Source organism: Argiope bruennichi, chromosome 6 (assembly GCF_947563725.1).
Source record: "Argiope bruennichi chromosome 6, qqArgBrue1.1, whole genome shotgun sequence".
Lineage (NCBI taxonomy): Eukaryota > Metazoa > Arthropoda > Arachnida > Araneae > Araneidae > Argiope > Argiope bruennichi.
Window position 1 is genome coordinate 14,747,422 of NC_079156.1, and position 144,179 is coordinate 14,891,600.

At 30.4% G+C, this 144,179-nt stretch overlaps 1 protein-coding gene across 1 annotated transcript; it reads left to right on the forward strand.

Annotated features, from left to right (window-relative positions):
• The first annotated feature begins 26,958 nt into the window (after nucleotides 1-26,958).
• On the forward strand, nucleotides 26,959-104,955 carry LOC129972850 (T-box transcription factor TBX20-like). Its single transcript, XM_056087148.1, has 7 exons — nucleotides 26,959-28,214; nucleotides 62,138-62,298; nucleotides 67,124-67,380; nucleotides 89,849-90,143; nucleotides 94,377-94,544; nucleotides 96,448-96,524; nucleotides 100,454-104,955. Exons 1-7 carry the CDS (start codon nucleotides 28,046-28,048, stop codon nucleotides 100,908-100,910), a joined length of 1,584 nt encoding a protein of 527 aa, XP_055943123.1. The 5' UTR covers nucleotides 26,959-28,045; the 3' UTR covers nucleotides 100,911-104,955.
• Nucleotides 104,956-144,179: the final 39,224 nt, after the last annotated feature.

Below are 144,179 nucleotides of genomic sequence, written 5' to 3' on the forward strand. Positions count from 1 at the left end.
GAGAGTCAAGCTCAGGGGCAATTTAAACAAAACTTACAATACTTTTGAATATTCCTTGAAAAAAATCAAGGTTCTTCTGAAATTTTCGCTATAAATATTTGTCATGAACGAAACAACAAACGTTTTACCATGTGGATTGAAACTTTAAAGATGCTATAAAATTATGGCAAAAAATGCTATTAAGTTTTACTCATTCAAATATAGAAACAACTCCCTAACAGAAAATGCGAAGTATCTTCAGATGTAACCATGATATAATAACAAAAGTTGCACTCCGCGTAATTTTTTCCGCTGGAAATCTAAAAAAGGGCGCTGCCATAGGAAATTTTAAAGTTTGTACAACTTTAAATATGTAAATAATCCTCTACGGAAAATTTATTATTTTTCTTTTAGTATTCATTATTACTTTAAAAACTATTATACATTTCACATAGGATGATCGATTGCAAAATAAGTCTTAATGGCTCAATTTTTTTTTTTCTCTCTCTCTCTCTCTCCCGCGACTTTACAAGTTTCTTTCTTCTGAAGAGAACACCACGATGCACTGGTAGAATGTGGTTTTTATTATTGGAAAATTACCAAAGAACCATCTTATATGTAAGAACTATCAAATTCTAAACTTCCGTTTTGAGTTTCTATGAAATGGAAGTTCAAAGAAAGGTGATAGTTATTTGAATTTCACATTGGACCATATTCAGTTTGATAAAAATAGTTAACACACATAAAGAATGCACTGTTTGAAAAAGAAATTATTCTGCTATAATTAAAAGCATTTAATATGAAATAAAAAAATATTTAAACCTTCAGCAAATTTGATTTCCACAAGAACAAATGGTGTCTTTTGTACTCATAGCTTTATACTATAAAATGGATATTTTGAACGCATCGGTCCATTTATAACTTTCTTTAAAATAAACGTCGCTTATTTTTCCATTATATACTAGATTAAATAATAAAAATTAATAACCTAGCTAGCAAATCAGTTTAAATTATTTTCTTAAAAATGCAACTTATAAAAATTAGCTTTTAAAGTAATTTTTTAGAAATCAATTCATTCAAAATAGGGGATTTTCTAATTGTAATTCCATGAACCAAATTTGAAGTACAATGCATTCAAATTAAAGTTCCATGTATTAAGTATAAAATATTAGGTTTATATTAAAGGTGTTCGAATTAAAATTCCATGTGTAAAGTGTATATTATTTAAACTCAAGCTTTGCTGAACTGAAGCTTAATCATACGCTTTGTTTTTAACAATATGGCAACATCTTAACCCTTTGACTGCGTAATTTTTTAAAGTCAGTATTTAGATACTATGTTTGCAAATAAATTCAAATATTTTTCAAACAAAGTGAACTGATGCTATATATCACACGATAATAATGTGATATAATAAAAATCTGTAATCGTAAAAATAAACACACTAAACTGCGAAAACTCGGGATGATATAGAAAATGGACTGACTGCTGAAATCGCGGGATAAGCAGATGAAGGGTTAAATGTTGGCTTCATCATCTGATTACAGTTTGAAATTCTGAGTTTCAGTCCAGAATATTCCTCTTAAGCTTCGAAATGACGTGTTAATCCACCAAATCATTATTTTCTGTATAGGTGTATATGAAACATTGTTTAACCCGATTGTTTTTATTTGAGTTTGGGAATATGGGATCACTTATGCACTGGAATACATCCACTTTCCTTCGGGGAGAGGGGGAGACGCAGTACACGCAGAGTTGACTCACGACTCCATGGTGGCAATTCCGTTTTCGAAAGTCATTCCTTGGCTATTAACGCGTTTACAAAACAGATCCCGAGCTGTGGGTTCGATCCTACTAAATTACTCTCCATCTGCCGATATTTTATACACTTCATCGAGCCCTGCTCCCATTCCATAGGGGCGGAGGGGGGCCCAACAAAGGCCCTTTGAAAGGCGTGAAGTGGTCCTTTGATTGCCCGGACAAAGGAACAAATGCCCTCGCGTATTTATATCCAGTGGGAGGGCAACCGTGAAAAGTCAGAATGGGAGGAGTATCGCGTTGCTGTCGAGAGGACTGTACATCAAACACGCCTGTGTCGTGCCCATTGTTAGGGGAAAGACCCATGAAAGAGGCATGAAATGCTCATGAGGGGTTTCGGGGTGTTAGGACGCCATTTTTCATCTTTTTCCTCCGCATCACTCCCCTACGGAATTGTGAAGTGAGGAAATGATGTGAACATACACTCTTGGTGGAATGGCCACTTTGAGTAAAATAGGGGAGTGGGGAAAGGCAAGTTTTCATCGTCTGCCGTGTCAGCAAGCGATGACTTTTGCAAAGAGCCAGATCGATGTAAGGTGGTTGTCGGGAATTGTGATACCAGATACTTGCGGTGATAGACGATTTCCTCTTCGTCTTTGTGTGGATTTTTGGTGTATTTTTACTTGCATTGTTGTTTCGCATTTGCTCAAAAATTCCAAAGATGTGTCCTTAGAAAAGCAAGAAGACACATGCATGTAAAGTAGTTCCACAGATTAAGTTTTCGTGTAGTGAAAACCTAGGAAAATACATTTGATTGCAAGAATTTGAAAAAATTTCTCAATTTCCTAACGACCTTTTAACAGTAGCTCTTTTAAAGTAATAAAAGATGGCAGTATAACATTTTCATATGGCGAGACAATCCTGAATGAACTCTGGATTTCTTTAGAATTCCATTACATGCCGTCCTATTCTTGGTCAAGGTTTTACAATTTATCACCTTAATAGCCTTCAAATATATTTCTTTCCAGTTTTGTCGTCCTCTTTGGTTTAGCCAAAAAGATATTTTTAATGACTCGATTGTCATTCAAACTTATTAAGGGTTCCTGCCCATTTAATCCTTTGTATACCAATACATTTAATAATATCTGGGTTTTTTTAAAAAATAATTTGTAAATTTCTGAATTGGTTCTTCTTTTCCAATAATTATCACATGTAACTCCAGCAAATACTTTTCTTAAAATTACTCTTTCAAATATTGTAAGAATTAATATAAATTAATTTAATTCAATAGCTAACCTTGAACTGATTTTGGAAATACCCAAAGAATGGCAACAATGGGTAATCGCAGTGGCGTAACGATGGAATGAGGACATCAGTTTTATTCTACATACCTTCCCTCTTACAATTAACCGGGAAAATCAACTAATTAAATATTTACTGCAAAGGCGATTGCCATCTTTTCGGTTAAAGAAATCATTTCTGCAGTTATCTTCTTGGAACTTGTTTCATAACTGTTCATCAATCCAACCCAAAAGAAAGAGACTGTTTACCTACAATATGTAATGAAATATATTCTTTTAAATTGTTGTCAGTAGGGCTGAAGTTTTATTGGTGATTCGATAATAGTAAGTCAAAGTTCATAAAAGATTTATTCTATTATGTGATGATACTGGAGATCTTAAAATGAAATAGCTGATTGATTGTCCTCAGTGGGTCTTTCTGATTACCTGCGGGTTATTTTTGTACTTTTTATTGGGTGGGGGCTATTTCGTGGCAACCTGCATTGAAGCCCGCATGGCTACAATTAGGACGGAACATTCTGCATACTCACCCACCCATCCACCCTTCCATCTCATCTTATGTCTCTTTCTGGCTTTTAAATGCATAATGAACATGGAAGATGTTAATTTCAGAAATGTACTCCAATATTGGTACCTATGACTTACCCCCTTTGTTTGTTCATTTCTCTTTGCGCCATTGTGTAATTCGGTAGCAATGTCTGATTTGAATTGTGGAAAAAAGAAGGGAAAAAAAGCTGAAAATGATTAATTTTATTATAAAAATTAGTTTTCATAATAAGCATGTATTTTAGGTCTTGAACATTTCGTCATATTCAGAATAAAAGCGCACTGACTTATTAGCAAAATTTTCCCGGGTAAAAAAACTATGGACTATGCTTTTCTATGGGAAAGGCATTAATGTGGATGAAAAAATATGAAGATTCAATACCCAAAAGAATGATAGCATAAAAAGTATAATATAAGATTTTCTAGAGCTCACAACAGCCAAAGGAAGTGAAAACCTATGTCAATCTAAAATATTATATATTAAATTCTATTTATATTAGAATTAATTTTAGTTAAAAAAAATTCAAATGTAAGTAAAAATCGGAAGAAAACATAGATATCAAGTTACATCTGGAGAATACACCATTAATCAAAAATGTCTAGATTAATTCCTTAAGCCCTACACTCTTGCTTTCTGTCCTGGAGCTTCAAAAACTTTAACAAAACTTTCCAGAAAAATTTCATATATATTTAGCAAAAATAATACAACTAATTTAATGACTCATTTTTAGGCAGTTTTTTTTTTTTTTCAAAAAAAGAAGTTATTAAAACATTAAATTCATAATGTAAATGATCAATTTTTGTTCGGTTACAGTTTTTAACAAGTGAATATGTTCCTAATATCCATATATAACGGAGAAACATTGGAAGTTCAGATTTATATTCTTCGCCTAAGCTGTTTCATATATCATAATATATGCTTTCGTGGTCTGTTTTATTCCTTTTACAAAAAATTTATTCTTTAAACTATGTTTTTTTTTTCAAAAAAAATTTGCCATCTACAAGACGTAAAGTAAATGAGCACTTTTTCTTTATAAGACACTTAACATAACAGTGTTCAGTTAACAATGAAATAGCTACTATCTAGCCCGTGGTACTTTACAATAATGACTTATGCCAGAAAGTATCTAAACTTACAACGGCACGCAGAGGAAAATGAGAAAATGACGTTGTGAAAAATGCAGTGCTCATAACCATAGTTCAAAACACTTTTTTGTTAGTTATTATTAAATTATAAAACAATTTCATTTGATTGTTGATAATTTGATAGACCAAATTAATTAAATTAATTTATTAATTGATAAAAGTTGGTATTCTGTACCTATGCGCAAACCTAAACTTTGTAAATGTGATTCGGCTTCGACATTTTGACGCAAGAACCAATATGTTGATTATAATGCAACTTTTCGATGTTTTAAGGCATCTGACACAATCACAACATATTGTCGTGGAAATCACTGGAACTTTCGTGTTCCAACTGCCGCCCCCTTTTGTCTTTTCGAAAAGCTAGGGGAATCCACTTCAGACACTCTATTTATGTGTACTAAAAATGGGCGCACTCCTGCCTCGTCACCTTCAACAAGGGATAGGTGACAAAGACCCCCGATCACCCTGCTTACAATAGGATCCCTGTTGTTCACACTTCGAACACAGGCGTCTTGTATAGAGTGCGGGTTGCCACAACAAATGTCAGATAGCTCTCCTGTCATTGCAAATTCTGAAAGAACCCTGGCTCCAGACAAGCGATGTAACAACAAAGATTTTGAAAATGGCACAATAGAAGGCTGCGCTGGAAATATTTAAAGTACTTGTAGGACAACAAAATTCACTGTTTTAGTATTTATCCTGTTTCGATATCGATTTTACTCAAGTATCCTTTTCAATGAATTACGCAGCTCTTTCAACGAATAATAAATATCAAAATTCCTGTTCCTAGAATACGAATGAATCTTCCAGTTCATGAAAAATATTGAAAACTTTCCAAAATACGAATGAATCTTCCAATTCTAATAAATATGTAAAATCCTGTTCCTAACATACGAATAAATCTTCTAATTCATAATAAATATTTAAAATCCTGTTCCTACAATACGAATGAATCTTCCAGTTCATAATAAATATTTTTAAAAAATGTTGCCAAAATAAAAATGAATCTTCCAATTCATAATAAATATATAAAATCCTGTTCCAAAAATACGAATGATGATGATGTCGTGTCCGCGTTACCACGGAAAGGGGGTGCAGTAACTTTTGAGGGTAAAGACCCCTGAGCACCCGAGGGCAGAAGTCTGACTTCTAGCTCATATGAAGATGAAACTCACACATTCGCTTGCACAACCCCTTTTTACAGGAGGGCACATTCACACCTCACAGATAGAACACAGATGAAGAACAACCATGCCCGAAACGGGACTCGAACCCAGGACGCCCAACTCACGGGGAAGATGCGCTACCCCTATGCCAGGACGCCGTCTACGAATGAATCTTTCATAAAAATATATGAATATCAAAAAGCTTGTTCGTAAATTTCGAATGAACCTTCCAATGAATAATAAATATTTAAACAAAATCTAATCCTAAAGTACATTAACAAAAATTGGGATTACATTTTAAAAATCAAGAAAATGATTGAGACGGTAAAAAAGTATTCTGCAGAATTTTGAATACTTCAGAATTTAATATTATGCACAACTATACTGACTGACTACAACTATAGTGGTGTAATACACTTTCATAGAGAAAAAAAAAGTTAAATTTAAAATAATCATTAATGCACAAATTAATTCAATTGAACCTTTATTAAATTTAGATCCTAAAAATCTCTAAAATAAGAGCATTACAACACTTTGTCCCTGCACAACACAACGAGATTCTTTAATGTCCGGACAAACGAAGACAATGTCATTTACACCACTAACCCATCTAATATCTATATAATATGAGAAATATTTATAATATTTTTAAAAAAAATATTTATGATTATTTTTAATATATTTTCCATCTCTTGCTTTTATTTAATATAACTCTATATAATCTTCAGTAATATGTTGACAAAATGTCCTTTAAGGTGAAAAATCGACCTTTTTTTTTACAGCTTATATAATGGCATGGTTTAAATTATGGCATGGCTAACACTATGGCATGGAGTAAAATTTAGGTTTCTAGATTCGAAACCCAGTTTCTCCACAGAACCGTCGTATAACTGGGCACGTTCAATCTGAAGTCGATGATCGAATATCAACCTCCCGTAGGGCGCAAAGTCTGAGGAGAAAAAGGATGGAGGGCCAACTCAGGACTGATCATAGTTTTTACTTATTCCATAAAAATTTTTTCTTCTTTGTACACATTCTTTTGTGACAGTCGTCTGTCACAGCCAAACGTTTAAAGAGTCAAGAATATTGATATGGAATAGTGATTGCTGCAGTGACTGTTTTTGTCCCGTTTTTTTCCGCTAAAATATGAACATTCAATTTATTTATGATTTTTCATAAAGTTTAATGAACAAGTGAAATTTATTGTACATTTTGTAATAATTCAGATTTTTCATTAAAAGAGGAAAAAATTATTTTGCAGAAAGTGCGATTTAGAAAATGCAGTTCTTCATTACGTTAACCAGAAAAATGAATGTTTCAATATTTTTGTACATTTAACAAGAGCTTCAGAATTGCAACATGTTTACTTATCTGATGGTATGTTTATCTCTCTGACTTCTGGTGGGGTGTATATATACCATATGTAATTAAAATCAGTAGTCAAAGGGTTAATAAAAAAAACTAAAAAAATGTCTATATTTCACTCTCATTTTGAAACACGTTTTGATTTTTTTTGTAAGCAATGTAATAAGTTAAGCTTTTTAAATTGCAATTTCGAAAGTAGATTAAATGCAGAAATTCTAGAAAGGAGAATTGAAACTGTTTGCTTTAATTTTTAAAAAAAATACTGGAATTATTTGGAGTTAATTTTTTAATTTTTTACTTCTGGGGGATTAAGGATTTTTTTTCTCTTTTGTGTACAGATCACGTGATTACTCAATATTTTTGCATATGAAATAGGATCACAAAAGAAAAGGAATTTAAAATACCCCTGGTGTAGGATATATAACATTTTACGTGCTTCAAATTTTACATTCATCAAAGATTTATAAGGCTGGTGAACTCATTACTTGAATATCTATAAATCAGTCACACGTTTGAATAAATTTTCACATGGGACGAGAATTTTAAATTAAATTTTTATCCATAATTGTTTTATTTCAGAAATTGCTAAATAACAATACCAAATTTAGTGTACGCCAATTCTTTCAAAATTCTCTAGGAGCCACAGGGACCCAATTGTTTACTCAAAAATTTAGTTTTTAACCTCTTCGTGAACGTGAACGAGTCTAGCTCGCGCATCGAATTACAGAATTTTTAATTTTGAACTTGCAATTAAAAAAGTATTAAGCAACTTAAAATGCCAAAATCACTTAAAAAATACTTCAATATCACAACGACCCTTACATTTAATTCTTGTAATAACTATCCCAAATAGGATGTGTCATCTAATTAGGAAGTTAAGTTAAATTCCTAGGTCAAGGGCTTAGTAAGCTAAGGATACAGAATAAAGATGGAGGGGGGGGGAGAGAAAAGAAAAATCTAGCAAGAGTACTTTTCGCTGGATTTTTTTCATATAAAACTTATCCTTTGGTACGTTTTGACCGTGTCATAGTTTAATAAGGCGAATCTGCAATCTCGATGTCTTTTCTTTTTCCGACTGGAATTTAAATAAGATTCAACGCTGGCTACAAGATCAGGCATCCAATCCCATTCATCTACACCCATCATTCTGTTCTTATTCCCGTGAACGGAAAGACCGTAAAACTTGCGATAGATTCAAAACAAAATGCTGTGCATCTCTACGAATTTGGTGATAAAATGGTATGGTTATTTAATTATTCTAGCTCTTTGCGTTTTTCTGTTACCGTGTGCATCTGCACACGGATGAAAGTTTTCATGTAAAATTTGACAGAAATCTACAATTTTGGGTCACGGTAGAAAGATTTCCTTTGAGAGATTCAGTACACGTATAAAACAAACTGAAGCCGCTTATCCATCGGACTTTAGACATCATATTCACAGAAACAGAGGGATGCTTGAAAAAAATTCTTCCTGGCCCCTCCTTCGAACTTCTGAAACACTGAGATTCATCACTCTCTCGAATTCTAACGTTTTAAATTGAACAATGTCTATTATTACAGTATTTTCTCTTTTTATACTAGGGCTCTTAAAGATAATAGATGAAGTAATAGTACAGTAAAATAGAAAGCGTGCTAATTGTATATCGTGGAGCGATTCATATGTAGAAATGGACAGTTTAGTTTAGTTTAGTTTAATTAGCTTAATGTCCCGTTTTAAAGCAACACTACGGCTGTTTTGGGGAGGACCTCGTCATTTTGAACCGTGTTCAGACGACGAGGATGACACCTGAGCTGGCACTCCCTCTCCAATCTTCCACACCACACCTGCTGGAAGACGTTTGCCCCTGATTGATTTAGCGTGCACCAGACCGTCGGTTCTTCGGTATAATCGGGTCTCTAACCCGAAACCCTCCGATTCCAAAGCCGACAATACTGAATACAAAATACTGAATGTCGTGTAACTTGAAAATTTTAAAAAATGTATAATATTTTGTATAGTATATAGCCTTTGATTTATTGTTATTGAGTATAAAAAGTAAAAATGTTTAACTGATGAATAAGGCTTGATTACGCTATTGAATAAAATTTCACACGATTGTAATGAATGGAATGCGTCCTATGTATATCGAAATGAGAAGAAAACGTATTTTGAGAAAAAGGGGAAAAGCTCCATCTTTCTATCATATAAACTCTTGTTAAATTCATTGTTAAAGGTTAATTTATAAACTTTCGACTTTTCAAATCTATACAAAATATACATTTCTGTAATCAGTGAAATTCCCGCTTTTTTATTAAACTAAAATTGAAAAATCATTTTTTTTAAAGTTGCAAATGATTTTAACTTTTTTATAATTAATTTTAATACAGTTTTCTTTTATAGAAGAATTTTCTTTAAGTGGAACTCCATAAAAGAAATGTGGAGCAGGCCTTTACTCATATATCAATTACTAATTTTAATAAATAATCAAAGTAACTGCATCGCAGTCAGGAATATAAAAATAGATTTTTGCTTGGTTTAAGCCTAAAGTATGCATACAACTCAATGTCGCATAGCAGCGCCAGTGCGATGTAATAGGTTAATGCTCTTCTGTTTTTTTTTTTTTTTTTTTTTTTTTTACAAATTTATTAATTCGATACATTTTTTATGTGGCAAATGAATTTTGTACACACAGAAAATATGTCGAAAATCGTAGAAGCTTTGATATATGGAGCGGAAGTTGACTTTATATAATATATAACCTTCATTTAATTGATTCAAACCGTATTAGTCTTTTAAATTATAATGCTGAGGACCATAACAGCTATCTAAAAGCATTATTGCAACTTTTTCACATATTTAACCCCCCCCCCCTCCTTTTTAGAAATGGATGGCGACCGTTCATTTAAAAAACAAATGTTTAATTCAATTGCTGGAGCAATAAGATGCCAAATGTGTCAACCCACAATTCCAGGAGTCCTTGTTTTCGGGGGAAAGGATAAGGAGGAGGGAGAGAGATCATCAAGTCCCCATTGAGAGCGGAGGTTCGAGTTGTGTCATTGCGAGTCTATCATGCGGTGAAGTTCCCCTTGTTGTGTGGACAAGCTGCCATTGTTGCCGAGTCTGGCTGAACTGTTTGACTCCTGTCAGAAACGGAGGCGGTGGGTTTGAGTGACGCGACGAGTTCGGGCGGCTCTTCCCTCACAGACGAGGAGAATAGAAACTTCCGACTGAAAATCACGCTCAAACGCTCACCCTTTAGGCACTCATTCTGACGGGATAAGCCTGAAAAAACCACTGATTGTGCTAGAACGAGTTCCATTAACAGAAGAAATTAATGTTATGTTAAATCAATTAATCAGCACTTTCTTCGTTGCTACAACGGATTCTATACTATATTATCTTTACTACTAAATTATCAATTTCAGGTTCCCCCTTCACATAGTAATTTATTAGATATGTAAACACTTTGTGTAATTTCACTTTCCTATTCTATTGTGTATGAAGGGGGAAGGGAGGACTCTGCATTTGAAAAATTCGAAGAGTGAATCCTGAGAATTAAATGGTATCATGGTCGTAAGATTTCATCTAAAAAATTTAATTGAATTGAATAGGACCGGTATCCTCGGAGAACAAGTGGGTCGCCAAGGACGGCCAGTAATAAATAAGTGAGGTGACCTGGAACAATTAGATCCAACAATCATAAACATGCATTTTCAACATGACACGCTGAACTCATTTTTTTTTTCAATCTATGCTAATAATAAAGATGAATGTGAGTATGTGAGACTATTTAACCGATGACTGAGCTTATTCCTAATCCAGTAAACCTATAGAGGGTCGGAAAGAACGACGGGTCTTTTAACTCAATTGTTTTCGCTGTACACTTTCGCATACATGCATCTCTTAATCAGATATTTAAAGTTTTAATTTATAACTCACAACTAGAGATAAATGCATAATAAATCTCTGGATGTGAGTTTTTAAAACTCACATAATGTTTGTATTTCGATATAATAATAGGATGAGACTCATACACATCTCAAGTGTTCTTTATTGGCTCATTAAATGATTCAGAAGAACGGCAGGAATAATTCGAATACAAAAGTGAATTCAATTATAGTAACTGCAATTATAGTTCTGTGTCAAATTTCGGTTTTCATCGGTTGGAAAGAACGCATCTAAAACACAAATTCACTTTTATTAGAGAAGACTTGAAAGGTTTGGGAAGGCCACTTCCACTGGTTGCAAAGGAGAGAGAATTATAAACGCTTCGAAGTAGTGTACAGTTAAAATGATCATACGGTTAATATCGAATATATTAAAGAATAAAAATAATTGTATCAGAATGAGGAGAGTTGCAAAGCAAACCTCTTTAGACAGATGATATTTGGAATTGACAGCAGAAAATAAAATAACAAATGAGCATCTTGACGGCACTCTCTCATATTAAAAAAAATGGAAGTATAAAGTGAAAATGGTAAATCATGAAGACCGACTTACAACACTAAATTGGTGATAAATTGGTGAAAATTCAGAATTCAGAATGACCCATTTTATAAAATCATATAACAATAACACATTTCCCCAACATAGAATGTCATCTTCATGAATGCTAAAAAATACAGAGTAATTAAGGCAATTTCCTTATTATGAACTGAAAACTAGCGGAAACTACTATTTGTACTTTCAAAATACCTGCATTATAAAAATATTTGAAATTTCGTTAAGAAATAGATATAAACTTAATAAGGCTATTTTTAGAATAAAAATAAATTCATCTTGTAATGAGATTTATGAAAATGTGTTCAATCAATCGTAAAAATAATAATTTCGCTAAGCATTTGATAGTGCATTAGTATTACATGATTTTTGTCTCCAAATGTGTGTTATTATGCGATTAATTTTATATTAAACAACTTAATATTCAATAACAAACTTCTCTCACGAAAACTAATACTCTAATTTCTATTCGCGAATAAATTAAAGTAAACATGAATTCGTTCATTAAGTTTGTTTGTTTATTCTTAATATTGTTATCCCAAAAACAAAGACCAATATCGACAGAATTCCCATTCTAACTAATTTTCAGAGGATATTTATATAAAATAATTTCAGAAAATTTCAGTGCCTCAAAATTAACACAAAATTTGAATTTGCCATCATTCGGGCAATAAAGTATTGGCAACCCTATTAAAAAAACCTTTTGTTGTCAGCTGATAGTTTAGAGTTAGTAGAAATAGAGATCTTGCACGATAGAACAACGTATTAACGCAAGATTTAAATTAAATAAATAAAACACAGTTTTTCTGTTCTTTAAATTGTCATATTTTTATTGAATCGTAAAGTACACAGGATATGGTTATGTTTGGCATAACACATAGAGCAAATGTTCTCCACGGCTTTGCTGGCACGTAAGCACTTTTGTCGAAATTTTCCATGATCATTTTGCATAAATGTGACTGAATTTTTTTTTGATGCACCGTTGAATTTCATCTTTCAATGCACGCGTGCTTGTGAACTTGTTGGCATAGACACTGACTTCAAATAACTCCATAAAAAGAAATCCAATGGTATTAAATCACACCCTCTGGGAGGGGGAATTCTCAAATTTTCGAGCTGTGGCGCCAAACTTTCATTATTTTTGAAAATATTGTTCAACAATGAAAACATGTCATTCTTTTGGGACACTCTTTACATCTGCATCGTGATTTCAATAATGGGAGGAATACTGATACTCTCGGATATTCTGTATAAATGATTTCTAGATATCCATTTTGGCTTTTCTATTTTGCAGAAGAATAGTAGGAGTATCCGCAAGATTCGCAGTGCTTCAGTGGTTTGTAGTTCAATGTCATCAAAAGTTCGAAGTTTCACTTATTCCTTTCCGAAGTTATTTCATTTGGATAGTCATTCGCGAATAAAAGTTTTAAGTAATTGCTTCTCTTATTATTTCATAATTGCAAAACTTAATTTGTCAAATTCAGTCGAACGTTCTATCATCAGCTGGCATCAGAAATTTGGGGGCTGGGAGAGGCGGACTTTCGTTTTTTTGCTTGGCAACAACTTGCTAGATAATAAAATGAAATGTGGTCAGTAAAGTATAAACACATACATAAAATCGTGCCGGCACATTCTCACAATATTTGACGCCTCACCTCATTCACTCGCCCTCAATCCGTTGAGAGCTAATTCGTCACATTAGGGAAAACATTCCCAGTCTCAGGGCAACTATCCCATCCATTAAAAAGTTTTTTTCATCACTGACAAAGAAAATAGGAGAAGAAATTGCGCAATGGTGAACGCACTGGGCTACCGACGCAACAGACGCACGGTTAATGTGTCACCGGCTGTTATCTGCGGGACGATCTGCAGGTTATCTGTCGGAATGTCAGCTTGATTTACAGGCAGCGACGAGGGACATGCATCACGCGCGCTACGGGAAGCGTTTGCTCTGCTACCGGTGAGAAATGCAGCGGGGAGACGTTGACACACGGCCGTGTTTTGATGGAGACGCATGTTAATGTCACTTACATACTTGTTTTCAGAAGCTGACTTCTCTGCCAGCTTGATGTAAATAAATAAATAACTTTTGAAACAACTAAAATTTGATATCAACTAATAATAGAATGGACCGTAACCTGAAGTTCGAAAACAGTAGTAGCTGAAACTGTCTGCGTAACATTATTTACATTCGAATGATTTTTTTTTCTTCAGAAAAGTAGCGAGCTATTTTTGATTTTTTAATGATAGTAACCAGTTTTTTTTAATGTATACAAAATGAAGCCAGTAGGAGCTGTTTCCCAAGAACACTCTCTAATAAAGGTGTTATTTTACACCCCCCATAAAAAAACGAGGACCTTAGGTAAAGCAGAGAAGGTTTTGCATGACATTAGCGTACATAATTACGATATATTAACCTTTGAAATGAATTTAGCATTTTTGATGAATCTATTGCGTGATCCTTGACGAATGTTTTTGGCGATTAAACCCTGACATGCAGTTAATATAACCCGAGAGTCGAATGTGTGTTTCAGACTCGTGTTTCGCAAACATTAAAGCAAAAATTTTACACAGAACTGCAAATGAAGTCAAAAATTCATATGAAAAATTCATTCAAAAACATATTTAAGTCATTGCATTTTACAGTAATCGCGTTTACATGCTTCTGAAAGTACAATGTGACAAACATTTAATCCATCGTTGGATATATCTTAAAATTTGATTGGTTGTTACACTATATATACTAAAGCTATGCACCTAATTTTATCCATGTCCATAGCTCTCTTCGCTTTGTAATTATCGAATTCAGTCCTACTTGAACAACCGGACGGGCAGACTTCCTGTTAACAAATTTTGCTCAAATTTTTATACAAATCTACAAATTTGGTGCATCTTTCGAACTCAAAGAAATTAAAATGTCAAGATTCGAAAAAATGTCAAATTCTTATTTTTCAATGATTCTTCTCTATACTTCATATACAAGAAAGTAAAAAAAAAAAAAAAATTACTTTGCCTAAACAATTACGTAAATTTAGATGATACTCAAACAGATAAAGGACAAAAAATTAAATAATAGTTACAATTTTATGGGCAGTTGCCTCAAACAAAGAATAAATCGGAAACAAAAACCAACGAACAGTATTTGCGGAAACATTAATTATATGCTAAAAAAGGAAATTGTACAAATAGCAACAATTTTTTAAAAAAGATTTTAACATCTCTGGAAAAGGTATTCCATTTTAAATGTAGAAACAAATAGCATATTTACTGATGATTCGCTTGCAAACAATGTATAATAATTTCGCAAATCGCCTGAAGACATTAATGGATTCAAAATCGGAAATTTCTCATATTACGCAATCTGACACTCAGAGCTTCCTCTGATGACAAAAGAATAAACAAATATTTAAAGTATTAAAAATGGAGTAAAATTTCGATTAAAGAGTCCTCTTCCTTTTTGCTTGCCCAACGTGTCTATCTTGAAAGATAGTTTTTACATGCATTTCTTTCATATCATACTCAAATGATTGGCATAATTGCAGCCAGCCAATATAATTTAGGAATCCTTTTTATTTTTCGCAGAAATGTAAAGGTATTACAGCACAGCTTTTTATTCAGAATAATCAGCAAAGGAAAATTTGATTATTCGTCTCTGCTTCAGAAAGTGTATTCCTACAATATTGCAAATATAGTAAAAAAATGATATACAAAGCCCTTATCTCCTTTATGATATACAGTGCATTCTAAAATGAAAGAGGCACTGAGAACTTGAAGTACATCATTTAACCATGAAATGACCTAATTGACCCGTTTTTTCATATAGAAATTTAATATTTTTCTGCTTCAATCCCTTGACTTACGAATTTACTTAACATCCTAATTAGATGCCACATCTTACTGGGACAATTATTATTTTAATTCCTATAACAATTTTAGGGTATTTGAGATAACGATGCGCTTTTAAAGGAATTTTACATTTTAAATTACTTAATGCTTTCGCTTAATTTCAGATTTAAAATTAAAAGTTCAGCAATTCGATTCGCGAGTCAGGCTTTTTATTAAATGCAAAAGGCTTCATTGGAATGAAATAGATCACGCACATCAAAACTAGGGAGCAGGTGCTTTATTCGGATCGGCAACTTCTTTGAAAATATATCACAATACCAATTCCGTTTCATATTTTTACCATAAAATAATCAAATTATGGTAGCGCAATGATGTAAGTATGGTTTATAAAATCATTTTCAAGAGAAATGCTATTTGATTGCAGTTAGTAAACAGGTTCTTTTTGTATTTTATCGTCAATTAAAATTTTAACCAAAGTCCTTTTATTGTTTTAAGGAAAGAAACAAAATGAATTATATTTAATTATCAAAGCGGAAACTCGCTTTGCTATAATAATTTTTTTTAAAAAGTTAGGAGGCAGGGTTTTCTTTTTTTGTGTGTATAATTGTTAGTGCAACACAGAACGGACCATAAAAGGGCTGTCTGAATTGGAATAGCCTAAAAAGAAATTATAAAAATAGCAGCCCTCATAAATTTAATTTGATTAAATCAAACTTAAAAAAAAGGGGTGGCAATAAAAATCTCAAATACTGATTCAAAAAGAAAGAAGGAAAAGTTATATAGTTTTCTATGTGAAACAAAGGAAGAAGGAAATAGGCAATGTAGAAAATATCAAATCTACACGTTGAATGCTAGTGAAAATTTCAAAATCTAGAAGGACTTTCACCTTAATTGAGTTTAAAGAAACGACCCGCCTTTGGCGACCCGTTTATTCATCCAAATTGACTTTTTAGCCTGTAAAATTATAAACACAGGATGCATTGAATATATATTTTTACCTTATTATATACAACCGAAACACCTATATTCAATTGAATAATTTACTGCAAAATAAAAAATATATACAACACGAAATAACAGCGGAAATGAAAATCCTGTTGCGGATTTCATAAATGGCAAAAGCAAACAATTGAATGCTTTAATGGTGCAGTTTGAATTCCATCATAAAATTTAATAGCATTCCATCAGATCAATTATGTTTCAAATTGAAATAAAATAACATTATTAAGGAAGGAAATGTGTGGAAAGGAAATTAATATCATTAAAAACATAATTTCTTGGGTCTTAAGATGTAATACAAAGAGCATTTCTGGAAGAGAATTGTTTTTAAATATGTGAACTCCATAGTTAAATAATAGTAATTACCCATTAAGCGACAGTTAAGCCTATTTCTATCCTCGATTAAGTTTTCTGTTTGAAGCTTAATTCTTGATTTCTTGAAAATCTTCTTTCCTTTGGTTGAATAGACATTTTGGTGAAGCGGAAAATTCACTCCAGAACATTTCTAATAATATTTTGCAGCTCTCATTAAAGCTTTGAATTCAATGCAGCTGTAAAATTTTCAATGAAGTAAATCTGAAATTCTTGCGATAGTTTGTTTATGTTTTAACTGTTGCCATTCAGAAATAAGTAGTAAGAGCGATTTCTGCGCTTCATATGTTTATGTATATGCTATTCGTTACAGTGTCTCGAGATTACCATTATTCGACTATTCTACCTCTCTAAGGGGTGCTAAGCTGAATTATGAACACATTTTTCGGAATTCTTCATCATTATTTGACCATGATTTCCACCACCTTAAATACTTTTTGGTTCATCTTTTTTATGTAAATGTAAGTGTCGTACCGTTTCTGACTGCACTATTTTAATTAAAAATTGAATATTGATTACTTTTATGGCTAGTTCAAGAGGCAAAACATCTTTCAGGAGTGACGTGGAGAATATTTTATATAATAGCTTTAAATATGACTGCGGTTACCTACCGTTGTTAATCTCAAAATATTATCAAAAAATTTTATAACAAATAAATAAAGTGTTTTAACTTAAAAAGAATTTATTATTACTTTTTTTAAAAAATGAATGATCAAATTTTAAGATCAGGAATCTTATATTCATTCATCATAATTTAATGTTTAAGCCCCCCCTACAGTAAATAAAAATATCTTTAAAGTATTTTATTGCGAATCAATATCTTTTTCGATAATATACAAATTATTCTCTGTTTTTATATCTCTGCGAATAATTTAATTTCCTCTTATTGTCAAATAGGGGTTGATTCTTCCTTCCCATCCCGATTTTGACTAAATTAACGTATCTTGACGCATGTGCAAAAACGTGGAAAGTTTTGGAATCCGAGAATGAATATATATTGTTAATCTAAATTAGGAAACAGTTTCTTTAATTGAATTAAAGACATAATTTTAATATGCTATTATTTTAAAATATTTTAATAGTAATTCTTAAAAAGAATTGATAATTTTAAAGATGAATAAATTATAAAATAATTTTATAACTTTTTAAAATCATAATTACATTTCTATAACTGTATATTACAAAAGTGTAGCTTTTAGTTTATCAGCGATAAGAAGGCAACTTTTTTTATTTCTTTTATTATTGTTGAGAAATAACCATAAGAAAAGGGGAAAAAAGGAGCCATAAGGGGAAAAATAATAAAATAAAATAAAAATTTAAAAAAATAATTTTTAAAAAATAAAAGTTTTTTTTTGTATAAAACTTCAGTAAAATTGTAAATAACTTTACCAATGGTAAAATCTATAAGTACAATTCATATAATTATTCATTATTAAATTCAGAAACTTTATTTAATGAAATAAATTTAATCTGCATGAAACGCAAATTTACGCGATAGACTACCAAAGTTAATTGCTGATCACTTTTATTATTTGATTGCTTTTCTACAAAAGTGTAAAAGTAATAATCTACACAGCCTTATCTGCCGAGAATTCATTAACTTTCCCACTTTCCTCTGTTTAGTAGCAACTTTCCTTTATCAATCAGTCTGACCTAATTCGATGAACAACTACTAATCAAATCAGTATGCATAAACTATGTGATTGATGAATGAAAAATTATATATATATATATTTTAATTTTCCCTATGTTTAGCTTAACAATCAAAGACACGTTAGAAAAAATAAGTCATTCTGCGTAACTATTAATTAAAGAAAACGGCGATAAATTTTTAACAATTAAAATAATTCAGCACTAATATTAATAAAATTTGAAATAGTAATCACTTTTCAGTTACATTAAAAAGCCTTGACATTATTGGGATTAAATAATTATAACTCGGTGCAATCCAAATAAAAATACGAGAAAAAAATTAAACATCGAATCCTTTTTGATGAAGCCGTCAAAGTCGATATTAATTGTAAATCTAGTAAATGGTAGTTGTTGTTAATGAATATAATAGGTAGGAAGCTGTAATATGAGAATATATAAAAAAATTGTTTTAGTTGCCATTATTTTGATTAATAATGCTATAATATTTTGAAATTCGCTTTTTCTTTCTTTTCAAAAATATTAAATAAAAAAATAAATAAATAAAAGGTCTCCAGATTGCTTTTTGATAAAGCCGTCAAAGACGAAATTAATAGTAAATCTAATAAATAATGGTTGCTGTTAATGATTGTAATAGTTAGTAAGCTGTGATATGATAATACTAAAAATGTTTTAGCTAAACATTATTTTGATCAATTAATACTATAATATTTTGAATAATATAGTATTAATTGATACGCTTTTTTGAATACGCTTTTTCTTTCTTTTTTTAAAAAATAAATTTAAAAAAAATGGAAATTCGTTTCTAAAATGTAGGGATTTCTTTTAAATCATACTTACTTTTCAGGAAATGTTTCAAAATGGGATTAAGACATCTTTCTAAACAAACTGAGTATTCGAATTTGGTGTGCATCTAATATAAGCTTCAAGGTACAGTGAATGAACCCCTTCGCTGACAACGACGAATCTAACTCGCACATCGAATTGTCGAATTTTTAATTTTAAATCTGTCATTAAGTGAAAGTACTAAGTAATGTAAAATACAAAAATCCTTTTTTTATCTTTTAAAAATCAATATCTCAAATGATCCTTACATTATTGTAAGAATCAAAAAATAAATATTCCAGGAAGGATGTGTCATCAAATTAACAAATAAATTCTTACTTAAAATCGAGTTTTTCGTTTCAAAGAGTTCCTCTTCTCTTTGATGGTTTGGCAGAAATCATCAAATATTTATCATTGCATCTCCTCCGATTCATTTACTCCATTGGCGAAATATAATATGCACAGACAGACAGATCAAGTTACCGAATTCGGAAACCGGATGCAATTCCAAAAATTAATTTTTTCGGATTCAAAAAAGTCAAAAACTAGAAAATTCCTCAAAATTTCGTGATTTATTTATTTATTTGGAGGGAAAGGGGTAGGAGATAATATAATATTTCACCTGTGGCCATATACTTTTTATTCTTATAATTTGCTTGAAAATTATATTAGTGAGAGGAAAAATAATATTTGTTACGAATTACAAAAATAGAATTTCAAATCAAAATTTCTCATGCAGAATTATTTCATTCCAATTGCAGTTGAAATTTTATTCGCATAAGAAAAATATTTAAATTTCCCAAAACAAAGATACGGTAAGTCTCATGAGAAAGTATGAAAAAAGCTCATTTCTTTTTGAAAAATATGAATTTTAAAATCCCTGCAAAGACAAAAAGAAAAGATTTAAAAAATATCCAGCGAAGTATTATTTTTGAAATGTTTATTTATTCATTTTTTTTTTAAGTTTGTTGATATTGCCAACTTTTTCCCGCTCTGTGTGTGCGTGTGAATGTTCGTGTGTGCTTATTGGATCATTCAACTGTTTCTGAATGAACCAATAGATGGCGCTGATGTTATCTTCCGACTTCTCTTACTTCATTCTTAAGCAACCGAAAGAAGAGAAAGCGAGTAACATTTTTGAAAACAAATTTAAAACGTAAAGATGAAGGATAAAATATTGGAAGCTTTGTTCCGAATTTTTGTTCGTTTCTTTTGAATTTTTTTGTCAAGTTTAAAACTGTAAAAAGTGAAAAATTTTTTAAAAAAAAGTAATATCTCCGCAAGAAACTCGAATCCATAATGAGACGTTAATGGATAAAAGGATTAGGAATGAAAAAATTGGAAATTGTAGTGTTAAGTATTTGAAATAATATTTACATATAAAGTTATAATGATATCAGAGCGACATTTTCAGTTTGCATTAATACTTTTATTTAAAGCAACCAGGTTTTTTTTTTTAATTATCATTTTATTTTCGCTCATACGAAAAGAAAGTATTGTAATCATAAAAAAAAAAAAAAAAAAAAAAAAAAAATTGAGCTTGAGCAAAAAAAACTTCAAACTTGAGATCTTGATGAATATCTCTACACTTCAGATCTTCTTGAGTCTGGGGAAGACAAAAAAAAAAAAAAAAAAAAAAAAACAATTTTTGGAAATATGTCAGTCTGTAAATATGATAAAAATTTGGTATATTGAATTTATACAAAATGCATAGATTTCTATAAAATTTCAACAGAAATCTATTCATAGGAAGTATAGGCATCTGTTTACAAGTGAACACGAAAACTAAAAATCGAAAGAGCCGGATAGATATAATTTACCATGGGAATTACGCATCTAAAATGTAGATGCTATCAAATATTAATTCTAATTCGTGAAAGGGTTGATTGCCTGCCGGCCTGTGCATTCGTATCCATGTATGACACAAAAATGCAAATGTTTAGATGAATTAAATTTGGAATGTGAATGATATTGGAATTAAAACTGTCAATGTATATAATATTTTTATCTCCTTCAGTCTGAAAAAAAAAAGCATCCAATACGCGTACGCGGTTTTCTTTTCCGTACTCCGAAGTACAGAATTCTAATATAAAGGGTCCCCCAAAACGCTAACGAATATGTTCAAAGTCCACCATTTTATGTGGAAGGAAAGGGGATTACATCTTTAGTACTGAGTATGCCAGAAAGTTTCGGGGAAACATTTTGTAAACTCCTTTATTATTTCCCTTCTACTGATTTAAAGAGCCCGTAAGCACTGTGTGTGTCAATAAATATCTTTGCATTCGGAAAAGTAATTCGATGTATAATTATTCACATTATTGCAAGACTTGCTTTTGCTACGATTAATAAATATTGTAAAAAGTTGAATTCCTCCGAAAAATTAATTTACATCCTTTTACCATTCTGTAGATATTTTTAACAGTAAAAATTAAAATAATAAATAAATAAAACGTTAAAATGATGCACCAACTTCAATAGTACCTGAGAGGAGATATCCGATTGCAAAAGGTAAGAGATTTTAGGTAAGATTAGTATATTTCAAAATAAAATTTTAAAAATAACACATAGACAAAATAGTTCTTTCTTTCAACTGAACTGAACTGATTTTACTGAGACCATTGTTCTCGAGGGAAATCATATAATACTATAACTAAAAAATAGACATTAATGCATTTATTTTACTAATGCTATAAATTCAAAATAATGATATTTTGAAAAACAAAACAAAACAGAAAACATTATCATACATGCGCTAAGGGAAATACATAGCACGAGATGTTGTTATGAACTTTATACTAAAATAGCTTTTAAAAAATGCAAAAGTCAGTAATATTTACGCGTTTATCTGTATGCATTATCGTAAAACATTGCTTAAAATTCCTGCACTTCTAATTCTTACGATTCATTAGACAGCAATTTTAAGTCATTTCAATGAAAAATATTCCTTCAATCGGTCCTTCAATAATTGGTAGATGCTTAGTCTAAAGGAGGTTCAACAATTAAATACAGGCTGAACTGTAGAGTCTATAAAGTCTATGATGTCTTGAAATTGTTTTGATTGGCCCCAGAATAGAATGTAAGAAACCGAAAGGGGCAAATACATATCTCTGCAAAATGTAATATTACGATTCGTTTTTGGTATAGTAGCAAAAATATGAGCAATTGAAATTTTTGAAAATATGTAAGAATTTTTTTTTAAATAATTGAATTTGAAACATTAAAGTAAGTTTTAAGAATAATAATTTTGAAATGAAAATTTAATTTAGTAATCTCTAACTTATACTTCAATTTCGTAAAATTATTTAGTTATTTTTATTTACTCTTTTTTTTTTTTTTTTTTTTTTTTTTTACAAATCAAATGGAATGAGGAAACATTTTTTTTAACTGAAAAAAAGCCGCTATTTCTGAAAATTCTAAAAGCTTTCATGTAGCTTTATGCGATGTATTTTTCTCATCTGTTTTTTATCCAATTCATTGGCAACAGGATTGGAAAACTTTAGTCTCGACGGATTTAAATTGCGTCAGGCCCGCTTACACGACGGTTCTTCTGTGGAATCGGGCTCGAACTCACCGCGGTTCCGAAGCTGAAACCTTACCACCAGGCTACCGCGGCCTCATAATGTCAAAGTAGTTCTATTCTGCTTAATTTCGAATATTTCTATAAATACAATTTTTATTTTTATTTCAATATTTTCAAATTATCCAAGACCCGCTGTTAGAGAGAAAAGAAAGTTATGTATAAATTTTCATGTAAAAGTAAATAATGAATACAAACAGGCATCAATCGAAATGGTTATTTTAACATATAAATATTTTTTATTTATATTATAAAATATAATTATAAAAAATAGTCTTTGTATTATCTTAAAACTAAAAAAATTATCTTTTTAATCCATTTTCTTTAAATACAATTTTTCCTTAATTTTCATAATATTTTTAATATAATTTGATACACTGTCTGTAACAAGTTTTTTTTTTTTTTTTTTTTTTTTTTAAATGCTGTGAAAGAATTTGAAATCATCCCTCAAAGCATTCAATCTGATGTTTTTACCAATAATTAACTCCGTAGCATTATTTTTCTTGCTCTTTTATTTCTTAATACCTACACTTTTTAATTTGCACGTAAATTGCTAAGAAAATATTCATAAGCAAAAATCGATAAGGAAGTTATCTTAATTTAATACTGCTATTTTTTTTAACAAGATTTGCTTTTATTTATCATTATCTAATGTTTAAATTTCTCATTTATTTCCAATTTTAGAACCATGATATTTTCTTTTCCTGCTTAAAATGGGTTGATTTTTTTTAAATACATTTTTGACACTTTAATCTCCTTTCTTTCAAATAGGTATGCTTGGTTCCAAATCCTAAAATCAATTCGGCAGTATTTATGACAGCAATACTTACAGCTGACAGATGCTCCAGTCGCTGTACATGAATGTCATGATGAATTTTATAAAGAGTATGTGTTAAATTTTGGAAGATATAAATATCTGAACATTATTTTAGTTTCCAGACAAGACTGAGTAAATTTGGACACCTACGAATAGTCGCAACACTTACTAGAAAAGCTAAGCTTAAAATATTCCTTTAAATTTTATATAATATCTCAAATTTTACTCACGTATCTCATAAACTATTGTGTCATACAAATAAAATATTACATTTAGTTGAGAATTATTTCACTCTAAGCAAAACTAATGTACCACTTACAAAACGAGTGCTTATCTTTTAAAGCATTTAATGGTTAAGTATTGACAGAGTATATGCATCGTTTTGCACAAGAAGTGTTGATGATGCATCAAATACTTTGTCCGTGGTAAACAGTCATTACATTCCTTCCCTTTGTCAACGATCTTCTTTCTGAGTTTATGGGAACCCCGTATAGTCCAAAAATAACGCTTTTGCGTTCTAGCGAAGATTTTTTCCTCCTCATTTGCGGGGATCTCCAAACAGAAAAATTTAATTTCCTGAGGGGTAAATCGATTTCGATTCTAGCAGGTAGCTATAGAAAACAGACATTACATTAGCTTTAAATGATTTTGCTATGAATGTGTAGATGCTATTAAAATATTATTTTTTAAAGAAATAAGATAGATTTTGATATATGAGGCGTATTAAGAAAAGGAATTCTTCATTACTCTCACACGAATTGTTTTTCCTTCACATAAACTGTATTTTTAGATTAATTTTTAATATAGGTACCTTTTAACCCTTTATATACCGAATTAATTTACCATTACTTTTTCAATTTTTTTCAACCATTAGTTAAATTTTGGTACAGAATAAAACCAGGAAGAAGGGAAAACTTTTTTTAATTAATCGAAAAAATTTAATTAATTAAATTAATAATAAAAGATTTTTAATGTTATTTCTTAGATGATATCTACTACTTTCTATTGGGAAAACACTCTTCGTATTCTTTCAAATATTATTAGAAAAAAGCAGTCATATTGCGAAGATATCAGCTGGATTTAAACGGTACTTTAAAGTATCGTAGGTAAATAAAGGATTAATGTCCTTGGCTGTTAAAAGTTAAGTTCTTGAACTTCCAGCATAAGTCTGTGAGATTACGATAAACTACAATTTACAAAATATATTTTTAAAAGCGGGTTCTTTGGTGTAAAAAGCATGTAATTCTCTCTTTTTCAGATCGTTGGAATATCAGATTTATAATTCTTCCCCCCCCCCAAAAAAAAAGAGGATATAATTTTTTATGAGTAACAATCGATTGAGCCATAGCACTCGTGGATGGAATAATAAAGGGAGAACAAAACCTTTTACAAAGTTATTAAAGATACCAACAAAGAGGTGTGGAGATAACGAAATTTTGAATATTCATAAAATACAACATTTGAACCAACCAGTGGAAATAATGAAATTTTGAAGATTCACAAAATACAACATTTGAATCAATCAGTAGAGATATCGAAATTTTGAATATTCATAAAACACAATATTTAGAGCAACCAGTGGAATAGTGAAAAAATTCTTCGTGCACTGTATCTATATCGTTCACAAGGAGATTGCTGTTCCAATGATTAATAAAAATGCATTGATTGGTATTCAATAAATGGATTGAATTCTTTCCCCAAAATCATTATTGCGTTTAAGTTTTAAGTGCTGTTCATTGAACTCATTTTTCTCATCAACTACAAATCGATACATTTTGTGAGATGATAATGAGTGTTTGGTTCCTTTCTTTATTTTCGAATTTCACATTTTCAGTTCCCTTTTAATTTAGAATTTATTGTAATTTGCCTTTATTAAAAATATTTTTAAGTATCATAATAACAAAATAATGAAAAAAAAAAATGTTCATTCTTCACATAGTTTAATATTTGGATACTTCTGTTCTTTAGTTCATTTTTAATATTTTTTTAAATTTTTCAAGCAAATTTAGTTTTATTTAATTTAATATTTAATTTTCAAGCAATTTTCAGCCTCAACTCTATGTTTTTCATCCAATATAAGTACTTTTCTAATCTAATAATTATTATTTTTTTTCATATTACAGAAACGTAGTACGTACAGAACATGTAGACGCTAAACGTGATAAAGTGCAGAGTAAAATTAATATCGAATATCAAATTATTTTTGAGAGTATGCTTGGAAATGTATAAATCATTTTCAGACATATTATAATTTTTATTAATGTTATATTTATTTTACTATTTTTCAGCCTTATGCAAAATAAAAAAAAAATCATAATTATTCAATTTGTAATATTAACAATATCTTGGAAAGGCAGTTGTCTGAGAGAATCAATTCATCGCTAAACACTGCGAGTAAGTAGCAAAAACAGAAATAATACATTTGCTTAATCAAAAACCTGAAACAAAACTTATATTATAATTATATCTATACTTTTTAGTATTTAACAAACACCTGTGTTATATCTAAACATTTAATTAGCGACTACCCTGCACAAAATCTGCCGCTAAAAGCAATTAAAGAACCAATTAAGAGAAGTTAATTATTTATTAATTGTTTTTCTTGCGCTATCCGCACGCTTTAAACGCTTCGTCATTATCCGCCCCCATTAACATTCTTCAAAAACGGACAAACAACGCGGCACGCTTGAAGCGGCCAAACAATTCATTCCTGAGAAATTAATGACGTTAAAACAAGGAGCCGGCGAAAAAAATAATAATCATAAAAGAGCGTATCTTTTATCTTCGATAAGGCACTTAAAATCCTGTCGTTAGCCGTTAAGATAAGCAGCCGCGAAATATACGACACTCAGCGGAAAATCTGACATTCCACTCAAGCCCCGAAAAAAATTCTCAAAGAGTCATAATTAATTTACATTTCATTCATTAACCGATCATATCTCTTAATTTTCCCCTTCAACTCCACGGCCATTTTTGCCGCTGATGAATCCGCAACGCCTTTTAATAGGTGGAGTTTATTCGGCCATCCATTCATGATCGGAATAGGCGGTCCCCAATTAATCCCCGCCTCTGTCGTAAAGTCTTCCTCCTTCATTGGCTGCCATTCTCTCTTCCGCGGCAAGTGCACAACGCAAGCGCGTGACTGCTATCAGTAGTTAAGTGAAAAGCGTGTGGGGTAAAAGTGTCTGAAACGTCCACTTGATGTCAAGTGACATCATCCATGGGGGGAAAATGATACTGCGGTTGCTGATGTGACCCCGGTTCTAATGTTTTGACCCCTTGCCGCCATGTTTGATGCCATCCGATGGTCTTGCGTGTTGTGGTGCTGTGTTGTTTGTGCTGCGGTGAACTTGGACGAAACTTTGGCGCGCTGAAGTTGTTTATGGTACTTCGCCGAATCTCCGAACTGCGGTGAGCTGTTAATCCTTCTGTGAGAAATTGTCTGTGATCTATTATTTTATAACTATTGCTATACTGATTCTATATTTTACGTTTGAACTGATTGCAAGATTTTCTATTGACTGTCATGATATTTTATTTTGAAAAATGAAGCTTTATTTAATTCTCCGATGAAAATGCAGCAATTGCATTAATTATAAGTACTGAATAATTATTGGAAGAACTATTATCTGCCGTTAACGAAAAACTTTTGATAAAAATTGTTTTGATTAGAAAATTTGTGCGCTTTCAGTATCAAAACTGTAATCATATATGTTCTAATTTTTTCTTAGAAAATAGGTAAAGATTTAATATCCAAAACGACATATAAACAAGTGCAATAAATATAAAAATAGTGCAATAAAAATTCTTTTGCAATATTGCATTAGGGAAGATTTTTGCTGATTTAATTTTACAATGGCATCTTGCTAAATGCCGTTAAAAAATTATTCATGAAAAAAACTTTTTCATTTTTTTGCAACAGCTTCTAACTAAAATAAACAGCAAGCCTAGACAAGAGGTTGAATTATTCGTTCTGAACATTTTATTCTCAACATTCTGGTGAAAACAGTATAAAATATTATAAGTGCTAATCTTACCTTTGGCAAATTGGAGCCAAGAAACTGAACAACTCCAGCGGAAAATTTGCGAACAATTTTTGCCGAACGATCAACTCTGCAGCATCGATTTTCCACAATCGAACGAACGAACTGATCGCTGTGTTATCGGCCGAGCCTCCAAACTGTGAATAGTGTCTGTCATCCGCTGAGTGACCGGACTGATGCTGCTGGTTGGGCCGGACAGCTCTGCGACGGCCATGCAAGACATCCAGCCGACGCCTGCCGGATCGGTTCCGGCAAATGGGAAGAATGCTTCAGCCACTGACTTTTCCATCGCAGCCATCATGGCCAGGAGCGCACCGGCTGTCAAAGATAAATCAAGTCCGGACGGTAAGTGAAATGCTAAGAAATTTGTTTACACGTAACAGTAGCAAGTACAGGAAAGAGACTTTTCTCATTTTTAACTGTTAGTTTCAACATTATATAATATTTTAGTCACAGTTAAACTTCAAAACAATGTCGGATATTTGCATGACGGAGAAATATATATGTCACAGTTAATGTAATAAACTAAAGATTATCTATAATTACTGGTGATTTCTCATATTCACCCTAAAACTGGTAAATGTGACAAATTATTGAATATTTATCAAATTTACCTGTTAGTTTATAAAATCCCCAACTCTTAACGGGGAATGTAATAAAAGTTCAATTTTCATGACCGGTTTTTGTTAATATTCTTCAATGTCTTTTACGATATATATAACTTATAATATTATCTAATATATTCAATTCTAATGCAAGTTAAATATAAAAGCACCCCTTTTATTTAAGTTTTTATTTGAAATATTATTGCAATTTTTAATAGCCATTACAGAGTCCTCCTAATACTTGACAACGAAATTTTTAGATTTATTTGAAAATATTCATTCTTTGGAATTAAGACCTCGTTATTCCACAAAATAATCCGAATTTATTACATTCCCTATTACGAGTTGGGGATTTTTTTAACTCTTTACTTAATTTTCTCATTGAATAATTAGTTAATGCTGAACTATTTATCAATTGCATGTTTTCATTATTTTGGAAAATGTGGTTAAGTGTGGTTAACTGTGTGAGTGGAAAGTGTGTTATTAAGTGGTTATTAAAATAATGGAATTGTAAATTTTAATAGTGGTGTAATACTTAAAACAAAATAAAAATGATTTTTGGAAGAACAGAGTGGTTAGACAACATTCGTAAATAACAATTGTAATGTATGCAAAACAAGATGTGCATAGATGGAAATCAAAATAAAAAAAAAATCAATCTCAAAAAGCTTTTGAAAAAAAATTCTTTTGTCAGGAATCACAACAAATAAGGAAGATACAATCATTCTTAATGAAGACATTTAAGGAAAAGGTTTTATATTTTTTCTTTCTTTACTATTGTGTGATTGGTAATTAATTATATTTAGTTTTTATAATGGAGGTATGCTTTCTCAGTACTAATAATAAATTTAAAGAAGAATAATACTACTTGACTACTTAAGAAATACTACTTGAAAAAAATATTTCTTAATCTGAAATTTAGGAATTCATTTAATAAAAACGGTACAAATTATTTTAAGCATGAAATGAAATTAGCAGCACAATTGATTATTTGTTGCTTTATGGCTACTATTAATCAACATTAGTCCCGTTCATTTTTTAAAACGTTATTAAGTAAAAAGTAAATGTTAAGTAACTGCTTTTAATCAATACGCAAATTTAATTATAGTAATTAAAAAAAATCTTTAAAGTTTGTTGTACATGTATTTCCGTATAAAATTCTTTTCTTTGACAAGAGCAATTAACTCAAACGAATAAATGATCTTCTGACTTCATTAATTTCATGCACACTTATTTAGTACAATGATTTTGTGACACTATCCACTAGATTCAAAGTCGGTTCATCAAAACCATGCTCGCCGTATTCTTGCCATTGCTTTTGTATATTTATGTTTTATGTTAAAATGACTGAACGCCTGTCTTGATTTAGTTGTTAATTAGTACATGAAATGGATTTTTATAAGTTTTTCTTGACGGTGTGCCAATTAATAATTTGCTCTTTTCGATTTCCCATTTTAATATATATTCGTTGAAAAAACCACACGTTAAAAATATGTCTTAGACTTAAAAATGTTAATGAACTATTGAGAAAAAAAACTATTGAGAAAAATATTAACTTTAAGATAATTGTTACATTAATTGATAATCATAGGTACTGAATTTTTGAAATACTAATGGCTATAAAATCTTATTTGTAATACATCAAATAAATTATTCAAAAATAGCAATTAAATAAATTAATAATTAATTATTGAAATTACGCAAATTATTGAAATCGTTGTTCGATTGCTATGTTTGATGTTTCTATTCTGGGATTTTAAAAGTTATAGTCAATATTTATTTTACTAATTTAATTATTAATAGTATAAATTATTAAAAATATATAGTCATTCACCAAGAACGTTTATGTAATTCAATTAAATAATATGCACATTTTAATTTCTTATTCAATTTGTATTTGTTGAATAAATATCTTTATAAGGTTATTTTTCGGTTATGTAAGGGCTAAATAATTTTTAAATAAATAAATGCCACTATATTTTTAATAACATAACTGCATTGAGGCAAATCTTCATCTAAGATCAATGTCTTAAAAGTTTCGCCATTTCGTATGGTACCTCGAAATGTTTTTATTGTAATATCTTAATTAAATTAATTAACAAATTTTTATAAAATCCATTACATAAAAATATACATGTAAAATTTGAAATTTCTACTTATTTAAAAAAAATAATGGTAAAAGATGTGCTGATTACATATTGTGAAGGCACTTCAGATACTTTATATGTAAGCATGGGCAAAAGCGTATATAATATTAAAACCGAAACATGAATTATTCAGATTTCTGTGAGATAGTAGCCATGTTATATCATTATATTAAAATTTTTCGATTATTTTCAATTGTATCACAACTAGAGATTAGTAGTAATGATAAAAAGATATGCGGTTATAATTTGTATGTATTTTCTTTAATTGCATTCCTGTTCAATTCATAGAATTACGTGCATCGTATATCGTTGTTACATCAGTAAAATAATACTATAAGAAGAAATATAAATTTTTATAAAACTTTCGTTAATAATCGGAGTAATTAGAGTTTGCAATCTTCAAAAATATTTATCAACTTTAGGTGCATAAAAGTTCGATGGTATAAAACTCTAAGCCCAGAGTAAATTTATTGGGGAACGAATCAAAGGTGTTCAAATCCACATTTGATCCATATTTCAATTTTAGGCATAAATGAAAATGCGTCTCAGTTTAAATCCCGCAATATCTATTATAACATTTTGAACAGCTCATTGTTTAATGATCTCATTAAAAAATCGGATTTTGATACAACGTAGAGATTTTTGCTGTTATTTTTATTCAGAATTGATCAGAGTGATGCCAATCCAATTTTTGAAAAAACATGCTTATTTGTAGATTATATTCCAAAGAAATCCCAATATTTTTGCTGATATTTTTTTAATGGGAATCTTTGGAAATGAGCCTAATATTAGAAAAACAGTAAAACTTTATTGTTCTTTTTTATTTGTTTGTCCAATATATTGCTCTAACTATTGGGAACGAGTCTCGTAATTGTGATTAAAAGTCACACGAAGACAGTAACACCACAAATTCCAAACTTTCACTGTGACGTTGGTTGGGCTACGCTTAAGGCTCACTGAGTTCTCACAGATTAAATAAGAACATGTGGTGCAATGGAGACACAATCAACGATTTTATAAAACATAAAATAATAACAAGTTTTCCTGTAAATATATTCTGAAGTCTGCTTAATGGTCTTTAGATAACGTCTCTCAGTCCTATCTTTGAATGAATATGAACTGTAACTTGATGCATAATTTTTAAGACCACTCAACGACAAAGCATGGCAATTTTAAACTTGATAATATTGGAATGCCTCACTAAAATCTGTAATAATATTCTTCGAGGCCTGAAACTCCGAAACAGTTAGAAAACTTCTTTAAATACATCTTTCAAAAGGTTACTGCGGCATAAAATTTTGATTCATTTTTTTAACATCAACAGTAAAAACATTTTCTTTCATAAGCTTAAAAACCATTTATAGTTTTATTTATTTTAAAGATTTTTTTAAAACTATTAAATCAATCTAATGATTTACCAATTTAAATAGGAAACTCTTAAATTTGAATTGCCTCCCTTTTGAGTGATTATTTCGTAGTCATCAAGTTTTCCAGCAAATATATTCCGAAGTCTACTTAATGGCCTTCAGATAACGTCGCTCAGTCCTATCTTTGAATGAATATGAAAATAGATAAAAATTAAGAAATCAGTCATTTTTGTAATTTCCTAAGATGTTTGACAAATAAAATAAGATCTAAGATAATAAACCTAAACCTCAAAATGAAATTGAAATTATTTTATAACATTTTTGTTAGATATTTATTAAAATGAAAAGTCTTCACTTAATCACAATTCTTAATGTCATCACAGATATTTAATACAATAATTTAAGTGTAACTATCAGATTTTTCAACATCAATAAACCAAAAAAATACTAATAACAAAGAAAAACGATTCTGGTCTTAGTAAATTCCTTGAAATTACGAAATGAACCAATATTTTTCTCATACAAAAGATTCAAATTCATGAAAATTTGTTACATAGAAGAGATGAAACTAAATTAAAATTTTAAAAAAACTATTATATATATATATATATATATATATATATATATATATATATATATATATATATATATATATATATATATATATATAAAGAAACACTATTTCTCTTGGATTTCGAAATTTTTGTACTGTCTCTAAATGACAAAAGTTGTAATTCATTCAGTGTAACTAATAGAATATTTAAAAGAAAGTATCAGCTTAGGGCGGTGGTTATAATGCTTATAAGGCGATGGTGTTGGATTTTATGCTTCGACATAAATTAGTTTCCTGCTCATTGTGTTCACACGGAAGAAGGAAATGATCGTCTGTTATTGAAAGCATCTCAAGGTTTTTCTGATATCCTAGAAGAAGGAGCTCTATAAAAAAGTAAAACGTTCCACAATATTACAAAAGTGATTTATTTAAAATTATCTCAATTCAGTACATAGCACGCTTGTCGTTTGATTAAACAATGAACATCATATAAAGGGTAGGACTTTTCTTAGAATTAGGGATTCTGAAGGGGACAGCTGACATTTAAATAAAAAAAAAAATGACAAAAACATGAAATTTTTCTTTTATTGTTTCTTCACCCAAATTTATCCTTTATTCAACAAAAATAGCAATACAAGATGTATTGCTCAATAAAATGAGTATAAAAAGAACTTAGAGGAATAGATATATTTTTAATGACATTTTCTCCAAATGTTCTTCTAATTAGAATTAGAAATGTTCCAAAGTCTTAATTTTTGAGAAAGTTAAAAAAAATTAATGGTGAAGAATTCTTTTAAGCATTAGGAAAAAACTGAGTGTGCATTTTTTCCTTCGAGTTCTTTTAGGCAGTTTAAAGTCAATTTTAGTTTAAAAAACAGAAAGTTCTTATGAAAATTCAGTGTGCACATGAATATTTATGAAAATTTAACTTTTAAGTGGAATCACAAGATCAGATAAAGTTTTGTTTTAAATAAATTTATATAGGGAAATAAGATAAAATAATAAAAGATTTAAAAAATAAATTGCCTGGAATATTTTTAAACTTTTAAGAAATTGTATATTTCATTAAAAAATTTTTTTAAAAGACTTTTGACTTATTTATATTTTAATTGCGTGTGAAAAAATATTTCTTAACTTTAAGCGAATACTAATGCCTAACTGAGTTCCAACATTATATAGCAGCGTGTTGAAATCGGAAACTTTATGCATCCAAGACGTTTCTTAAATTATCTGAATTAGGAAATAAATATATTAAAAAAATAAACTAATAAAATATTTTAAAATGCTACAACTTACGCACATCATTAATTATTTTATTTTATTATTTTTATTTTTAGTATTACAAGGTAATATGTATGGGCTCGTGGTTGGCTCTCAATGTGTTGAAAGATGATGAAAAGTTCTTGTTATCCAAGATCTGCGCGAGATGATGACTGCTTATAGTTTTTACAAGAAAAGAAGGGGAGGGGAAATTCTTTGATGTGGTTAAGCTTATTTCGAAATAAAGTATTATAGAAATGTTCAGAGTGTTAAGAAGAAAAAGCAAAAACCGTCTTTCCTTTTAGATCCTCAATAATGCATCCTTCCTTTTTCTTTAAAGTTATTGAATAAAAAATTCAGTGATGCTGGTTCGCGAAATAACTACAGAATTTTGACAGTTGTTTGAATGCGGTAAATCACTTTATGAAACCTATTTCGTCATGAAAATAAATATTTGAGATTTGTCAAATTTTAGTGCATCATATATATATATATATATATATATATATATATATATATATATATATATATTTGCCATGCAACAACAATTTTTAATCTGAAATTTGTTAATAATTAACATCGAAAAAATAATTTAAGAATATAATTAGTTAGTAATAAAAAATATAACTAATATACGTCTTAACAACATTTATTATTATTATAGCAGATGACACAAGAAATTTTAGATGCTTTTTTTCTGCATTTTATTACAAATTTTTAAAGATCCACCAAGATTATTGTAGGTTACTTTCATTTCTCATAATTATTTTATATTAATGCATTTTGCTAATAGTGAGAATGTTTATGCTAAATATTTGGTTCGTTGTAAATTTTTGTAACCGGTAAATTATATCAAATAGATTTCATTTTGGGTTAACAATTAAAATAAAATAACTATTGAATACGTATTTAGATATGAAATTCTTAGAAAAAAAAGACAAAATTCTGCTGATAAATCCAATTTTGCATTTTTATTAACTGATTTAAGCGTCAATAACTTTCTACTGGACATTTTAAATGTGGTAACTCCAAACGGAAATATGAAATTTCTCACAGGAACTTTTTCTTTCATGCAGTTCAATATTTCAAAGCAAGAATACTTTAGAGTCTTCACTTTAACGAATGTATTAAAATTCTCTGATTAATTAACTTAATTGCATCTTCATCCATTTCTCATTCATTAATGTTTCATTGAAATTATTTATTTTCAAATGCTTGTTTATTCATTTTTATTTATCCTATTTTTTAACTTAAGCTTCAAAGGTGATTGACATTCTTGATAGAAATAAGGCTCTGAACAAGAAAAATTGCTACACTATTCCTCTTTATTTTAAGTGCCCTTTTTATTTGTTTGTTATTATACACCAACATTAGAATACTTATAATAATACAGTAAAAATAAAAAGACAAAAAAGTTTTGAAAACTATGTTGTTTGAAATATTGTAGATTCTTATCACTGATTTTAATGATTTCGGATTTCAGCTTTTGGGTCAAATCTAAGATAAATGCATGTGAAAGAACAGATTTAAAATCTGATCATCGCTTTAATGTTTCTTGCCATCGAACTGAATGTTCATTAGAAAATCATTCATTTTGGATGAAGCTGTAAATACCAAACTGTAAAGCGATTAAAAATAAGTATTTTCCTTCATTTTCATACAGCTGAGATATTAGGCGGAATTTTGCTTATCACCGGAGATGGAACTAATTACTTTGACTTTGCAAACAGCGTACAGGACGCAGGAAAAATCATCCGTAAGATTATTGTTCCGATTTAGGGTTATATTAAGCTTAAATGAATTTCTTTTAAGCAGCATTTCTCTTCGGAAAGTGCCTGAACTTGTCCTCGAATCAATTGGGGAGTTCAATCAAACATTTTGCTTCTTAAGTGCGAAACGGAGATCGTTTTGCTTCCTAAATAAATCTTCAACTACAATATTTTGTTTAAAAAAATTATTATTTTCTACATAAGATTTTAAAACTAATCTGTCTTAGAAGCACCCCAAATATGTGCAAACTATCATTCATGTAATAAAATAAAGCCGGGTTCGAAATCAGTCATGCTATAGACATCATATTCTAAAAACATAATTTCATATACTAGAGTAATGATACATATTTTTCGAATTTATATAGCAGAAAAATAAAAAGTTTATAAAATACTGTGATAAATTTCAAACATTTATTAGTTTACTGCATAAATTTCACTCGATCTTACTTGGAAAAAATACTTAAAAAATGAAACATCATACAATTGTATAAATTTAGATACGATAAGAGATAAGCCAATGCATGCAATACAATAATGATAATGCAGAGATAAGACCGGAATTACTATATCAGTAATTGTAATTCAGATTCGCTTTAGGATAATTTATATTATAAAGATATTAATAACTAATCATAATTCCATATTTATCCATTATTCAAAATCAAATGTTTATAAAATTCAGTTCTATAATAAAAACTGTATTAGAGTTTTTGTCAGAAATGACAATGAATTTTTACTTTCGAACTAATATTTTAAATAATATTTAAGTTTTTTGGAAAAAAAATTGAGAATTCTAATATAGTGTAGGTAGTTTTAGGGATCGAGAATTAATATAAACCCTAAAAACATTTAATATTTTAAAAAATGAATACTTAAGAATATTTACAGTAAAACTTGAAAAAAAGCCTTTGCATTGCTTTTCTTTGATTTAAAAGACAGAAATCTTATGGATGTGTTTTAATATTTTAAAATCTCTTTTCGCTTTTTATATAGATTGAAATGAATTTGAATATTCAAAATAAATGTATTATTTGATCAAGGATTTAAATAAATTCGCCGTTCAAGGGTTAAATGCATCATAGTATTATTATTTGGATGTATACATTTGAGTTCATCCCTTTGATTTTCCACTTTTTATCATTAGATCCCGATTTCCGTGATTGTTTTCATTATGATCCTCATTTTAATGGTTTTTAATGGACTTTTTTTTCTCGAACTCCTTCTCTTCCAATGTTGGAAAAATTTTGAAATTTTATTCCTATTACATTTTGAATATTTTACATTACCTTTGCATAACTTTAAATATGCTATTTAGTTTTGTATTAACCCGTTAGCTGCCACTATCCCTCATTTGGGGATTTTGGCATTTTACGTACACCATTCGGCGCTAAGAATATATTTAGTGTTTCTGACAATGTAGTTTCATTGTAGGTATATCAATCAATATCATAAGTAACAGAAAGTGTGTATTCTGTGTTTCCTTTCTTTAAAAGCGAACAAATTTGAAATTTGTCTGTAACTTGAACGGAATGGAATTGTCATATCTAAAGAATTATATTTTTGGTTTAGTTTTTATATTATAATGAAATACCGTGAATAAATATGTAATTTAGAAGTAATACTAACCATCCGTTATTATTTATCCTTTTATAACGATACCCTTTTTCAAAAATATCAAATATTTACAAGAAGAAACATAATTTGAATATAATTATACTGTTGTAAACTTATCCGGTCAAAAATTGAAAAAAAAATGGCAGTAATAGTTATATATATATATATATATATATATATATATATATATATATATATATATATATTACTTTAATTACATTTGTAAGTTTCTTTCGAATGTTATGTTTTTGTTTTCATATCTTTTTATTATATCTCTGATGGTTACAAATCTCTAAATCAAGATTTTTTTCGTTCTAATGCGAACTTGGATAGGGATTACGTGTATTTAGTTCTTTGGTTACTTTGAACTGACCTGGCCCACAATTTCTAGAATAATAGCTGCTCGGGAAAATTTAAAGTGACAAACATTGGGATTTCGCAATTGTCAAGTGAAGGGTATTTAACATTCTTTGCGTTTCCTTAATAATAATGCCACAACATTAATACTGAAAAAGCATCTTCTGAAGCCATTTTGATGACTTTTGAAAAAAGAATGATATCAACCGCATAATAGACTTAATCTTGCACAATAATTTTGACTGAAACAACTGTAATAACTCGATTGAAGGAAAGCATCAACTGTCGTAAGTATTCTAAATAAATTTTGTATATAAACATATTCTAATTACTTCAGGAATATATATAGACTTTCTGAATCCATAGTTTGGCTTGTTGGCGATGCGGCGAACTCTCTTCCTACATAACTCCCTTTACTTTGCAAAAAATTATTCATAAAATGTATTGAATAGATCTTTATTATTATTAAATATTAATAATAAATTTTTATTATTAATATTTAATCAGAGGGGATGGTCTCTTTAACACTTTCACGTATTACTCTCCAATAAATGTGAATTTGTATTTTAGAAGCATTTTCACCCAACCGTTTGAAACCAAAATATGACTCAGAACTACAATTGTAGCCACAAAATCACATAACAAATTCGATATTTTTTTGAGTCATTACGTTTTTGAGTTATCGCGCTTACATGATTCTGACAGTATAAAGTGACAGACGGTCCATCCCTAGTTGTATTTATCTTAAAATTCGATAGCTGGTTACACTATAGACGTTAAATCAGTATACCGAATTGCATCCATCTAGTTCTCTCTGTTTTGTAATTATTGCGTTAACTTTTATTCAAACAGCTGGAAAGACCAACTTCATCTGACTAGATTTTTTCTAAAATTTGTTCTAATCTGAAAATTTGGAGTAAAAACTGTATGCCAAATCTGAATAAAGTGCAAATACTGAGCGCAATCTGAATAAAGAACAATTTTACTCAAACTACTGAAAATGAAATATTACGTCTTTTGTAACATCACAGATTATGAGAGAGTCTCATGCAAAAATAAATGAAATATATTCTTGTTTCAATGCAAAAATCTGAGCACAATCTGAATAAAGCGAGACTTCACCTAAATGGCTGAAAATGAAGTGAAATATCTCGTCTTTTGAAACATTAATTGTTGTAGAGATTACCTCATACAAAAATAAATTGTAATATGTTCTCATTATAACGCAAAGATTTGATTTGCATGACGAAAAAAAGATTTGTTGAAAGGTTTGAAGGAAAGAGAAAAAAATGTCTTTTAATTTTGCGAATGATTATTTAGTTCTATAAAATACTTCCTAAGACCACTGAACAACAGTTGTGTTGGATGAGTTAAAGAATGGAAACTAGATATTTACACATATTTTATCATAAATATAAAAGCAAATGTTTATTTTATATGACATCATTTTATATCTATGATAAAATATATTTATCATATAGATAAAAAAATGTAATCAGTATTGAATTTTGAATATTTGCTCAGACAACAAATGTCTAATGTACCCTGGAATCTCAAGTGCAAAGAAATCATATTTTAAGAGTCAAAATAAATCACTGATAACAAGTGTTTATAATATGGCAACTTCATGAAAAAATATTGAAAAACCATTAAGAGAAATAATGATAGGAACATCGACTTTAAATCTGGAAAAAATTCATGAAGGAAAATAAAGTTAAATCATGCTGTTTTTTACTCGAAATTTTTCATCTGCCTAATAATTATACCATACATCTGGTTTTATCCATTAAAACATCATTTTCTTGCAAAAATCGATGGATAAAATGTTGATGTCTAATTTCTGAAAATGGGAATTTTTTATACGACAGTTCAATGCTGTGTGGATTCATAAGCAATCTTTAAAGAAAGTATTAAAAAAAGAAAATTGATAGTTATAAGAAAGTTATCTGAAATGGGCCTATGTTAAAATTTTTAGAAAACGGAAAACATTTTCCATTTTCCCATCAAGAATAAGGGAAACCATAAAATTTCACAAAGTACTATTTTAGTGCTTTTTAGTGCATACTATAAAATTTAGCGAAGAAATTTTCTTATCTTTTTAAGCCAAATCCACTTTAAAAATCAAGATATAAAAATTAGTTTTTGTTATGGTAAAGAAATAATTTTTTCCTACCTTTTTTTAACATGAATACCACACCATATTTAAATATGCGTAAAAATTTAATGAACAGAGTAACGACAATATGTTTGACGGCAGTTAAAAAGGATTGTGGACTCTTTCATGTGAATATTTGATTTACTCATTTCAATGGCTTAAAAAAATTATTTGGAATTGTTGCTCAGGTGCAATCTGAGTTTTCATCGGCTCTTATGGAACATTTGCAGCCATTTGTCCAGGTTGTAATTATCCTCTGGGTTACTTATCGATATGAGAATGAACAAACTTGTGTTGTATCGCTTGAATCGAGGCAGTAATGTCTCAATAGTTAATTAAAATATGCATTATTTTATTTAAAATATGATATTCTATGACGATTCTGAAAAAAAAACAATGTTAATTATGATCAACTATCAATCAATGTTTTTCCAATATTAATATATCTTTTATTTTCTCGTATACAATGTACGGAGAAAGTATTGTAACTGTCAAAAAAATTCGAAACCAAGATTTTGACGTATTTCCTGAGTTTGTAGAACATATTTTTGGAAAATGACTGTCTGCCTGCCTGTGATAAAGATGACTTATAAACGCTTTGAGCCAGATGAATGAAATCGGATATAGGATCTTTACACCAAGGGCAGTTCGTCCAGTCTTTCTGAAAAATTTCGAAAAAGAGATGTGAATCGGAACTTGTGCGGATATGTTTTATAAATTAATTTATGTATATGGGCATGTGATAGCCCTTAAATACAACAATTATCGATGTCCGCTTTATATCGGGTATCATTTATAATTTCTTTCAAAATCCGATACAATCGATCTCCGAATTAGATAAGATTTTAATTAGATAAAAATCTCTTTTAATTTTGGAAATTCGTAAATGTATCATTGCATTACCAAATAAAAGGCTATTGAAAGTCACTCGCCTTTTTTGTATGGTTTGGTGGTACAATGGTTTCGGGACCAGTGGACTCCAGGTTTGAGACTTGATTTCACCAAAGAACCTTTGTATAAAAGGGTCTGGTGCACACTAAATCTGTCGAGGTCGAACGTATCTTGTTGCTGTGGTATGGAATGTTTGTGAGGGGGTGCCAGCTCGGGTTCCGTCCTCGTCATCTTATCATGGTTCAAAATTACGAAGTCAGTCTCAAAAATAGGCCAAAAATTGCTTCAAAAGGGGACGTTAATATAACTAAAGCTGATTTTTTTTAATTATTTTTTTTTATGTCCAAAGAGTGCTGTGTTTGTCATTATAATATTCTGATGCTTAAATATAATCATTGCCATAGCTCCAACTTATTCATCTGAAATGACATTGCCCAATGCTGTCTTTTTTTATAAGTTACAAAGGGCACTTAAACCTATAATTACAGAAATAAGTTAATGAGAAAAATCGTTTTATTCATAGTGCAAAATTACAATCTTATTTTTCTTACTTTTTAAAGACAAATCCTTGATAAAACCAAATTAGTTTATTTCACCAACCATCTTAGATTAAATTGATAATTCTAATAGATATTCAATTATAAATTATTCGTCGATAAATAATTTTTAGATCAGCTATAATTTTGAAAAAAATTCTTTCAGCACTTGCGATATTATCAGCAATTTATAAGCAAATTCTTTGAATAACAATAAGCTTTCCAGCTTATAATTTTGAATGAAATGTATATTTCCAGGTCATTTTTTCCGTTCGATATCATTTAATGCAAATAGAATTAAAATGGTAAGGACTTTTTTTTTTAAATATGAAACTATTTTTTCCTAATGTTACTACTTTCATGTAATCCACTGTTACATTTTACATTTGATAAATCGGGTGATGTAAGAAATGTATTATTCTCAGTGGCAATACGTATTTGTTGAAATTCTGTAAACGATTTCTTGAATCACTCGGTCAAATCAAGACATCGTTTCCTGCGGAATTGTCTTATCATATAATATCTCAGCATTACACGGAACTTTGCCCATCATAGTCTGTTTTCTTCTGCATCGATGTTTAACGACCAAATCCAAATGATCAGAAATTTCTTTTGCGAAATTCATTGCACTGCGAACTATCTTTTTTAAATAGTTTTTTACTCTCTCGTATATGAAGTAAAGGAAAAGTATTGTATTCGTTAAAAAAATTCGAACTCGAGATTTTGACGAATCTCCAGATTTTAGACTTCGCTGAGCTCAAGGATGTAACATAGATAACTCAAAAAAGCTTTATGCTAGATGCCTCTAGATGCGCTCTTTATATGAAATTTGTACATTTCCAACAAATGTTGAACAAAATCTATTTAGGGGAAATCTGTATGTCTGGCTGTTAACACGATAAGTACAAAAAGATGAGAGCTAGATGGTTAAAATTCGGTACACGTAATTAACATCTACAGTATAGGCACCCATCAAATTTTCAGTGAAATCCAATAAAGCGAGTTCAAAAATGCAATGACTTTAAATATATCAAATTTGGAATGTGATTTTGTGACTGTACTTCTGCGTCAAATTTTTGTTTAAATTGGTTGATAAAAATGCATCTAAAGCGCAAATTCGATTTTCGTCATTTCACTATTAACGGCACGTAAGGAATTATTAGCCTAAAAAATCACCAAGAATTCAGTAACAATGCCAAATTTACGCCAAAGATTAATATTTCGCAATTATTGTGCGCCAATTCCACGCAAGACGTTTTCTGGGATAGCAAGTTTATTAGAAGATCAGAGAGATAGTTTTGAGAAGCCCGTTCCCGTTAGCTTAGTTATGGCAATAAATATAGTATTATCCTTTCAAAGTTATTAACTGCAAGATGATCTTCCCTTCGATCGTTGCATGTGCATTGTCACACATTTTTCTGTTGATCTAATTTTGTGAATAAGGCACAAATATCATCAAATTATAATAATTAATATTTTTGTAAATATTAATGCTGCATTGAAAGTAGATGGAACCAAGTATATGAATAAAAACGATTTCGATAGAGAAGTCTCATTTCTTTAAATCGCATACAGTAAACTCACTATAAAATACAATTTTACTCTACAAAGATACATTTAACTGTTTGTAGATTCGTAAATATTCCCAACACGGCCAAGTGACACTGTATCACTGTTCAGCATCGTGTGTTCGGCCGTTGTAAAGCACTAATCCCTGATATTATGCTGAAATAAAAAAAATAAAAAAAAAGAATAAATCAAAATACAGCGACACCTTTCGACCAAAAGAGTAACTTAGCCGATACGTGAGAGCAATTCTTCAAATTGAAGACTCGCTGAAGCATCTTTCAACTTCCACAAAAACGAGGAGGGAGGTTAAGAGATTTTCTATTCTGAGCCTCACTCCCCCCGAGATATCAGCCGATGCCCCTTAAAGGAAAAAAATCGGGGCAACTGTTGATTATCGTTTGAGTTGGGTATTTTCTGGCAGTCAGTGGAAATTAACACCTGAGGATTTCCAACCTCTGCAATCAAAAAACCATTAAACATGAACAGGGGCAGAGATGGTGAATAAATAGGTGGTAAGAGAGTGGGCCAGATGTTTTGAATTAAGACATCTCTGCCTACCCTCCGGCCTGTGAAAAAAAATTGTTTTTCGGCTAAGAAAATTTACTGAAAGACTGAGTTGGGAGACTATCCCTTTTGAAATTTAGAGATAAAAGCAGAGAGAAAAAGGAAGATTTTAATGGATTTAAAATAGTTATTTAACAAGTTAGCCGCCTTTGGTGACCAGCTTCTCAGATCAGATTATTGACTTTTTTTTTGGCAATGAAAATATAAATATGGAATGAGTTTAATTGAAATAGTCTACTACAAATTAATGGGGTGCAAATTAAGAAAAAATGTATATACTATGAAATTAAAACGGAAGCGAAAATTCTACTTTGGAGGTAATGTCTAAAGGCAGTTTTTTACTCTTAGTATTAACATTGTCAAAAGAAAAGAATGGAGTTTTTTGATAAATGAATTTGAATTCTATCATAATATTGCTTCAGTCTGAACCCAAAGTAATTTTTTAAAAATATTTATACTAAAAATTAAGAAAAGAATTGTAAGGAAATCAAATTGATATCATTAAAAAGTTTTTTGAATTTTAAGACAATTCAAAAACCATTTTGGAAAAATAAGAGATGAACACTTGTTTTCATTGACAAGGCATAGCGATTATCCGTCTGACTACAGTTAAACCTATTTTTGAGTTTGATTAAACCTTGTCTGAAGCTTGTTTCTAACATTTTGATTTCTTTTATATAGTATTATGTAATTGAGTGAATGAAACGGCAAGCCCATACTTGAGAAATTCTAATAATAATTTACTGCTCCAATCACTACTTAAGAGAAATGTTGAATGATGCCAGCTATAAAAGCCTTTAATGAAGCAATAGTTTACATGATTTGACTGTTGCCATTAGATAATAAGTAATAGGTGTCATTTCTGTGCCGCGTATGTTAGCATTTTATATATATAATATATAAATGGTCAATAGAAACATTCATTAGAAAGAAATTTGCAAAACAGAGTAGATAGTTTACTCAATTTCTCAAATTCGAAATAAGCAGCGAATGATGTATTTATTTATTATTATTTTTAAAAAAAATACTCACTTCAATTACTAAAAAACAAATTTAAAAATAATAAAAGAAGCTATTATGCGAAACACACTTTCAATCGCTGTAAAAATAGTATTTATAACGCAGTTTTTCGAAAAATATTATTTTTTACTCTTTATTTGTTAAATTATAATAAACTACGATAAATATTACTGAAATCTGATATCAAACTTTCCTCAAATGTTATACTAAAGGACATTATTGTTATGAAATAAATATTTAATTGAATTAATCTTTTGGTCAATAGGATGTGGAAATATTAAAATAGCATATTTTTACTGAAAAAAGAAAATTTAAAAACTCTAGGATATCAGAAAATAAATGAAAAATCTTTTGTAAAATTCCATCCTTACGGTCTTGAATCAAGTCAAATTAAATAAAAGTGTGTTGAATTTGTCAAAAAATTTTGGTCCGTAAGAGGAACAAAAGTTCCTCAAATCCTGAATCCGAAAAAAAATAAAATAATGATATTAAAATAAGGTTTGTGAAGGTAAGAATAAAATAACTGAAAAACAGTAAATGGAGTAAATATGCTGTATGGAGATGTTATTTTAATGGCTGAATCTAGATCTGTATCGAATTTAAGACTAAATCTGTCATTGGAAAAATGATCTTCTTTTCTTACTATTTTCAATGAAATTCATATGAAATGATATATAATATGTCACACAAAGGAAAAAAGAACATTACTCACATTTAAAACCAAAAATATGCCTTATAAATGGATAAAAATGTTGAAAACGAGATGTATGAAGCGATTGCTACAAAGAAACTGCCACATATTTGGTATGCAATACATAATTAAAACCATTCTTTCCAAGGTAACTTAAAACTTTTTGACTTCTAACCATTTCCCATTAAATAAGATTCAATGTATTATTCACAGAGTAGTGCAGGAACACATATATTGTAATAATTAATATTTTTTTAGCGAACATCGAAAGTTTTTCCTCTATATGTTATGTATCAAATTTAGTTAGAATGTGTTAGATGAAAAAAATGTTTACCTAAACACGCATTTCTCATTTTTTTTTCCTCGCTGCACTAAAATGCTTACAATAAAAATGAGTTTTATTTCCGTTAAATAATAAAATATTCAAATTACCACTCACCTTGAATGGAAATATTATAAAATAATCACAGTTTTTAGATTGCCAAAAGAAAAAGAAAATGGAAATGTTGAATAATCATTTTTTGTAATGCCATTTATAAATTTCAAAAAAATTGAATATAAAAATACGAATACCCTTAAGTTTCAAATTTCCCTGAATTCGAAAAAATACTTTTTTTAAAATTATACCCATTGGTTTGCATGCTCGATAATTTAAAAACATTGCAAGCTAACGGATCAAATTTCAAATGTGGTTTGCACATAATTATAAATTTCTATTAAATTTTGAATGCAATTTATCAGCAAGAAATATATCTATCTGTTTCTTCAAATGCAAATGAACCCTATAATTTCTAAAAGTAAAGAGCTAAATGGATAAAAATAAGTATTTTTCGAATTTTAGGTGATCTGAAACGTAGAGATATTTGTCAACATTTTGAGTTCAAATTTTTTGATATTTTTTAATACTTTTTCTTTGTATACTTCGATTCGATAAAATAAAGATCAACTTATCATCCTTTCTATTTAATGAAAACAAAACAATAAAGATGAGAGTACTATAAAAGGAACCAGGAAAATTTATAAACTATTGCACCCTATATTTGAATTTTATCCTGATTCTATAATTAATATTCGCTTTTCAGTTTTATTTAAAGACGCATTTTCCAAGATAAATAAATATTCATAATGTTTTTCCATAAAGAAAAATGAATATCCTCAAAATTGTATTCATTATAATCTAATCTCTATTCAGGAATATTTAAATTTTTAAATGCCCGTAAATATGAATAAAAAAAAAGAAAAAAAAGAAAACTGTAAAAAAAATCGACCATTTTTGTAAAACATATAAAATGCAGTTCATTCATTTTTCAATTGCTGTTCTTCATACATTGATCATTCTATTGTTGTTTGAAATAATTATTTATTTTTCCTGTTTATTTTCTTCGCTTCATTCATTCGATTTCTTAGATTAGACCTTTAGAATAAGTTTCGAAGATTTTTAATTAGATTTTTAACGTTTGCTTTATTTATTTGATACTATTTTCAACTCATTTGAGATTGTTTATCTTTAATCGTATTATCAGAATTATTCTGAATTGCATTGACATATTGGAAATTGTTATATATTTTTTAAAGTTCTAGTGAATTATTTATTATATTTTATCGTTGACAAGTTACTTTATCAATATGCACATCTTTATGTCTGGACAAACACTGACGCCTAAAAAAACACCATACACGATAGGATGCAGACATAATTTTCTTCGAATTTTAATATTTCCAGTTCTTAAACTGTTTTAACTCACTTTTTGATGAAATACGAGTAGCAAACTTTTTATGTGTATGTATTTTTGTGAACAATATGGTAATTTAAGGTTTTTAGAACTTAATTATCAATTACAATATTAAGATAATCAATTATTGATTTCATACTAGTTGTGCCACACAGTAATGAATTTCAGAACAACTGATTTCAATAATATTTATAACTAGCCGCCTTTGGCGACCAGCCGGTTCGCCAATCTTAATGTTCGTTTAAATTTTAATAATTAAATATTTTATGCAATTCCAACTTTAATAGATTCTTCAGCAAAATATTTTAAAACTTCAAATTTTGATAGTCATATAATTCACTCATAATATTATAAAGGCCTTCAGTCATAACGTGATATGTATCTCTCTAATTTTCTGTTACCCCTCGTAGAATTTATGCTTTAAATTAAAGTGTAAATGATTAATCTGCAATTAATATAATAATATTTTTTACTGAAACAAAGCATTTTTTTTAATAATATGATTACTGATAATAGAGTCACTGAGCGTTTAAACTTTATGGGCACTAAAGAATATCTTTCTTAATTTATGTAATATCTCAAGAATTTGTCAACAAAATTTCTCAGATTCATCATGAACAGATCGATTCATTAACAATGTTTAATTTTAAATGCATCAAACACTAAGAAAATGAAATGAATCGTTTAAAATAATCGGTCTGAAACAGGTTTAAAAAAACTACTTAAAAAACGATGTACTTAAAACTATAAGCATATACAAAAAAATATATAACTAACATAAATACAATTTAATTACAAAAGCATGCAACTAACCTAAAAATAATTTAAATCATCCGTTGATAGTGGTTGTCATGAGAACAATCAGAACAATGCGCATGCGTGAATTTTCTTCGCCGGTTAGGTAACGCAAATGCGTGAATTTTTCTACGCCAGTTGGGGTAACGCTATGCAGATTATACACTTTTAATTTCCTTTATTCTGTGTTATTTTAATTCAAAAGTACTTCAGAATGAATCTGAAACATGGATTAATTAACAATGTTTCATTTTAAATGCATCAAACATTAAGAAAATAAACAGAATCGTTTGAAATAATCCGCCGAAAAATATTAACCCTAGCCTCATTACTGTTGGGAGAAAAAAAAAAAAAAAAAAACGAAGCCTTACTCATTTGGCGGTGGCGAAAATGGAAGATTATTTTGGCGGAAAATTTGGTGGTGGGGAAAATGGAAGATTTTTTTTGGCGGTAAAGTTAGTTTTTAATTAATAATTAAAATTCTAATTAAAATTTCAAAAAAGGGACCCCAGGTGCACATTCCCGACCTCTAAGGTATACATGTACCAAATTTGATAGCTGTATGTCAAATGACCTGGCCTGTAGAGCACCAACACACACACACACACATTGAGCTTTATTATAAGTATAGATAATGGATTATAAATGAAGAAGCAAAAATATTAGCATCAATAAAAATTTTATAAATCTACTTTTCAGTGCCCTTATAAAAGTGTTTAAAAAAACTGCTTTCATTAAATTAATTAATGATTTGAATGAACATTCGTACTACTTTTCGTACAATAATCATCTTTATATTTTAAAGGGAAGCAACCAAAAGATGAACGATAATCTATTTTTTTTTTTTTTAAATTCTCTTTGAAAAAGTAAATGCATTATATGAAGTCGAAATACTGTTCCAAAAAAGAAACTCTCCTCGCATATTTTATACTATTAGTTTGGCTGCCTACTAAAAAAATATATTAAGTTTTCCATAAATATAAGGTATAAATAAATATAATATATATATATATATATTATATTTCTAAATAATATATAAATATAATAAATACATATAGTTTGTAGTTAAATAATAATAATTTTGTAGTAGTTTTTGTAGTAGTTTAGTAGTAGTATTAATTTTGCAGTTAAGTAATATATATTAAGTAAATAAGTTATAAGTTAAGTAAGTAAGTAAGTTAAGTAAGGTATAGTAATATATTTCAAATTTTAAAGCAAAAAAAAAAGTTTGCGAAGTCACTGTTGAATGTAAACATTAAAATATCTGATATCAGAAGTTCCAAATAAAATTTCCAACGGTCCCGATACCTTTCGACACGATCCACATTTTAACTTTTAGAAATTTTAACTTAAATAATTGCCCCTTCCTTAAATATTTTTTAGGTCTATCAATCACAATGATTTGTCAAATCTAAATCTAGCTGTTAACGAATATGAATGAACAAAAAAATTAAATATGGAAGGTACCTTTAATTTTTTTCTATACAGAGGAAATATCTACAGGTCACTATTTTTTCTTTAACAAAATATGAAACAGTTTTCAAAGCATGTGGGAATGAATGAGTGCACACATACATCCACTTTCTATTGATGGAAAATGTTATAAACTTTGGATATAACTCTATAGTATTTCGCACTTTATACCTAATATGTGAATGAAATAATATCTCAAAAATATTTTAGATTCAATCAATTATTTTAATCCTTTAAAGGACCCTTTTTTTTTCTAGTCATGCTATGTTAAAATATTTTTAGGCTTGAAATTAGAATAAAAGAAGGGATTCATTTAGCTTATTAGATAAATTTAATTTGATTCATTCATTAATTTTGTTAATTAATAATTAAGTAACAAATCAAGACGCATCATTTTGTGTGAGATAAAGAACTGAAACATTAAGTTTCTGATTTACTAAACAAATTTATCAGAACTTATGCCAACCTACATCATTTCATACAAAGATTGATACATTTGATGGGAAGCATACTTCCCATGGCCTTAGAAAGCGTTAAAACGCAGTCAATAAATAACTTCAGTCTACAACTTCTGATCACACAGACACAATTGCAGTACTCTTCCTACAGCAGAACACTTAAAAAATCCAATCTTGGATAGTGTCTCCAATTTTTCTCCCATTTAAAAATCCCGAGGTTCTCCTTATATCTGACTTGAATGCAAAAATGGCGTTCATAATTGTGTAACACGGCGTTCTAATTTTCCTAGTAGAGAATTTTTTCCATTAAGACGTGCAATTTATATTAGAATATGACGAAACGAATTGTGTTATAGAAGTGTTGAATGTACTTCGAAATAGCTTAATATTGTAAGAGATTCTGTCGTATCTGAAGAATTACGCGAATAAAATAGTGTAAACATAGAAATACAGGAAATGAGCTCAGTTATATGTACTAAGAGTTACTTCCAAAAATAAAATACTTGATTAATTAGAATATTATTACTTTTTTTACTTTATTGTATTCGCAAAAGCATTTTGATATTAAATCTTTGTACAGCTTATGTAGGTTCTTTTACCCTTTAAAGGGCCATTTTTTCTAGTCATATTATGTTAAAATATTTTTAGGTTTGAAATTAGAATAAGAAAAGGGATTCATTTAGCTTATTAGTTAAATTGAATTTAATTAATGAATTAATTTGGTTCATTAATAATTAAGTATCAAATAAAGACACATCATTTTGTGTAAAATAAAGAACTAAAACATCTAAGTTTCTGTCTTTCTAAAAGAATTTGTCAGAACTTAGGCCAACCTACATAAATTCATGATACATTTGGTGGGAAGCATACTTCCCACGGCCCTAGAAAGGGTTAAAATATTTTATGACAGTTGTTTGTGATCAATCTAAAATGTAGCAAATGGTTTTTTCTTTCCTTTATATTTGCTTACGGAAAACAAACGGAAATTTAAGTAAAATGATATTACAGAAGCTCGTTCAAACTATAATTATGAGGTGGATTTCAAGTATGTGAGTTATTTTTAGCTTAAAGTATTCATTCTTCCTGTATTTTTAACTTTGATAAATAACAATAATATATCGTTTAGTTTAGTTTAGTTATATTAACGTCCCATTTTAAAGAAACACAGGGGCAATTTTGGGAAGAACATCGTAGTTTTGAACCGTGTTATCCCCTCTCCAAACTTCCATAGAACAATAATATATAAAAAGAAGAAGGAAAAATTCAGTTAAGTAATTAACTTATAAAACAGTTCAAAGAAAAGTATATATATGATTTATATAGTATTTTTTATGCAACAGATATACTTGCTGTATAAAAAATACACATACACATTCTTTGAATCCGCTTTATTTGTTCTTTATTTAAAGCTCATATTTCATTAAAAAATTTGAAAATATCATAACTTCATCGAATAATATTCGGATGTTAGCTAGATTCAAAAATAAAATGAAAGCACCAATTTGAAGCAGTAAACTTCAATATATAATTTTACGCTTTTCACAAAGAAATGAACTTTTATTTCCTTTTTTGTTTCCCGAGTTGAGGAAATCTTTTTAAAGTATGACCGAAGCAATACTGCCACAGTGTCGCATAGATTTAAACATTTTGTGTTTGCACATTCAACTTTTTCGCCCATTTATAACGAATATTCTGTTATAAGATGGAATTGATTATTAAAATATTTTTTGGCTATATTGCTTTGTGCTAATGGCAATTTCAGCAAAATCAGAAAAAAAAGAAAGAAAAAAGAAGAAGAAAGAAATGGAAATCTAATATTGAGACCGAAGTGAACTTCAGAATTAGTTAAAAGGAAATCAGGTTCTTTTGAAGCGGATGTTAAGCATAACTCTCCATTTCAATACCTTTCTTTTTATTTCTTACTTCGATCGCGTGATAAAAGCACTGATTCAAATCTCTTGGCGTGCACAAACCCATTTCTTGGGTGCTTTCACCGAATCTCTATAAATCAATGGATTAAATTCAATTTGAGGAAGTAGGAGACGTGTTCTTTCCACTCTCCACTGCTATTTATTGTGAGCTTATTTTGGCAGCATTACATTTAACCTAATCACGGAACTCCAGATTTTCACACCTATAGTTTTTTTAAGGCATAAATGCTAGTTTTTGTAGAAGAAAATAGTACTTATACTGAGTGGAAAAAAAAAGATAAAGTAGATGAAAATAGGAGAAATAGTAATGGAAAATAGGCGTTTAAATTGCGAATACTATATTTTATTTGTTTCTAGAAGTCGGTTTTTACTTTCACTTATATAGAATTATAGAGAAAGTATTCAGTCGTCAAAAAATGTGAACTTCGTATTTTGACGAATCTCCTCGTTTTAGATTTCTCCGAGTTCGAAAAACACATTCTTGGTTTTATGTCTGTCCGTCTGTCTGTGACAAAGATAACTCAAAAACGCTTTTAGCTATACAGATGAAATTTGGTGCACGGTCTTTACACTTCATTCGTTGATTTTTATCAAATTTTGAGCAAACTCCATTCAGTGGATGTCTGCCCATCCGGCTGTGCGAATGTGGTTAACCATGAAGATAGCTAGATAAGGATAAAATTCGGTACACGGGCTTAAATTTTAAACCAAATTCAACAAGGGTTGATCGTTTGTTGTCCTGAACTTTCAGAAATATCTAAACGCAATAACTCAAAAACGTAATGACTTTGATATATCAGATATGGTATGTGATTTTTAACTACAAGTGTAAATTTTTTGTTTCAATCGGTTAAGGGAAAAAGCGACTAAAACGCAATTTCGTGTTTTTCGATTTTCGTGTACTATTAACCGCATGCCAGGAAAGGCCCGCCAAAGATCATACGACAAATACTCTAAAAATTTCAAAATCACGCAAAGTTTAATATTTCATATCTATTGTTCGCCAATGCCATGAAGGCGTTCTCTGGGATAATGTCTTTATAAGATATTTGCTATAGAATTTTGTGGGGACTATTTCCGCTGATTCTTTAGTACGGTTTCATAATCTAGGGATATTAATTGATATGAATTCATACATAAACGATAACTGTAAATATTTCGAAATATGCCAAGGAAAAGAAAAATTTCCAGCATTTTTACACATGAGTCGAAATGTTGAAAATGGAATGCATATGTCAACCTACGATAATCGTCAGATGGTTGACATAGCAACATATTAAAAATAAAATGTTCAAAAAACTAAAATGTTCAGTAACTTTGACCATAAGTATGCTAAAGTTTAGAATTCGTTTGCTTTTAAATGCTTTATATCTATCATTCAATTAAATAAAATTACTTAATCTATAAACAAAATTGGTGAAAGCGGCCTTTTTTACGCTATAGTATTACCAAATCGTTTGGAAAGTTTTATTAATGCTGCAACATATGCTTTTTTTAAAAATAAATTACATAAATCGAATTTATTTAGAAATAATTTAAATAATTTGTATTTAATATTCTCCAGTTTTCAAAGATCACGTAGCTGAGTAGCATTTTACGAGTACATTTAATTTCTGAAATTCTAACTGTTGATTTTAAAAGAACAATTGACGGTTGAAATTAGATAACAATCTACAGTTTTCTAAAAAGTTTTTCAACGGGTCTTATGTGTTCTATCTTTTTCTTAATATTTACTAACAAATCAAACAATCGGTTCACATGATGACGCCCGAAAGTTATATTTATTTTTGATTAGAACGAACCTCGTTATGCCGCATTGTGATAGTATGTGAGAATGTCGAAGAGAAAACATTCCCACTGGCTTTATATTCAATTTTCTTCAAAACGAAAGGTGCTATGTTATGATAGTATGTGAGAATGTCGAGGAGAAAACATTCCCACTGGCTTTATATTCAATTTTCTTCAAAACGAAAGGTGCTATGTTGTGATAGTATGTGAGAATGTCGAGGAGAAAACATTCCCACTGGCTCTATATTCAATTTTCTTCAAAACGAAAAGTGCTATTTGTGATAGTATGTGAGAAAATTGAGGAGAAAACATTCCCACTGGCTTTACATTCAATTTTCTTCAAAACGAAAGGTGCTATGTTGTGATAGTATGTGAGAATGTCCAGGAGAAAACATTCCCACTGGCTCTATATTCAATTTTCTTCAAAACGAAAGGTGCTATGTTGTGATAGTATGTGAGAATGTCCAGGAGAAAACATTCCCACTGGCTCTATATTCAATTTTCTTCAAAACGAAAGGTGCTATGTTGTGATAGTATGTGAGAATGTCGAAGAGAAAACATTCCCACTGGCGTTATATTCAATTTTCTTCAAAACGAAAGGTGCTATGTTATGATAGTATGTGAGAATGTCGAGGAGAAAACATTCCCACTGGCTTTATATTCAATTTTCTTCAAAACGAAAGGTGCTATGTTGTGATAGTATGTGAGAATGTCGAGGAGAAAACATTCCCACTGGCTCTATATTCAATTTTCTTCAAAACGAAAAGTGCTATTTGTGATAGTATGTGAGAAAATTGAGGAGAAAACATTCCCACTGGCTTTACATTCAATTTTCTTCAAAACGAAAGGTGCTATGTTGTGATAGTATGTGAGAATGTCCAGGAGAAAACATTCCCACTGGCTCTATATTCAATTTTCTTCAAAACGAAAGGTGCTATGTTGTGATAGTATGTGAGAATGTCGAGTAGAAAACATTCCCACTGGCTCTATATTCGTTTCTCTTCAGAACGATACTCGCTATGTTGTGATAGTATGCAAGAAAATCGCTAGGAGAACACTCCCAATAGCTCTTCACTAATTCTTTGGTGGAAATCGCACCGAAATCGGTGCTCACGAGCCGCAACGTTCTCCTCCCATACCCAGGCCAAAGGCAGTGGCTTATTTCTCATCCTGGCTGATGTTGCAGATTGCAATCTTTGACACATGATAGGTTTTTCCGACAGAAAATTACCGAAATCCCAAACCCAAGAACTGTGACATGCCCCTCCCAGTTGCCGTCCCGGATCCATTTACCAGTTCATCACCTTCTCCTTCCACATGCAAAAGCATATTCATCAACGAAACATGACTTTTAGCCATTGGCGCAAATCCGAAGACGAAAACAACGCCCTTGCAAACATCGCCACGAAAACGACGAATGTGTCCCATGAAAGAAAACGGTAATTGTCCAATCAAGCGCCGATGTCAACTCTTGATGGCTTCTTTCTGTGCCATGTGGTCCGTGACTAATCTATCACTTAGCTGGAAAATTTGAGGTCCCAAATGATTGGGCGGCCATCCATTGTACCCTGCAGATTTGTTTATGGCTACCAGAAGTTAATAGACTATGAAACGAGACAGTGGCAAACTTGGAAATGAAAGGGTCAGAAGATCTTGGAATAAAAAGAGTGGTTGGGGCGTTTTTCCGACACGGGAAATGACAGCTCTTCCTCGGGTACTTTAAAAAATAATGTCATGCCACTGACGGTTCGATATTAATTTCATTCCTTTGCGTGTCGAGTTGTAATTCGAAGGTTGGAGCAAGACAGGAAGATGATTGATAAGAGAGATAGGATGAAACAAGTTCACTCTCTCTCGAGGTCTGCAGTGAATTGATTTTACCTGGAAAAGTTAAAGTATGGGTTAAGGCGTTGCTGTTTTTGTGAGGATAGAACAAATTTTTACTCATTATTTATAATGATCATGTGATGTTCGTCCAACCAAAAAGGCTAATAACTATTTTCTTGCAATTCTTTATATTCGAAGATATGGCATATATTTCTTGAAAGTGATTTTGATTCCCGGACCAAAAATGAGTGGCCGAGATAAGAAAATTACAGCTTTGTTTGGGTCACGAAAATAAGACTTGTAAGACAAGGCTCTTAAATCCTTTTCTGGAAACATCTATAAAGTCCCCTTTTTCTCCTCAAGTCACTCATTTTTATTTATATATATAATTAGACAGAGACTCCGATAAAGAATATATAATATATCAATATTATATGACTTATAAAGGAATAATGTGATATTTCAACAACATTTAAAAAGAACTTACTGCTATATACACAGAGGCTGGAATGCAAAATTGTTTATCACTTCCCCATCATACTTCATTCCACATATTTTTAAGCAAATTAATATCTTTACTTTTTAATTTTTCTTACCTTTAAATCATTTGCTTAAGGTTTCGCAAACGGATATTTATGTCGCTTTTATTTTTATACACACACACAAAATTTATAAAGATTTTTTTCTATATTTTTCTTTCAACTTAGATACTAGGATTGCATTTAATGAAAAATTTTTTTTAGAACAGTACTGTTTTTCATTATTAAAATGAATGAATATTAATTTATTTAATGATTGTATTTTCCTTTAAAATATTCTGCCTACTTCTTCAAAAAATTAAAATGAAGGAATATTTCAAACAATCCAGAATTATACTGTCATTATACACATATTTTCTTATTATTTTGTCAAGAAAGCAAAATAATTTAAAATAAATTAAAATTTTAATTTATAAAATTTTACAGAATGAGTTATTTTTCTGATTACTATCTGTTAATAAAAAATTTCATAAAATCAGCTTACTTATAATTATTGAGCTTATATTTTTCATAAAGAATGCATAATAACCGAATGAATATAGGAAACTGACTGCATGAAAAGGATGGTCCATATATTTTGAATCTTTTTTTTTAATTTGCTGTTGTTCAGTTATTTAATGAATGGTCATTACATTTTTTTGCCAGAAGGATTTCGAGTATGATTTTCTAGTTCAGAAAGTCGTTTCTCCTATCTATTCTCACCAAAATAAAAATAAAAAAATTGGTGAGAATAAATTTACAGTTTTGTATAACGTCAAAGCTAAACGGGCCAAGATTTTCGACATTTTATTATAATTGCAATATTGACATTTTATAAGCTATCACAAGCTACTATTTGAACCCACCTTACGGCGTAAGAGAAAATCTGAAGGTCTGGAATGAAAATCTGAATTATGGTTCAGTTCTAAAGTCCATCATCGGCTACGGTACAACTCCTCTCGTAGGGAGCATGCCCCGTCATCGCACGGGCGTCGTCGACCCCACATCATTTGTATACCTAGCAGAGCGGCAAGAACAAACTATTATATTGTCTCATCCCGATATCTGAGATGCCCCGCGGGAGACTCATTCCATTAGTTTATCACCCATGTAATAATATATATGTTCCAAAACTGAAGTCGACACATTTGTAGATCTAGAGAGTCTACATTTTATAATTCGTTATATATAACATTAAAATTCTGCATTTGAGAAAGTATGAAATTTTGTATTCAAATTATGTTCTTTCCCCTCCCCCTCCCAAACATTCTTGTGTCATCATTATTAAATAACTTTTTCTTTTCATATATATATATATATATATATATATATATATATATTCCTTTTATGATGCTTTTCACTATATCTTTAACTTTGGAGTTCCACGGGCTATATTCTTCCCCGCTCTCTCTGCTCATTCCGGCTTACCTAGTCTGCTCACTGCAGTGCTTTTGTCATGGCTTGGAGAAATATATTTTGACAAAAACTGAAAATAGAATTATTCGCTTGAAAGCATAAAGAATAAAAACCATTAAAAAAAAACCCTTCAAAACTGCTTTCCCAATCCATGTTTTACATATATTTATATATTGTACAACAACATGTATTTTTACAGCAGTCCCATTGATAAAATCTGTTTTCACTGTCTGGGATCTCTATATTGTACAACAGAAAATTTTCCTTTTAAAGATTTCTAACACTTTTTAATATGCACCAGCCGCTTTTGGCGACTAGTCCGTTCGTCCAGTTTATAGACTTTTTTGGTTGTTAAATGATTAATTTGTTAAATAATTAATTAAATAATTAATCAGTATACTGCAAATTAAAAAAGTATATATATTACGAAATAAAAGCGAAGCGAAAATCCTTCTACTGAGTTAAATGACTGGTAACAACAGGCGATTGAATGTTTTGACGTATACTTTGAATTCCTTCATAGCATTTAAAAACATTTTTTCAGATAATGTATCAAATAGAATTAAAAATATTATATCTTTTAAAGAGAAAATTGTGCAGAAATGAAATTGGCATCATTAAAAATATAATTTTTTGAGTCTTAAGATAATGCAAAGATCATTTTTTGTAAGATAATTATTTTAGAAAACATGAATATCAATCTCCATAGGGAAGCCATAACGATACGGATAGACTTAAAATTAATATATGGTCGTCAAAACTGAAAAATTTTGTGTCGATTTGTCGCCAATTTTTTTTGTAAATTCTTTTGTTACCATTTCTAGTACCCATCTAGAATAGCAGATTTTAGACGAGTTTTTGGACGATTGGGACGATTTTGATGTGCTTGTCGAAAAAACGTTAATTAATCTGAAACCTTACCACGATTACTTATCTCGAAATGATTAAACTTATTTTTGATTGATTAATGATTAAGAAAAATAAATACAATTAGCCGAAGCAGAGCCTCATTAAGACGAACAACTTTTATATTTAACGTTTTACCATAACTGCAATATCTTAGAAGTTAGGGGCTGAAAAATGATTGTAAAGCCCTAATTTTAATTGTTTCTAACATTTAGACGTCAAGGAATTTACCTTTAATTTCCAGTATGCCGATAGGAATTTTTTATGCTTCAAGTAGAAAAAAAAGGTACGAACATCAGACATGATTTTACCTTTTATCTTATCTATACTAACTATCGCGCGTTAATAAAATTAGTAATCGAAAGAAAGGTGCATTTATATTAGAATTTGGGACAGAACTTTTAAATACAGTCCATTATTTATAATGGTTTGAATAATGGTTATCATTGTGGACGTGGCTTGAAAAAATGAAAAGGTTATTCCCTGCTTGAAAATCCGATTTATAAAAGAGAACCGCCTTTGAATTTTTTTAAAAATCAGCAAAACGTTATCTTAATATTTATTGAATTTACTAAAAAAATTTAACTTAAGTACATCTAAACGAACTGGCTTCAGCTGTATACTTCGCAATTAATGGAAAATACACTGGTGATAACTCAAGAAAAGAATTCACTGAGTATTTTTTTCTTTGTAAAATTTAATACTACATAAAATATCACCCAATGCAATACGGATGATTTCTGCATTTTTAAGATAGACAGTTTTGCCTGATAACAGATTAAAATAATGAAGGGAATTCGCATTGTAGCTTAAATTTCTTAAGTAAATCGGTTTAACCTCTTCGTCGTCCGTAACGCGTCTAGTGCGTTCAAGTGAAACTTCTGCAGGACAGCCGTCCATGCTTCGACATTTTAAAACCTTTAAATGTTTAAAACGCTTTGTAAATGTTTACTTACTTTAGTTTTTATTTTTGTTTGTTCTGGGGCTGCGAAAATCAGAGGAAAAACAGAAATTTTCGCTGGTGGTAGAGGGTGGCTTAAGGGTTTACTAAACAAATCATAAATAAATCTTAAATCTCTTTCTTTTCAAACTATTAATTAAATTTATTTAAAAACAGGGCATTTGAAAACACTTTTGCTTTTCACTTCAATGCAAAGCCTAAAATTTTCTACTTTGTTAATGGTGTGGTTTTCTCAAGTTAAACCTCAAACTTTTATATACTTCCTTATAATTATTTACTCCATTTTATACTCATTTGCTAAGTAATTAATCGCTTCCCAAAAATGTTTGTGAATGGAGTTGTGAAATTTAAGGTTTTCATTTAGAAATGCTTTAAAGCTTAATAAAGTTCAAAGAAAAATTTCTAAAAAATTGATTCGAAATAATCAGCATACAAATTTATGTTTTAAACTTCATACATGCCCTCTTTCTGTTTTCTCTTATTTCTAAAATTCAATCATTTTAAACGCTGTTTATACCTTTCATTGCTCGAATACTTTAATTTGAAAAAAAGATTAGACATCCAGCATACATTTTATTAGTGATAACTTTTTAAGATCCAGTTCCTATATTTTTGAGTTAAAAAAATTAAGCATCTTCAAAATCAGTCGAAAAAAATTTAAAGTGATAATCTGAGCGACATCGTAATCTCTTAGAAGAAAAATTTCGAATTCCCATTTTATCATTTTAGCAATTCAAATAAGCAGTCGCCTCCACCATCATTTTTACCCCCACGCACTAAAAATAATAACTTCTGAGTGGGAATGATGAAAAAAAAAAAATGCTCTTTTATCTGCCAGAGGGACCGAGCGCTTTGGAACGAATCTTTTTTATCAGATTCCTATTAGCTACAGACAGCGTTCATCTTTTTCTAGTTTTACCGTCTTTGTCATTTTGCTCGTTTTCCGTTAACACTGATGCCAACAAAAGAGACAGAAAGAAAAAAAATACATGATTGAAGAGACAAATGTATCGTGAGAGCCTCCTTTTCATTATCGTTTGCTGTCCCATAGTGTGAGCAAACGATTTGCATACGGAGATTGAAGTAGAAGTTATGAATTATTCAAATTCACGCAGTCGTGCTTTATCGCCTGGTATCAGAAGAAGCATTACGAAAACTGGCGGTGAAGTGTCGCGCGGCTCTCAGATTTCATGTAAAGCAATCTGTGTGTTTATTGGGGTTGTTAATTTCTCAGTTAATGCGAGAGACGGCATTTTATGCAATCTTATTATCACGGAGAGTTATGTGTTTCAATTCTTCTAATTCCTAAGCTTTATTGGTTATAAGATAGTTCAAAAAAAATCTTAATCAATATAAGATCTCATTAAATACAGTCCCAAAATCATTATCATTTTCGTCTGTTCATGAAACCCAGCGGGAGTGGTCTCCTTAAAACTTTCTTGCATGCTCTCTATTAAAAGTGTTATTTCATAGCATCTGCAAAAGATTGTGGACCTTGGGTATGGTATAGAGCATTTTGCGTGATTTTGGCATACAATGGTTTACGAAATACTAACTTTTGAAGTAAATTTAACATTTTTCCTGATTCTATCATTGATTCTTGGCTAGTTTTTGGGTGATTAATCTCTGGCATTAGTAGTATATAAAAATCAAATTTACGATTTTGGCTCGTTTTTCTATAACAGTTTGAAACCAAAATTTGACACAGAATTACGAAAATAGAATTCGTGCTAGACGCATTCTTTTAGAATTATTCGAATAGAAGCATTTTTTTCCTAACGAACTGAAAACTAAATTTGACAAAGAACTATACTTGTAGTCAGAAAATCACATACCAAATTTGATATAATTAAGTTACATCGTTTTTGAGTTATCGTGTTTACATGCTTCTGAAAGAACAAACTTACAGACAGTCAATCCCTTGTTAGATTTGTCCCAAAATTTGATAGGTGTCTACACTATATAGATGTTAAATCTGTGTACCGAGTTTTATCCATCTAATTCTCTTCGTTTCATAGTTATGGCTTTAACTTATATTTGAACAGCTGAAAGACAGACTTCCACACAATATATTTTGCTCAAAACTTGGCAGAAATTTTCACATTTGATGTAAAGACCATATAACAAATTTTAATTGTTTAGCTCAAAACTTATTTGAGTTATTTTTGTCACAGATAGACACACAGACAAATGCCAAAAATATGTTTTTCGAACTCAAAGAGTCTAAAGCATGAAGTTTCGTCAAAATTTGGAATTGGAAGTTTTCATGATTACAATATTTTCTCCATATTTCGTATACGAAAAAATAAAATTGAATCAACTTTTAAATCAAAATTGTTTCAGTTAAAAAATACATCCCTTCTTAGTATTTCTACATAAATAGCTCTGGTTTCTATCTTGAAAATTTCCATGTCTTCTTTAACTTATTATAAGGTACCGCCATCAAGGTTAAAGGTTTCAAGGCAATAGTTTCGACTCCATCAAGATTCCTTATGTAGTTGGTATATCTGTTAAATCTGTTGACGTATAATTAAAATATATTCAGATCCATAAAGATAGAAATTTGTTGAAGGGTTCACCAACTTGAGTTACATCTTTGTCATCAAATAGTGGGCTCAAATTTAAGAAATTCACCCAAATAGACATTGTTTAGTATCAAAACAAAGTGTTAGTATAGTAAACAAAAGTTTTTCCTTTGATGAAATTTATATTAATCCTAAATAAATTAAATCGTTAGTTTTGAAATCTCTGCAAACCGTTTGTTATAAGATTCAATAATCTCATATCAATGAATTTATATAACTTCTTAATCAAATAACACATCATCTTTGAAAATTTTACTGTAATATCAATTTAAAAAAAATAGACTATTTTAATATGCCCAAACGTTTTCTGCGATTAAAATTAACTGCTACGTTGATTTAATTATACAATTAAAAATTCAAAAAATTATTTTGATTTTGTATTAGATGGCATTTGAATGAGAAGAAATTCTTGATAATATTTGACATGTTCAAGTTAATGTAAATTATTTCATTTATCTTGTCGCTGGAACTGCCTGTCTAATTAATTCAAATGTTTGGTTAGAATAATTGGAACTGAAATATTAGGAAAAGAATAGAGAGACATTCCAATGATTTGTTTCAATTTTGAAAAATAATAGTACACAATATCTTAAACATTGTAAAGAATTAACCATTAATCTTCATTTCAAACATATTGATTAATTAAAAGACTTAAACAACAAAATTATTAATTAGATATACAACAGGAATAAGAAAATAATATCTATGTTGTCTGATAACATTCCTTGAAAAGTACGATATATTTTACTAGCTTAACTTTCTCACGTATTTTTCAGCTGACCTCTTATACTGGCCAATGAGGTCACCCTTTGCCTCGGACTCTGAGAGCAGCGGTGGGCCTTCTCCTTCCTGGGACAGAACTCCGGGACAGAAACGAGACCGTTCCACCCCCGCATCCAGTGTTCCAGAAGAGGACGAAGAACCGGAAGTGGATGAGGTGAGTGACTGAGGGCCGACATCAATCGATCGTAATATAATACTAGACCATCAGAAATCGAACGATGTGATTCAAATCTTGTTGATGTATGTAAGAGATTAACAGAGTTCAGAAATGATCTTTTTGATATGAAATCTTACGAGCGATACATCATCACTTGGAACGTGCTTTTTAACTTTAAAAGTGCACAGAAAAAAAAATGCAAATGTATCATTTAAGAAAGAATTATGGGAAAAAGCATTGATTAATGTCAATGAATTCTGGTAAATTCAATATTCCATTGCCGTAATAATTTAAACGCGCTTCTATGAGTTTTCGGTTCAATAAATTTTATTAGCCGTGATGTTTATTTAATAGTAGGAAAAAACATACTTTAATCCCTTCTAATTCAGAAAGTATAAAATGAAAATTTATATATATATATATATAAGTGACCAATCTAAAGTAAGAAATAGTTGAAAACGAAACTAAAATGATAACTAAACTCAATAGATGGAGCTGGGAGCCTACATTTGTTTACATAATTTACCGTTAGCCTTTTAACCGTTAGTGTTTTAAAAAGCGGGAATCACAATCGATAGCTTAAAATTTCCTTGACTGTTGATGGTATGTTCTGGCCTTTTCGTTTTTTCCTTTAGTGCTATTTTTTGTTTTTATTGTTATTTTTGTTATTGTATTTTTACTTTGTTGTGGTTATTTTCTTCTAATTTGTTGTTTTGTATTTTCCTTTCTGTTAAAATGGTATATCTCTTGGGCATATTTTCAGGGGATTTTCGGGTCACGACGAATCATTATTAGACAAATGTCTGCATTTCCTCACAGAAAAAAATCCCTTTCTATCCCTGCTTGAGGGTGACCTTTGAAAAAGTCTTCAGGCCGGATTCTTTTTTATATTTTTTATAATTTTTTTGGTATAATTTTTGTTTGTTTTTTTGATTTTCCTATTAACTTGATTCTAATACTTTTGTGTGTGTATATATATATATATAAGCGAGTGTAAGGATCTATCTGGTGTTTAGGAATCGCAAATAATTATTGGTTTGTTATAATTCCTTAAAGTTAACGGGGGAATTTATGCTATTATACGGCTTTTACATGTGTATCTATCAAGAATGTAAAAAATATACATGTATCAGTGTCAAATTCACCACAGAAATACAATTTAAATCAAATTTCACCAGTAAAAAGGTTCTGATTTCACAAGAGAGCAAATTACTAACGAATTGAGATGCTTTTATAACAGGAATCAGGCATTCATTGTCGCATTTGTTGAAATGAAACGGTTGCAGTTGATGTCGTACTTTACAATAAAGCTCCAGCTATGTAATGAGCTTGACGAAATATGGATCTGACAAGGCATATTCGTTTTCAGAATCAACAAGAATCTATTTACCTTTATAAATCTTTCCTATTCCGAGTAATGAACTGTTCTGAGGCAGTGTCATGCATTTCAGTATGAAAAATTATTCATAAAATACGACGATAGAGTAAATCATTGCGAGGAATGTATCTTTAAATGCAATCTAATACTATAATTCGCAAAACAAGATCCATCTAATTTCCTTTAAACATGAATATGTAAAAATTAATTTTTAAAAAGTTCATCCGGATTATACATACAAAACGTTTTTAAATTCTTTTCACAAACTTTATTTTAAGATTACAGTTGAAAACTGGTCTCTGTTGACTTCCAATTTTCAGATGTTTCATAAATTGCCTTACTTGAGAGCAAACGTGGGATTTCGAATCCAGAGCATGATTTTTTCTCTCTTTCTTTCTGCCTCCCCTTTTCTCATATTTCGAATACATCTTAATCTTAAATTTCATATCGTTGTTCCATATCCTAATAAAAAAAAAAACCCTCTCTTTATACTCAAGGATTTTAAATACATAAAAAGTAAAACACTTTTATGGAGGACTTTAATCTTTGTGAAGCTATTCGGTGAACTGTTCTAAGATATTTGGATAATGTGAAGGATTTTTCTTGTGTCTGGCTATTTCCCATATTTGGATTCTATTCCTTTTGCGAAGCAGAAATACATAATTATTGAAAACGATATTCCACTGGTATTTACAAGACGCGAAACATATATTTTGAATGAGTTAATCTTATGTACGACAATAGCACCCGTGCATGTCGTACAGCATCTCACTTCAAATTCTCTTATGCTCTTTGCAAAGCCGTGCCCTGCAACATTTCAATACATTCCAAAATTAAAGTGAAGCAGCGCATCCGACCAGTATAATGAGCACAAAAAAATTTTTTTTTTCTCTCACAAAGATGCTATTTTTAAATCTAGTTTCTCTTAGGCTTTTTAATCTTTGACAATTCAAAAGAGAGAAAAAAGAATACGATGACACAGAGAAAACTACATCTGCTCACTTTTCATTTTGCATCATTGGGCTTAGTTTAAAACAAATAAAAGAATTTCCTCAGAATTGATCTTATTTCGTGTTTTTCGTGCTGACAAAGGATTTAAATGATCAATCAATCAATTTCTATGAATATTCGCGAATAGAATAATCATAGTCAATGGTTCTGAGCTATTTTTCTTACCCACCCTTACACTTTGATTAACTTTTTAACTTTTTGAGCATTTCTTTGCTTAATACTGCCTCAACCACTACTACTCGCAAAAAAATAAAAAGAAGCTTTATTAATAATGTGAAGAGTTTAAATTAGTTAACAAGTCAAAAGAATCAAATTAACTTAATAATATATGTAGGATTTATTAATGATTATCCGTGAATCCACCAGTGTTTTTCAATTCTTTACGAGTGAAAGAAGGAGAAAAATAAATATCTTTCGCCGCATAATATTTGACCTCTTAAGAGTTTTCAAAACTCTAAATCATTATTAATGATGCCTAGCTAATCATTATTCTAGAACATTCGCATAGATAAATTTTAGTTTTACCATTTCTTGGCGTACTTTGTATGTATAATAGACTGGTTTGTTGGAGTTCACATCTTAGAATATGCAATTTACAACTGAGTGACGCATGGAATTTCCGATATCATCAACTGAGAGAGATTGTGCTTGACATTTATTTAGCGTTATTCTGAAAGCAAGAAGAACATAAAATTAATTCATTCACATTTTCACATTTTTATTTTAACTTTCGAGTTAAAATAAAAATAAGAAAAATTTACGAAAATTCGAATTCTATGAAAGTGACAATGATGTTACTGAAAAACTAATTTTCTTAATCTTAAGATGGTGTTAAAATAATTTGTATAACATAATTTGAAATCATAATCAAAATCACTGAATTCCCCCCCCCTTCCTTCTTTAAATGATACAGGAAGTTTTCAATAGCGTAGTTACTCCTTCTAGATGCTAAGATTGGTGTTACATTTTTTATGATTAAAGAAAATAAATACATAAGTATTCAATTATATACATACAGAGAGAAAGAAAGATTGTATATCTTATTCTAATTTTTATTTGTTCAGTTCTGAAACAAAGAAAAAGAACAACAAAATTATTTCGCATTAACTTATAAAGAAAGTTAACAGTTATTCGTCACGATTATCGGTCATTCAAATAGTAAGACATTTTAATGCGACCTTTGAGTTTCAGCCATGTTACTAAATTTTATAAAATGGCATTCAATGAAAATAGATATAATATCACGTTTGGAACTGCGTTAAACTTATTGGAATATTTATTTTCAATGTAAAAAAAGAATATTCTTTGCATGAATTGAGCTTATTGCTTTCGCATATTCCCAAAGGCCCACATACCACAAATTGGGAACCCTTAAGTTACAAGCTGTGAATAGGAGATGGATAGCATTGCTTTGAAACAAAGTGGAAAAATTCCACAGAAGTATTTTATTGAGCTAAGAAACATTCCAATCAAGGCGAAAGCAATAGAATCAATTTTATCAAAGATATGTCGTGGCGGTTTAATTTTACACGCATATCGCAAGAGGTAGTCACAGAGCAAACAGAACAGTGCAAGAAAATATTAGTCAGAAATTACTTATATTAAATGCATAGTATATTTTTTACTTAGAAGTCAGGCGAAGGACTTCATTTTTTACTTAATTAATGAAATTTATTTTAAAAAAAGTCCTTTAGTTTTCCAGGCTCAAAAAATTGATAAAATTATTATCAAAAATCTCAATTTGATTTCTTTACACGGGTTAAATAAAAGTAACTTATTTCGATCCTTGTAAATATGGAATTCTGCAATCCTTTACCATTTACTTCCTAATGAAATAGAATTTTGAAATTTTGCATACACTTGTATGTTCCGAATGACAATATATTATCCTAATATTCCCAGAACTTTATTATGTGTTAATTTAAATGATTTCATACCAGTTACGGTTTTTTGTAAAGAATTTGAGGAAAAAGTTGATTTCAAAATTCTACAAAAGTTATAGATTTATATTAACTCTTAGCACTCGGAAAAGTAATTCGATGCATAATTCTTCGCTCATTACAAAGGCTTGTTTATTTCTCCAAAAAATAAATATAATTGTTTTAAATTGAATTTCCCCAAAAAATTAATCTATGTCTTTTTACCATTCTGTAGGCGTTTTTAACAATCAAAACTGAAAAGGAAATAAACAAAGCTTCGAAATGATGCACCGTCTTAAATGGTTCCAGAGAGGCACCATTCGAGTCCAAAGGGTTAAAATCTATTAAAGTCTGTATTATAAAATGTATATGACTAAACAGAAAATAATAAAAATTAAAAAAAAGAATTTTTTAAAAATCTTTTTATAAATGTATGTTTTTAAAAACTTTTTCTTCTATTTTTGAAGAAAAAACGGTTTTATGGTTCAATTTATTCCGCACTTTCTTCTTCCAGGGTAGCGATGTGAACGAAGAAGCCCCATCCGAGGAAAAGAGTCCCCGACCGAAGAAGGCTGGCGGCTCCGGGACGCAGAAGGCTCGGCGCTCGTCTTCCGAAGGGTCGGCTTCCTCCGCCAACCCTTACGCAGACACTCTGAAAGGACGCTGCAACTGCCAGGACCTCCTCAGGGTAGACTGCGTTCTCGAGAACAAGGACCTCTGGGAGAAGTTCAACGAGTTGGGCACAGAAATGATCATCACCAAAACGGGCAGGTGGGTGCTCAAAGTATATTTGATAGGAAAAAAGTGAATGAAATTTAACCTCAGGATGTTTATATTGCCAAATTTTAAATGGTTTATTTTAAATCAGTATGTTGCTGATAAAAAAAAAAAGAGGAAAAACAATTTAATTTCTTTTTGTTGTTTTAAAATGTCATTTATGTCACAAGAAAAAGCACGCAATCTATCGCCGTTATAAAATTTATATTGCACAAATATGGATATCTACCATTTACCTCTTAAAGAGGTGTCATTTTAAAAGTGCAAGACTACATTAACTCATTTTCGTTTGATATGCTATATATAAATGATATTGGAATAATTTGTAAATGCTTTAGTTTCTTTTTATTTGTGGTCAGTGGTTGCGCAAATAAGCCTGGCAAGAGGAAGTGGTATATCATAAAATGAAAAGAGTATGTCATTTCATTAATAATCGTGAATCTGATACTAAAGTACTTCTAAACAATTTCCATATAAATGACATTTATTTTTAAGTTCAAAAGTATTCTCTCAAAAAATCTTGATGGATGTCATTTGGCATATCATTTTATTCAACAACATTTGCAGATGTGCACGAAGTCTTAAATTCAATCCTTTAAAGAATTTTTGTTTGATTAGAAATACTTTTCTAATGCTTATATTATTAATGGAAGCATTGTATTTTGCTTCTTATTCGAAATCGATGTTACTCTAACGAATATTTTCTTAAAATAAACAAAAATAATTATAATAAACGTTATTTCATTTTTTTGGATCTAAATATTTTATTATTTCAGAACATTGATTTATATTTGCATTTCAAATTATAATGAGTATTTTTTTTCTTTAAATAATTACTTTTAAATACAATAAAAAATGATTGAATGAATTCTTCAATGTTTTTCAACCACAACAATTCAAATTTTATCATTCATTGTGAGATTGCAAGAAGCTTCCAAAGTTTCTTTATAATTTTCTAGAGATAAAACTGAAAATTCTTGACAACTAATATATATTATATATTAGAGTTAATATATAGTTTAGTTCTTATCAACTAAATATATATGTATTTAAAATTTTTTTGTCCCTTATTCTGTTCATGTCTGCGCTCCAAACTTTAATAAAAAGTATTCTCAAAACTGCCGGAACAATTTTTTTTCTTATATATTTGCATTCTAAAAGACAGTTCTCTGCTCTTTTAAGCTTTTCTATACCCATAAACAATGGACAATTTGTTACAGAAACAAAAAATAATTAATTCCTTTAGAAAGGAGTCGTTAATCTCTTTTTGCAACTAAAAATAACATAAAGCTTATGAATTTTCATTGGATGAAACGGATGAGTTTTTTTACTTTCGCGGATACGCCTTTTAGTTCATGCCAACGCCTCCAAGTTGTACATGTCTTGTTTTTTTTCTATATCATACAATGCTCAAACTAAACCTTTGTTTTTAAATATTAAAATTTTTCATTTATAAAATTAGAAAATAATAATAAATTAAAAAAAAACTTCTTATGAGTGATGTGCGCATTTTTAATGTTTTATTTAAAGTCTACATGTTACAAGGGCATAAAATAATATAAAAGTTCCCTGTGAATTCAATAAATATTTCACTGACATTCTTTAACTGTTTTCAACAATATATGTTTGGGAACAATAAAACATGAAATATCATATTGTGGAATTTGAAAAATTAAAACTCTAATGACCTATGGCAAACTATTTGGAGTCTTATTCTTCCAATCTTAATATTGGAATAAAACTCCTAAGATGTTACAACAAAAACAGAATTTCTTTCTTTCTTCTAATGCACATAGCAAGAATAAGAGTTTTTTTTTTAATTATTATTATTATCACGATGCCATGTTTATTAAACGGTACATTATATCATGGCCGGTGATAGCCTTTAGGACACAACCATAATTCCCGCTTGTGCTGACGTAGTGTTCCAGTCAAACAGAATTTATCCGAATGCCTTCAGACGGTGTGGTGTAGAATTTCATGTTTAATATTTTAAATTCTGTTCAGTTCGAACACCTATATTTCTATTTATAATATCCGTAGTTCAAAGAGGAAGAAAAAGGACGTTACTCAAAATGATTTCTCATGCAAATCATAAATCGCAAAATCCATTTTTTATCATTTCGAAATACCTTTCACTACGGTAAGAAAAAGAGCAGTCGCAAAAGAGTAGTCCTCCGGCTTTTAGTTTCGCTTTCAAAAGATCCCCTTTGTTTTGTGGGAAAGCAGTTTTTTCCCTCTTAGAAAATACCGATTATGACCTCGTAAAACCTGAAAAATTTTATTTCCCTTTTTGGTTTCAGTGGCAGCAACTTTATGAATGTGGACTGCGATCCCCCACTACAGTCACTCAAAACATTATTGCGGTTGTGAAAATTTCCATGCAATTAGTTTACTTTCACGTCTTTAATGCTTTTAAAGAGAAATCGATAAAACGTTGCTTTACATCAAAGCATTTCATTATAATTTGTAGAATAACCCTTTTTTATAGAAATTATTATTTTTATTTATTTATTTTTTTTACTGGCTGCCTCCTTATATATTTATGACCTTCCATTTTTGATGTTTCGACAAAATTCTTTGATGAAATGCGGTTCAGGATATTCCTCCTCCCCTTTCGTAAAGTAGAATTGGCGTTTGAGAGTAAAAAAGTTGTAATTCCCTATGTCTATAAGTATTATTTTACTATAACCAATGACAACTTAGTTTGACGGCCTGAGTAAATTTATACGTTGTATCAACTCACTCTGATAAATAGCCTTAATATGACAATGCATTATAAATTTATTTATGTTTTTGTACAAAATTTAATTTAAATCTCAAATTGCTATTTTCTATGATCCGAAATTATGCCTAAAAAATCGTAAAAAGTATTTCCTTGAAATTTGACAAGATAGATGAAATCTTTTGGAGACGGGACGTCGGACTTTTCTTTTCGCATCCCTTGCTCCCAAGCTCTTTTTAACTCAAATTGAGTCAACTGATCACAGATCATGGTCCTTTTGTAGTCCACCTCCAAAGATTCAACAAATGCTTTAATTTTCGTTCCGTTTCTGGGGACAGTGGCGATCCAGACCACTACGTTGCTGTTTGCCCAATAATAAACATCGAGTGTGGTCTCCCCCAAACTTTCTCGCATACTCTCTGATAAAGACTTAATCCCAGAGAGTGCCTTGCATAACAGTGGCGTACAGTAGTTACGAAATATTAACCTTTTTCGTGAATTTAGCATTTTTATTGAATCTATCGTGTCATCCTTGACAAGTTTTTTTTCCTATTAATATCTAGCATGCTATTTATAGTATCCAAAAATCGAATTTGTGTTTCAGACACATTTAACAAATCGAAACAAAAATTTGACACATTAACTATAATTCCAAAATCACATACCAAATTTGATGTATTTAAGTCAGTACATTTTTGAATCATCGCGTTTATATATTTATTGAAAGTAAAGACCGATAGACGGTCAATACCTTGGACTGATCGTTGGGTTTTGCTCAAAATTTGATGGGTGTCTATAACAAACATGTTAAACCTGTGTATTGAATTTTATTCATCTATTTCTCGTCGTTTTCTAGTTATCGTGTTCATTTATATTCAAACAGTCGGACAGATAGACTTCCTCAGAACATATTTCGCTCAAAATGTGATAGAAATCTACATGTTTGGCGTAAAGACTGTATACATTTGTCTCGTTCAAAGCGTTTCGAATTATCTTTATTATAGACAGATAAATAGACATAATGTCATTTTAAAGTCATTTTCGAAATCAGGAATCTAAAACGTGGATATTCATAATTTTAAACTATTTTCTCAATACTTCGTTACTAGAAAGTAAAAAAGCTTTAATTCCACTAAACTGAGAGCAGGAAACTCATCGACTTGAAGCTAAATTATTGCTCGAAATAAAGCATCCATGACACGAATAATGTATATTATGAAGCTTCTACAAAAATGAATATGAAGTTTCTACATAATCTAAGAATGACTTTAAATGTCTGCATTATCCTCAGAGACATCATTGTGGATAAATGTAATTCTTTAATTAATTTTTTTTCTCACTTACATTCTAGATTCTTTCTCACACCAAGAATATGGCGTTTAACAGTAAGCCTAATCCGCTCGATTTCCTCTCTGTGAGTTAATAATTATGATAATGACAAAATTATATATGGAGAGAAACTTGTTTAATTTTATGGAGTTCATTCAATAGTTGCTGAACACTTTGGAACACGTATGATATCATTCACCTGTGAAACTATCTTTCTTAGTTTTCTGTGTATTATCCGCTTAAATTATCTCTGTAATCTCCGCATTACAGAAACAGCATTTCAAGATGCGACCAAATGCTTTAAGATTTGATGACTAATAGATATTCTAAAACTAGAAATTTTTTTTCAAACATCTAAAAGCGAATGAACAAAGGACCAGTAATATCTCTTCACTGGTAAGCATCCTTTGTAATTATATAGAAAATTTAGTTCAGCTTTTTCGTATACTTACCGATACTTCTTTGTTAGAATTTCGATTATCTTACGCAGTTAAAAAAGGATAAATCAGTTTTAGTAGCATCCATGTAAATAAAGCATCCATGACACGAATAATGAATATTATGAAGCTTCTACAAGAATGAATGTGAAGTTTCTACATTATGAAGTTTCGACTTATTGGCGAAAAACTATTTAAATCTATTATTTCTTGTTGCTGCACGGGAATTTCTCGTTCAGTTTTTGAATGCAAGAACTGTTTCCCCTGTGTTTTCAAATTTGTTTACAAATCAATATAGTTCAACTTTTCCATTGACTGACTAAATCGCATAATCAACATATCTGTCAAATTTGCTTTGAAATATATAGATTTTCTTAAAAATGTGGGGCTTGTTATTGTTTTATTCAAAATTATATCTAAATTAAAATTAAAAAGTATTTCTTTTCACGTGAGATAATGAAATCAACTCTTATGAAGACAGCCTGCAATCAAATGTCTTTTTTTAATTCAGTTTGTCAAAATATTTGTCACTTAAAAGTTGCTTATATAGACATTACATTAAAATCAATCAGGAAATATCTCGTTTAGGAAACTAGGAAGGAAGGACTGCAAGAATTGTATTGCCTGTAAGTCCCTATAGAGCTTTACCCAATTTTAATTGCGTGTATCAAAGAAGAGACCTATAGACCGTATTACCTATAGATCCCTATAGTGTTTAATTCAACTCTGATTGAGTGCGTTGAAGAAGAGATTCCGATAATTGTATTGCCTATAGGTTCCTATAGTGGTTTATCCGCTTCTGATTGCGTCGAAAAAAGGATCCCGATAATTATATTGTCTGTAGGTCTCTATAGTGCTTAATCTGACACTGATTCCGTTTGCTGATAGGGGGAACAGAAGAAATTGGGACAAATCATTAACGGTGGAACATCTTTGTATTTTGAAAAGAGTGTTAATGGCCGTTGTTATGGGACAATTTATGTATATGCTATTGTCAAAAGCAATTTCTTAGTGAATCAAAAATCACTGAAATACAAACGAACAGCTTTCTACAAGCATTAATTACAAATAATTTAAGTTTAACATCAGGATCATAGAAGTAAAAAGTGATATCATCATTACTTCAACCGGCATTTTACTCTTTTGAGTGCTCTTCAAATCCAACTCGGAAGGAATTCCGCACGGATTTGCTCCCGCATCCCACCACCCAGTTTACCGCTTTTGAACAGCGTGCCATGACTGATTCGGATCAAGTCTCAACCGGCTTTCTACCCTTTGAATCCCGAGTCCATTCGAGCTCAAATCCTACACGGATGGTATTTGGAGGAGATTTGCTACCAACTTCTCACCATCCATTCTGATCTTCTGGACAATCTCTCCACCATTCCTCTGGGTGCCTTGCCAAACCACCCATGAGATAAGGATCTCGTGCCCGATGCTGAAGAGACAGCTAATGTGGTGTGAAAGCGACGATGTTGATTATTACTCGTCCCTGACGGTCCTACAGACAGATGTAGGTGAGAGGGGGGAGGAAGACTTCTCGCCGACACTTCCTAAAGGATTAGCAACCTCATTTCCATTTGTCACTGTCAGCGGGTGCCAGGGGGTTGGCAAGACATACGATTGCTTCCACTCGAGGTTTGTTTGTTTCTTTTCAAGAGAAAAAGAAATGCTCAGAAGTTTGTGTGGAGTTGGGAATTCAAAAACCATGAGTAAGCATTCGCCATGTGTGCGCTTCAGTTTCTGCTTTGGGTTTTTTTATTTCCTGCTGATGGATAAACCCTGGTTGCATCTCAGCCAATTCTTCAGAGTAGTCCCGCCGAAAGGTTATAATATGAATGATCAGTCACTTCTCGGCAATAAGGGTGAAACTGATAGTCCCTGATTGCTCTGATGTTGCGTGACAGCTATTAACAAATTTGATATTCATTTTGTTACTACTATCTAAAAATTGTTTTTATTTCTGGAGATGGGTGGTGAAATACAAATCCATAGAATGAATGATTCATATAAATTCTCACATTAAAACATGAGATAAGATTGACATGGCTTCCTCGACTCGTTTCATGCGATTATTACTTATATTTGTATTCCAGTATAGCCCTTGAAACTGAAACTGGAAAATCGAAAGTCTGTAAGAAATTAGGGCAGGAAATTATAGAAGCAATTCAACAAACTCTAAAATAATAAACGATAGTAAGTTACATATAAAAATTCATAACTCCGTTGACAGTGATTTCAGGAAAAATTTATTTCTATAGATAGCTCAGTGCGAAAATTCTGTTTACAATTGAGATAGTTCTTACAAAAAGACTTCTAATGGTAAATTCTACTTAAATGGAGTGATCCATGAGATATCTATCTTAAGTACTGCGTCAATTTAATTTTGGAATTCAGTACACGTGTTTCAGGAGGACGAAACATCTGATATCACAGTTTAGCATAATATTTCACAGAGTTGGATATTAAATGTCATGCATCTTGTGATTATAACGTCAAGAAGTGATTTCATTGAATTGCAGAAGTTCTTTAAGTGATTTAGCCTAAAAATTTTATTGGTTGTCATATCGGTGCATTGGCTTGTTATGCTTTTTATTTGTAAGCATATTCATCGACTTGAATGTTTCTAAAACTTGATTGTCCAACAAAAATAATATCTAATAAAAATTTGATCTTATCATACATACAACTGTTTCATTCAGTGAGACAGAACTTTTTAATAGGGCTATTAGTAACCCATTTTCATTTATTGGAGAATCTCAATAATTTATTTTTATCATCATTTCACAAAATAGATATCTAATAAGACCAGTTATAAAATTGTAAATCACTGACTACATTAATGCAGAATGTGACAGTTGATTAATCCTTGATTTTATACTCACAATTCTAATATCATTGAATAAGCATACAGGTAATGATGTCATTTTTTATCATACCTCAATTAATGCTGTTTCTTTAAAAAATAATTTTTCAATAGAGTATCCATAGATATTAGATATAAAAAAATAATCTTACTTAGAAAGCTTTTGAAATTCTTTTGTATTGAAATTAAAGACCAACGATGCGTAAGATACTGTTTGGCGTTTTAAAAATAAAGAACTTTATGGTGTAAAAATTCATAAATATATATCAAACGAGTATCAAAATTAGTAAAACGATTTCTAAGCTTTCATTGATTTGTTAATGAGATCTCACAAATATTTTAAAAAGTACTTTACAGAATATTGCGATGTAGAAATCAAAACAGAACCAAACTGCACACTCATTGAAGACCTTCATAAATTTTGTAAATTTCCAATTTAAAACGGAAATGAAAAGATCTTCCACGGACAAAAATCCCAAATCCACCATTTCCTGCAAAGAAGATATTACAAAGAGATAAAACGAATAGAATGCCATCTAAAGTTATTTAAAACCAAATTTCTACATATTTTCTTCGCAATTTCTGTCTCATTAGTCTTTCCAATAAACATATTTCAGCAAATTATGACAACAAATTGTCACCCTCATTTCGATATCTTCGAGCCCATCTGAAAGTTACGTCCACCCCCTTCACATACGTTTTGCTAATCTTTGGTAACTGTCAGACAAGGATCGTTTGCAGACACATTTTTCCTTTATGCTCACCCAATAAATTTGCTCCTTCCTTGTTTCATTTATTGGACTTCAACAAAGGGGTGATTAAAAGTGACTAGTGGGCAATAAATTGTCACCAAACGATTTTTATCAGTTCGAAAGATCACCATCTCCCCTTTTCTTCCACAGACTGTCAGAAAGCTATAGTTTGAAATAAGTAGAGATATCCAGATGCAAAAGAAACTTTGATCTTTTGACAGTAATTGTAGTTAATCAGTTGACAATATTAAAATTATATAACTTTTAGGGAGGATTAATCAGGTATAAATTACAATGTGCTTGAGTGGCAGCAGAATATAGGCTTCAGATTATAGATTTGCGATCCGATTAGACTAGAGATTCATCACGCACACGGTTCGACGCACATTAAATTTCTCGTGTTTCAAACTTTCCTTTCCAAGTCTGATGTGGAGTGCCAAATCAGATATGCGACCAGGTCACCACTGCTAAAAATTAAGAGGTCCCTCCTAAAATAACTTCAATGTAGCTTCAAAACAGAATGGTGGTCAGACAAAATTAAATTTCTTGAACCATTCAGCAAGCATAAGATTTAATAATTTTAATAGCATTTGTATTGTTTTCTGATTGTAAATTATTCATTTAAAAGTTTTAAAGTCACATTTTGAAATCAAATTTTCATATTTGTAATAAGGTAACCGAAATCAAAATATAGTTCAAACCTATTTCTGCCATGAATTAATGCATTATGATAAGACAATCGCAGATACGGACCGAAGGAAATTGCATCTGGATGCCACCCAGGTTTACAAGAGGAAGAAGTTGTTAGCCATTCGTGATTGCGAATACCACAAAGGCTGGTCGACGCTGAATTGTGAAAACTGAAACTTCTTTAAGAATCTATTTACCTATCTCTATAAATATGAAACCCTAACATACGTTGGCACATAAATCGCTCTTATTATTTATAATCGAATGGCAACAATCAACTGTAAACAAACTATCGTATGAAGTTTAAGCTTCTTCATTTACGACTGCATTGAATTCATAGCATTGCTTGCCTACTTAGTGAGGCGGCGAAATATTATTAAGGAGAATGCTCTGGGGAGTGCTCGTTGTGTCACCAAAAAGTCCATTTAGGCCGAGGGAAGAAGATATAAAAGAAATCAAGAAATAGGTTACAAGCAAAATTTAATCTAGTACAGAAATGTCTGTAGATGATTAATAGCTATAACTTTGCTTAAAAAATGAGCAATTGAAGAAGGTAGGCGAACAGTCTGTAGTAGAAACACAATTGAATCGACATCTTGTGATAATGAATACGCTGTATAAGAATGCAAAAGACCTTGCTATGAGTGCTCAAAATGTCACTTTAATTGATCATAAGCATAAAAAAAAAAGTCTTTGGTTAAAAACGATCGTGTCCTTTATTCTTAGAGAGCTTCTTTATTTTTTTCGTAAATGAAATACAGAGAAAGTATTATAACCATCAAAAAATTCGAACTCGAGATTTTGATGATCTTCCACGTTTTAGACTTCCTTGAATTCGAAAAGCACACTTCTAGCATTTTATCTGTATGTCCGTCTATCTGTGACAAAAATAGCTGAAAAACGCTTTCAGCCAAAAATTTAATATACGGTCTTTATACCAAATTTGTAGATTTGTATCCAATTTTGAGCAAAATCTGTTCAGAGGAAGTCAGTTTGTCTGGCTTTTCGAATATAATACGAAAACTAGAAAACGAAGAAAGCTAGATGGATAAAATTTGGCACACAGATTCACCATCTACTGCCTATCAAATTTTACACCAAATCCAACGAGTGGTTGACATTTGTTGGTCTGTACTTTCAGAAATATGTAAACGCAATAATTCAAACGGCAATGACTTAAATGTATCAAATTTGATATGTGATATTGTGACTACAAGTATTGTTTTGTGTCCGTTTTTTTTAAATCTTTATCCTATACCCATATTCAAAAAAGCATGCCACTCTCGTTATGTTTTCTTAATGAATAATTTTTGTCTGCGGGATTCTGAATAAATATATTTAGACTCAAGCCATCCTGTATTGATAAAATTTACTTCTGCCCTTATGACTATTCATATCCCGATCTTCCCGTACCACGATTTTCGCTACTTTTCATTCTTCTCCGAAGGAAGATCCTAATTTTTTAAGGATCCGTTTAAGATCGAATGGACGGCAGCGAAGTCGGACAGCCGAGTGAGCGAGAAGAAGAAATAGACAGCCAGCAGGGAGGGGGGCAGTCCGTTTAATTTTTAAACACCGTAGCCAACACCTTTGCCGTACTTAAGATCCATTTATCAGCCGGCCCTGACAAAACGTCGCCTCGGGGAGCGCTCGAGCTCTTCGGCACGTGAGGGCCTTGGCGACCAGCAGTTGGCTCACTTTCTCTACTCTTCAAGCCAACGATATATCTAAATGGTGATCACAGACTTTTTATTATTGGGTGAAAAAATCAGTATTACTGATATTTATTTGCTTGCTTAAAGAAATATTTTATAGTTTATTTTTATTTGTTGAATTTTATCATTTGAAATCTTTATTTTAGATTAGTATCCTTCTTAAAACATGGTTTAAATCATTAAAAATAAAAATTTAAAACTTTTTTAATTTAAAATATGTTTGTATAAGAATTTCCATTACAGTTTAGGTAAAATTTTAAACTTCAAAATTATTTATAAAAATTTTATTTTTTTATTAATATTAGTAATTGTTTAAAAACAAATCACGCAATTAAAAAAAACTGATATAGCTAAACATCACTTTAAATTTGACTTGACATTATAATGTGAGATTCGTTTTCTAGTTTTGTTCTTGAGAATGCTGTAAAACACTTAAAAACCCGCTTCAAAATTATTACGACCCACCACTGAGGTGCGAAATGTATGACTCGCAATTTTAATTAAATATTGCTTTCTTTAAAATGAGATGTGAATAGATTCATTGAAGTTCACTCAACAGATATCAAATAACTAAACAAGGATTATTAAATTTTTTAATTCGTTTTGTTAAATTAAAGATTCATATAATTTGCCAAATAATGAGAATTATTTGCGACGAAATTCGTAAATTTGAAAGAAACAAAGGGGAAGGGGAATAATTCTTTGCCTTCAAATAATTGCATCATAGCATTAATAAAAAGAAATATCGATTGGTTTTTTTTAATGTTTAAACTTAAATTTGAATTAAACCAAATTATTCATTTTTTATAGCAACTTGTAATAAGGTAAAAAGATTTCCTTCCACAGAAAGTAAAGAAGCTAATTAATTGTTTTGAAATTCTCGTTTGTATTAAAAATTTATTTCTATTTATAATTTCGGTAAATTTTGGGTTCATCAATGGGTTAAGTATTTGTACTTTGTTACAAACAATATATTTTTATTTACATATATTTATATTGATACTTTTGAATAATTATATTTAACAAATATAAAATTAATTCTCTTTTATTTGAAAATTTACAACACTTCTTATTAGTTTTGACTTTTATTCACTCGCTGTTTCACTTTAACACATCGTAAAAGTTCCGGTAGCATTAGAGTAAAATATATTGGGGAAAAAAGACATTAAATATGAATTTTGTAACAAAATAATTATTGAAATAAGATGGGCTAAACCAAGTATATATTCTATTACTAAGTCACATGACTGAATATGAGTGAATAATATTAGTGAAAAATATCATGTGACTAAAAGTCACATAAGTGAGTATCATAAATCATTGCAGAAGCATTCAGTGACATTGATGTTATGATTAGATAACATTCTATTGTCCTTGCATGGGCAAAAGTAGCAATAATTTAACTAACTGCGTTGTGTGTTCTTGATACAACATCAAGCAGATCATAATCAGGCATGACATCAATCTACTACAATCTAGTTTGTTTGAGTTTCTTCGCGAACATTAGTGTACTTTTCAAAATGAATTTAAAAAGCCACAAAATATCAATGCGAGAATTCATCTTTCACATTCTTGAACCAAAATAATTGGGACCCTATTTTAACGAGGCATTTCTTTAATGTGTATATAAATTCGCCTTTACGTTGCTTCAAAAATAAAAGCTCTTCAGATTTGCTTTTTCTATGATATTACTTACTTATAAAAGTATCAACTTTTAGATTAAAGCATTTGCACTTGAATGAAAAGAAATATATTTAATCTTTGGTGCGATATAGTATGAAACCAATCATAGTTTGTGACGCTGCAACAACTGTTTAATCTATTATCGGGACGTGGCATGAAGGATAATATAAATGACATTTGTCTTTCGACTGCACTTGCAGATATCACAGTTTCTACAACATCCGAATTCCTCATTTGACTTCTCTTTGAAAAAAATGTGTAGAAAAAATGAATGCCGTGCGTGGAACTTTAATTAGCGCGATGATTTTTATAGATATTTAAAAAATATAATTAACTGGAGTATATTAGTGATTATTTATAAGGAATAAATTTATTGTGCAACCTGTTTATTATAATACTTAAATAAAAGATCCTTACTTTACTTTAAGAAGGCTACTTTTCAGAGGCATGATTCTCCGCATATCCTTTACTTGGTGTACAATACACTCCCGAGTATCCGGTTCGCGACTTTCCGGCTCCCATACAATCCAGCCTAGTTCACTTTCATCATAATTCAACGAGGAAGACAAGCCTCTGTATTAGCAACACCGTTTAAGTTTCCTGTATTTAAATTAAGCATTACAGAATTTATGTTAAAATGTGAGCAGTTTATATCCTTTCACTTACTTTTTTTACAATGCATTCTAGAAACGTGCAATGCAGTATATAAACATATATGAATCACCAGTACAGGGCCTTCTATTTTAACTCGCGCGTTACAAGCAATTGCTTCTATGATTTACTTGGCAGTGACCGCGTTCACATTTTACATGACTTGAGATAAATACTCAATAAGAAGTGAGAAAATACGTTTTATAACAGTGAGCTTTGGTATAAAATCATTATTTTAAATCTGTCTTCAAACTTCCTCACGAAGATATGATGTGATGTGGAAGTGTAGAAGGTGAGATATAGGCTTAGGTACCCTATTCTGATAGAGATTTTAATTTGCGAGATTTGACCTAAAATAGGTATTACATAATTTCAAAACGGGAATCAAGCTAACTTAAAGAGGTGTTATTAATTTTACGCTTTTTATTGATAATGAAAGATAGAAAATCACCGAGCGGGAAAGAGAGAGGGACATGAAATAGCGAGTGCATCTATGTCTCTTATTCAGCAGTCAACTTCCTTCCTGTTTTTTGTCTCTGAAAAGAATGAATCTATGTTTATACTAGTCTGTGTTTATTCTCCATTCTGCAATGTTTCCAAAGAACCCATCATCTAGCTGAATACCCCCCCCCCCCCTCCAAGATTCATTGTCTTTTTTTTTTCTTTCGAGAAGACTTTCAAAACAAAAAACATCCGTTCCAAATCTTGCCATTTCCATTTTATTTCAAAAATTGCTTCACAATAGCGACATGTTCCATTTCCTTTTCTTAGCATTTTAATTTTTAAAACATAACCTACGAAAAGATATTATAGCGTTTTTCTTTTTCTTCATTCTCAAAACTAAATAAAGAAAGGAAAAAAGCCTTAAATAATGAAAGTTTAAAACAGCGAAACTCACGCCAAACTAGCTACCGAACATTCAAAACAAGAAACCTTGCAAATTGTCACACATTAAGAAGTAGTCGTTACCCGCCCTCGCCACTAGGTGGCGCGATTCGAAATCATAGGTTCTTTTGCTGCCGCTCTGTTATTACGGTTGCGAGTAATGAAAGGGTGCCGAAGAATCACACCTGGGATTCATGCCTCCCGTTACCCCCCCCCCTTTGTAATGCTTTCTCAAAGAATCAAGATCAAAGGCGCCGCCGTTCTATTAACCGTGTTGATTGCTGACTGACCAATGAGAAAAGAAAAAGCGACTCTCTTCAGCATTTGTTGGGTAATGTTCGGAAAATTTCGAATGTTTGTGGGGTATTCGATGTATGGAGATCGATTGAAAAGAGGTCTAACGATGTTCCAACAAGCCCCCGGGCTGTCTGTGGAATTCTCACATATTTATGCGGCATTTTTTTTGTGTGTGTGTGTTTGTGTGTGTGTGTGTGTGCAATGTTGATGTTAAATTTTTGGTTTTATTAAAGATGTTCATTGTTCAGTATGTTTCAAAACGTACGTGAAGAGAAAAGAAATTAATGGATCGGAAAGGAGGGGGCAGGTCTCAGATGGAATATTTATTCCGTAGAAATTAAGCGGAAAATCGAGATCGTTAATGACAACTCGCGACAAAACAAAAGGGAATTCTCAATCTAAAACTGTTTAATGATACATCTAAGATGATTGGCTTCTTCTAAGATGGTTACCATTATGTCTAATATATTATATTTTATTGCTATAATGCGTAAATTAATGATAAGCTTCACAATTTTGTTGCGAAAAGTTAAATTTTCAGAGGAAAAATTCTTTAGATCAAAAGAGTACTCTAAAAAAATGTCCTACTTCTATAACGAAAAACTTTAAAGAAACATGATTTTTAGTAAACATCAGGTAATAAGTTTTGTACAGTATTGCAGAAGCCCTGAAATAATAATAATAAAAGAATATTTAAATAAAAAAGAAAAATATACATTGTAAATTTTTAATTTCGCCTTATATTTTGAAAAACATAATAAGCATATTCATATATTTAAAAAAATATTTAATTTCGTATGCTTCTTTTAAATTTAATAAAATTTAACTACCAAAATGAATACGAGAAACAGAATAATAAGGTCTTTTCTGTAACCTTATGTCCAAAAGCTATATTGATGATGAGTTAAATAAGAGGCTAATATAATTTAATCATTCTGGTAATATAATTTTAATAATAAATAATAATATAACTTTTTTTATAAATTCATTTTTTTGGCAAAATATTGAAATAAATTTGAATTTGTTTCTTTTAAATAATTTTTATTTGCATATATTCTTCTTAATTAATCCTGTGTTATCAATAACAATAATCGTAGAATTACTCAGAAGATATTGAAAAAATTAATTTTAGCTACTCTTTAGGGATAATTTTATTTTTTAAATTGCTCATTCTTATCGCAGTTGGTTCAATTTTCGAAAAAATACATAATCTCTCTCTCTCTCTGTATATATATATATATATATATATATATATATATATATATATATATATATATATATATATATTAAAATTTACAGTCAATTTTATCTATATATTATTTAAATTATAAAAAATTGGAGTAAAAAAATTTGCGAATATAACAAATGAAAAAAAAAAAAAAAAAAAAAAAAAAGGATGCATATCAAATGTATTGAAATTCTGAATATTCAATCAAGATTTTATGTTTCTATAGTGGGATAAGTAAAAACACATTTCATTATAAATTTAATTATATTTTGAATCGGTTTAGTACAGCGAGAAGTACAACGAGTAGAACGAGACGAGAATAATACAACGAGAAGATTTTAAATTTATAAAGTAGATGCATCGTTTAAGGAGAATTCATTATTTTTTTATTTAATAAATGGTGATTATTACATTATTAAACCTGAAGCAATTATTAAACATTTTTTTTCTTCTTAATACCTGCACAAAAAGCAAAAAAGTTGCATAAACAGAGCTTGGACCATAATGGGCAAAACAGAAAGAGAACAACCTCAAACGTGGTTTCTTGAATTTTAAGTTATTTTCAAGGTAATTTAATTTTTATACTTTTACATAATTTACAAGAGCCATGTACTTAATATAAAATATTATTATTATTATATTATTATTATAATATAATAATATTCGAAATATCGTTTAAATTTCGGAATATTATTCTAAAAACATCCTTTATCAAATATTTTTAGCAAATTATATTATTTTAATTCTTATATTTCACGATTTGTTGAAAATAGACTGTTTTATTATTTTAAAAATGTCTGATTCTGTCATTAAATAGTATTTTATAATTTCCCTCCTAGCTTGTTTAAAATTATAAGTTTTTATATATATCTATTATATTATCTACATGTGTATGTGTGTGTGTCTTACTTTCTCATACACAAAGTATACAAGATGTCGAAATTGAGATTTTCATAAAAGTCTCCATGTTTCGAAGCTCCCTGAGTCCGGGAAACAAATTTTAGGAATTATTGCCTTTCGCTCTATCTATGAACACAATAGCTCAAAAATGCTTTGAACTAGATGGATGAAATTTTGTATATAGGGTCTTTACACCAATTTATATTTTTAATTTTTATCAAATTTTGAAGAAATAAATTCTGTGGCATTTTGTCTGATTGACCTATTGTCATAATGTAGATTAATACGATAATTGCAAAAGGAAGAAAGCTAAATGGATAAAATCTGGTCATAAATTTAGCATCTAAAGTATAGATATTCTCAAATTTTCAAACAAATCTTTCAAGGGCTTGCCATCTGTCTATATGTACTTCTGCACGTTATATAAATGCGAAAACTCAAAAACGCAAGGACTTAAATAAATGAAATTTGTTATGCGATTTTTGGGATTACAGTTGTAGTTCTGTGTCAGATTTTGGTTTCAATCAGGTGGAATAAAGAATAAGAAAGAAGTACGGGATAAAGAATAAAAATATATTCAATTTTCTGGTATTTGTGCATTAACAACACACCAGCTATTAATTTTATAAAATATCGCCATGCTGTATAAATTTCAAATACTAGATATGAGGGATTTGTTTATACTAGATACGAGGATCGAACTCGTAATATTTCGGTTCGTAGACGAGTAACAAGACCACAAGACAAAAGTAATTACTCGTATTACGTAGCTGTTATCGGGCTTATAAAGCTTCACCACAGATGCCAACAAAAATTTTGTATCTCTTATCTATTATTCTCCAATGCCACTCAAGGTATTTACGGCCTTACCCAAGTCTACAGTTTTATACGGAGGGAGGGATAACACTTTTATTAGAATGGTATACCAGAAAATTTTGTGGGAACCACTCCCATCGATTTTTTAATACTCATGTTACTCAAGTCAGTTGTCAGTTGTCATAATGTTTTGAGCAGATCACAGCGTTGTTTTTTTAGTACACATGTTACTTAAATAAGCTCTCTTAAATGGGACCAATAATTAAATATTTTGTTATTTCAGTTATTAAAAATGTTATCAAGCCTATTTAAAACTTACTACTTATAGACAGATTGAATTAAAATCTATGAAAAAATAAATGGTTTTGAATTTGAAAAAAGAAAAGGAGTGTTTAAATGCTCAGGACCCTTAATCCTTTAAGTGCGTTCGACGTGAATACAAATCAGTCCAAATTGTCACTTTGTCACGGTCGATATATAATTTTTTCTAATTAAACAAAACTTTATTCGCATTATTATGGATTTTTGATAAATTTATTATGCAACCATTTGTACTGCGTTCGACGTGTATATGCGTTATCGCATGACTTTAAAAAAGATGGGGGGGGGAGTGGGGCTGTTAAGAAACAAATTCCGCAGCTAACTGGTTATTACTTTTATCCTAATTCTATCCTAGTTTTATCCTAGTTCAGAAGAAATGAGAGAAAATGGGGGAGTAGAAAAGTTATTTTACTAAGTAAGAGGTTAATTTGAAAAAATATATATAAAAATTTTTTAATGAAATCTACGATTGCAAATTTCAAGTTATCATGTGGGAACATTATTATTTTTCAAGTCATTATTTGTATTAATTAATTTAAGTCATTAACCAGTTTAAACCGGTTTGAAACAATCACGAGACTTCTCTATCGGTCTCTATCCCTCTCTCTCTGTATATAATGATAATTTTTTTAAACTTTCATTTTCAATTTTTCTAGCTGCCAAAAAAGTTTTGGAGCTCGACCGATTTTGAGATGAAATAACAGATATGATGTCATAGTTCTACGTCAGCATTTTAAAAACGCATCTGCTGTCAGAGAAGTATACGTAGTAATAAAGCAATATTGGTAAAAGCAGGTCAACCTTTTAAAAACGCACCTGCTTTCAAAGAAGCATACGTAATAATAATGCAATCCTGGTAAAAGCAGGTAAAAAAATACACGCGATTAAAAGATGAAGAAAATTGCCATTGATGCTTTATTCATTGCCTACGCGATTCCGAGCTTTAAAACCCCTTAATCAAAACAACATTATGTTCTCACCACATGATAATATTTCAAATACTGTATATTATATATATATATATATTATATATATATATATATATATATATATATATATATATATATATATATATATATATACTCAGAAAAGTTGTTTGTGCATAATTTTTCATGACGACTTTTTAAAATTTTCCTTATGAAATACTAAATTCTCTAAAATTAAAAAAAAAATTACCTCAGAATCCTAGAAACAAATAAGTTTTTGGCATTCCCTAAAACGCAATGAGAGCGCAATCCTTCTAAATCAAAATGACACGTAAATTTCAAAAAACATTTTTAAGAGCATTATTTCCGAACGGTAATTTTTCATAGATACATTCTTACAAAATTACCATGTAGTCATTTCATAACACGTTTGATATAATACAAGATTGATGAATTACAAAAGACAAAGAAAAGAACAGAGACATTATAGGATTCATCCTCATATTTAAACGAAAAATTAATAACACTTTATGATATTGCACTTTTAAGTGAAAAATGCAGGGGGGAAAAATTCCACTATTCTTATATCAAAATAAAACAGGCCTGCTCTTTTGGGTCAACTATATGCAGAAATTAAACTTAATTGGCCACTTCCTGTAATATAGTAAACTGTTTTCGGTAAAGATCTAAGGGCACGTAATTTTCAATTTCTTAACACGGTGCCAGACGGATATTATTACAGGGCGTGTGGCAACACGGTTCACATTTTTACGGAAATTGCTTTGGTCGGCCTCAAGTGAAGTGAAGAAGAATTTTTTAAAATAATGGTTATTATGATGTATATTTCGACACTGGGCGGATGTATTCATTCACCTACGAAGAAGATATAAACTTCACCCCCCCCCTCTTCCAACATGGTGAATTAATATTTAGTAAAAAAAAGAAGGAGGAATTTAATTGTGAAGTAGAATAAGAACAGTAAATTAAGGCGAAATGTTTTGTCAACATTTTGATTTTTAATGAAAGTAAGCGGATGTTTTAAAGTTTGACATTCTGTGAAGGTCTGATGTTGCGGTTCATTACTGTGTTGGCTTTTTGTACGACTGAACTTTCAAGAAAGAGACCGGGTAGAGAAATTTTTTAAAAAAATTAAATGTCATTAAACTTATAGTTGTAAAGTTAATTCTAAATTTTAATGTTAAATTTGCAGGATGCGTTTTTCAAGGAAAAGAAAAACTGAAGGAATGAAAACAAAGAAAGAAAAAAAAGGGGGGGGGGAGATATGTTTTAGATAAAGCTTCTTCAGATTCTATTTTAAATATTTAGACAATATCCTATCTTTTTTTAATGCTCTTAAAGTTTGTAAATGAATACTGAAAAAATATTATATTGACTTCTTCCTTTATATGCATTAAGGATTCTTATGTTACTTTATTCTGTCGTTCAATTCAATGTTATTCAATTTTCTGAAGTATGAACTACAACGGGGAAGTATTGTCAAAAAATTCGATTTCTGAAAAGATTGGAAAAATCCTTTCCGAATTAAAAAAAAAAAAGGGCACTTTTATTTGGATAGAAGTAACATTTTTACTCATATATCTTGTCTTCAATTTACTGCATCAGAATAATCATCAATATTTTGGCCACACATGAATTTTACTATCTGCAAAAATATTTGTTTTTATATAAATAATTTCATATCTCAACTACTATTGTTGTCATTTGACAAAAAAAAATCTCTATCGTTTTTTTGTCAGTATTTTTTTTTCTCTATTAAATACTATTATTTAATGAATTATAGAAAAAAAATTAAGATTTTTTTCCTGTAATAAGCAATGATTTATTTTTTAAAGGAAAAAACTCAATAGGAACGGAAAAAGCATGTTTCTTAATTTAGTTTATAACGCAGTTTTTAAAACAGAAAATTGTTAAATCAAGCAGTGGTTCAAAAAAGATTGATCATTACTCAAAATGTTATCTAATGAGGGGAGTTATATTTTTCCTTCAACGGTTATTTATAAATCATCTTGTTTCAAAAATTTTAAATATTTGCTTTCTTTATTCAATGATTATTTATTTTTACTATAATCGTTCCTTTTCTTAAAATATTTTTACCATTCTGAATCATTTTATCGGCGTTTGCGTAATTTATTAAATTATTATAATGCCCAATTTATATGAAAATCTAGTCACTGAGTTAAGAAAGTTTAGAAAATGATAAAGAAATGAACTATTAATACTATTCAGTCTTTAGTATCTTAAGAAATATTATAATACGGTGGCATGTAATATATGCTGCTTTATTTATAATGTAAAAGCATTATTTTATAGCATTTTTATAAACGCAATATAAAATTAATGATAATTTTTTTGGGACAATGGCATTGTGGAAGTTTACTGAGGCTTTATTACCTTTGACAAGAAAACTTACTGTGCATCTAGACTTGCTATAGATAATACAAAGTTGTCGTTCTTTTAATAAATTGAATAATTCCTTTTTTCCAAGTTAAAACTGATAATTATCATTTAAGAATGCCAGAAATGTCTTTGAGATTTTATTTTTTGATCTGGTGCTTGGTGTATATGTTTTCCCCTCTTTTGCTTTGACCTGATTTTAAAAATGAACAATAGGATTGAAATTTTAAAAAGTAGTATTAGTCGCATGCTTCAAAACAACAATAATTATGACAATCAGATTTCCACGGAGGCTTCCTTTCGTTATCAGGGACATAGAGTATCATTCTCACACTGACATCGATTGATTGCCAAATGTCCTACTTTATAAATGCGTCAAATCTTATGCAAAAAAGATGAAATTTATAATTTGGTAACCATTTTAATGCTAGAGCGCATATAGCACTAGTTACTGAGTGAACGCAAATGCGATTGACCGCATCTGACAGGCAACCAAATTTCTTATAATGTGAACTTTATGCTGCTCATTCCAATTAAAATAAAATTGTTACTTCTTATGGATGAAAACTTACATATTCACAGTTTAACAAAACATGAACTATCGGTAAAGATACGAGGATGGGGAATATACGAGAATCTTCGAATCAAAACATGTCCTTAAGCATCTCTCATTAAAAGAAGTCAATGTATAAGGTCATAGCCATTTTCGCTTGTAAATTTCTTTGTATATATTTTTTCGCATTTTACTATGGATGTCTTATAGTTATAGCTTTTATGCCATATCATTATAAATTATTTCTTTGTCAGTAAAGCCGAATGTTCACCAACTTCTCCCCGCCAACTTCCCCTTCGGGAGCTAGAGTGCATTTCAAACACCTACATTGAATAAACGCCCATTTAAAATACCAAGAGTGAGGGAAATTCAAATGGTTTGTAAAGACCTTTAATGGTTGGTCCTACTACTCTACCCCAATCCAATTCTGATGGGTTTTGACATCAATTGCCGAGTTTGGAGTGGCATTGAGAGATTGCGAATATCTGGCTTCAGAGAAGTTCGAATGAAAAGCTGAAGCATGTTGAAAGATTTTTAAGCTTTTATTTTCATACATTTAATGCTCTTGATGATTTACTTGAACAAGCGTTAAAGTAAACTATTTCTAAACCGTGTATTTAATGCTTGCTTAAATGACTCATTGCTGACGTCCTGGCCTAGGGGTAGCGCGTCTTCCCCGTGATCTAGGCGTTCCGGGTTCGAGTCCTGGTTCGGGCATGGTTGTTCTCTTCCTTCTGTTCTCTCTGTGAGGTGCGTGAATGAGCCCCCCTGTAAAAAGGGGTTATGCAAAGCGAGTGTGTGTGTGCTATCTTCATTTGAGCTAGAAGTCAGACTTCTGCCCTAGGGTGCTCGGGGGTCTTTACCCTCAGAAGCTACTGCACAAAATTTGGTTAAATAGTCACACGACAAAAAAAATGATCCATTGATTCTTTACTACTGACTTCTTAATCAGTGCTAATTTATAATGATAAAGGGCTATAAACAGTGAAGGATCTCATCCCTAGAAAAATAAATGCATGTTCTAATACATTCTTTCGCATTCGATTTTGATTGATTTAGTCGGTACTATTCGGTACTACATTATTATTGCCACAGAAGGATCTTTTAGATAAGTTTATATTTACTTAAAAGAATTTTAAAAAATGGTATAAATATTCTTTTTAGTGTGTAATAAACATTGGTATTCTTACAAGGTTTCAAGTCAAATAAACAGTAATTCACAAAAATCAAATCAAACGTACCATTTAATTTTGTTCTTTTCATTCAATTCCAGGCGAATGTTTCCCACTCTGAGGGTGTCCTTCTCAGGTGTCGAAACCATCGACCACCATCAGCAAGGTGGTTGCAAGTATTTTGTGCTTATGGACATTGTCCCCGTGGATCAGAAAAGATACCGGTATGCCTATCACCGGTCGTCTTGGCTGGTGGCTGGAAAAGCTGACCCACCCTCTCCAGCACGTCTGTACACACATCCAGATTCTTCGTTCAGCACTGACCAGCTCAGGAAACAGGTGGTCTCTTTCGAGAAGGTCAAGCTGACCAACAATGAGATGGACAAACAGGGGCATGTAAGTTCATTTTCTGCTTTTGTTTGGTATCACTGGACTCGAAGTAAACTGATTTTAATCAAATACATGATTGGCTAAATAATAAATATTAAAAAAGTAATGATGGAGCAAAAAGGGTTCGACGTATCTGATTAAAACAGTTGTTAATTGCATAAAGAGATCGTGTTTAATCCTTTTTGTAACAAAAATAAATAAATGATGTAAAATCTTTTACAAGAATTGAATACGAAACACCACTTAGAAAGGAAGTTAAATTTCAAAATTAAATAAAAAAACTTCTGCTGAAACAACAACTTTTTTTTGTATCTAGAATTAATTTAAATTTAGAATAGAACAAGAAGTTCTAATAAATATCATGTCACAGTCAGTTCGTTAAAAGTAGATGTCAAAATACAAAAAAATTTAAAAAAAATTTAAAAATTCATACAGCTTTCTTTATTGTGCTCAAAATTTTAAACTATTACAAACGTTAAATTAGCACCGTTTTTGGAAAATATTCCAGATTAAATGTGGGTACAAATAATTTAAAACCATGATCACATTACAAATACATGAAATAAAACTGAAAAATGAAATATATACGTATATATATATATATATATATATATATATATATATATGTACTCACCTTGTTGAAACTTCCTCATCGCAGCCAATTTAAATTGCTCTTGGAACCATATTCAAAGTAGAATCAAACCGACACCAAGATTCAATTACCCATTGATTTCCATCGTTTTACAATTAGCAGAAGAGCGTTGCATTTACATGTAGTTCTCTAGGTATAAGGTATAATATATATATATATATATATATATATATATATATATATATATATATATATATATACTCATTTGTATTATTTGATATTATAAAGGAAACAAAACGTCTTTGGCAACCAGTTTTTTTTTTACCAGCTTATTAATTTTTCCGGCTGTTAAACTATTGATATGAAGCAATTTCTTAAGCTTTTGTTTTACTATTTAATAAGACAGAATATTATAAAGCTTTTTATTACCTTTATTTGGTTTATGATAACTTAACTCTATATTTTAGTAAATATTTTGGCGAGTTTTCTACAATTTGGCATGATTTGTCGGAGACTGGTGAAAATTCTGCACCGTCTCTTTAGTTTTACCTATGATGTATCCTTCTCCGAGCATTTCCAATAAAATTTTGCGGTAAAAGTGAATTTTAGTGTGCACCCAGCTGCGCCAACAATGCCAAGTCGCCAATAAAGATGGCGGACAAAATAAACAAATACTTCCACGGAACAGTTACGGTTACCATTTCCCGCCATCTAATTAGAACTTTTTACTGATAAGTATTTTTTTTTTTTTTTCATACTGCCCGGTGCCTTCTACAGATGCCGAAGTCATCTGTAGAAGGCACCGAGCAGAATTTTTTAACTTAAAAAAAACATCCTATGGCTTCGCTAGCGGCGAAAGCGGGAACCTAGTAGCTTCGCTTGAACATTGAACATAAAAACTGTGTGAATAACAAAAACAGTACATAACCAAAAGAAAAGAAAGAACGGAGAAAGAAGCAATCGGAACATTCTCCATACAATATTTCAAACAAACATCCTTTTCCCAACTTCATTAACTCGTAAAAAAATATATTCCACTCACCCTTCATCCATTCTGCCGGTTCGATATCAAACCATTCTCAATACAAAATTTCAAACAAGCATCCTTTTCTAACTTCATCAACTCGTCAAAAAAGCTGCAACTGCATTAATTAGCTGAATGAAATGTTAAATTAAGTGCATCTATAAAAGCGTCTAAGCAATAATTTGAAATGTTTGTATGATGTCTTGTTTAGATTTGATTGCTGGCATTCGACAACAAGAAATAAGAGCAATTTCTGTGCCTCGTACGTTAGCTTATTATGCATATAAATAATTCGTCTACTGTTTTGATTACTTATACTAATACTATTTGCTCTTCTCGGTTCTTCCCAAGACTGGTTGTTTACATATTCTTTTATCTCTATCGCTATGCAACTTACCTTGCAGTTAAGTTTGTGTTAATCAAAAATTAAAAGCAATAAGAAGGCTTTTTATTCAATGGGAAATTTGCATTTAACAAGGTAATTGTATTAACACAACATTTGCATATTTAACGAATTAATCTGAATTCTAATGAATTCTCATAAAACCATGAAGAATGAAACTAATTTAAACATCGTTAACATATTAAATTTAGGCGTAGATTTTTGAGATTTGTATTACAAAGTAAAACCTGTCTGATTATACTAAGATAAACTTATGATCATTTAGGTTTCAAAATCAAAAGAAATTCACCGCTTCAAGGATTTTGTTGAAACTTTGCATCATTTTCCAAATCTCTTATCGATTATTCTAACGTTTCTGAGGATTCTAATTATTGAGATAACCTTCTGATTATTTAGATTTCAATCAGAAAAGAGCTTTGCCGTCTTTTCAAAGAATTTGGAAAAAACTTCATTGGTCCCCCCCCCCCCGCTTATAATGATGTAAAGGAGTTTCATCTCTTCATATCTTCGGTAGACATAAATAAGCTCTTTTCTTTAACTTCATCACAAATGAGATACACGCATAATAACTTTATTTTTTTTCGGACATAAATTTGAATAAGTGACACGAGATGATGACAGGTGCTCAGTGTTGCGTGGATGTCATGGCGCTGCCTTCAGATCCGTATCTCCAATCGAATACATAAATATCTGATTGTTCGCTGACAAGTTCAAATCTGTCATACTCGGTTGCGGATCAAGGTTTAAATTCTTGTTTGATGACAGAAAATCGACTTTGTCGTCACATGCGAATGAGGAGATTACGACTTGTCTTCCATGTAAATGCACAGATAACGTTACAATTGTCTTTTCTCTGAAGCATCGGCGATTATGCTTGATTGAGGAGGAAGGCGCAGATTAAGTCTTCAAGAGTTGCGCGGCAAGAAAATGGCAGTTGAAAGGACAATTGTTACAAGTGTCATGAATTATGGAACCGTTTACAAAGTAACAGAACGCTTTTAAATGAAAAAGTTTTCATGGAGCCATTTGTAACATTTTCTGCGTAGGCCAATAGTGTGATTTGCAAATCATGTTTCGATTTTAAAACGTTTTTATGCATTTTTAAAATTTAAACCTTTAAATTTTTTGCATTTTAAAAGAAATAACATATTTATATTATTCTTTGAAGAATAAAGCTTCAGAATGAATTGTTTTATTTGTAGTTAAAAATCTGCCTGCCTCTTATTTGTAGCTTAAATTATGATACAATATGCAAGAAAATATCAAATCATCAATTATCAAGAAAGAGAAATATCTGGAACTGTATATAAGCAACTATATTCTCCTATCTCTGCTACATCCTCCTAATGGAGCACCTCAAATATGAGGATGATAAGCTTCCAGCATGATATTTGATTTTCGTCGCCCTGGTGGTTGGTGTGAATCAGATGGTATTGGGTCAGCTACTCGTTGCCGATGACAGGACGTGCCTCCTAAGGAGAGTTTGTACCGTGAACGGTGATGGTCATTAAAACTCATCCATAGTTCTCGCTTATGCTGTAACGGCGCCCCGATCATTCAATATTTCTTTATACCTTCCGGCGGGTCGGAATAGCTGTTTATTGTTACTTCAACTATAGTCTGTTTTAGTCAACTATAGTCTGTTCAACTATAGTCATATTTTCTACCGCGTTACTGGTACCAGACAACCAATAACGAGGAAGAAAAAGTAACATTGAACCGCCTAAAGAAATGACACAGACTATAAATGAAGATGGACTAATAGTTCAGCCGTACGATGCGAATAACAGAAACTTTTTATACTCAGAAATTAATTTGATTTAATATAATTTTATTGAATATTTTACTATGATATGATTATAAATTATATTATTAAAACACTTTCTAACTAAAAAATGCACAAAATGTAAATCGCATTGTCTGAAAAATTGTAAACAAATTTAAAGCTTAATATTGGAATTTCGTTTGCCCTTTCGTGGAAATTTCGAAATTGTATATATTTTTTATTTAAAATTAATTTTGAGTTTATACATTTAGAAACATTTTATATTAGAACTTTCAGAAATTTTAGTTTTTTATATTTTTATTTGATAATTCATAAAATCTTATAATTCGTATCATAGACTTTCCCGAATTATCTAGTTATTTCAAGATTACAGTTGATAATAACCTGGATTTAAAAATGATATTTCATGATACAAATTGTTTTCCACATTCCAGATTGTTTTGAATTCTATGCACAAATACCAACCACGAATTCATCTGGTGCGACGGAGGAATACTCACGGTTCTAACAGTCCCATCACCGATCTAGAAGCCGAAGAGTACCGGACGTTCGTCTTTCCAGAAACTGTTTTCACGGCAGTGACAGCCTATCAAAACCAACTAGTAAGCTTCCTGTCGTTTTATTATTGAAATTATTTTCTGAAAACTCTTCAACACATTGAAGGCAATATCTGTTCCTCAAATATACTTCAAGAAGTTCAGCATTTTTCTTCGCACGGCCGTATATTCAAAAAACATCGCATAAAACGTTGAAATTCTGAAATTCACAGCTTGTCAAATGTTTATTTCTTCTTCAAAGAAAGTGTGTAAAGTCCAAAGTATCTGATTAGAAAATCATACCTCAGAATTTAATTAATAAACATTAAAATAAACGCTTTTTTAATTTTATTTTATAATTCTTTATTTATTTTGGTTTTATTAATAAGTTATATGTTCTTAGTTTATTGCTACCCGACGAGCAATATCTAATCTCGAATGAATTTCTCTATTTTATTTCTTAAAAAAATGTCAGCAAGGTGTAGCCAAACGAAGTGCCATAAACATTAAAAACGAACCAAGATACCTACTTCTCCGTATGAGTCAATATATAACTTGTATCTTTATTCATTTAAAAGCAACAGTGTGATTAAAAGCACAAATCCTTGCATCCAACTGCAGTGATTTAATGCATCGCACTTCAAAATTACTAAGAAATAAAGAAATTGTATCGAAAGTAATAAATTTTATTGACTGTTTGTTTATTTCTGTCCAATCCGTAGAACATTTATGAATTTGTATCAAGATATATTCTTACATATTGTAATGTAGAAAGAAAGTGGTTACAGGAGAATTTTAGATTTCTAATAACCATGTCAAGTCAAATGCAAAGTGAAATACTTTAGGAAAAAAGTATAAGTAGAAGGTAGTTCGCAGTTAAAGTTACAACTGAGTATGAATTTCATTTTAAAATTATAAATAAAATGGCTTTGAAATTTATTTTATAACCATCCGATGAAATCAAAATTTTGTAAGAGAATTCTATTTCAATCAGTTTCAAAAATTAATGTATTAAGGCGTGTAAACCGAGTAAATTAGCCATCGTCCTAATTTGTGCCATGAAAGATTTTGTTTTATGCTGTATAGTTTACAAAGGAATAAAAATGTGGTATTGCAATATCGCGACATTTAGAGCATAAATGAATCAGATATTTAAGTTTCTAACATTTCTCTACATGATAAACAGAACTTAATTAAGGCAATTAAAATGAAACGGCTTTGAAATCAGACAATTTAGCGAAATCATAAACATGAAGCTAAAAACAACAACAACAACATCTATTGGCAATCATTCCAGTGAACCAGCTGTTCGCTTGAAGCGACTATAATAATGAAATATTATGGTTTTCCTCTGCCGAAAATGTCCAGAAGAAATGAATAAATCTCATGAAAATAAATAAATCGCCTTGAAAAAATCATGGTAAAGTTATGTCACAAATGTGCTAAAAAAAGATTTATATTTGCATTAGGTTCCGTGGCTAAAATCTTATTAAATGTAAATTAATTTAATACTATTTCGCATCATTTTAAAATACTTCTTTCGTATTGGTTTTTCTTTTTATTCTTTTGCTGAAATGTTTTGATTATTTTTTGAAATTACCTCTATTTAAATCTTATTTAAAAAATAAAAGGCTCGAAACATTTGTCTGTCTTCTAGAAATATTTCAAATAATTAATTCATTGATTATTTGTGAGTTTAATAGTTCAAATTTAAAATTACGCGCTCCATACTAGACTAATTGGCGAGCATTGAAGCGTCATTTCACTCACAATAGTATTAATTTGATAAACTCATCTTCCTAACAATGGACTGAACCAACCATATTCTATGTACTTTGAATATAAAACTCTAAATGCGAATTTGTTTGTAACACATTGGTGATATTTCATTCTAGATTATGTTCTGAACTATTCTTTCCAATTGATCATAATTCGATTTTTTTTTTTTTTTTTTTTGTATCCGTCACAGATTACCAAACTGAAAATAGACAGCAATCCTTTCGCCAAGGGCTTCAGAGACTCTTCCCGGTTAACAGAGTTTGACAGGTAAGTTCGTGATTTATGATTCACAACTCCTTTTGTCATAACAATAAGTTACTATTAATGGAACCATTGTGTGATCGAGAAAATATCATGCAATAAAAATACTATACTATCTATAAATACTATCTATATAACTACTTAAATACTATCTATATAACTACTTTAAGTATACTACTTAAATACTATCTATAATTCGAATATAGTTAATAAGACGTCAAGAAGTTTTTTTAAAAGTCAATTCCTAATTTATATAACAAACATAATTTAATTAAAAACTAATTAAAAATAATTGATTCGTTTGGACAAGTTGTGTTGAACAACTGATGTATTGATAGTGCTGCATGGTGCTTGTTTATTATAATTCTTGGCTATTGTATTAAATTTTTTAAACGTATGATTGAAATAATTTTATTAATTAAAATCGTTTACTCTTATTATTATTTATTAAATCAAATATTCAAAATAAATCCCTGCTACTAGATTTTATTAAAAATGTGTTGTTTCTCTTTTCCCTTTCTATACTCTTTCTTCTAATCAGTTTTTTCTGAATTCAAATTTTTGGGAAAATCGAATTTGTACCGTAATTATATTAATTTAAATACAGAGAAGTTTTCTGCATTATCGATTAGAAAATAACACAAAATTTCATAGAAATAGATTTTTTCAATTCTTTTTTCCAATTTTCAAGTATTTAAGTAAGTAGTATAGTATAAGAAATATTAAAGAGAATTAATCAATCATATGAAAAAAAAAATCAATATCCAAATATTGCAATCCCTGTATTATAAGGTTTACGGTTACTTCTCAATTAATTCTAAAATTTTATTAAAAACTTCAATCACAAATTTAAAAAAAAAAGGGAACGCACTCAAAGAGAGATGCACAGATTTTATTTTGTAACAAAATAAATGAAAATTATCTATTAGAAAAAAATCTTCAGTTCATTAAGTCATAATTGTATGTGTACATAAAATTATAACTGTAAATAAAAATATACTACAATAAATAAAAAATTGACCAAAACCACTTTCCTGTTGATTTGGGTCTCTTTTTCCGACAATTTTGCACATTATCCATGGTGGCCAATTCGCTCAGTTCCACGGATGATCGGGAGTTAGTTATATTTTAACCCATTAGCTGCCACGATCGAAATGGAATTTTACAAAAATATATTTGGTATTCCTGACAATTTAGTTTCATTCTATATATATATATCAGTCAATATTATATGTAAAAGAAAGTATGCATTTTGTTCGTTTCTTACTCAGATTTGAAATTTGTTCTGTAGCTTGAACAAAATAGAATTGTCGATTTGAAGCAATATATTTTTGGTTTGGCTCTTATATTATGATGAAATACCGTACATACAAATGTAATTTAGAGGTCTGGTATTTACTCGGTCTTTTGTTTTTTATTGAAATGATTTTATTGATCCTTTTATAAGAATGCCCTTTCTCAAAAATATCAAATATTTTCAAAACAAAACGTATCATATAATTTTACTGTCACACAACTTTTTGCGCATATATAACTTATCCAGCCAAAACTTAAAAAAAGGCAATTAATAGGTTAAAGAGGGGTCAATAACTGGTACAATCCATATTTTCTATTCTTTTTCCATATTCTTTTTAGGCGAAGAATGCAATAGTGTCATCAGCAGTCAATACATATTTTCGTATTTTAATTTTAAAAGCAACCTTAATTTCTTAAAAATTTCGCAATTAAAAGATCGTTTAAAAGATCCAATAAGTCAAATTCTTTTTCTTTCCTTTTCTTCTCCCTTTTTTTAGTGCCATTAACTTACTTTCGTTTCACTTAACTTTTATCGAGTGACATGACATCCTTAAGTTCGTTCCATCGTCACTCGGGTTTTAGCAGCTCATAAAGCAAAGAACAGCTTCGCGCAGTTATCTACCGGCGGTTTAAAAAAAATCACCACAAAAAAAAAGTATTATCTACGATCAGATCCCAACCCCTAGACGAGATGCACAGACGTCAACACATAACAAAGAACAACAACAAGAAAGTAAGACAAAAATAAAGAAGAAAAATTTAACAAGACAGCAACAAAAATAAATAAAGAAAGAAAGCAAGCAAGAAAGCCCTCCGCCGTGAAGTAAGGCGATTCTCGAATAACGCGTTACGGGTTATTGGCGTCCGGATCACAGAAGGGCGCATTCATAGGGTGGGAAAACGGCGGAAGGAAATAGTGCTTTTTCCGCTCTCCATAAGATGAATGACATACTTGAAACTGTCTTCTATGTTCTTCGTTTACGGAGTTCTAAAAAAGAAGAGACGAGAGATAAGCAATTTCGAATTCTCCGCTAACTCGTGAATAGACCCTAGTTATCGCAGAAGATCCGTTTTTGTCACCGCAAAAACGACTTACCCGCAAACTTCCTTTAAAAGAATATGACGTCAAGCGATTTTTTTTTCTTTTAGTTCACCTCTGAATAGGATATGACATAAAACATTTATAAAATGCCCAATTAATTTAGAATATTATGCTGATGCAATCCTGACTTTATGGCGCATTAGTACAGGTAATAGGGATAGTCAATAAAAGATAAACCTCAAAACAACAAATCTGACGTACAACTGTTTTCGCAAAATAATGCAGAAAAAAATATTTTCTAGAAAATAATTATTGTATTATTTAACAGACGTTTGCATATTGAATTAAATTAGTTTTAATTTGGACGATAAATCAGAATTTCTCACATACTGTTTCCAAAAAGGAATCCGAAATCCATAAAATGACAGATATTTTTTACGGATATTTTTTTCAAATAAGTTTTCACTCATTTTAATGTCATGAAAATGTATCGCATTTTTAAATTAATTTTATTTTTTAATGTTAATCTTACTTTTTTTTTTCATTTGAAAAAATAAATTTCACAAATATTAATAATTAAAAATAAAAACTAATTGATTAAAATGGCGTTAACGGCGGTCGAAGGCTCGTGACCTCATATTTACCCAAACACTATGTTTTTTTTTAATGTGATGACGAAGTTAAAAGATGCATTTAAAACAATTAAAAACTCGTAATAAGTTATTGCCACTGATGCATAGAAATGATTTTTAATACTCTTTCGCGCATCGTGGGTTTAATTAAAATATTGAATTTATTATTTTAACTGAGAGTAATTGATTTATTTTATAACTATTTAAATAGTTTACGGGGAAAAAAGAAATAATTCAGAATCAAAAGTGAAAAGTGGTTGTTAGCATCGACGAAAAAAACTAATTTTCATTAAAAAAAAATTCATAAATTGAGAATAGCATTCATGGTTTTTTTTTTTTTTTTTTTTTTGCTTTAACATCTTCGTCGTCTATAACACGACTAGCGAGTTCAAGTGAAACTTCTGCTGGGCGGCCGAAAAGCGCTTCAAGCGCCCTTTTACGTTTTAAAACTTTTAAACGTTAAAAACATTTTGCAAATGTCTACTTATTTGAGTTTTAATTTTCGTTTGTTGTAATCTGTACAAAGAAAACTAATTTGAACAGAGATATCTGCACTAATATATTATAGTATACAGAATATCATATACTAATATAATATAGTTAATATACAGAGATATATACTAATCCGTACATAGATATTTGTACAGAAAAATAACACTACATACGGCAAAAAAAAAAAAAAGAGTCCCGTTGGGAAGAAATTTTCGTGGACAGGAGAGGACGGCGAAAGGGTTAAAATGGACCAATGGCCAGGATAAGAGAAATCACTAAAGATTTATTTCCATTTCAATCAAATCCTTTCAAATTTATTTGCGCCGCTATATAATTGCTTCTATGTCACTGTGTATTAAATGTCCCTTTACGTTTATTACTAAACGAATGTAAGAAATCTTGTAACAGATGTAACAAAAAGGAAACTCATTTTAATGCATTTATTATAACAGTGATTCATTTTTTTCTAATAGGGACACGATGGAAGCTCTGATAGGGGACCCTTCCTATCTTCACTCTCCATTTCGAGCCTTGTTGGAACATCCCGAGCGGGAGGACCTCCAAGCGGCTCTAGCAAGAGAAAACCTCCTGGGTCTAAGATCTCCTTTACTGTCTTGGAAACCTGCGGGACCTTTACCTTCTTTCACGGACACCTATGGCATGTTGGCCAATTTACCAGCAATGTACGGAATGAATCCGAACGCTAGGGCCATGTGGGCTCAGTGGGGCCCGGCGGGACTCAGCCATCACTTGGGATTGCTCTGTGCCGCGAATGCGGCAAACACACAGCCATGTGGTGGTGTCTTGAGGCCTACAGCATCCGCGGATGCCTATGGCCTTCACAGATATATGCCGTATTTCTACGGCGCGAAGAAAGACTCTACGGAAACCACCAAAGACAGTTCTAGCAGCCACACCCCTTATAGGTGAGATGACGTGATTGGTTATGAATGGACTTAAAGGTTGCGCTCGCTGGAATTAGTTGACTGCTTCCAGTGGTTTCTTTTCCTGCTATTCCTTTGGAATTAGAACTTTCCCGGTTATGCAATGTTTTGGTGACTGTGTGGTTATACTTCTTTACCGACTCCAGAACCACTTTTCGACTTCGAAGATTATTCGGAGGTTTAGCTCTTTATAAGTATTGGAATTGGCATGTTGTATCAATAAGCAAACAATCAAATGATGGAGAGGCCGTGAGTGAATAAGATTTCTACTTCATAAATCAAAAAACTATTTAAAGTAAATTATTCATTAACTTGCAATTTTTTTTTTTTTAATTTTCAATCTTTCTGAAACTTTTATTCAAAGATTGCATGAGTAACGGCTTTACCTACAATGACAAGTTTAACTCGCGTACGCATTACTGAATTTTCAATTTTAAATCTGCAATTAAGTGAAAGTATTAAGTAATATAAATGAAAAATTACTTTAAAAAATTATAATCTCAAATGTCAATTATTTTGGAAATTAAAGTAATGATAATTGTCCCAAAATAGGATGTGTCAAGTAAATGGATAGTTAAGCGAATTCGCTATGTCAAGGGGTTAAGTAAAAATCTTTTTACTCAAATGCTGATACAATATAACGAAACACGTGCACGAAGAAAAGTATGGAGCAGTATAAGAGTACTGTAACGTATAAACGTTCAAGAGTTACTGCAGAAAGGAATAATGACATTTATATCCAGAGGTCAATATTAACCTTCTCCAAGCCTTATTTATCATTTGATTGTTTGCTTTTTACTCTCTAATATTGTAGTAAAGGTGCTTTCTTGTGCTTCCAGTTGGAAGACGAACTGAACTGAAATAAGATAAATGTACAGTTTTTACTAGAAAGAAAGTGAAATGAATTTAAATATTCCGTTAAAATTTGTTTTGATGCTGGCGTCAGAAATTGCAATTTTTTCGATTTATATTGAATTATATATATTAAAAATAGACTCAAGCACATTTTCGAAAACTTATGCACAATTCATTGAAACTTTCAGCAGAATCAAAATTTAGATTACCTTTTATTACTAATTAAATTTAGTGCGAATGTGAATTTTTTCACCCCTTTTTCCCACGCCTGTTCATTCGCTGAAAATTGGAAAATGACTCGAGATAAATATTTCACTTATCTGTTTAAAAACAAGTAACTTTGGCTTAACGACAAACCAATCTTTTGCTTCCTAAAAACTAAAGAAATAGAGAAGATGCACAAAGAAAAATTCTTTATTAAATTCACAAAAATACAATAACGGCATTTAACCCTTTGCACTCGGATGTCTCTTCTCAAGCACCATTCAAGACGATGCATCATTTTGCGTTTTATTTATTTACTTTTATTTTGATTGTTAAAAGTACCTACAGGGTAATAAGATGGTGTAGAAAATTTCCCTTAAAACAATTATATATATTTAATTTTCGGATCTATAAACAATTCCTTATATTAGGTGAATAATTATGCATCGAATTACTTTTCCCAGTGCAAAGGGTTCATTTTATTAACAATTCACTTTATCAGCATGATTGTTTTCAATTAAAATGTTTTATTTAATTTTTCCTGTGTATTAATCCATCTGTGATTTGTTCCCTTTCCTATACATAATTGTGTACAGTAGACTCATATTGCCACCAAATCTCCATTCTGCTTCTTTGCAGTTTTATGCATCGGCTTATACATTCCATGCCCAAACTTTTTGAAGTATTACTTTTCTTTTTCTTTTTAACTTTTTGGCCTTGATAATTCTTCTACAATCCAATTTGAAAATAGTTTCTTGTAATGTTTCACGCAATAATCCATAGAACATTTGAGATATTTATAGACAACTTGCCATTTTTTTTAAATCGAATGTAGCATCAGACTAAAAGGAATGACCGTTGATTTATAAATATATAAAAAAGAATTTTCTTGGCTATTTACAAAAGTTATTGCCATCGTCAAAAATTTGAAGAATCCACCTTAAAATTGGAAACTTAATATTCACAATATGCACAATTATTTCAATCATTCAAATCATACACACTGTTTGAGCTCCGAAAAACAAAAGCTTTAAAAATAAAGGAAAAACCCAGTATTGAAGACTAAATACAGAAAACAATATCATTACAAAGCATAATTTTGAAGACTTGATAAAGCCGTAATAGTTATGCGCTCAGACAGTTAATTCATAAACAAATGTTAGCGTCTACAAAAGATTTAATTTTAAATTTACTGTAATACGACACGCGAATCATATTTAGGCACCAAAGTTAAAGGAACTGAGACGTTTTCGACATTTCGAATTGCCGAAATTTCGGTTGTAAATAAAGGGGATATTTTCGCCAGTGAAATTCTGATAAAAAAAATTCGGATGTATAAAATGAATAATTTGTATTAATTATTAAAAAGCAGAATAATATTTATTTCTTAAATTTGGCTAATCGAATATGTTCTGTGATGCAATAGTTTTCAAATTTATAACAACAAATCGGTAGCCCCCTCCCCCCCTCAAAAAAAATTCTGTATATAATCACTCCAAAATGACCATAACATATAAACATATTTTTAATAATCGCAATGAACTTATTTTCATTTAAATATGCTAATAATAAACATTTAAAAAAAAATGAATGTTGTATAACTTGAAAGTCTAAGAAACATGTGACATTTTGTGTGATAAATAGCCTCTACAGTTTAAAAATATTACGCAGAAATATATATAAATATTCAACAGATTCATAATGTTTTTAAATGTTGTTTCGTATGATTTTCAAGAGTAGAATGATTTAATGGTTTTTATACGTATCGGAATTTGAAAGAAAAAAAAAAACGTGTTAACGTGTTTCGAGAAAAAAATTAAAATGCTCTAAATTTTCTATCACAGGAGCTCTTGTTAGATTCATTGTTAAAGAATACGTTATAAACTTCCGCGTTTTCAAACCTATACATTTCAGTGAAATACCCCTAAAATTGAAAAATCAATTCTTTGAAGGTACAAATGTTCCCAGTTCCCTTAAAGGGTTCATAACATAATTAGAATCTACTAAATGGAACAAAGAACAAAATTAGCGCCTAAATTATCGCAATAAAAAAAACAATATACAAATGACTCTTTTCAAAACAATTTTTTACGAGCTGTTCTTTTCCAGTTAGAGAGCGAATGTTTTATTAACTATCTACAGCAGGCCTTATAATAATAACATTCAAATGATATATCGTCAATGCAGAAACACCGAGCAGTTTTGAATGGACTGGAAGGTGACTATTCAAACCGTGCTAATTAATATATTATTCCAATCTTTATTGCACCGCTTAGCACACCCAGTTAGAATACAAAGCTTGGGACATGTGGAACTGGAACTAACCTATGGTGAATAGTCATTAAAACGGCTTAAATGGATGGATGGGGAAAAAATGTAATGGCGTAGAGACCATCACCCCATTGGCATAGTGGGAAATCACGGCGAATAAATATCATAACGAGTAATGTTTTCCCACCAAGTCGGCTTTTCATTTCTTCCCATTCTCAGCTATTTCAACAGAATATACTTTTTTTTTTTTTTTTTGGTATGATCTGCATCATTTACAGCTTGGGTCTACTGTGCACAATTGGGGAGTTAATTATTGGAATTACTATGTAATCTCGATTATCTGAGCTAATCTTACTGATAATATAGATAATATCTATGATTCGATTATATGAAAATGAAGGAAGACATTTTCTAGAGCGAATAAGGAATTCTTGGAATTTGTTCTAAAATTACTTTTTTTTCTTCAATGGTTTCATGTTCATTACGATGAACCGTATGTTCTTGATTCATTTAAAGTTTATTTGGCCAAAATATTATTTTAAAGAAACGTCATCTTGGATTTCTTAAAAATCTTGTTTTTACTCTTTGCACTCGAATGGTGCCTGTTAGGCTCCATTCAAGACGGTGCATCATTTTGACGCTTTGTTCATTTTTCAATTTTGATTGTTAAAAATATCTACAGAAAGGTAAAAAAACGTAGATCAATTTTTCAAGGAAATTCAACTTAAAACAATTTATATATATATATATATATATATATATATATATATATATATATATATATATTGGAGTAATAAACAAGCTCTTGTATTAAATGAATAATTGTATTCACTTAATATTCGGATATTCTCCAGTGAAATTCAAAGAAGAATCTTCGAATTATTTCTCTCAGTGCAAAGAATTAAAAATGGAATAAAAGAGAAAATATACAGGAAAAATTGAATTGTTCGAACCTTGAAAAATATGCGCTCGGATTTTCGAGATTTCACGGTATTTCAATCTCTGTTTTGCCCAAAGGTGCGATTTCTTTTCATTCTAGTTTTCTCGTCAACGCCACGTGCATTCCGTTCTTTAGCAACCCGTCAATTTTTGCTCCATCTAGAAATCTACTTGTTCCTATACTTGTGTGTTAAGGGATAGATAAAGCGTGATGCGAAGATGCTCAAGCAACTAACCTTCAATACTACCGCACTGAAAACTGGTTTGAAGTGTGTAGTGATTAAATCCTGTACATTATGGAAAAATAAAATTCTTTAAAGTAACATATGTTGTATTGATTTCTTTTATCATCTAAAAGTACGATTTTGGTTTTAAAATCTTTTGGCACTTGCTTGATTCGTCGTCATTTAAATTTGAATAATATGAAAGCAGAAAAAAAAAATCAACTGAGTGACTAATATATTTATGTATATCAATAATTTTTTTCATGGTATTTAAAAAAAGGCTTTAATCAAATATATAGATTAGTTTGAATGCCAAATATTAGGTATTTTTATCTCAAAAACAGAATTGATCATTTTACTTTTATTGATTACTAGCCGCCTTTGGCAACTAGCCGGTTCGCCAGTTTAATGCTCACTAAAATTTTCAGTCAAAAATTTTATGCCGATTTTTTTAATTAAATTTTTATATGTTTTATTTGCAATAATAGTTGATTTATTTTTTAGTTTTAACTTTTATGAATATGATGGCAACGTGCTGATAAAAGCTAATTTTTTCCTATTGATGGGTAACGTGATCGTGCAGGTTAAATTTTATTTTGTGCGAAATAAATCGGGGGAAAATATAATTAAATCGTTTTTTTAAAAATTCATTAAAAATAGAAATTTAATTTATAGTATCAAACATTAGTATCAGTGAAAAGATTATTTTTTGAACTTCAATATGATGTAAAAGTCAATTTTGTGCTATAATATTTTCGGAAATTATAGCGAAAAATCGCCAATATTTCGCTTAATTTTAATTAATTAAAATTTCAAAAAAATCACTCCAAGGTATACAGGTGCCAAATTTGGTAGCTGTAGGTCAAATGGTCTGGCCGATAGAGCGCAAACACACACACACACACACACACACACACACACACACACACACACACACACACACACATTGAGCTTTATTATATTTATTATAAATATAGACTTGAAAATAAATTATCTGTTGCTTTTTTATGTTCCTAGGATATTAGAAAAAATACTTTCAAAAATTTCATCAGTTAATACTAGAATTTTAAATACTTTCAAGTCATCATCATTTTCGAAATATATATATATATATATATATATATATATATATATATATATATATATAATGTAATGATTTTATATATAAGAAAAGAAAAAGGAAAGAAAATATATTTCGTATGCTTATAAAAAAACATGTGTTTTATAATTAAGAAATCATGAAATGTCAGTCTTGTTCTAAATAGTAAAATCTATTCAGAGGAAATTTGTCTGTCCGGCTGTTCGATTATATAACTAGATGGATTAAATTCGGTATAGGTAGCAAGTACATTAATAATATCTATATTCATCCATTTAATATGTATATTGTAGACACCTATCATATTTTGTGTCGATTCCAACATCTTCCTGTCTGTACTTTCAGAAACGTGTCAACGCGATAAATCAAAAATATTAAATATATCGAATTAGATTGAATATATATTATATTACAATAAATATATCAAAATTGATTTAATAAATGTATCAAATATATCATTTTATAATAAATATATCAAATTTTATTTAAATATATCAAAATTAAATGCATTTAAATATATCAAATTTGTAAGTAATTTTGAATCAAATTTGTTATGTCATTTTGTGACAACAATTGTAGCTTTGTGTCAAATTTTGGTTTCATTCGGATTGAGGGGGGAAAAATGCGTCTGAAATACAGTTTCAATATCCCAGTACTGTTTACCGTGCACAAGAAATTAATTGACAAAAAACTTGCCGAAGATCACTGGATAGAATCACTAAAAATGCTAAATTCACGCCAAAAATTCCTAATTATTATACAACAATGCCATGCAAGGCATTCTTTGCCTTACCCAAGGTCCATAATTTTTTGCGAGAGGTGGGGTATAATACTTTTATTAGAGAGTATGCGAGAAAGTTTGGAGGGGGGGTGCCACTTCCCCTGGTTATGTTTCGATTTCAATATTTCTTGCAAACCCGGAGGAAAAACTGCGACCTCTCTTCGAATTAAAGCTTAAAATCGGAACGGAAACGGATAATTTCGCAAGCGAAAAATTCCCAGCCTTTGGATGATGGGGATCTGGAGAAGACCCTGTGTTTGGGGAACGCAGACCTCACAGGTCGCGGGTCCCTCATCCAGCGTAAGCTGACACTCTCAAGCGAAGTTGGAGCGTAAAAATACGCGCAGAATGCCATTGCCGTGAAACCACCAACACGGGGGGGGAGCAAAAACAAGGCAGCTAATTAACGTCTCATGTTAGCCCGAATGCATTTCGTTGGCTAAGAAGGGGGGGGGGCAGTTAAAGACGCACTGAAAATAGCTTCCGACTCTCTGTTTTCATCCTTGGATTTCCAGAGATAACAAGCAAACGGGGGGGGGGGGGTTGATGATGAGATTAAAGGATAATATCATTGATAATGAGACTTTTTTTAAACAGTAATAAAATTATTTTTGTTTTGAAGATCAAGGAATTTTTTTCTTAAGATCTAAAATTCAGATTTTGAACTTTCAAATCTTAATATCAAGACTCATCATGAGATTTGATGTTCTTTTTTTGTTATTATTATCAATTTTATCATCGGATTTTGCGTAAAAGTGGAATTATTTGTAGCAGATTTTCCAAAGTTATAATTTTAAGAACTGGTTTTTATTTTTTCAATATTTCCTATACGCTCAACTATGGATTTTAAGAATCTTAAAGGTTTTCTAGAAATTTTCATTCCGGAATTTTTTTATTTAATTTTTAACTAATTTAATCATGTTTAAGCAGAGCTTTCTTTTTCATTTTCAAGCTTTCCTTCTTTCAGTTAGAATTTTCAAATATTATCAAAAATATCTTCAAAAAGGAGTGCATGTTCGTGTGCAAAGAGTTTACAAAAGAGTGCATGTGAAAAAAAGAATTCAGCAAAAAGTTAGAATTAAGATAAATTTCTTTTTTCCCCTAAACTCTTTAATCCCCATATTGTTTTCTTATTGTCAGGAAATGAATAACGGTACTTTACTAGAAAAACAGCATTCTAGATTCTCTAATTTTAGGAATTAAAACATGAGAAAAAAAGTGAAATATTGTTAAAATTTTAAAGCTGTTTAATTTTTCTTTCTATTTTCATGACCCGGATTTATGTCTAAAAAATAATTCACAAGCTTTAAGTTGATAAATAAAACTTTCAAAGGACGATTTTCTCATCATATTCATGAATTTGAGCTTTATAAAATTGACTTTCTGCTAAAGTTAAGATTAATATTGAAATTTCAATATTCAATTTACAGCTATAGAAACATATATTAATTAGTAGAAGATTGAGCTATATTTTACGAAACAACTCATTTAAAAGATAGTGTTAGACAGCTACTCCTGTCCGTACTGCTTCGTTCAGTGGTGGTGAGGTGTTCGGCTTTTCACAAGAAGACGTGTTAGAGAGCATCAAAAATAAATCAAAACATCCAGAATAATTTTTCAAATATAAATGCACTTTCAGGAAAAAAGAGGGCATTTATATATAATAAATGATTTTGGCTCAATCTGATCTGCATCATATTCTTCTGTTTTAATTTTACTTTCAACATAACGTTTATAAAATGGAAACGGATAGCTGAAATAAATTTGCTTTAATTTAATAAATAAACAAACAAGCAGGATAATTTTAATAATAATACATTTAGAACTGGCGATTAGTAAGGTCAATTTGGTGATGCATACAAGCCACTAGAATCAAATTAAATTACCTGCCTTTTCTGTTTTGCTAAATAATAGACATTGAATTACATACATCATTTCACCTTTGTTCTGGAAAACTGAATTTTAAATGACTTAGATACGCAATTTAATTTTCTATAAAGAATGCTCGCTTAATGCCTTTTTAAACTGCTACGTTAATAACAATTACAGTAAAAATTCTTTTGGATAATTAAATGAAAGTAGGATAATGCAAAGCATTAGGAAAAAGAACGAATGGATTGCTCTTTTATTTATATTCGTGTGTGTTTTGACTATAGCAAAACCATTCTGAATCCCACTTCGTTTTGTTTGCCGGAATGAAATCATTTTTGAGAGGTTCTTTCATATGTAAATCTATTAAAAAATGTATAAATAACTTTCTCCTCTTTTTTTTTTTTATTTTCGGTGGTTTTATTAAAATATTTCGTTGATGCGTTTTTCTTCAGAAGCGCAAAATTGAAAACAAGGTCATTAAAATCGTTGAAAATAAAATTAAAAATATGATTTTGAAATTAAAAATTAAGTATCAAAAATGCGGTCATGTAATTTTGAAAAAAAAAGTGTTTTTTAGCTTTATTTTTTTAATGTAACATGGAGAAAAATAAAATTCCAATATACGTACATTTCTAATTTTGTTAATTTGACCTCAAATTACTTTCAAATAATAGACAACGGTATTCTGATGGCGGTTAACACGCCACATCGGTCACCAGTAACTGGCTTTCGGACTATGCCAGTCACTAGTGATTGATGTTAACTTTTTCGTACATACCGCGTCTGTCGCCAGTGATTGACAGTATAAAATTTGATATATAATTAAAAAAATTACAATCTATTAATAAATAAATGCATCAAAATTTTCCTTATCAAATTTTTTTAATATGGTAAAGAGTTATAGCACGGTAAACATTTAGTGTATAAAATGAATCCATGGTAATAACCAAGGGCCAGACGGAAGGGGAGGAAATATCAACGTAGCTTTTAACGTGTTAAAGATAGTATATTATTTAGCATTTCGTACATTTGAAGAGTGGAAAGTTTCATCTTAGAGAAAACATAAAAAATAAAAGGAATAGAAAGAGTAAAATAGGTAGTTATTTTCTGTGTCAATAGTTTTACTGATTCCACTATAATAGTTTAGTATTTAATTGCATTTGGTTTGAACAGAGATGACATCCAATTTAAACTTAAATTAAAAGTTGGGCAAATAAATACTAAAATGACCTCAGATGAATGAAATTTTTTTTAAAGTGTTTGTTTTTTCAAATGTTTGTCTAAGTGAAAACTGTCTCAAAGTATGTTTAATTTTGATTTAGATAGGGGCTTTTTTTACAATCTGGGAATTGTTCCACAAAATTCCGCTTGATAAAGGAGTTTTTTTCCATTAGAAGAATCTTGTTTCTTTAAAACAAGTTCATTTAAGTTTATCTGAAAGCTACACTTTAGAAAGAATAATATAACAGGAATTTTAAGGTATAAAGAGAGAGATATATATAACGGCTAGGGATTCTAAAATATTTAGAATCAACCGTTTAGCATTAGAGCAGCTGCAGTGGAATGATGACAAATAGAATTCTCCAAAGATTGGGTCCAACAAATGAAAGGGTTAAAGGAAACACACTTTATTAAGAGGGAAAAAACACATGATGAAATATTTAGAGTTATGATGAATAACTTGTTAATACATGGGCGGTCATTACAGGAACTGAGACAGGCATTTAACCTCTGTCGCCAGAACAGGAAACCTGAACATGACTCTTTAAAACTTAAAAATTACAAACATAATGACACGTATTTATATCATGTCTAAAATCTTATATTTACATATTAGCTACGGTTATCGAGTTGACTAAGTGTCAGATACGATACTCTTTAAATAGTTATATGTTTGATGTCAAGTGAAGTGATTTACACAAACTTATGCCGCGCAATAGCAGATTCAAAAGCTTTGCATCATTTTAAAATAAAGTACGAGAGACAAAAGAATTTGGAATTTAAAATTATGAAATAACCTTAATGCAGAAATTTCATAACAATTCATTGAAATTCTGTGCCAAGATTTCACGAACTACTGAATCTAATAATTCAATACATTAAGAACAGTACTTAATGCATTAAATTATGTCTTATTATTTGGTAATTTTATCCATATATCTGCAGAAGGAAACATGAAATATTTTTATTAATCCACAGATTTTCGAGAAATATTTCAAGAATCAGAGATTGTACCAGAGATCCTTTTTATAGCTTATTGCATGACAGATTGATAAGTTATTCAAATATTTTACATGGTATTCCATTCAGGAAAAATGCAAGTATTTAACGTTGCTAAACAATTTTTTCAAATATATTATTAATAAATAAATTAAATTGAAGGTATCGTAATTATATATTATACGTATTAAAGAATCATTTATTTTAATCCTTTTTTTATGTAAGATATTATTTTATTGTATAATTTACAAAAATTTTTATTAAATTATTTAGCATTTTTTAAAATGCTTCGAAGGTAAGAAAAGTTTCCCAAATTATCTGAAGTTTACAATAGTACCTATATTATTTAATCATGAATTTTAAGTTTTTATTGAACAGAGAAATGCAACTTCTTTGATTTCAGTTATGAATTATGATGATAAATTTCAAGATTTCAAGGTGTTCGAAATTTGACCTTAGTGTACCTAACTTTTCCAAAGAAAATAATGAGTAAAATATAACTGTCTTGAAATATTGCTTTCAAAATTTCTTCACACTTGTTGATGATAACTAAGAATTATATTATTTTTTTTTTTTTTCATAATTTTCAAAAGTTGAATCTTTGTTCAGTATTCATTTCTGAAATGACATCTACGAATAAAAACAAAAATCTAAAAAGACAGAAGGGAATAAGGAACTATTTTTGTTATTTATAATACGGCGTTTCAAAGCATAATTCGTAGATGAATGGATCAAGGAAAAAAAAAATCACAAGTTTCAAATAACCAAATAGTATATAATTGCGTTAGGCTCTTTAATGCGAGAGAAAGTAATCGAGACTATTCATTTCTGCAATCACAACAACTGCGTTTAAAAAAAAGCATTAAATAGGGAACTATTTTAACTTATATTTATAAGGCGTTTCAAAGCAAATTTTGTAATTGCAATGCATTAAGGAAACAAAATGAGAAATTTTAAATAACTACATGGTACATAACTATGCAAGAAAAAGTAATTAAAATGGTTAAAATGTTATAATTAAATATTATATCGCATCAATTTTGGAATAACTTATAAAAACTAATTAGATTCATTTATTTAAAGTCCTGAATATATGTTCCATTTAGAGCTATCTTTTTCAATGGTAGAAAAACATTTAAAATACTTCGCATTTAAGTAATTGGTTTGATTAACATATTTAAATCCATAGTTAACTTGGGAATAAGTAATGGTAGCAAAAATTATATATTTTAAATAATTTGCTTCCCTTTATTGTCGTTCAAAGTGGAAAAATGCATGTACGGAGAATAAAAAAAGCACTATTCTTGGGAAGGTTACTTTCCAATAAAGGGGAAAAAAATCATTGAAATCAATGGGAATTTTTTTGCTGGTACGAACAGCAGATTCCTAATGCGATAAACACTCCACCGATGCCTTACCAGAGCTGACGAGTGAAATCCGAAGTGATAATTAGACCAAGAATCTGAGGCGGCGTTTCTTGATCACTATCTTTACCTAGCCAACTATCGGTCTTTTGGCAGCTGTTCTCGGGTCCCGATGCACAATAGAAAAACGCTGGAACGTGTTCTGCTGCAAAGACAGCGAGCGAAAAAGATTAAGTACCAACAGGCCTTTCGAGATTAGGGCCTTTTGTCAATACCTGAAGAGCAATTCTGGGCTGAGCAATTCTTCATGTCTTTTCCACAGAGCCGTGGTTACAAAATTAGAATCCTCCACAGACTTCATGGTATGCACAGAAAAAACTCTTTTTGTGTGGCCATTAAACTCGTTGCTGGATTTTTCGCTTACCCTCCTACGATCTTTGGCAATTTACCATGGCAACTCGAGCACAGGAAGTTCTTCGGGGGCAATTAGGGGCTGATGACACAACCATGAAGGATTCCCGAGCCACAGAGTAAAATAACGTGATGGAGAAGGAGATCATCAACGGAGAGGTTCTGTCTTCCCCTGACAATTTGTCATCGGGCTGGTGGGGAGGTGCTCAAAATTCGAAACCTTTTGGTGACTTGAATGATGATTTTGATACTCATAATCTAAAATAAATTATCTGCTCGTAATGAAGTTTCAGTGTAAAGAAGATTAGCTGTGCCTCAAATAGTATGTCATGGCCGAGTAAAAGCAATCCATAAACAAGGGTACTTTCTTTAGCTTGTGTCGAGGAGCATTCAATTTAGAATACAGAAATTAAAAGAATTAAATACTGTTTTTGTGTTAAGTACAATAGTACCAGCTATTCGACTTACCACTTAAACCAAAAGCAGATCTGAATTCATTAAATGTCATAAATCTAAAGCTACCTTCTGAAGTTTCACTTTTATTAGTTGAGATAATGTTTCAGTATTTTTTACTTGTTAACCGAGTAATTAACATATTCAATTCGTTTGCATTGACATATTTCGTCAAACACGGTCAATAGATTGAATACCAAGATAAAAATCTCAGATTACCATATAGGGAATGCTACAAATAACCCCTAATCAATTAAACTGTTGTCATAATGAATGAAAGAATTACTTTTTGTTCATAAATGGCTGGGTGGTGTGAAATTGCAGACGATGAAATATTGCATCTTGTAAGCAATAACAAATATAAAGGTCAACGGAATGAGGCAATAACGTGAAAATGACTCAAAATGAGAAAGTTTATAGTATCGAAATGAAAAAGAATGTTGCTGAGGAACAATGTTCTTTTCTGAACATTATATATTATTAGATCAACTATAAGCATGGTTTCATAATTTTTTATAAATTTCAGACTATTACTTTATTAAATTATGATCCTAAAATATTAAATAATTCTGTTTAGCAATTGTTTCTTTAATTATTTCACTTTTAAAGGCAATACAAAAATGAATACTTAGAGAAATGAATACTGTCAAAAAGGTTTTCCTTTCTTAAGCAATAAAATATTGGAATTACATAACAGATAAAATGCCGAGAACTTTAGAGAAGAGCAGAAAAGGAAATCGAGGACAATATCGTATTCATTCATGCCAGATATATTTTATTAACCGTAAAAAAGAAATTCATTCCAAAACTATTTCTATTTATAATGGAATAATTAATTAATGCTTAAAATTTGGTTAAAAAAAATTTCTCAGACGATATTTCGAATTTTTTTAGCACATGATGCATTTTAATATAAATAAATTACATTAAAAATAATTATATATGTTAAAGCAATAAATAAAATATATCATTAGCTTTATAAGAATGTCATAATTTTTAAAAGCTGATTAATTTTTTTACTAATATCTTTACAAACTAGATGAAAGTAACATCGAGCTTCGTTTTTACATTTAATTAATAATCTTCACGTTTTCAGCACTCTGTCCGAAAATATTAAATAAGCTACTTTTTTATTTTTGTAAACTGGGATTCTTATCAAAATATTAAGAAATTTGATTTTTTTTCGCAAAAAATACTGTGCCATATAACTGTTTTTGTACTTGATAGCGATTTGAGAATATAGATTATTTTCAGATAAAATCCATAAAAGCATAACTTTGCTTCTATAATCCGTGCACATATCTAACTCGATGAATTGAAATGAGTTTTTTTTAGAATTTTCTTTAATTAATACCAAGAAAATATGGAACCTGAAAGAATTTTAAATCCTTGCACACGAAAAAGCAAAAAGAAGCAATTTTATATGTGTGTGAGTGTCAGGATTTTGTTTAGTGTTTAGGAAGTTGCTAAAATAGTCATTGATTTCTTTTAATTTCTACAAATTAATATTTTACTCTAACAAAAAATATTGTAATAATCGTTTTCTAACAAGAATCGTTAGATACGATATCGATTCGATTAAAATGATGTAACATTCTAACGGGTAAATGAGACTTGATATAAGATTAATAAGTAGCAATTTTAATATTTTATGTACACCATGTAATGTTGTAAGTATCGTTCCCTCAATAATAATAAAATCAATTTTGAGATTATTGTGCAACAAAATATTTTGAAAAAAATTAACTTTTTTTCTAACTCAAAAGCTTTTAGCCATATCTAAAAAAAAGAGTCACGAGAGTTGGCCATGATTATATTAAATTTACATCATCCATATATCTTCCTAGTTTGTTAATTGGGTTTCACACATTTTTCATAAAGCATCTACAGATATTAAATTTGTCATCTTTAAAACAAAGCAGACAATTTATCAAGTCTCAAAATGAGCAGATTGTAGCGGATTTTTTCATTTGTAGAATCATAAGCGAATAAATTATCATTCAAAATGAAAATTTCCATTCTTAACTATTTCTCATGCATTTCATACATTTTCAGTCAGTTATGAAATTTTAATTAAACTCCAAAATAAAAATAAAAAAAGTTGAAAATAAAGTATTCGTCATAAAAATTTTGATTTCAAGTTTTCGCAATGTATATGATTAACATCTGCTTGAATGTAAGTGGCTAATATTTGATATAATTTATACGTTTATTTAGCGCAATTCCTTCCTGGTTATGAAATCTCATTTTCTGCCAACGTATAAAACTATATTATCTTCCTCCTAAACTTAAACTTTTCCTTTACGATTGCAATGCACTAAATTTCTTTTTCTTAAACAATAAGTAGAAATTCTCTAATATATTACAAAAAGTATGGTTACACAAGACTATTATATATATATATATATATATATATATATATATATATATATATATATATATATATATATATATATATATATATATATATATATATATATATATATATATATATATGAGAGAGAGAGAAATAGAGAGAGAGACTAAAAAACCTCTACAAAAATTGAAAGATTCCATTTATTGTTTTTACATATTCTGTGCACGTTTTTTTGACATATCGATATATTTCGATATATATTTTTCGATATAGCGTTATTCGATATTCGATATATCAACTTATTTTAAATTTTAGACGAAGGGGGATCACAATTTCAAAATAAGATTTTAAGTTCATGATAAATAGAGAAAATTTAACTTTTAGAATAGTAAAAATTACATAGTTATCAAAAATTAGGAGTCAAAAAATATATTGTTGGAAAAAAAAAGTATTAAAACACAATGCATAAAAAATGTTATATTTTTTACATATAATAATACCGACGAACCAACTAGTCACCAATGGCAGGTAGCCTAATGTTGTTGTAATTGTCATTATTTTCAATGTTTCAATAAATCGCTGATTTTATTTTTGAAAAAAAATTTTTTAATAGATTTGCCTATATAGTATGTCTTTTTCTAAAAACAAACAACACCAATTAATATGTAGGTCCTCTTTAAAATATTCAAGTATTACACAAAATTGTTCATTTCATTTTGAAACGTACTTTTCCACCCAATTTCAATTTAACAATTTTGATATAAAAATTGTTAAACAGTTCACATAATGTTGTTGCATATCCATTCAACTGTTTCTCTAAAAAACAGCATCAGAGAAATTCAATTCATTTTTACGTGATGAACGTCAAACGCGAGTGTTAATTTAATTTAAAAATCCATCCTTATTTACCAGGTGTAAAAACAAATCATGACGCAGTAAAACGTAGATAACATTTGCAATTGCATTTGATCACGTCACTGTGCCGTTACATGAATACTGCTCTTTTAACAGCTGGTTTTTGAAATTTCAAAAGAATTCAAGCGAACTTTGAATATACTAATTAAACCAGCGCGAGTGATCTCTTCTAAATTTTCTTGCATTCTCTCTAATAAAGGCTTTATTTCCCGTCCCACTCCCTGAAAAAACCTCGAATAAGGCACAAAATTTTTTGGATGGGATTGACTTATAAGAGTTACGAAATATTAACCTTTAAAGTGAATTTAACATTTTTATTTAATCTATCGTGTGATCCTTGCGATTAAGCCTTGGCATGCAGTTTATTATGACCGAAAATTAATTTTTGCTGCGGTTGCCCTCTTTCCCAACCGATCGAAACCAAAATGTGACACAGAACCAAAACTGCCATTAAAAAGTCACGCAGTCACAAAATTACATACCGAATTTGATGCCATTGAAACCTTGCATTTTATAGTTATCGCGTTGACATGCTTCTAAAAGTATAGATAGACACCTGTTTAACCCCTTGTTGGATTTGGCTCCACATTTATTAAGTACCTACAATATAGGTGTATAAAATTCGATATACAGATGTAATATCTAGCTCGATTCGTTTTGTAATATTATGTAAACGTATATTCGATCACCTGACACTTCCTCTGAATAGATTTTGTACAATAATTAAATATTTGCTTACAATTTGAAGGAAATCTGCAAATTTGGTATAAAGACCGTATATCAAATTTCCTCTGCCTAGCTCAAAGCACTTTTATCTCTATCAAATACAGACGGACTGACATGACACAGAAAAGGACATTGTTAAAATTATGTTTTTCGAACTAAGGAAGGTCTCAAATGTAGAGATTCACAAAAATTCCGAGCTCACATTTTTTAACGATTACATTACTTTCTCTATACGTTGCATCCTAAAAAACGATGAAATATTATACAATTAACATTAAAAGATTTACATATCCCAATATAATCAAAAGGTTTAGAAAGTAAATCGATATAGCATTTGAAAACATTTTAAGGTGTCCAGTTATTTTGAGGTTTTTTTCAACAAAAGACCACCTTCTTCCGTTTTTAGATAACTGTTAGATAAAACTGCTAGACATAAAATATGAAAGAAGGCTTCTCTAAATGTACTTTAAAAAAAACATATAATATCTGCCATTAAAAAGTTTTCTACACTTTGAGCCCTTTTCGGAACTTTCAACCCACTGCGTTACACTTCTATTGGAATACTTCTTAAGTAGCACAGTGCTAAGTTGTGAATAAGGAGAATATACAGGGAAAAGAAGAAAAAAAAAATCAAATAAACTGAAAGGATCTCTTTTTATTCTTTATTTAAATATAAGTGCCTACACTTGTGGAAACCTGATACAGCAAGATAAATGTGAATGAAAAAAAGAAAGAAAAGAAAGTGTTCGTATTTATATATGTTAGATACAGAGTTGTCGGTTCCATCACAACAAGCCTTGTTTTTATACATTCTCTGTCGGATGTAACCCATCATACTCCCCCACCTCGTCTAGAAACTTTTTTTGACACCCAGAGCTCTCTGCTGACATTTGCAAATCGTCACCAACAACTGCCACCCAAGATTTTGTCGCCAAGGTTCTCGCCAATTTTTTTTTTCTCCGAGCTAGATGGCATTCGCCACGCTTTGTGAGGTACAGAATAGAAAATAAATACAATTTCAGATCTAGCCGCGAAGATGAAAAAGGTCGGTAATAATAACCTTGTCGGGACTTTGATAAGGTCTTTTACTCCTTGGTTTGAAATATAGCTCACACGTCATTTCCAAAATAAATTTTACATTCAAGTGGGTTATTATAATGCAGTTCGAGAAATCCTGTCGTTGAATTAAAAAATAATTTTACCAATGCAGTGCTTGGCATGGAAATCACGTTTCTTTGATCCTTACATGAAGAAATAAATGTTCCCGAAGAAACTCTGTTTGAAGTGAAAAGAACAAAATGCTTTCATTATCGAAATTAATTCAATAATACTTCAACGGCTGAATACATTCTTATTAAATGGCTGCTACTGCTATCGGTAAGAATAATATCGCTGATGAAATAGAAAAATAAGGGAACATTTTTTGCATCTTCCACGAAATCATTATTTGAGTTATTAAATGTATTTTGTTTCGTGAAATTTCTTTTTTTAAACGAAAGTAATTTCATTTGTTTTCCGAGCTGATAGGATTATTCGGTAGTTGACATCAGTAGCATTGATTATGATTAATAACCTTATTTAATATTTATTTATATTGTTTGTTTTGCTTCTGAAATAGCTATCATCCTTTTAAATTATAAGCCAAACATAAAAAAAATGATATTCGATGTTAAAAAGTTTAAATACCAGCTAAATTCGTGGCTTTTATTGCAGCATGTATTTCAAAATAATTTATCGAAATCATAAATAGGAAAATAACATTTTTCAAATATTCCTTTGCACTCGGGTGGTAACTCCCACTCACCATTCAAGACGGGGCATCATTTTGACGTTTTATTTATTTATTTAATTTTGATGGTTAAAAATACCTGAAGAGCAGTAAGAAGATGCAAATTGATTAAACGGGAGAATTCAACTTAAAACAATTAAATACATTTATTTTTCGGAGCAATAAGCAAGTCTTTGTCTTAGGTGAATAATTAGGAATAGAATTACTTTTCCCAGTGCAAAGGGTTAATTTCCTTTCCTTTTTTTATTATTTTAATTCATGTACAAAACAGAAAAGGTTTGCGCAAATAAAAGTTTTATTCATTTTTTTATTTAATTTTTTTCATTATTTTTTCAATTATTTTGACTAATCCCCACCCAACAGATTTATGTGAATACTTAACAAGATGCACGAATGAAATTAGGAATTTGGTTTATGTTTAAATATTTTGAGAATGTATCGTAATTCAGAGGAAGATAATCAACAGAAATTAATAATAATTCGATAAAGAATTTAATAATTCATAATTTAAATTATTTATTCATTTATAATAAATAATTTAAAAACTCAGCAAGGTTGATGTAAAAAATTATGATACATCATTCTGCCATTTGAATCAAAGATACGTATTATATTTTGTACTAAATTAGTCGATTTTATGGCTATATATATATATATATATATATATATATATATATATATATATATATATATTCGTGTCATGTATGCTGAAACTCTGAAACATAACAAGTAGGGAGGATTGCAATACCGGACCAAAATTTCAATACCGGTATTCGGTATTTTTTAAATCTTAATACCGGTATTAGAAATTTTAGAAAAAGAAAGAAAACACAGGTGTTTCTTTGCTTTATTTGCCAGTTTTGTTAGATAATGTAAATATCACAAAAAATAATTTGTAACTTATAAATTATAACAGTATATAATCACAAAAAAATAAAGAAACATCTTATTTATTTAAATCACAAAAAAGTGTAAATATTACTATTCAGTCTGGGGTACTATTACAACTTTTTGAAATGTGATCTTAAAAAACATAATGCATCAATTGCACTGTCATTAAGCCTGAAAAGTAATTTTGTGTAAAAATTACCAGCTGTCGAAAACGCTCTTTCGGCATCTACGCTAGTTGGTGGTACTGTTAGCAATGCACAATATACTTTTTCCAAGTATTTACCTCTAAATCCCTCATCTTCAAATAAATCGATTTCTCGTCGGATGGTTTTGGATATAGCTGATTTCTATATTGTATTTTGGTTCGTTGAAATTTTTTTATTTATCGCTAATTCTAATTTTTGTTCAAGAGACATTTCCTTTTCACTATCGACAGCAGTGACATCATAATCTTCGATAATTGAACCGAATTCTTCTGAATGTGCATAGGGTTGTGGCTAAAAAATTTTAAGAAAATTTACTCTAAACTTAATTAGATTTGAATTGGTTATTTTCTTTTCTTCTTTTTCATTTTCATTTTTAAAATCATTATAATTAAGTAAATACCGTAAGACATTTTCTATTTCGGTATGCCTTTCTTCTGTGCGATTTTTCAATGTAATATATAATTCTTTAGATATTGATGTGAGTTGTTCTTTCAGTGACTGCAACATGAAATTTATTGTTGCATTAGCTGTTAATAAATTAGAATCTCTCCGACACAATGCCTCAATAGTCGGTTTTATTGGAAGTAGAGCTGATATAGTTCTGGATATTAAGTCTAATTCACTATCCGAAAAATTAATTTACAGGTTTAAGTCGATTATTGCTTTTTGGATTGGATTTCAGTTTTAAAAATCGTTCCATCATTAGAGGTAAACTATTCCAACGTGTTTTAAAATCTAATATTAACATATATTCTGTTTTATTTTCAGTTAGTATATATTTTAGTAAAATATCCTTTTTATAGGGGAACGTTTAAATATCTTAACAATTTCTCGAACTCTATAAATTATAGGAAGCAATTCTTGATAGGTTAATATTTCATCCTCATTAGCAATATCTTCTTCAACAATTACATTGTCATTATCTTCATTGTCAATATCACTCTCACTCTTTTCAAAGTTGGAATCCGAAATTTCTATATTCACAGTATTTGGATTCTTCTGTTCTTTATTTTTTTGGTATAATACATCTATTACTCTTAATTAAATTCCATGTGCATAGCACAACTGCTGATTTGCACCAATCAACTTTCCAACTTTTTTCATAATTGTTGCTCCATCAGTCGCTATGGATACAATATTTTCTTTCAGGGATAATCCATGTTTCGCTAATTTAGATTTAAGCAATTAATTAAGCCGTTAATTAGCTAATTAATTTCGCCCGTTATGGAGACATAAAAACAAAAACGCATACTATTTTGCTATGTTCGCGATACCTGAACATATAGTGGAGAAATTTAAAAAATTTCTAGTAAATACCAAAAAACCGGTATTTAAACTTGTGAATACCGGTATTACAAAATTGTACAAATGGCTGAAAATACCGGTATTCGGTATCCCTGTATACCGGTATTGCAATCCCTAATAACAAGCTTTACAAGACAGGAGAGAATGCAATATTGACATAAAATGCTAGAATGCACCAAATCTCTTCTTTTGGTCAAAGGGAAGAAGTCCCATATGCATGCTTTAGTCTTTTCATCATACCCTGACGCTTCACTCAAATGCACTACATATGTTCATAATAATCATCTCAATAGGAAATATGTCAAAAAAATTATCAGTTTTTATTTTTTTAACTAGTTATCTGAGGTGACAGGTTAGTTCGTCAAGACTATTGGTTATATTTGATTTCATGTAAATTGTTTTTTATAATTGCTTGTTCATGATTGTCTGACATTAAAACTATGTAACTTTAATTATCTTCGTTAAATTCTGTTTATCGTGTCCATTTTCTATTGGAGATAGTCACATAACAACATAAGGCTGTTGAAAATGTAAACTTCCGGTTCACCTGTCTTTAAAATTTCGAAGTATTGTAACTTCACTTTATAATTTCTCATGTAAAGTACATAGTTATTAAACAGAATCTTTCTTTAGCTTTGAACAATGGAAGAAAATTCTGCGATGAAGTAATTGATCGAACAAGGGACTCTATTTTTGAAAATCAGATGAAATATTTTTAAAATTTTTTATTATTATTATTTGCCAAAATTCTGCAAAATTTTGCAACACTATTAAATTTGATAACATTAAAAAGATCATTTTTTAAATTTTGAAACGATGTAAAATTTATTATTGTGCAATAATATTTTTGGAAGTTATTATGAAAAACGCCTAACTTAATTTTTAATTATTTAAAATTTCAAAAAGATTTCTCAACACTCCAGATTATACATGCACCAAATTTGGTAGTTTTAAGTCAAACGATCTGGCCGATAGTGCACCAACACATACATATACGTGCGTGTACATGCGCAATCGCGCGCACACATATTCATCTTCATTATAAATAGAAATATTGATAAGCATTTTTAAGAATAACTTATGAAAGAAAATTCTGTAAATGTTTTATTATTTAAGAAATGCGTCTTCAAAAGGATGAGTCAAAGTTAGATTTTCACTAATAAAGAGCTTTTCAAAATCAAAATATCAATGCTGTGTATACTTACCAAAACATATATGTAAAAATTCGAAAATGCAGATCTGATTTTTAAAAAATTAATATAATTGATATTTTAATTTGAAAACATTTGTGCCATTAAATTAGAAAATCAATATAAAAGAAATAATTTAGGAATTTTTTTTCTTTGAAAAATGGTTTTTATTCTTATTTAATCGAAGGTCGGATCTCACTATTATTCGTCTGTTCAAATCAGAGACCAAGAACTGTTTTTATTAACACTTAGGAACGAAATTAATTCTTCTTGTTGCCAGATACAGTTTCTTACTTCATCAACTATTTGGATCCAGTTCTTTAATTAAGATTTTGTAGAATTGGAATAAAATGATTTTATTTCAATATTTTCAAGAAGTTAAACCCCGAATAACGCAACTCCACATAAAAGGACCGATTTTCAACTAACTTATTTCGATTAATAGGTTTCTTCAAATATAAAATAATTCCGTCTCTCTCTCTGTACATAAAATGCTAAAATATTTGCCACAGAAATCGCACCTATTATTTATTGAGATCACTATGGAAACGTTTAAAACTACTTAATTGAATGTTTTTACATTTGCGCTTGATTCAACATTCCACTAATTAATGCAAGCAAGTTGTAAAGCGTTATTAGAAATGCTTTGGAGAGGGTTGGCATTCCATTAAGTTCATCTCAGAACGGTGGATTTTTTTTTCTGTTACTTTTGTCACAGACAGACTCAATGTTAAAAATGTGTCTTTCAAATTCAGATTCCTCAAAATCTCGAGTTAAAAGTTTTTGACAAAATACATTCTCTGTACTTCGTATACGAGAAAGTAAAAAAATATGCTTTGAGATAAAACGTAATAAGTGAAGTAACGAAAAGAAATGGAAATTGCAGTGACACTTTGCCCGCTCCAATATTATCATGCTTAGCATATTTTCTTTTATCTAAGTGGGTATCGTTTCAGGCTTCTGCATTAAGAGTTTTATAAAAGTTTTTTTTTTCCCTTTTAGACTGTAAGCTATTCGAAGTGAGAAAAATTCTGCATATCGAGGCAATAAATCATGGACGTTTTGATAAATAGCCTTTGTCTAATTAGAGAGTTATCACAGAGTTGATTCGACAAAATTAGTTTCTTTCTGATTTTATACGGAACACTTCGTGCACAAGGAAATCAATTCCACCCTGGATTGATTTAAAAATGTTATTTATAAAAACTTTATACGAAAAGATCTATATTTTTATTCTTCAGAGCTTAAAAGATATATATTATTCTGATGCTTTCAAACAATGTAGATTTTACCCTGTACTTAAGTATTTCGTAAAATCAGAGCATCCATTTTGGCCAGAACTCTGTTGATATGACCGAATTCCGTTGTCCTCTGAATGCCCCACATCATTATGAATCACTGTAAATGGATTCCGAATTTATTAATACTGATGATTTTTTTTATTACATTCCCATTGATTTTGAATCGAGTTAAATCAAACTTCCGAATTCCAGTTTATTTTGACACCCAAATTTAAACCCTTTTCACGATTTTTGATATCAAACTTAAGTCGACGCACGAAAAGTTGTCTCGGTATCTAACTTCTTCATTCAGATTCGAGGAAAAGGGGGGGGGGATATCAAGCGCAAATTTCGCAATCAGTTTCCCTAGATCATCCTCAAATGAAAGAAACGACAGAACACCCCCGACCCTTCCATCCTCAACCTAATTTTCTCGTTTTCACTCTTTCCAGGAATAAACGTCATCCCTCCCCAAACAGCATTAAAAAACGTCTTCATCTGTGTCGTCTGTCACCACGAGTTCCTGTGGGTGCGCGACACTTTCCGCGACCCGTTCGAATTCGTGGCGTGCCTCCACCGGGTGGGCCGTCTTGGGAGGTCCATAATCTAACCCTAATTAAGCTTCCCTTCCACTGTCAACCAGAAAAAGTTACTCGCGGAGTAGAGGAAAAGAAACTGGAAAGTTCCGACGGGACGCCAGCATTGGCAGCTTAGCGTTCGGTAATTAACTTCGCGAGTGGCGAAAATAAATTTCACTCCAAATGGGTCCAGTTCGCTCTTTCTCTGTTTGAAGTATGCATGAAAAGAAACTTTTGTAATCCTCAAAGAATTCGAGCTCCAGATTCTCAGCGTCTCACAAGGGGAGGGCGCGAGGTTGAAAATTCAGTTCGGGATGAGATTTAGTATAATGGTAGTGTACATGTGGAATGTTCACTCACGAAAATATTAAAACGCAATAGCCGGTCAATTTCGAGAAAATGGCCCTCAGACTTTCAATATGGCTCATATACTAATCACGTGTCGCCGTTACCGAGGCACGAATGCTATAGTGGATAAAGCGCTGGCGAGTCCAGAGTTCTGTCCTGGGCTAGTATTTTTTTACTTTTTTATGTTTTTTTTTTAAAATTACATTAACAAATTACGAACAGTTTTTATTAATATGTTTTTCCTTTTTGTGGGAAAATAAATATTTATTCTTCTAATTCTTGGAATATAATTTAATTTTCAAAAGAAAAATTCAGAGGTGATTTTTTTGAATATTTAGAATTACTTATATTAAATTAACAATTTAAAGATTGTTTCAATTAATATGATGCTTCTTTTTTGTATGGAAAAGTAAATGTATTTTCTCTTAATACCTGGATTATAATTTAAAAAAATTAAAGACATAAATGCATTTTTCTTAAAAAAAATATTTAAATAAAATTACACCCAAAGTCCATAGATAATATGATCTAATGGCAGAAAATATAACTGTATCAAATTTTTAACCTAAGGATTTACACTTTGTTTTCATCGAACTGCTAAATACTAGACACGTCAAATAATGTAAGCATAGGAAAATATCTAAAAACGTAAGACTGTGGTGGCTTGGTGGTAAGGTCTCGACTTCGGGACCGAAGGGGGGGGGACATTGGTTTCGAAACCCGATTCTACCGAAAACTTGCCACGTAAATTGGTCTTGTGCATATTAAATCTATGGAAGCCAAATGGTTTCCCGGTGGTGTTGTGTGGTGTGGAAAATCAGAGAGAGATTCCCAGACGTCGTTCTCGTCTTCTGACCGAATTTCAAACTTACGAGATCCATCGTAAAACAGCCAACTATTCCTGTAAAATGGGATGTTAATATAACTAAATTAAATCAAAGAAATATACTCAGGTTAGTTAAGTTTGTTCTTCACGTGATAATCCATACATACTACTATTTTGAGTGCTCTCACTATTACAGTTTTTTGAGATAATGCCATTAGAATTTTATTTAATTTAGTAGCTTACCACCTCATTTTGTAGATTAACAACAGCTAATTCAGAAAGAATTTCGTAATTCGTGATCATATGAGTAGGGCGATACCCAAGCCGGCATTCTATTCATCTGTCTACTACATTCCCCAAACACGTTTCTTTAACGGAAATATTATGTAGACTGCATGAGAATAGATGCCATTTTGTTGTGGTGTAAAGATGGAGCCCCAGAATTTTGGGCCGTAATCTCATGACAAATCATGCTAAGATTTTGCTCTCTTAACTTCACTTAAACAACAGTATATAGATTGTTTAAATTCAACAGATTTAATACTCGACAACCGTTTTATCGGAGGATTTTTTATGTACCCCAATATCTAGAATTTGGCACAAAATCCTTTTGCAAAAGAGTTAACAGTTAAATTGATTAGATATCGTGGGTATGCTCTCAATTTTTACTTCGCCTTCCCGAATTCGCCCTTGTTTTGAGATAAAAATAATAATCAGGAAAATTAAGATCACTTAAGTGAATAGTCATTCTCTGCTAAAAACAAAGGAGAAAATAATTTATATATATATATATATATATATATATATAATGATATTTTAAAAATGTAATTTAAACTTAATCAATATTAATTTATTAATTCTTAGCTCAATTCAGCACATATCAACTTCATTCTAAAATATTCTCTTATTTCCTGATGCCATTCCACTTTTTCTATTTAATTAATTCAACACGAGTTCTAAAATTGCTGAATCGGCTAAAAGCTGACAAGTTCCCACACTCCGAGTGAAGGGATAAAAACTGTCCAATTAAGCACGTTCTTTTTAAAAGATCCCTACGATTTCCTTGCCTGTGATAGACACGTGGAGGAAATCCCTAATAAAATCTCACAGTATATATTCACAGGGATAAGATTTTCAATAGCTTTTCCTCATTTTGTGTTGTGTCATCCTATGTTGTGCTCGTCGCTTCTGCTTGTACAAAAAAATCATGCCTCCCTGGATGGAAATAGAGCGAAGTTAAAAATTCAAAGTGTCTTTTCTATATTCAGCCACGCCTCTGCTTCAAAAATTATGTTTATATATATTCGTTGAAATTTATTATTAGTTACACATTGTCTATGCTGGCGATGTACGAGACAGTCCGTTTGAGTCAAAGCTACTAAATTTGACTGAAATATTTTTTGGAGAGTGGGAATGTGCACTTAATTTTCAATTATTTCAATTTTTTTCAAATACTAAATTATTTCTTTCCAGTATCATTTATTCGCGTAGCTTTGTTCGGAATAATAATATTATAACTTAAAAAAAATATTTTATAATTTTGAGTAAGCCTGCTATAAAATTTAAGCCGTTTTCATTGTTATATAAAATATTCAGCATGTAATTCTTTTCCTTTTGTTGAAAGCTAATGGAAAAAGATTCTGTTTATTATTTGGACGATTTGCATAAAGAAGAACACATTTTCAGAACCGACAAAAACAAAGTGCAATTACAAGATAACCTGGCAATAACACGTTTTTAATGGGACTATGACTTTAAAGGAATTAATTCCATTAAAAAGATTCACATGTACAATAAATATAGCATGCACATGGCCATTAAATATTGAATCAATCACAATTTGATATTTAAAAATGAATTATATCATGCTATGAATTATAGATTTAACCGAATGAAATAGCTCATTGCCAAATGAAGCTAGTATGAAATAATTGCTAAGTCTTTATTTTCAATAGTTCACATTCCTAACGTTTACTCCACTGCGGATATGGTTACCAATTTGAAATTCATCTTTTATGATCTCCATTTCTTACTTGTAGTGCTTGCTATAAGTGCTTTATTAATTGAATCGTACATCTACCTAATTAGCGTCGCTACGTTTGGTTACTTTTCTGCGATTAAAATGGATGGAATGGCGAAATTTTGTATTTCTTCATTTTAGGCCATTGCATACCATTCCAAAAATCCTCTCGAGGAAAGTCAGACAATAAAAGGAATCCATTGCCTCGAATCGGCCATTGATTGGTGTAAAATAAGTAAATCCAATCCTTTTATTCGCAGCTGAATGAAAATTTTTTGCTTAAAGTATTAGTGGGTCAAAAATATTACACTATATATATCTAACAGGATCAAAAAGTTGTATAAAAATGTAAAATACTTAATTTTTTTGAAAAGGGTATTCGTCGCCTCAATATGAAATGTAATTAGCATTTTCTTATGTAGAATTATATGTATCTTTAATGCCTTAAAAGTGAGATGCCTGCACACCCCCGTTGAAGAGCAAATGAAGAGAAGGTTTATTTTTATATCACCTACCGCTTATCTTATTTCCAACTTGGGATTAATGCTAATTCTGTTCCTACTTCAATTAGCTTTCATAATCATCATTAGGGAAATTAATCAAAGTTGGGATTAATACAAGTATTTCCCAGATAGTCATCGTCCTCAAATACCGTCAGATAACTGGAGACAACTTCCGCCGTTCGCAGAAAATGTATGGAACTTAATCGGAATTTATTACTTTTTGTGGACCGAGATTCTGTATCTCGTAATAGAAACTGAAATCTTTCTTCCGAATTCTTTAATATTGTTCCAGATCTATAATATTGCTCCCTGCGCAGTAGTTTTATGCAAAAAAGGGAGTTTACAGATACTTTAATGTTTGCTGAATGGATGCCAGGTCAACGATTCGACGACGATTTGTGGCGAATTTTAAGACTTTGGTGAGACAAAAACAAATTTTCCAGGAATTTCCCTAATTTCCGCAATATATCAATTGAGAGCGAAGATAATATACTCTTCCAGAAGTTTCATTGACTTATTTCTAAGTCTATGCCTATGACCTAACCCACGATTACGAACAATCCTGCTAAACACATAAAAAGCATATACATAAGATGCCATAAGATGATGCAAGACATAAAATGTGACCGAGGAAAGAACCAAACCTTTAACACCCAGACATTCAGCACGCAGCACACTATTTATTAAATTTCAAAAATCTGCAAACTATGCCAAAACATGGGTTGAAATAAGATATAGAAGCAGAATAAACTAACTAAAAATAGAAAATATGAGCGCATAAGCAATAACCCATGCTGAGGTCAAGAAATAATGATATTTGTAATTATATAGAAACAAATATATAAACATGAGAAAAAGGCAAAAATCCAGTGGGAAACAAATATATAAACATGAGAAAAAGGCAAAAATCCAGTGGGAAACAAATATATAAACATGAGAAAAAGGCAAAAATCCAGTGGGACAAAACAAGAGACATTAATTGCACTAAGAAGACTTAGTATTACAACAGACATTAACAACATTAAGACATTAATTGCATTTAATAATATGAAGAGCGTGCGTGATCAGTGTGATTAAAATTTCATTTATAATGAAAGTGGTATGTGCAGGGCGATCTTAAGTCATATTGGCACGTAACAAGAAATTTGCTTACAACACATTTTAATTTATCTAATTTTTTCACACTCATTTTTTAGACTCGTGGAAATTATTTGCTTGACCAATGTTAACCCGTTAGCACACACACAGTGTCTTTTTGACTCCATCTTTTCTCTTTAGCTCAGAAATTCCAGGAATTTATATAAGTTTACACTTGTTACTTCTTATACCTTCCCGGGTAGCTAGAAGAAGAATGAAATAACATAAATCAATGTATCAGACTCTTTTTGATAGGAGGATTGGGATCAAATTGATCCTTGCATGTGGTAGTTTTTCAGGTTCTTTTGATATTATGGTTATGGTAGTGTAAGAGCGTGGGCAACAGAGATTCAGAAATCTTCTCGCAATTGTTTTTACTGATAATGAAAGTGATGATAGCTCAGATTCATGAGATGTTGATAAAATTTTGAAAAGTCATGATGACACAGAATCTGAATAAAATGCAGATTCTGAAAATACTCTAAAAAATCTAACCGAAAATCGTTTCCTGCTTGTGAAAAAAAAAAATCAGAAATTCCTTATATAAAATACATTCTTTTATAATTTATATAAAATAATAATGCACGTGGCACAGAAAACGATCTAATTACTTATTAACGAATGGCAACAGCCAAATGTAAATAAATCTATACGAATGTTCCAAACTGTTTCATTGGACCTTTTTACAACAACTCTTAATTCAGCGTTTCTCCAATTAATGGATATGTAAAATATTAAAAATGTTCTAGAAAGTTTTCGACGTGTCATCAGAAAGTCCATTTAGTCCGTAGAAAAAAGATAGGAAAGAAATCAAAAAATAGGTTTCAAACAGAAAGTTTAATCGAATGCAAAAATAAGTTTAACTATCGCCATGCGGGCAATCGTTATGGCTTGTCTATGGAAATTGATTCTCATAAATTTGATCGCATATATCTCATATATTCTCAGATCTTACAAAAGTGTCTTTGTATTATTTTAATACTCAAAAAATAAATAAATATACTTTTTAATGGTATGAATTCCAGTTCCTTACAGTTTTTTTCACTTAATAGCAATAATTTTTTTAAAAATTCAATTTGGAATACAATCTGGAAATGTTATGATGAAATTCAAACTCATCCATCAAAACATCAGTCACGTCATTTTTAACTCGAGTAGATTTTTACTTCCGCTTTTATTTCGTATTACATATACTTTTTAAATTTCTAGTTAACTGATTAATTTAAATTCATAATTTTCTGCCGTATCAAATAACACGATGACTTTTTTTTTTTTTTTTTTTTTTTTTTTTGTAAAAAGATGAATCAATTCCATGTTAATCATTTAACAACATAAATCATCAATAATCTGGGCGAAACAGCTGGTCGTTAAAAGCGGCTAGTTTGAATAAATTGTCTTAAATTCATGTTGAAAGTTAATTTTCTTCTGAATGAAGAATGATAAAAGGATTTTTTGAGTATGTATATAAAAATGAAAGAAAAAAGTTGAGAATTTTCTAAGTTGCATGTTTAAACTTTTTATTCCAAAAATTTCAATTATAAACTATACGTTAAATATAGATTTTCTTATTTTTTCAGTATGTTTATTTTATATATATAAGAAACTGTTTACTCTAAAAATAATAACTTTCATATAAATGGAATGAAGAAAAGGAAATGAGTACAGTGAAGGCATGGAAATAAGAGGGTTAAGCTCCATTTGGCTTTTTCTTATTAAAAATCGCATTTATGTCTTAAATAAAACATATTTGCATAAAAAATATTCATAAACCTTGACTATATTGTTTTTATACAATAACTAATAAAATAAGCAGCAAGAGCCTGATCATTCACAATCAAAGTGTCCAAAAATAAGAGCATTTGTTGAAGGGACAGCCTCGAATTTCGCGTATTTTCAAAAGAGGCCTCATTTGGTGGCCAATTTCCTTCGTTTGGCGACAACCGAGCAACCCCAGGGAGCTCCTTCATCAGCGACATGAGAGAGAGCAGAGCCAAAATATTTTCATTTCGAGACTGCGAGCCCAACTATTCCGGTCCCCCAACTGATGTTGTCATTTACAAAGACGTATTTTTACAACGAATTTCCTCTCCGCGGATTGTTTATGGAGACGCTCGCCGAAGCAGAAGGGTTGGCGCGAAACAAATGACTCAATTATTTTTCGCTTCACTCTCACCGCCAATCCATTAAATGTCAGAGTAGCTTCGGTTACGCCGAGAAAATGAAATATCGCCAACAATGTGCTAACAAAACATTTTCAGAAGCTAAACTGAATATTAATTGGAAATTACAAAACTTATGGCAACTTTTACATCAGATACAGATAGATCTATTGCAGGAAACTGAAGCTTCTGATAAGGTTCTATATTAAGCATTCATTATATAAATAAAACAATGGATTGATTTTCTTTTTATATTACCTCCTGGTAGTATAAAATCATCATTGTAAAAATAAATAATGTATGACATTTTTCTCTTTTCAAATGGTTAATGTTTTGTGGTACTCATAATATAAAATGGATATTTATGAATGGAACACAAAACACTGTCATGCATAAAGTGAGATACATCCAACATTTATAAATAATATCACTGTTCATTGTACAAATTGTTCAACATATAGATAATAAAATTTTCTTGATATGGGAAATTCGGCTTTTTGAATTCTGTTGCATGAAACTTTTTTACTTTGCCCGACTTGGAGAAGGCTGCTTTCTGTTCCTGTTTTGAAGAATGAATGTAAACGTTTATTGCACGAGAAAGCTTTAAAAATTTCGAGTTATATTTTTGCGTAGTTGCAATTTCAATAAAAATTTGTCGTAATATCCTTTTTCTTTTTTTTTCTTTTTTTTTAATATTTTAAATGAGGGCTTGCTCATTCACAAAAATTTTCGTTTATAGTTTTAGATTAATAAAAACCTGAAAATTATGCTTCATTTAAAATTTTAGAATGAATGGCACAACAGTCAAATCCGATCACGCTGCGTCAAGCATACAGTATTAATATTATAGGATAGAAAAGATATTTGAAACGACATCAACTTAAGCATGTTGTGATGTATTTCTTAATAATACATTCGTAATTTTGAACGTATTATAGATGACTGATGATAATAACATAATTACATTTTTTCTAGAAAAATTATGATATTTTTAGAATAAAAAAAAGAGTATTTCGAGCCATTAAAACTCAATAATCTAATTTTTTTTTAAATGCGAACAATTATCATTAATGTGTATAAAATTCGTATCACAGTAATAGAAACAAGTACAGATAGCTGATATTTTATAAAATGCTATTGTTTATACATAAAAAGTGGGGGCAAAATTGTAAAAATTAATAAAAGTAAGAACACTAAAATGATGAATAATAAAAATTATAATAAATAATAATAACAATCTATTGTAAAAATAATAAAAACATCAAAACCGTTAGATAAAATATTCAAACTTTATATTCCGTTTTTGTTTGTGAAATCTATTTCACTGCGAAGATAGAATGCTTTCACTAAAGCATGCTTTACAAAGAAAGGGTTTCTTTTTTTTTCTCTTTCAAATAAAATTTCGTTACACTACGAATATATTACACACACATATATATTGTTCCGTCATTTCACATCCTGCACAGCATATCTTGTTCTAAAATCAATTACTTGTTCTAAAATCAATTACAAATACAATTACTTGATGTGGAAACCCTAGTGATATAAGAATACTGATAACAATTCGTTAAGAAAGCGGCGACTTATTATATTTGTCTTCCATCAAAAGAAATACACTCTTTTTAAGTGAATAATAATTCAATATCTTCCTCCTTTTTTTTTCGCAATAGTTGTAATTCAATTACAGCGAAATAAATCCATAACTCATAATTATTGATTATTAATTAGAATATTACTTATCCCTTTGTAGCTTTGATTATGAATCAATAATTAATAATCAAATCTACAAAACGGAAAAGAATCAAATTTTCTGCTTCATAATGATATAAAAAATTGATTCTTGTTCAAGCAATCATATTTGCATGAGTCTCAGTGAGTTTGCCAACCATTATCTTTGCAAAAGATATTAATTCCTTCAATTTGAAATTTCAAAGAATGTGTACATTTAATGACTTATTCTACAAAATGCGATGCTTATAGGATAACCTGAAAAATACCAAAGCTAGTTAAATTTCAGCCCTCTCCCCCTTTTTTTTAATTCAATAATGTTTCAGTATTATATATATATATTAAAGAGATTCATTAATACTTACAGTTACAGCTACATTTGCAAAGTAATTGTTCTTTGCTAAATATTTTGTAAGAAATGAGGGGCACTACTATTTAGGATTATTAAAATTTTTTAGAATGTTGAGGTACTTTCACATTTTTCACGTCAGTAAAAAATAATTTTTGGAACTGTATTTACACCATTGAGTTAAAAATTATCAAATAATAATATTCATTTAACCTTTTTTTAAAAATTAATCAATGCACCTTGAACTGTTGTTAGCATGAAAAAATGTTAAAGTCGGAAAAATTCTAGCATTAAGAATTTTTATCCGACGTTATAATATATTAAGAAATATTAGTTTAATTATAGACTTTCTAAATTTAAAAACTTTGTTGAATTTCATTTCTTTTTTATTTGATATTTTGTTTGTCTATACTTATAAACATCTGAGGTCCACAAAATATTTAAAAATCATTGCTATATATTATAGGTTTGTATCTTACTACCATATTCTAATACAAGTATATGAATACGGTATTTCATATTGCTTACACTTTATTCAAATACAAAGAGTGCCTTATGTATACAGAATCCAGAAATTGCACTAATGTCAGTTGAAATCTCTCCTATACACATGAAAGAGCAAATCTGTAAAGCTGTGTGAAGTTCAACATTCTTAAAAAATTTTTCTCTTGGTGGTAAAGTCTTAACTTCAGAGTTGTAAGGTTGCTGCTCCAGAATCAGGTATGAATACACAGACGACAAAACACATCCGAGACGTACACAAGCAATACACAGAAGCCCACAAGTAATAATCTGTAGTGAACAACAACCAGGCCAGGCAGAATTTAGCAGGAGGAAGAAATCTATGAAGCTATTCACAAAGTTCTCTCCAAATGCCTGCTATTTTCCACTGTTTCCTCGCTTTAGCTATACCCAACTGTCTCTATACTCGTCTCATTACTGTATGACTGGCTACTTACTCCACACACGACTCGATAATACTTCTAACACTTGTCTCCAAGACTCGGCGCACGGCTCAATCCACTAATCGCTTGAGCGCCAATCAATGCTCGCGCTTCACTGAATTGATCCAACTATTTCGTCTTTGATTCACTATACGACTTTCTTTGGCTTGGACTACTGGTCTTTTATAGTTTCTGGAGCAGGGCAGAGAAGGTTCTAGAACCATCAAGCATAACTCGCCTCCTATTGGTTCTATCCCCCAAATTTTTAAAAATTCTAGTATCCATTTTCTCGTCAAAATGTTATTGATCCAGCATCCAATCAGCTAAAATCGTAAAAATATCTTTCCTGCCATGGAACTAACTATGCTGGGAAGCAACATTGCAGATTCGTAATAACAGTATTCATGTTTCTTCAAAAGAGGAAATATAATTAACCAGCATTTCGGTACATTTATAAATAACATTCTAGAATTATTTTTTATTAGACTTTTCACAAAACGTTAATTTTGGCAAACATCGTGTCATTCTTCTCTGCATAAATCTAGATCTGATAAACGAGAAGAATATCTCTTTAGTTCTCATAAATGTTTTTTCTCCTTTGATTATGAGTGATTTATATGTTTTCTCTTTTTATATTTATAACTGCAATTAGGAGTAATAGCTGAACTTACAAAATTGTACTTGACAAAATACAAAAGATACGGAATTAAATTCACAGAACCGCCATTCAAAGCTATAGATATGAAGGATCCGAAATAAGAATGAACTATTGCCTTTATCCTTTAAAAAAAGTCCTTTAAATTCAACATTCTACTCGTACAGTTATGGTATCACAGACGCATTCCTTGACACAAAGAAATCGTGAATGGAACTTCAGATTAAGTATTCTACACTTGCACGTTTCAAAACTGACTTAATCACAACTTTTATACTATATCAAACTTTTCAATTGGTTCTCATATATTCTTCAACCATTAACTAAAACAATAACAATTTAAGAAACCACGTTTATTCTTCGTCTGCTATACTTTCGAAACGATTTTAGACCAAGTACCCCCATACTCCGCCGCTAAATCGTTTGCGGTAGGATCTTCCTTCACAGAATGAATTATTCGAGCCTCTTCTTTTAGTGGTAGCGGCAAAAAGAAAACACACTTCTGAATAATTTAAAAAACCTCGAAGGGTTGAGACGAGTCACGCAAAATCTCGCGATAAAAATCGAGAGGCACGCGCTCCGAAAGGGTTTTCTAACACCCACCTAGCATTAGTCAAGCTTGTCATTTTTAAGCCAGCACATACCACCTCAGGGAGGAGAATGCAGGGTAAATTTAATTATTACGCTGATATACTATCTCGTTGTTTTCTGCAGGAAAATCTTATTCCCCCCCTCTCCCGTAAAAGATTTGCTCCCATAATCATCAATGCTGCCGGAATTAAATCTGTTTTTCTCCGCCGATATTAGCTATGTGCGCAACCCTTTGAAAGCAAACAGCTATTTTCTTTGCTAATATTATGAATAAATTATCAACAAAAATACTTCACTTTAATTTCTTAGCGCCGGTAATGGCTCTTTCATGCTGTTTCCTTCTCGGTACTTGTTTATTAAGGGGCATTATGGAGACGATTTTTTTCCGCTATCTTGTGCAAAAGGGGAGATATCTCCTCCGCTTCTGTTTTTTTGCACTGGAGATGGTGGAACGGGCGTTAACTCAGCGATTAATTGTTACCTGTTAATTATTATCGCTCTGTTAGAATGTGTTTAATTATTCAGCTAAATTGACGAAAGAAAACGCCGGAAGAGGTATTTAGTTACTTAAAGTAATGAGCCCAGTCGATGGCAAAGTGCTAAATAATGGGCATTTAATTCTCGGGTAAGTTTTTGGGTGTCTTTAAAGACGTTAATATGGATCTTTTATTTACTATCTGGATATCTTAGGTTAAGAGGGGTTAGAAAAGAGATGGGAATAGTGAAGTTTGTTTTTATGACTTTTTCGGGTTCATTTATTTTAATGCATATTTTTTTTTTTTTTTTACTCACTTTAATTTGAAAGGAAGGGAGAAGAAATAAGCGGAAACTTTTTAATTTTATTTATCAAAAGTGACTTGAAGTAAGATGCAAGATTTTTAGATTGTTGTCTAGTATTTTTATTTGGCATTGAAAAGTCAAAGTTCATAATTATCTGACAAAATACTTAAAAATGTTAGTTTTGATTATAGATGACATAACTGGACTGATTTCAGTTGCATAAATCGCTAGAAAGTCAAGTTAAAAATTGTAATCAAATCGCAGATTCAATCAAATCGTTTTATTAAATTTGGATGCAAGGAAAATATATGATTCGATTTCTAAAACGATAACTTGATGGCAGTTTTGTTCCGAAGTAGTACAGGAAATTTTGCGATGTTTATTTCTGAAGAACAAAGAAAATTTGACTTAAACCATTTTAACATGAACCAATCCATTTTGAGTAATCGGAGAATCACGAAAAGCTTGTAATGATGGGGGCGACGGGGGGAGGGGCTCACAGCGCTTATTGTGGTTTATTTGTACCAAGATAAGTACATAGAAATTTTAAAAAAATAAAGAATGGGTAGCATTTTTGATGTTGTAAATAATAATTTTTCATCGCCTCAAAAGCGTTAATTATGATTTTAAACTGTATAGTTGTTCAGAGCCTATTTGTAAAATATGTTCGTCCAGGCCTTATAATGCACATTTATAAATAATTTTGTTTTTGTGTTCATCGCGCTTGTTGGCTCGACAACGCGTTAAAATGTTGTTCCCATTAAATATCTGCTATGCGTGAATGCTGCTGAGTCTTTGCATCAAACTGGACTCAAATCATATTGATATTTTCTCCCATTTCAGTAGAAAATTTGAATGCATTTTTACAAATTTCAGGCTCTTATGTATTAATATAAAAGAGTATTATTTTTAAGATTTTAAAAGAACACTGGTTCGGCATTTTTATGAAGTGACGTCACCTTCAGATGGTGCTATTAATTTATCTTTCGATTTCTTACTTTTAATTAATATCGCGCCAGAAATAAATCACGGGAATAGGGGTTTGGTTTCTTCGAACTTTATGTTTTAATTACCGCACTTTTGCAATATGCAACTTATGGTTATTTTTTCAACAACTTCTTATGTTCTTTAACCGCATTTTTAAGACTTTAATCGCACTCTTGTAAATATTTTTGTAAATATCATAATGTAATTTTAAAATAAAACTGCATTATATTCGTTGGATTTTGCCACACATTCAAAGCTTCCAGAATATTCCAGCAATAACGTATTTGTAATCTAATTACTCGATACTACTTATTTTTTTTATCTTCGACTACAGCACAGCAACATAACCGATAACTCATATTTATAAATCTTGTAAATTATTGATCTTAAAAACATAGAAATTTGATTGCAAATTAGAGAGCTTACTAATTAAAAAAGTATTTTGAAAGATAGTAAGATTTCATTCCATAAAACTGAATTATTATCAAATTTTTGAAATTTTATCAGAACTTTTTTAACCGTTAATCATTATGTGGAGGAATATTAAATACTTTCTTTGTCGCAGAAATAAAAAGGTCAGTTTTGCTCTTGAAAATCATCTGGTGAATTGGACAGGACATGCGTGGCGCCATATTCTTATAACAAAACTTTCACCCATCTTTAGAGCTACTAAAAATGTTAAAATACCTTAAAAGCTTTGAGAGAATAGTCAAGGCATGAAGCGAAGTAAACAACCGCCACACAGAAGATCGAGAGTACTCTTTTTTTTTTTTTTTTTTTTTTTACCTACTCCAGTTTGTATGCAAAGTGCCCAACTCCTTGTAAACAGCGAGAGATAACAACGTATACGCTTTTCGTTGATCCCAGTGGGAAAACGAAATGAGCAAAAACTAATAACCTGCAAACACTTGATGCACCGGCTTCCAAACTCGGCATGACATGCAAGGTGCTGAACGCCAAACGATCATCAGTCTCTCCAGTATCTCCTACACCCCTCGCGAAGTACATAACACCCCACTTTTTCCCCTTTTCCCAACCCTGAGTCTCACCCTTTCTTCCATTACTGCCCTGAAATTGAAATATGCTGGGACGCCCTGGCTCTTGTATTATGCAAAAACATGCACCACAAAAAGCGGTCGGCTCCCGGCTTCGAGCTGTGAAATATTACTGTGGAAGCGAGAAACGCTGCGGTTTAGGAAATTTTGTTTTTGATTTTTCAACCTCGTATCAAACCGACTGTCACCGAAATCGACAGGAGAGGCATCGGTGATGAACGATGTCCTCAGGTGTGATATGATTTGGGGGGTTATGGAGGATCGAACGATCTTATTGAGAAGATCCATCATTATCCTCCTTGTGTTCGATGGTGGAAAAAGAAGAAAATTTGTAAGGATAGCTCGAAGGAATGAATTACTTTAAAAATGATGAGTCGTTGGATTTTCAGGACTTCAAAGGGGTACTTGTAGCTTACGAAAATTTATTTTCTGATAATCCGTGAAGTAAAAATCATTGCTAGAGAAATATTGAAGAGAATTACATCTCTAATTCGAAACATCGAAGAATAGAAATTATTTAGGATTGATTATTCTGTCTTTATATCATATTTAAAAATTTGTTCTTAATGAACTAGCCCCAGTAATAATGTGTGGACAAAAATATATTTAATATACAGCAATTTTAATTTCTGATGAATCGCACAGTATCCTACATAATCGTATTTAATATCTGAAAACTGCACATTATCATATAATCGTATGGCATCATACTTATTAACATTTAATGCCTAGCAAATCGCATTTAACATTTGAAGATTCGTATTTAATATCTAAAGAATTGTGAGGTATCGTAAATAATCGTAATAATATCCGATAAATAGTACAATGCTGTATATAATCGTATGATTGTGATATGTGTATAATCGTATGATCGCATTATACGATTATACACATATCGTGTATAATCGTATTTTCTATCTGATAAATCGCACATTATCGTGTATAATTGTATTTACCATCTTGTAAATAGCACATTATCGTGCGTAATCGTACAATATCTTACATAATATTATTTTATATCTGTTGAATCATATTTAATATCTTATGAATCATACAGTATCATATATAATTGTTTTTAATATCTGAAGAATTTAATTCAATATCTGTTGAATGAAAATTCCTTTCGTCAAGGAATTAAAAAAAAAACCTTTGAATTCGGCCCCTTGTTCTATTACAAAAATGACTTGTTTCTTTGCCCTTGGCTTACCCTGAATTTTTGTCAAAAGATTTAACCAGTGACAACAATCTCTCCGAATTTTTCTCGCATGCTCTCAAATAATTTGTTGTCCCTCTTCTTTCTCATGCAATTTTGAACTTGAACAAGCTCTTGAACGTCTTATTTTTATATTTCCTCTCATAAGAGTAGTGTGCTTCGTAGCTTAGTAAAGAAAATTAAGTATAAACTGAAGACCACTGGTAAAAAAAATTACAAAAGGTAGATCCTTGGCATACATCTAACGTCTTCATAAAACATATCTTACAATTTGTGACGATTAATCACTGAAATGAAGGTACACAAATACACAAGCATTAAAAAAATCAAAATATTTTAAATGCCGTTTTTCTAACCAGTTGAAAATAAAATTCCACGCAGAACTACTATTGTAAACAGAAAATGACAGCGCAAATCTTATTTATCTTAGCCATTGTGCTTTTAAGCTATCACGTTCATACGCATGCGAAAGTAGATACTAACAAGCGATTAAACCCCATGTGGGATTCTGTTCAAAATTTGATACGGCTCTACGTTATCGATGTCAACCCTACGTACCAAATTTTATGTACCTGACTTTTTACATTTTGTAGTTAACATGCTCACTTACATTCGGATATTCAGCAGACAGACCTTCTATAAATAGATTTCGTTCAAAATTTGATAGAAATCTATAAATTTGGTTTCAAGCATCATATGAAGAATATTCATACCTTCTAGCTCAAAGCGCTTTTGAGTTATCGTGTTCGCAGACAGACAGACAGATAAACAGACAAAGAGGCAGATAGACAGAATTCAGATTCAGAAAGCTCTGAAAAGTGAACATCCATTAAGACCTCGAGTTCAAATTTTTTAAAGATTATAACTCATTTTGTTTTTCATGTACGAAAATATTCTCTAATAAAAAATTTTTATACATTTAAAAATCATATTTTTTTAAATCCTATAGAATAAATAAAGTGCCCAAAAAATCAGTCGCCCAGCTCTAAAAATTCTAACATTAATTCGATTTTGCCAATTCTTAATTGATATGAAAGTTTATGGCCTTTATATGAATCAACTTACTCTTCATTTCCAAGAGAAATGTCCTAAGTGCTATTTCACCGTAATTTTCTAAAGAGAAAATTAATGCGATAGTGCCTCACAGCCACTTTATCGCCTGATTTTATTTCATATCAAAGGTCGTGACCTCTAGGTATGTCTAATTTGAAAAAGTGAAATATTCGGGAACCAGGTTCAATCTGAAACAAAATCACCTTCAACAACTATTCCTTGTATATTTTTATTGCCACTATTTTTTCCCAGCTTTCTGATGAATCAAAGGCTTTTTTTCTTTTTAACTTTTAATTTTTAAACTTTTGTTGGTTTGGAAATTTTTTTTTTATATTTTTGATGGAGATTTTTTTTTATAAATTTAATAAATGCTAAAAGCAAGAATAAACCACCGGAATGTATTCTAACTTGAATTTTTCATATACTAACATAATTTTATGCTTTACTGGAAAAAAACATCTGAGTTTGAATGAGAATGAAACACCCCCCAATTTTCAAAAATTGATATAGAGTCACCCATATATCAAATTTCATTTGCCTTTTCGAGTTACTGCATTTGCCGGCGTCCTGGCATAGGGGTAACGCATCTTCCCCCTGATCTGGGCGTCCCGGGTTCGAATTCCAGTTCGGGCATGGTTGTTCTTCATCTGTGTTCTATCTGTGAGGTGTTTGAAAGAGCCCCCCTGTAAAAAGGGGTTGTGCAAGCGAGTGTGTTGAGTGTCATTTTCATATGAGCTAGAAGTCAGACGCCTGCCCTCGGGTGCTCAGGGGTCTTTACCCTCAGAAGCTACTGCACCCCTTTCCGTGGTAACGCGGACACATCATCATCAGTTATTGCATTTACGTAATCGCAAAGATGATGGATTTGTTTCCATAATATGATGCATATTCACAATTTTACTGATCAATTTATATGCTTGTTTCCATCCATTTAGTTTATGAGTTATCGTGTTTACATACACAAAAATAAACTTCTTACAGATGAGTTTTGCCTAAAATTAGTTAGAAATCCTCAGATTTTGTTAAAAGGAACATACCAAATTTCATGATTGTTACTCATTACTTATATTATTTTCTTGTGCACGAAGATGTAAACAGAAAATATTGAACTCCAGATTTTGACGAATCTTCCTGTTTTAGACTTCCCTGAATCCAAAAAACGCATCTTGTAAAATTATGTGTTTTTGTCTGTAAAAACGATAACGCAAAAACGCTTCAAGCTCAGCGAATGAAATTTGATTTGCGGTCATTGCACTAAATTTTCCAATTTCTTCCAAGTTTTAAACCGTATCCATTCAAAGAGAACCTGTCTAGTCGGTTGCCCGAACAAGCGAACACAATAACTGCAAAACGTAAAAAGAAAGATGATAAAATTTCATACACAGTTTTACCATCGATACTGTAATATGGTAGTGTGGATTATTCCAAAGAAACAGGCCGATTTTAAACCGAATTAGTAGTTTATTTCTTTTTTGACTTTTCTTTTTTCACTACATTACACAACTTTACAAACTTTACAACTTACTTACATGAAACATTTTAACGTTAAACTAACATTTAAACATGAAACATTTTAAATTTTAATTAACTATTCCTTTTTCACGAACACCACATCATTCCGTTCCACGTTGCCACTCGGCACCAATTAAATTTAGTTTCTGTCACCATCTCACCAAAGTGTCTAGTCCTTCAGTACTTTACAATCTATTATCACGATATCAGAGAGAAAAGTTGCTCTTTTGTAACATGTAAAACTTCACTGAAGTTCAGTCTTGGATTAGGAAAACAAAAATAGTTTGAATATACTGTTCATAAGCTCACTTCTTGATAGTAAAACATTCGGCAGAAGTAATAGTTAGTACCAGTTCTATCTGAATTTAGTACCTTTCATTAGTATTTGCACAGTAACTTATCCCCACTGAACTTTACATTAAAAATAATACATTTTAAACCAAATACATAATACAACTTTATTATACACTAAATGATAATACAGATAAATACTAAACACAATAAATGCAAATAAGCAACTGTAAATTTCTTTTCAATTATTATTGGCAATAAGAGATATTAAATGATAAGACTTAAGGGATACGGCTCAAACTATCAGCATTCTGATGTTGTTTTCCCTTACGATGGACAATTTCATAATTAAAGGATTGTAATATTAGCGCCCATCTTAAATGTCTTGGATTAGTACCAGAATTTTTCTCTAGCCATACCAAAGGATTATGGTCTTTTTGTAGGATAAATTTTTGTTGTCCATCAAGATAGCACTTCAGTTTCTGCACGGCATAAATGATGGCAGAACACTCACTTTCTGTAGTACTGTACTTTTGCTCTGCAGATGAAAATTTCTTGCTCAGGTACATGATGGGATTTTCTTTGTCATTGTCACTTACTTGAGTGAGGACAACTCCAATACCAAGATTGGAAGCATCACACTGAATGATGAGTTGTTTTGAAAAATTAGGACTGTATAAAAATGGATTTTTAGAAAGTTTTTCTTTAAGTTCTTCAAAAGCCAAAAGTCAGACAGTAACTATTCCACTCAATAGTTGATTTTCGACAACAACCTTTTAATAGATTTGTTAGTGGAGCCGAAATTACAGAAAATTCAGGTATATGTTTCGTATAGTAACCGGCTAAACCTATAAAAGCTCGGATTTGAGTCTTATTAGGAGGAGTCGGAAAATCTTTTATGGCCTGAACTTTTAGTTCTCCACGTGTTCTTTGTCCTTGTCCGACTGAATGTCCAAGATATTTCACACAATAACGAGCAAACCGACATTTAGATGGTTTAATGTGCAACTTTGCTGTACTCAACCTATGGAATGTCTTCCAGGTGTGTTAAATGCTCTTCCCAGGTTTGGGAAATAATGGCGACGTCATCTAAATAAGGCACAGCAAAGTTATCACAGTTTGTCAATAAGCTTGCCATAAGTCCACTAAAATGATAAGGAGCATTTTTCAAACCA

Excerpts from the sequence above, each read along its gene's own strand:
- LOC129972850 (XM_056087148.1), top strand. The coding sequence starts at position 28,046 with ATGCTGCTGGTTGGGCCGGACAGCTCTGCGACGGCCATGCAAGACATC. Across the intron at positions 28,215-62,137 it reads AGATAAATCAAGTCCGGACG|CTGACCTCTTATACTGGCCA; the intron begins GTAAGTGAAATG and ends CGTATTTTTCAG. Across the intron at positions 62,299-67,123 it reads AAGAACCGGAAGTGGATGAG|GGTAGCGATGTGAACGAAGA; the intron begins GTGAGTGACTGA and ends TTCTTCTTCCAG.